Source organism: Thunnus thynnus, chromosome 11, assembly GCF_963924715.1.
Source record: "Thunnus thynnus chromosome 11, fThuThy2.1, whole genome shotgun sequence".
Lineage (NCBI taxonomy): Eukaryota > Metazoa > Chordata > Actinopteri > Scombriformes > Scombridae > Thunnus > Thunnus thynnus.
In genome coordinates, this window is record NC_089527.1 from 31,146,685 (window position 1) to 31,283,985 (window position 137,301).

A 137,301-nucleotide genomic window follows, 5' to 3' on the forward strand; every position below is an offset into this window, starting at 1 on the left:
TTTATGTGGTGACCAAATAAAAACAGCCTTTTTCTGCGAAACGACCTGCAGGAAAACAGGTTTAGCTGAACAGTCGCTGCCAGGGATTGACATGAACGCGCACGCACGCACACACCCTGCAGCTCTGAGATGGCTGTACTTTGTCTTTCTTTCCTATGTGTGCATTAATTAAGTTTGGCAATTAAAAGAAATCAGTACAGGTTTAATAAGTGAGTATTATAAAAGCAGTGACTTCTCATAACCTTGCTGTCTGTCTGGAGTGTACTTTGACTATTATACAAAGATTATCTGTCATGTGAGAATGTCTCGATTCATTTACATTATTTCAACAGATCTCCAACAGGCTACATATCATCCTGGCTGATTTGGTATACTTTTTGTGCCACACGACACTCAACCAGACGTGCACGATTGTGCAATACTATTTACATAATATAGCTTCTTGGAAAATATCATCACTTCCGCAGAAATAAGAGGAAACCATCCCGTGGCCGCCGATAGCGAAGAGGAGGAAGGTTTGTTGCCTCTTGTTTGACAGAGATCTCTGGAGCAACACACACACACACACACACACACACACACACACACACACACACACACACACACACACAACTAAGTCATTGTTGGCGTATTTACATAGACTTACATTCATTTCCTGGAGACTTGCACTAACCCTAACCATAACCACTACTTGCCTATTTGCCTAACCCTTACCCTGACCTTAACCACTGACCCAAAAAATCAGTGTTTTACCAATGGGGGACATGGCTTTTGCACAAGCCTTCCCCAATCAACTGGTCTTAAGTCAAGCTTGTGTCCCTGAAAGTGGCTTAAGTCATACCACACACACACGTACACACACACGCACGCATGCACACACACACACACACACACACACACACACACACACATACACACACACACACACACACACACACACACACACACACACACACAATTCAGCTTCCTGTATGTCAGTGACACGTTTTTCAGAATAAAATTGCTTTGGTGGATGGTGATCTTGGAGGGCATTGCAATTTTGTGCCACTTACTTCTACTCCACTACATTTCAAAGAGAAATATTTACTCCACTATTATTGACAGCTATGGTCAGTTTACATACAAAACATATGATCATCTTACAAAATATGATGCACATAGATTTAATTACCTGACAGCATATGCAGTATTAAAAATAACTCCACCTCGACTAGCTACAACATTAAAATGTTGCTACACCTGAATGCATCAATACAAATAATAATCCAGTGATATGATATTAATTTTAAAATAACACTCTGAGAAGGGACATCTTCCAATTACTTTATTTGACACTGTGAATATATTTTTCTGATAGTACTTTTGCACTTCATCAGTAGAAATGTAAATTTGAATGCAGGACCTTTACTTATTATTGTATTTTTTTTTTTTTTACATTGTAGCATGACTTTCACTTCATATATAGGAGCTGTATTTTCTTCCACAGCTGGAGAGAGTACACAAGTTACCTTGATCAGAATAAATATTTACAACACTACATCCTCAATAGAAGTTATTTGTTCGCTATCATTTTGATTTCTTTATCTTTTCATTTTCCTCTTTTAAAAGCAGCACAAATATAGATTTTTTTTTCAAATTTCACTTGTTTATGTCAGATAAATTTAACATTTTTATAGCTATTCCACTCTCTTGATATGTTTATTACAGTATTGTGATGTGATTGTTGCTCTAAAATTTAAAATCTAAAAATTCCTCAAATTCATAGTTTTTAGACCTTTATACTGAAGTCTAGACAAAATATTACCGGAAATGAATATCCTCATGTATGTTTCACCACTTCCTGTAAACAGCATGTCACATTGTTTTGATAATAACACATATTACTGGGTTATCTTCATGGCTGATATGGATTAGCAGTTGTTTCACGATAATATCGCTTGAATCAAAAACCAAAACAAGTGATTGTCAGTAGGGCTTTTATTATGAAGGTCTTGATCGTATGGTTGATGTGTTGTTGTGCAGCAGCTTGACTGTCAGTTTTATCATCAGTCAAATGTGTGAAGCTAGCGGAAAAAACCTAAAAAAAAATACTTTTTTTACCCTTCAACATAAACGCAATTAAACTTAGAGGCTGCGTATTGTATTCATCACATTAAATACAGTAAACTGGGGACTGTATTTTGCTGCTAATCTGCAATTTATTAATAGTTTGTCGAGCTTTAGATCTGACACCAACACTTAAGACATTTTCAAGTTTGGGAAGCTGCCATTCTGTTTTACTAAAAACTCTTGTTTTAATAAATTAATAAATGTTGGTACATTTTATGGGATTCTCACTTCTAAATGTTCAGTCAGCAGTTATAAATGTTTGTTAATAAGAGTCACGTTTATCAGTCAGTCATGTTTATCACTGTCTAATAAGTCATTAAGTCTGCAGATTAAAGTTTTAGTAGTCCTGAATAAATAAGGATCTAAATACGGGATCTGCAAATATGAACGTTAATAAAGGTGTTACAATAAGTCCATCAAGTTTTATATATGTTAATTAGTTGTTAATGAATGGATTTTGGTCCATACACTAGTAGTAGCTGTTTTGCAGTGAACAGTACATTTGAGGGTTTTTCTGATTAATCAAAGAGCTGGCTAAAAAGACAAAGCAGGTGTCCTGCTAGAGGGAGATTTCCCACAACCTAGCAACCCCAAAGTTGTTCTTAATAATTGGTTATAACTGATATTGACAGGAGCTTATACCTGCAGGAACTAAAAGTCAAGATGTTGGCTTCTGCTGCATCAATCTTGACCATTTTAAAATCTGGCTCCCCAACTTTATGCCTTTGCAATGACAATCATGGAGTAAATTAAGCCATTAACTGCAGCTCACCCTTCATAAGTTGTTCCTCATGAGAAAGTGGTACCATTATGATTATTTAAACAGCTGTTTGGGATTTCTTTTGTGCCAAAGATAATATAAGATTCTATTTGTATCACACTTTTGAAATTTCTTGTTATAATCTACTCAGTTTTATATGAAACTACGCCGAGAGTTGCACTGGACTGAAAATAAAGATCTGTTTTAAAATGTTTGAGTTTGAGAAATAACGCGTTTATTCTGAAAGTACATGAGCGGATGGGCAGGATGTTTTATTTTGTTGGGAGGAAATGCTTACTGTGGTCGAGTGTGTATCTTTGGTATCAGGTGTGTGTGTGTGTGTATGTGTGTGAGTGGTCAGCTGACTGGCAGCCAGCGTCTCTGACAGCCGTCACAACACCGTGTGTGTGTGCTGCCTGACAGCCGGCCAGCTGCTCTCCTGTCGGGCCAGGCTGGGTTATGTGTCCCGAAGTCAGAACCGGACACGGAGGTTTGTGCACCACCAACACATGGCGGCCGAAATTCAGCCTCAGCTTCAGCCGCAGGCTCGGAAGCCATGTCTGCTGAGCAAGATTGAGGCTTTCCAAGATGTTGTTAGCACGGCGGTCATCATTCCCAAGGAGGACGGCGTTATCAGCGTGTCTGAAGACAGGTAAGCTAGCCTCAAATTAACCATCAAATCCTGCTTTATAGCCGTCACCTGCTATGCTTTTGCCTCCAGTAATAATGTCCTTTGTCTGGTTTAATAACTACAAAGCCATTTTTATGTAGAAATAGTCCAACGGTGTACCAGGATAAAAGAAAACATCCCCTTTTAACATTTCTATAAAGTGTCAGCTGACAGTCATTTGAGCACCGTGCATGCTAGTTAACGACAGTGTGCTCATTGAAAACAACGTCCAGCTCACCACTGGCCAGATAACGTCAGTAAAAAACGTAGTTCATTAGACTGAACTACCGGTTATGGTCATTTAAATAGGGGCTAACTTTAGCTAGCTACCTGCCAAAAATGGACTCATTCAAAAATAAGTAAAAATAGACATTCGTTAAAAAAAAAAAAAGAAAAAAAGGTGCAGTTGGGATTCCACATATGTTTTGAATAAGCATTTAGAGTGCCTTTATATAATTTCTCTCTCCAGTTGGAATAAGAATTCTGTAATTTGTCCCTCACTCTCCCAGTGTTTAACCTGCCTGTGTGTGTGTCTGTGTGTGTCTGTGTGTGTGTGTTTGTTGCTATGAGTGTCTATTGAGTGTGTACATCTGTTAGTGTTGGTGGTTGGAGGGTGGCTGTGAGCTTCTGCATACTGTACAAAGGTTGCATGAGCTGTAATGCTGTGTACCACCTCAGTTACTGTGTCCATTACATCTTTGTTTTCTTTAACTCCTTTATATTTTATGTTGCGTAACCAAGCTGTACGACCTCCATCGTGGCACATCATGTATGTTCGAAATATTATTTTGTACTGTTGCAGAGATAAGAAAGTGGTTATTGTTTTATTCCGACTTACAGCACTGTAAGTTTTAGCCTATTATAGATAGACATGTTCACATCCAACTTTTTTTCTCCCCATGCCAAATCTGACACCTCGGCTCAGGGAATCTGCTGATACTGAGTATTAATCCCATACTAGTGCTAACTTTTCCCCAAATTAAAAATCTCTACACCTCGCTGATTGAATGTTATTGGAATCAATCATGTTATTGCTGAAGCATTAAAAAAATAAAGAAAGTAACTCATAGTGAAAACAATGAATTTTATAATGGCATTGATTGAGAAACAATGTAATGTGGATGGTAATCTAAGGTTAGTACAGGTGCTCATACCGACTGACTGACGCGTCTCTTATTCTAAAGGTGAGAATTAACGCCCCCTCGTCTTGATGTAATTCAGTTCCTACATGCTGTTGTTATGGGGGGACAGTGGTGGTAAATGCCTGCTACAGTAACAGTAGGGTAGAGATTCTGATATGAACCTAGACTGCATGAAGTTGGGTGTGTTTACATGACTTCCTGTGTTGATTAAACTGCTGCCTGCTAATTACCTAAAACCCAGAGAGACTGGAGAATGTACACATCAATCATTCAGGGTTACAAGTGTAGAGCCATGAGGGCTGTTGGTAATGCAGAGGCTAAAATATGATGTTTCACTCTCCAGGACGATTCGGGTATGGCTGAAGAGAGACAGTGGCCAGTATTGGCCCAGTGTCTACCACACAATGTCATGTAAGTATTCTTGCTTTCTTTTTGTGCATGTGTTTATTTGTCTGTATCCTGTTTGGAACTGTTTGATTTATTGCCTTTTTTTTTTGCAAGAGCCCACATACAGTTCATCTGTCTGTCTTTGAAAAAGCTGATTGATTGGCTCGTTCAGTGTAATCAAATATATCATGAATATGTAGGAGTGTGTATCTTCAGTCAGCCAATTGTCTGGATAGCACTTACTGTACTTCTTGAAACAGGCATGTTGTTCATTCCTGTTTTTGTTCATTCTTCCTCTGTGTTTGCTTTCATTCTGTGTGAGTGTTTCACCTCATCAGAATGGACATAATGAATCACACAGACTCATGTCTTAGCTCCTGTACAATTGTTTCACTCCTCTCTCTTCATATCTGTGACACCATGTGTCCTTGTTTCCCTCCAGTTGTGCAACTGGAGGAAATGCCATACTACCATCAGCAAGATATGTAGCTTACAATAACAGTACTGGATGCTGCATATATGTTAAACTTGTTAGTTTACTGATACAAAAGCTGAAATGAGTGTCTGAAATATTACAATGTAATTACTGCTTTCATAACTCATAAATACAGGAAGTAATTAAAATGTTTTCTTTTTTCTTTTCAGAGAGAAAATCTTGACTCAATGATTTAAAATGTGATAAAATACAAGTCGAAGGAACTGATTCATGAATGATGTTTTGCTCTAGTTAATCTCCACTGAGTATAACTTTTCACACATTAAGCCATCTGTGCATTTCAGAGTTGCTTCACCATGAGTTTGTTATGTGGAAACTTTCAGATGAGATTGAAATGCAGAGATGTTGGTCCCACATTTCTAATTTTTTTTGTTTCTTAAACCTCAGCCAGCACATTCAGGAAATTGCAACAGCACACTGTCATCCAAAACGGTTCAACGGTCGACATAAACGTCTAAATCATCTGCAGTAAATTAGTTTTAGGGTTATCTTCACCACTGTAAATCAACCAAAGATGGTTTGAACTGACAGGAAGTTCTCTCGAGATGTGTACTGTCTCACGCTGAATGGATTCAACCTTCCAAAAATAACAATATTATTATTGTTTCTTTGGTGTAAGAGGACAAATGGAAAGTTATTAATGATGTTTAATCAGTTAGTAACTAATAAAACACTGCTGCTGTATTTGTTTCTGCATGATGAACTCACAGCTGTTGTCTTATTGTGGGCCCCCTGCCTCATTATAGACAAATATAGATTCTGATATTTTCGACTTAAAGCTGTTGATATTTGCGTATTTGCAGCTATTTAAAGGAAAATTACCATGCAGCATAGTGTAAACAAGAATACATTATTAGTGAATTTCCTTTTTAATTAAATACTGTTCTGAAACAATGAAAACGCCAAATAAAATCGCCCCGAGGCCGTCAAAAAACAAAACACGTTCTGCTTGAGAGACCTGAATAAACACTGACTGAGGACTAAAACTGTTTAAGTTGGTTTGTGTCCTGAGAAGTTGTCCCACAGGTTGTGAATAGAATAACAAAAATCAAACATTCATATGACTATAGTGAAGCTGAGAATGTTGAAGTGTTGAGACTGTTTCAGAGAGGTGTTAGCCTAATTCAACTCTGTGGTAGTTTTGAAGGCTGGGAACACACTGAAAATGTGTCCTTCCAGTACAACACCACCACCATTTAGTTAAAATAGGTGGAGGACATGATTTAACATGACATGATTTAGTATATCAATATTATATCCATATCATATGAGACTAGATATTGTCTTTTTTTGGATATCGTTATATAGTGATATGGCATGTGTTGTCTTTTCCTTGCACCAGACTGTTGTAGCTCTTCTATTATTTGCCTTTAACCAGTTAGTCATTATATCCACATTACTGATGATTATTTATCAAAAATCTCATTGTGTAAATATTTTGTGAGAGCATTAATGGTCATCCTTACACAATTGTTTTGCAATATCGATATTGGTATTTGGTCAAAAATATTGTGATATTTGATTTTGTCCATATTGTCTTGTCTTGATAACATTAGTCAGGAGACACATATCAAGCTGAAGTGATGACCGAATCAGTATTCAGTTTTTTAAAGTATTTTTTTGGGTATTGTGCAACAATGCACAAAAAAATCTTAACTCAAGCTTCACTTTCTAGCTTTTTCTAGGGCTTTCAGTCGCATCTCATGGTCTTTTTCAGTTGATGGATTTTGCTCGGTTTTGTCATACTTAGGTCATTGTGATCACATGACATTGTTATCACATGACCTAAGTATGAAACTTCGCTCAGCTGAGCAAACTCCATCCACTGAGGAGGACTGTGAAATGCAGTTGTAAGCTCCGAAAAGGCTAGTAAGCTTAACCTGAGTTAAGAAATGACAAGGTCAAGAAATAACGTTCATTATAAGTATCAAGTATCATTATATATAATTAGTTTTTTGTAGCTTCACTCCCAAATTCATATATCACTATTGGCTTTCAAAAACTTGTGAAAATAATACTAATTCCCAGACATTTATTGCAGCAGAACATAAATATAGCCACAAAAAAGCAAAATGACAAAGAATGTATCATAACAATAAAAATTTACACAGCAGATTAGTTTTAAAAGTTAAATTGACACAACTTGCAGACACATACAAGCAGAGTGTTCACTTTTGTCTGTCCTTGTTTCTCCAGCATCGTGCTCCTGTATGTCCTTTAACCCAGAGACCAGGAGGCTGTCCGTTGGGATGGACACTGGAAGTATCTGTGTAAGTCCAACCATCAAACTACTTCCCCTTCCCAACAAAACCCTCTATTCTTTCTTTCCTCTCCTCACTCAACTGAGGAATGTCCATGTTTTTATAGTTTTTCACTGGTAATGACCTGAAGGATACAGGTCATTCCTGTATTTTTGTCAGTATGTTGGCAGGAGGATCTCTATTTATTATCTGCTCTTTGGCATGTAAAATGGAATGCAGGTCTAATTGTTTGTGTTTTGGTGAAACTCCAAAGAGGCTTTCGTCAGGTCACTGTGATAAGGGAAAACCTCTGAACTCTGAAATATTGTTTTTTCTCTTTATGCTGTGTACAAATGGTCAGGAACTTAATTAATTTTTAACTGATCTGACCGTCAGAAGTTCTTTGAACTAAGTAAAGTGTTAAATACTGAAAGTTAGCACCAAATGCTTGTTCAGATTGTTAGTCTTGGTCACTTTGTTGACTACTTTATTTTTGGTTTGATACTTCCTGATTTAAATCCTAATTTTGTTTCCTAATTTCTCACTATATATTATTGAGGCAAATCATTTGTATAGCTGTTTGGCTTATTTTAATGGAAAAAATATTTTTTGTAAACAAACAAACAAACAAAACAAACAAAAAAAAACATTTTGTACTTGAAAATGATGAAAAGACCATTGTATCAAAACCAAAGTCAGAGCTTTGTTTTTATGGAGGTTATTTTGCAGGCATTTGCAGGCACAAGAAATTAAAAGACCTAAATTACAATCCATCAGTCCATCACTTTAGTGCAAGTTGTCTACACAACTGCTGGCCAGGGTACCATGACATTTACTATGGGTACTCATGGACTACTGGAGATGATTCCCTAAAGCTTTTGATGACCCCCCAACCTTGCAGCAATATCACAACATAATTTCCTCATGACCAACACTTTGTCCATAACAAGGTATCTCAATGCTATTTGCCAGATTGCCATGACATTTGGTGTATTCAAGTATTCAAGTTCCACAGAGGATGACACGGTTGCACCTGGCAACAAAATGTGGTCTGTATCTGCATACGTTATCTGGATAGGCAAAAAAATTGTGGTCGCAATGTGATCTGATGGGCCAGATCACATTGTAGGTGGTCTCAAATTGTCATCGGATATCAGGCAGGTGTGAATGCAAATACGGTACACTCATTAAAAAAATTGTACCAGCAAGTTGAAAGGTCACCTAACTCCCCCTGGTCCTGCTAGCTAAAGCAAGTCCTGCAAAAGCTTCAAATAGTCTGGGTAGCTACAAGTTTTCCCTGACAAAAAGTGGTTTAGAAATGAATGATGGCCATTTGTGGCAGTGCCTCTCTTGACCTGAGAAGCACCATGTTTGTTGGCATGCAAAGACCCATGGATCAGATGTCATTATTCAGATAATGTATCCAGTAACAGATCACATGCTAACACCAGTTGTAAATGCAGCAGATGACCTTTTCCTAACCCTACCTGCACAATTTCCATTTGTACGCAAGATATATCAAAACTTAATAGGCAGCTTTTGTGGAATTTACTGAGTACATTCATGCTCCCCAATGGATGAAACCTTTAGAATTTTGGACACTATGCATTCCTCTTATCCCTCCCTCGTGCCAAAATGTCAAATTTGCACTCAAGAAAATTTAACATTAAATTTACTGAGAATGTTCTTGCTCCCCAGAGGTGAACCATCACTGTATTTATCTAATGACCCTGTGACCTTTCCTTTAGGACACCAAGATTACTGGCATTGTTCTAGAAATCAATATTTTGTCCATTCCTTGCACGGAACATATGGTTTAATGAACATTGCAGCCTCTAGTGGCCACTAGTGTGACTTAAAACTGCTGGTCTTACTCTGACATGTCACAGTACAGCAGTTCAGGCCAGTCTATTCTCAGATACAGCAGTGTAATACAGTCCAGCTATTGTTTTATTGTTTGAGAATTTCACAGTGGGAGTCATTTGTTTTGGAACAAGTCAGCCCAATACAAAGTAAGACAGAACATAACACATTTTCTAGGATTTTCAGCTCAAAACAACCTTAATACTCAAAGTTCCTTCAAGTTTTTTTATGATGGGCGGAGGCCGCAGAGGAAATCACAGCGTCAGATCAAAAGCTGTTCTTCTTTTTACTGCTTTACACACAGTCAATTTCAGTCACATTTTTAGAAAGTGAAGGTGAATAAGTATTTATCTCCCTGCAGGAGGAAGACCTATGCTTCAAAAGTAATCCCATTTTTAAGGCACCTTAAAGTCTTATAGATCAAATGTTTTAAAGTTTGATCCATTATTATGTACACACCAAAATTTAAATGCAGTAATGTGATTTATTTTGCCATTCATAGATTTACTTTGAAACCCTAATCAAACATTTTTGTCCATTTCCTGTCTTTCAGGAGTTCATCCTGTCAGAAGATTACAATAAGATGACCCCAGCACGAACCTACCAGGGTGAGACAGGAAGTGTGTATGTATGTGTGTGGGTGGGTGTGTGTCATCAGTCAATATCACATGTCAGGAAGTTGGTTTGTTTTGAAACTTATCTTTGTGGCACATAGCTCTAACATAGTCCTAACTCACATAATCCCAACAAAATGTTAAAGTAGTGTGAAAGTAATGAAATTGTCTTGAATTTGGACTTATGAGGTTTAAATGCAGCATAAACATTTTTTCTGAGTTTTTAATTGTCTTAGATTACTCCTTAGATTGATATAAAAACCAAAGCCAACTTATGCTCAACTAAGCACTAAACCTGATATACTTAACTTTATACTGTTAAAGATAATACTTTTTTAAAGATATACTTTTCTGTCATCCATGGACGAAACCTTAACGAATAGTGCTATCTACTGTATCTATCTATGACCTGTACTGTACGTGTTATTTTACTTGTTTCTGTGTCATTAATGTAGCAGTTATGGACTTGAAAGTACCAGTAGAATATTGTATGTAAGGTCTTAAAGCCCCTATGTGTAGGATTTTAAAATGTCTGAGAAAGATGAATTCTTGTGGTGGTATAAGTCACAATGACAGACAAAGATTGTATAATTTTTTCACAAACAAAATATTCAACACATAATGGACTTTAAATTGACCCATCTCAACAAATAATAACCTCTTTTTGGGCCTCTGTTAAAAACAAACAAACATGAAACCTAGAATTGCCTTGCCTGAATCATTTATCCAAAAATCACTTGTACAAGTAATGAATCCAACTCTAGTACCTGCACACAGCCCTTCAATGACATCAATATTTGCACTATTTTGCATGTTTTCCAACCTCACGTTACACCTTTATGTGTAACGTGAGGTGTAACTGACTTGTTACTTCACTCTTCCTTTAGGGTCATCACTTAAAAGATGCAGTTTGTAGAATTTAGTGGCGTCCAGCAGAACGGACTTGGCTAAATGGAATAAAATATTCATGTTTTAATTAGTGTACAATCACCTGAAAATAAGACTCATTGTGTTTTCGTTACCTTAGAATGAGCCCTTTACATCTGCATAGAGAGCGGGTCCTCTTTCACGGAGCCCACCATGTTGCAAGGCCATGTTTCTACAGTAGCCCAGAAGGGACAAACCAAACACTGGCTCTAGAGGGCCTTTTGCATTTTTTGCGAGTTTCACGTCCACCGTAGGTTCTCCTACACACCTGGAAGGGGAGGGGGAGGGGAGAGGGTATTCAGTTGGTTGCAATCTGCAACCTCACCACTAGATGCCACTACATCCTACACACTGGTCCTTTAAAAAGATAATTTATAAAAGCTGAAACTCGGCTCACTCTCTGCAATTTGCATTTTATTTATTCCCACATGCTGTATTTTTACCCTGGCAGACAGTTCATTGTTAATAAAGTCTGCTCAGCGCTGTGTATTTCAAGCTTTGCAAACTCTGCAGCTTTAGGAGTTTGCTCTCTGATAGTATTCATAATTCATTTCTTTCTGTTGAGTATATCTCACTCACAAATAACTGGACCAGAGCACCACTGATTGATCTCTGCTACAGTTCCAACTACACTAGATGTTTTTTATAGTATTAATGCACACGCAACCCTTGGAAAATTGATTCGTGAATGAATTCAGAGTGATATTTCTAGATGACTTTTTATGATATGTCTTTCTCTGATCTTAAGAGAAGATCTGTACCACATGTCCTTGTGTCATGTGTGGCTGTGTGTAACTGACAAATTATGTCTGCACCAGTGTCAGGCAACTTTCTCTTCTTTCCTTAAAGAAAGGCACCCTATCTTCTGCTTACAAAAAGGGTGTTAATTGCATATTCTCTTGCAATTTTAGCATATAGTATGAATGATATTGATAGCACAATGCAAATTGATTGCATCTTGTGTGTTGTACTTGTGTGTGCGTGCGTGCATGTGTGCGTATGTGTGTGTGTGTGCCTGCAGCCCACCAGGGCAGAGTGACAGTGGTGCTGTTTGTATTGGAGATGGAGTGGCTTCTGAGCACCGGCCAGGACAAGAACTTCACCTGGCACTGCTCAGAGAGTGGCCAGCAGCTGGGGACTCATCACACAGCAGCCTGGGTTTCTGGACTACAGTATCCTTTAAATGCCCCTCACCCCCACCCCCAGTCCCCTCCTGGTCTTCATTTGCTCCTCTGCCCGCGACTTTGCTCCATGAACTCGACAGCTACGCTCCCTGCTAAATGGAGTGGAGTGGATGTAATAAAGTGGGAAGTGATGAGCCATCTTCGGTGCTTCGGACTCTTGGCCTTTTATTGTTGACAACACAGTCTATTTTAAGACCCCAGCAACATAAGACAGAGCAATTGAGATTAGCTTCCAGTTAGTTTGTACTAATGGGAAAGGCTAACAATAGGCATCAGTCATGCTGTTGTCAAGGAAACGGTCTGAGTAGGTTTCTGCAATGGCCAGATGAAAGGCTGTGAGTGCTCAGCAGCAACAAGGATCCATACCAATGAGCCTGCCATGAGGTCATCAGACTGCTGGTATCCTGCTAGCCTCTACATACTACATACTTGCTATGTGTGGTTAGCATGGCTAGAAAATCAGTAGAAGAAACACTGGGCCATGACAGTGGCAGTGTTTTTGTTTGGACTGACTTAAAACAGGATAATAAGGGCTGTTTTATGAAAGTGTTTTCAGACATCTAGTTTATGGTTGTTTCAACACTTCAGTGACTGTATGTCACCAGCTGCTGTTTAAACAACAATCAAATATAATCTAAAAATGTTTTTTTTAACTAGATCTCATTTTAACTTAGACCGTTGACTCTACGCCACACTTTACCAGTAGAAAAAACATCAGAACTAAGGTTAAATGAATATAATTCATGTGGAAACAACAAACAAAAGTGCTGTTTGTACTAGTAAGCTTACCAAGATTTATGTTTAGACAGCAAAATGACTTTTAAAAAATAAGATTTTGACAGGTGATGCTCATCCAGCAAACAAGACATTCAAAACTGAAATAAAAAAATATGATGAAATCCATCTTGTCCTTGGGTTCACTGTTAGTGTAGTAGAGAGCCACTTAAGATTTTTGTTTGTCAGAAACATCTTGCGGCTTGGGCAAAGTTCAACTTACTTGCACAACAGTAATTCACATAAAAGTGAAAGGAAACGTAGTTCATGAGCTTTCTAATATTATTGCAATGAAATAACATTCAACATGTTGTTAATGGAGTTATGTTATTGTTAATAGTTACAAAAATGTAATTAGTTTACAGTGGGATTGGATAGGGGAGGGGAGCCACTGAGCCAGACTCAGAGGCTTTTTTCCTTGAAAAAAGCCTCTGAAATGTGTGCTTCTGTGGAATGGCAAAGATTTATTTAAATAATTGAATTTAATTTCAGGTTTCCAGAGAGGTTAGGGAAATTGAAAACAACAATTCCAGTAACTAGATTTGTATTGTGTTTTCTTTAAGACAGAAGGATTTCAAGAGGATGGGATAATTAGGTTATTCCTTGTGCGGTCGTCATTTTTCTCTTCTACAATGCCAACAGTGTTGTAATGATTTTGGTCTATGGTGACTTAACCAGGTCAGAGGACGATACTGACTGAAAGGCCTTTGAAATAGCTGAGAGTCGTCCACTGACACGCTGTACTTCCTCTGCCTTAACTCAAATCTTACATTTCACTCTTAACACAGCTATAAACACTGCTGGCTATGGATTTTCTTGAACAGCGTGCTGTTATAAAGTAGGTCCATTAACAGATGAGTCGATGCATCACTGGTTTCTTAGCAGGACACAATTTCTTGTTTTTTTGACCTTAATCTTATCCCAGGTTCGATGTGGAGACCAGACATGCATTTGTAGGGGACCAGTCTGGTCAGGTGACTATCCTGAAGCTGGAACAGGACAGCTGCAGCCTTGTCACCACCTTCAAGGGACACACTGGTACTCTACACACACTACACACAGTGAAGAAGCTGTGAATTCTTGCAGCCTCAGTCTGTACCCCATGAGCTACAACACTGTTGACAAAAACTGTCATTGACTTTCGTTAATAAATAATCGGTTACCTAAATTGCCTTGTAGCTACGCTTCGAAGCCCTGATATTTTTTGCTTCCTGCTCTGCTTTCAAGCACTCACTCTTACAAATATTAGTTTTTGTTGAATAAACAAGTATCTTTTCCTCTTTTCCTTGTGTGCCGCATGGGCAGCTTGTTCATTCTTCTGCTGTCAAAGAGAGGAGCTGTTGCTGAATGCAAATGACAGAAACTGCCATTTTATAATAGTTTTGGTTATACTCTATATCTAAAAATGGTCTTTTCAAAACCATTTTACACGTGGCCTTAAAACAATAGAAAATAAAAACTACAAATGAAACGGTTACAGCTTTTGCAGAAAGATGTCAGCTGGGAACAGCTTTTGTCAGGAGGGGAAAGGGATAAAGGAAGAGAAAATTACATCTTTATGCTTAAATTATTTCTTTTATACTTGGAGTAATCTCCCATAAACCATCAAGGTTCAGACAGTAGCTGCATCAAATTCACATAATAGTTGATGCTCGATTTCCTCTTTCAAATTGTGTTGTCCTCAGGCAGATTTTGGATTTATTGAGCCAGTTACCAGTAAATTCAAAAGCTGTAGGTCCCTGGTGGTTTTAATATTCAAGAAAATCTTTTGTGGCTGTCACTGTGGAATCTGCTTCAACATAGGCAGTGAAAAATGTCTTCTACAGTGATAAATAGGAATTAAAGTCTAAAGATGACATAGTTTAAAGATGAGTTCATAGCCTGTAACAAAAATGTGTCTTTTTTCTGACATTGAGTTACTAATTTATAGTCATATTTTAGTCATATTTCCATGGAGTCTTGTATTGTACTGTGTATAAGTCCAGCAAATGAGCCATGATAACATGATCAGCGGATCATAAATAATTCTGAGAGGATTCAGAGCTGAGATGATATATCATGCGCTGGTTCTTAATACGAGGCCCTCATGTGTAAAGCCTTTTTACAATATGAGAATAAACTGCAAATCTGTCTGTTATTTGACCTTTTTGTGAGTGTGTTTGTGATCTGGTGCTGGTGTTTCACTGTGTGTGGGTGTGTGTGTGTGTTGTACTTTGCCCCAGGTAATGTGACTGCACTGTGTTGGGACCCGGTCCAGAGGGTGCTGTTCTCCGGCAGCTCAGACCATTCCATCATCATGTGGGACATCGGAGGGCGCAAAGGCACTGCCATCGAACTGCAAGGACACAAGTAAGAATCACAAGCATCCGCTACTATACCACAACTGGTTGGTTAAGATGGTGGGGCCATGCGCAGCAGTGGCTGCACTGGCACCTGAAAGAGATGAGCAATCAATCACAAATTGCAAGTGCACAGATGATGTCTGTGTCACCGGTAACAACCAAAAACAAACCAGAAACCTAGGATGACCACAGAGGTGTGTGCGATGTGGAGAGCACGAAATGCTGCCTTCAAATCCAGTGACATGGTGGCCCTCAGATTAGCAAGAGTCAACCTGAACTGAGCCATCAGGGTAGCAAAGCGCACTCATGGTCAGAAAGTCCAGTGTCATGGAGTGTTCATGACTCTAGGGACACCAGGTGCATGTGGCAGGGAATCCAAACTATAACAGAGTTACAAGACTGCTCCTCCACCTTGTGATGACAACACCTTCCTAAATGAGCTCAATAATCGTTCAATGGTTCGAGGCACTCAACGACACACTCGTGAGGAAAGTCACACCTCATCATGATGACCAGGTACTCGGTCTTGACCCAGCTGATGTCCGATGGACCATGATGAAAGTCAGCTCAAGGAAGGCTGCTGGTCCTGACAGTATACCGGGCCGTGTGCTCAGAGAATGTGCTGACCAACTGGCACATGTCCTCAAAGACTTTTTTTAATACCTCACTGAACCAGGCTGGCATCCCATCATGCTTCAAGACTGCCACCATCATACCAGCGCCAAAAAAATCTACAATTACATGTCTCAATGACTACCGCCCAGTAACACTTACTCCCATCATGATGAAGGGCTTTGAGAGGCTGGTCGAGGACCACATAATATCCAGACTTCCCCCCACTCTTGACCCATTCCAGTTTGCATACCGCCCTAAACACTCGACTGAAGATGCCTTATCCTCTGCACTCCACCTGAGCCTGGCACATTTGGAGGGAAAGAACATCCATGTGTGAATGCTGTTCATTGACTTCAGCTTTTAATACAATCATCCCCCTTCACTTGGTAAGCAAACTGGGTACACTGAGCCTGAACATCCTCTGTAACTGGTTATTGGACTTCCTCACAGACAGACCCCAGTCAGTGCGGGTTGGAAACAACACTTCCATCACTGAGCACCAGCTCCCCTCAGGGCTGTGTCCTGAGTCCACTGCTGTTTACCCTGATGACCTACAACTGTTTGCCAAGTTTAGCACGAACCACATCATAAAGTACACAGATGACACAACAGTAGTTGGCCTTATGGTATTATGTTTTCGGGTTGTCTGTCTGTCTGTCCGTCCATCCGTCCTTGTGAACGTGATATCTCAGGAAAACCTTGAGGGAATTTTTTCAAATTTGGCACAAATGTCCACTCAGACTAAAGGATTAACTGATTAGATTTTGGTGGTCAAAGGTCAAGGTAACTGTGATCTCACAAAACACATGTTTGACCATAATTCAAGAATTCATACACTAATTAGGACAAAGTTTGACACAAATGTCTAATAGGATAAAGTGATGAAATAGTGAAATTTTATATTGAAAAGGTCAAAGGTCAACTTCACTGTGACATCATAATGTTCTGTGAAAACAATTTTCTTGCCATTATTCAGTGCCATAACACAGGAATAGAAGGAGAGATTGTGACCATATTTCACATTTGGTTAGATAGTGTGATGATTGTATAGATCCTCTGTGCTGCCGGATTGAAGATGTGTGTGAAGCATCATCATATCAGAAGATCCATCATATCTGAAGCACTGTCCAATCTCATGGCTACAACTTTGTGTTCTATCAGAATCAGCTTTATTGGCCAAGCTTGTGAACACATACAAGGAATTTGACTCTGTTTTTTGTTTCTCTCATTGAACTTACATACTAATAGACATACAGCAGAACAAGAATAACAAATCTGAGGCAAGGGGAAAGACAATGAATAACAAGCTAGACAACAACAAAAGGAATAGTTTTCCCAATACACTTGACTAGGGAGGTTTGCTTACCGCTGTAGCTGAGAAAACATGCTGAATTATTCACTGGAATAATACATGACAATGTAGTGATAACTTCCATTTCACCACAAAATACACTTAATACCTTTTATTAAATTCCTTCAAAGTCTTCACAACATATAATATATGAATCTGGATAGACATGGATGTAAACTGCAAGTTTACCAGTTGGCAGAGGCATATAACCACAAGGCGGTATTTTTAGTTTACTCTGGCTTGGGTGCGTTCAGATTCTAGGTTTATAGGCTGCAGAAAATCTGCATTCTATCTAATAAATGATGATATCGCTGAGAACATTTAATAAACAAATTGGGCTGATTAGACAAGTGGATGAGACTCAGACTCACAATGGTCAATATTTAAACCATGGAGATAAACAATCCTTTAACTGCTAAATAAGTTCCAAAATTCATGAACTGGGAATTGAGAACATTCTTCTTCATTGATATTTCTTTTACAACTAAACACTGATAGTTGTTATCTTATTCAGACATGAAACCAACATTTGAAATTTCCATCACAGGACCCATTTCTCCATTTGTCTAATTTGAAAAAAAAAAAAAAAGAGATTCCGGTTTTATTTTATGCAACATAGCTGCTTTGTTGCAGAGAGCCAGGTTAAAAAGAGTTAAAGTTTTGAAGAGACAGCAAAAACTTGATCAGCATTACTCATATAAACCACTTATGTTCTTGTTAACAAATCAGGTCATTGACCTAGTGCTTCCTCTGTTGTCTAATGCCTGTGTGTGTGCTCCCTACAGTGACAAGATTCAGGGTTTGTGCTATGCTTCACACACTCGCCAGCTCATCTCCTGCAGCTCAGATGGAGGCATCGTCATCTGGAACATGGATGTAACACGGCAAGAGGTGAGAGAGACGGATGAGGCAGCAGTCTCACCCAACACACAAGCCCATGTTCGTGCTCAATCTGTGAACTCTGACACTTTATGGAGAAAATATGAAAAAATATGGACATTTCTAAAATGTGAGCTCTGTGTTTTTCTGTCAGTTTGCATACAATATGTGTCCGTACTGACATACAGTGTGTTTAGATAAACCAATGATGTTTGCTTTCCCTCCTACTTTGAGATCATTTCTCTTAAGAGATCATGACACGAGATTAGACACACACACACACACACACACAGTCTGGCTTTTATCAGAGAGACTTGCATTCTCTCCTCCCCCTCAGTGCTGCCAGTCTTCATACAGTAGTTGAGACTTCATTGCATCTTTATTTACCCAGTCACTTTCATTCTGCCTCAGCATCATTCAGTTGTGCCTCTGTCTCTGTTATTTGGTCCAAAATCTCATCTCAATTATATTTTCTGTTTCACTGGTTCTGTTGAAGCTGACATCCCTCAAGGCGAGCTTTAAAATAATATGAGTAGGTTACTGTTGCTCCCCAAGCAATCACTCATAGCTGTTATACCAAACACCGCACTGTGTAGCTGGTTACTCAGCGAAAAATTTGCTAACTGGCAAATTCATCAAAGCTGTGGGATTTAAAAGAGAAAAACTAGAAAGAGGGAACACTGATTCAGGAGTTTCTCATTTCATTCCTCATGGCAATCAGGGTTGAAAGGTTGGTTGACAATAGATGGGTTTCCCATTTACAAACAATCGCATTGGCACAATGTCATGATAGCTTATATATAGACATTCTCAGTATTTAGAGATAAAAAAAAACAGTTGGGAAGCAGTAAAATGACTTTTTAGAGGTTTGATTTGTATGCAGAGCTCATCCTCGCATTTCCAAAACTGCAGTGTAAACAGACAAAACTTCAAACTATCAATATAGGATATAATAACTATATTTATCAGCCACACAGGTCTCTGCACACCTGTTTGTGATTTCCACAGAGAAATTATAGGCATAACAATATGATGCATTTTCCATCCAAAGTCATCAGTCTGCTAACTCTATCAGCTGTCACCTAAGCCCACACTGAAACAGCAAAAGCATTGATCATAAAACCTGACAAACGCTTGAAATATTCCTTTAACAACCATAAACACAGCTGTGTTACCTTTAACAGGTAGGACAGCTCACAGTTCCTGTGCTCAGAAACTGATTTCTTCCTTTTTCTCTGTTGGGTTGTGTGTCACGTCACGAAAAAGACCACCTTCTCCTGTCTGTATTATGCGTTCAGAGTCTGCTATGGCACCAATTGATGCTCATTAAATGACGCAATGCTTTATAACGTCAAGAAATAATTACAACGTGCAACGTGAACCTCTTGATTGTTCTTATCATTTGGTCATTGGTGATACTGGGAGCATAATTTCAAACATGTATAGCAGAAACCATTCATATGATTTTAAATTGTGCATTTGCACAGACCCCTGAATGGCTGGACAGCGACTCCTGTCAGAAGTGTGAACAACCTTTCTTCTGGAACTTCAAGCAGATGTGGGACAGTAAGAAGATCGGCCTACGACAGGTATTGGACACACCCATTCCTAATGTTCTTTTATTCCTTTCATTTTGGTATGAAATTAAGTCTTTCATTAATTATAAAATCATCAGTCCCAACACCTGATATCATAGTTTAGATGTCAGGTACTCTGCTGAAGGAGAGTCAGTGATCTGCAGCTGCACTACACCCTGAATTCATACCAGACAACTTTCCAGAAAACATAGACGACTCTTCACTTTTGCTGCACTAATAACCAGCAGACTTCTTGTGACTGTCTTATTGTCTCATTTTCAGGAACAGCCTTCTGTTGTGTTTACTCATTTCAAGTGTGTGTGTGTGTGTGTGTGTGTGTGTGTGTGTGTGATCCACACTTCATGGATTCAGTAATAGCCCTTTTTCAACTGCAGAGCAATCTTCTGGGACATTCTGTAGCAAAGAACCAATCAGAACATACTGTAATGTACTGTAGTTGTTTCTGGAGATGAGGTGTTCATGTTTTCTGTTTCATTGCAACCACAAAGATCTTGATGCAAAAAAGCAACAGTACAACTGAGGAAGCAGCATTGTAAACAATAATGTAGAGCCTCCATTTAATACTATGAAAATGGAATAGATGTTGCTATCTTTTTATTGCTAAGTGAATTGGCTGTACTTCTATATGGAAACAAAAACATGTCATCACAAAACCATTCACAAGTGTTGAAATTAGTCTGCTGGTGGTAGCCATGTAGCAACATGCAGCAGAGGTGTGGTTTCAAGTCACACGACTTGGACTTGAGTCGGATTCGAGTCATGAATCTAATGATTTTATATTTGACTTGTCAAAATCAAAAAAGACTTTTTCAATTTAGCTTTTGATATGAAGCAGCAGCTGTAGTAAATGTTGTGTTAGCATCAGCAGTAGCTTCATTTGACTGTAGGAGAGCGAACAGCAAACAGTGAGGCTGACAGCAGTGAGATCAAATTAAAAACAGTAACAATGCTGCGTCATTTCCTGTGACCATCGTGCGTCGGTTTGTAACGTGAGTCCAGTACGGCAATGGTGGATCCTGCCACTAACAATGAAAACTGCTATATATACAGAGGTAATTACAGAATTGAAATACATTGAATGACTATTGTAGAAAAAATGCTGACCATAAACAGTATGAAATGGAATTTGACTTCATGAAAATCTTAAGGATTATAACTTTAACACCAATGACTTAGCTTGGACTTGGCCTTGAAATCAAATCTACAATGTGAAAATATGGTGTAAAAAATGCACAGTGAATCAACTCTTTATTTTCCTGACAAAAGATATACTATAAATGACTCTGAACCTATCGTGCTGTGCCAGAAGGAACAAGTTTCCACAAGAGTTTCCAAGAGTTCAGTACAGCAGACAGACATCAGATGATACCTCAAATTATCACGTAGAGATGAAAAGCCTGCTGGGGTTAACTAAAAACAGAAAGCAAAAAATATTCAGCTCTGAAATGACAAATCATTGTAAAGATGAACGTGATCAGTTTGCTTTTAAATATTATGCCTGAAAATCACCCATACTAACAGTTACCCTGCTTAAAAAACCTAAATAACATTAAACTTGGTGAAGGGGACATTACGACTTATTCAGGACACAAAACACAAAGTTTAGGACTTGGACTTGACTCAGGACTTGTTTGTCTTGACTTGGGACTTGACTCAGGACTTGTTTGTTTTGACTTGGGACTTGACTCAAGATTTCATAGCCAAGACTTGAAACTTAGTTATGACCTGCAAAACAATGTCCCACCTCTGGTAGTTAAGCTATTAGTTCTGTTACTTTGCTGTTCCTGGTTAGTAATGAGACTATACAAAGCTGACATGTTCAAGTCCTCTTGTGTTCCTCAGCACCACTGCAGGAAGTGTGGCCAGGCAGTGTGTGGCAAATGTTCATCCAAACGTTCCACCATCCCCCTCATGGGCTTCGAGTTTGAGGTGCGTGTGTGTGACAGCTGCCACGAGTCCATCACTGACGAGGAGTGAGTAACAATTAGCCTCTGTTGTTGTCATATACTGACCCTTTGTCCCCTCATAGCTAAATGACGAGCTTCCTCAGTGCTCTCACAGTAAAGTAACCGACGTTCCCTTTGTGTCTTCTAGCCGAGCGCCTACAGCCACCTTCCATGACAGCAAGCACAGCATTGTTTACATGCATTATGAGCCCACCACTGGAAGTCTGCTCACCTCTGGCACCGACAAGGTTATCAAGGTCTGGACGGGAACAAACAGTATCTGTTGTCTTCATGCGTTTCAGATAAGATATGCAAGCACATCCAGGCACATTTAGTAGAGTCACTCCTTAGCAGGGGGAGTTTTTAACTCTGCCATGGTTAGGGTTTTTTGTCCCACTCTTTTTGTCTCTTGCTTAGTATTAAAAAGGCAGGATTAAAATGCTAGTGGGCCCCTATTGACTAACCATTCCCCCCCTTGTGTGCATCATGTATGTATCCTGTTGTGTTTCAGTACAGCTCAGCTGGAGTACTATCTGCCTTGGTTGGCGGCTTGTCAGGCTGTTTGTGGTATTTTGTTTAAATGAATATATACATCAATGTAATGCCAGCTGAAAACTATAAAACTAGATTTTAACACATGCCCATGCAAGGACATAATGGATAAAAATGCAGGAGCCACTTAAGGTCCATTATTTCAGTTTATATTGTGCTTTAGTGTATTACCTAAGAAAACATTGACAAATAAAATATAGTTAATCAAATTACCTCAAGCTAATTGCATCACAGTGAACTGTAGTAGCCGGAGCCTTCAGGCCCCTGAGGTGTCTGGGGCCCTATAGGTTACACTAACCCATTGTTGCTAACTTCTGAGCTAACCCCCTTCCTCCCCCTTGGTCTTGGGAAGCTGCAGCATTTATTAACTGACACACTGTACTCTGTACTGTACATTTACTGTACATTTTTGGCCTGGCGGGGGTTCTCGTTGGCCTGGCCAACCATAGAAATGACCCCAACACTTATCTATGCAGCTAAAGCTTTTAGCCACTTGTTTTGGTTGCCCTACACATTGACTGTATAGTTGAGTCTCCCCACCCAGCACCAAACAGCACACAAACAAAGTTTATGACTAACAAGTGAAGAAAGTGGAACATCTAGCAGCTAAAGAGCCAGATATTTTTCTCAGGAGTTGGTGCAGAAAAGGAGAATATTGGACTCACATATGGACAGAAACATAACTCCAATGGGATTTTATTGTTGCTCTGTGTCTGGTTGTTGCCCAAGTAGGTAGTTGTTTGCTAGCATGTTAGTCATAGTAGCTTGTTCAAATGGGGACTCTGTCTCTTTGTTTGTTTTGTCAAACATTACTAAAGGCAGATTTTTTTATATCACTAAAATATTGGTTAATCATTTTGTAAAATAATGTATTCACTAATGTTTCTCTGCTAACCTGAAAGAATTTCATCATTTGGGTTTTAAATAAATGTTGCTTCAGACTTTCATTTTTGGAAAGTAAAATTGTTCAGTTTAAATATTATGTTGTTTGTATCAGAGCCCAAACAAACACAGTTATCTGTTAAATTCTGTTTGTAGTATTTCTGCAATCATCCTTTAGGGAGAGTCAGCAGAAATGTTTCTATCAGTAAGTTCATTAGGGTTGTCTCTCTTTGACAACAAACTGATCACGTCTTGTGTTTATCTGCAGCTGTGGGACATGACTCCTGTGGTGTCCTGAGGTCTGTGGTCCATTGGCAGTCGGCAGGAACCTCTGCTCACCAAACTGTGATGGTCTCACGGCGGCAGTTGCTCTTGGAAGAGAGAAAGAGAGAGAGAGAATGAAACTGAACTATATCAATGTCATCTGGATAATATTTAACAGTTGTTCATCAACAAGCTGTGGCTGCTGCACGTTCACAGTGAGGACACTGGAGGCCAAAGAAGCCTGGGAACAGGGCAGGCCATGGTTGACACAAGGTTACAGACAGTTGTGGGTGTTTGTTTGTGTGAAGGGTGCTGTTGGGTGGGGGACATGTCTGTATATATGTGGGGTGGAGGGGTGGGAGTTGAAGCATTTGACTTTGTAAGGTATTGACACACTTTATTTGCTTAAATTTCATGCATTCCCTGTTGATTACATACTGGAAACTCACATAACAGTAATTGAAATATTTCTGCACTGTGGTCAGTGGGTCCCGTAAAACCAAATGTTAGTATTTTTTTAGATGTGAATCACCTCATGGAACTCATTCACAATCTCAAACTCACTCATTCCTGTTTACCAAGCTGTAGATTTTCCACGAGAGGGAGTTTCTCAGTCACCGCCAACCTGCACCACCTATAGGAAAGGAAAGTAACAGCAACAGCAGTCTGTCTGTGAAAATAATCACCAGTTAAAAGCAAACTGACAAACAAGAGATAAAACCCAAGGTTTAAAGTTCACCTATTATATTCACAGCCCATCCTCACAGGAAAAACAACAGTATAGGTCTAAAATTCAGACCAGCAAAAACCACCTTTAGTTACGTTTACGCCATTTAGCAGCTGTAGTAATTATGACACGGGCAAGTGGCATGGTTCAGATGACGTCAATACAAGATGACTTGATTTTGCTTAACTACGAGGAGGCGGTTGGATGGATGGCTAGATAGTTAGATGGCAAAAAGTGGGCTTTGCTGCAGGAGACTACAGTTTGCTTCCTGTTCCAATTGAGGGTGTCATGTTTCCAACTGCGACATTTTTAAAAAAAATGGTCCTATTCTGGAGTGCATTACTACGGCTGGCAGATGGTGTAAACATAACTGAAGGTTGTTTTAGCCGGGTACTGTCATGTAATTATGAGGAAGTGTTGGTATTCAGCACCAAATGTCCTACATTGATATTTTTCTCCTGTTGCTTTGTTTGCTTCTGTTACAGCAACCTTTTTTTTTTATTTTATTTTACTCAATTCTTTTTTTAATCCATTTTTCATCAGGGCCCCCTCCTGGAGTTCATCTCATCTATCATTCATTTAAGTACAGTCTTGAAGGACAGATGAGGCACAGTGACACTCAAGAGTGTCTCAGAGCGGAAAATCTGCTCATGGTAGGCCATCTTACAATTCATGGGTTTAAAATGTAAAAAGCTATCACTATCCTTGCTAGTTCAAAAATGTGTTACTTTTGTTGCTGGCAGGTGGTACAGGTTGGACTGAGGGGAGGGGGAGACTAAAGGAAGGAAATATTTCTCATCTACTCCACTGGATATCACACAAATTTGGTCCATTGTAACAAACTCAAGTTTTGCCACTAAAGACAGTTCAGTTTCACAGTTCAGTTATTCAAATTTTAGGGATTATCCAATCATTTCCAAAGATACCAAATATACCATGTTGAATTTGGGGAAAATGTGTATAAATCAATGCATATGACACCTAGAATAATGAAATTTGATGTGTGTGCAGCATCGCACAGCTTCAATATCATGTTGGAACAAGCAGATACAGAATATATCAGTGATACTCTAGGGGGGAAAGTTTTCTTCAGTTAGAGAAAACTTCAAGTGGAAATTGGAAAGTGGAAATATGAAGTTGAACCATTGCAGCAGACATTGATGGTAATCCAGACTCTTGCCATGATATTGTAAGTACACAGTGTTAGATCAACATTTTGTAATCCTTAAATTAACCAATCACATTGCTTGCTGAACTTTGAAAAAGATCTTTTGTATGTTTTGTCCTGTCATCAGTGAAGCTCCTTTATGAGATTATTTATTATTCTAGGTGTGGACTAAATGTTTTTGACTTGCAAATGCACATATCAAGCTAATCAGTGGCAGCACAAACATGAATCAGGACTGTAAGGAAACTAATGAATGTGGTTTGATTTTGTTCTCACTGTTACTGTTTCATCAAGTCACAATACTGTATACTGACTTTCATGTCAATGCACTGGAATCAAGAAGCAGAAGTATGTCACAAATCGCTGCTGTGAAGAGAAAATAATGACGTTTTTGCAATTATCACATTTGTGCTTTAAAGATCAAAGGGTAACTAAATTGAATTCTTCTAGTCTTTAAAAGCCTGCTGAATATTTTCCAAAGATGTTTAACTTTTAGATTGAAGATATGTTGAAGACATCATCCAACAGGAAAGAGACAGTTTGTTTTTGCTTGTCTGCACTTTGACAGCTACTCATAAGGTACATTCCCTGCAGCTGTTTCCTCATGAATGTTACCCTGTGATTACCAAGACCTTAAAGGACCGTACCAGTGTATACTTCACATTTTTGCCAACCACTTTCAAATACAAGCTTTACAGTTGTTGATGTATTTTTTCAACTGTCAGAAACATGTTGGTTTCCATTCCGTTACATAAATGTTACATTACTTGACAAGGAGTAATGTAGACTTGAAATGGTCTTATACAACTTAATACAACTTAAATCTAAAACTCAACAGTGTAATCAGCAAAATAGGTTGCTGTGTTGTATGTGATTGAAACGCGCTAAAAACAAATCATTGGTATAGTCCTTTAAATGCAACAAGACTACACAGGAGATACTAAGTCACAAGATCCACAATATCTAAACCTTTTTTTTGCCATCAAAATGTTTGATAAATTCAATTCATCTGAGGCCAGTGGTCTATTTTTCTGTTGCAGGAAAAATAACAAAATGTTGTGTTCCAGTGTCTATTAATGTAACCATGTTTGTATAAATGATGTATTAAATGAGCAGGTATTCACCTACTCCAACAGATATGAGTCAAAATTGTTTTTGTGGAATCTCAGAGCTGCTGTTCGTGTGTAGTGGTAACAGAAATATTATCATGGTTGCTTTTCAGTAACAAAAGGACATCTTCTCCCCTTTTTCACATTTGTACATTTTCCTCAGTAATATTCTTAATTTAATCTCATAAGTCCATCAAGTTCTTCTTCTCTGCTTCTTCTTTTTGTAACAACTTCTGTCTAGCTCTTGCTGTTCCTATATTCAAAGATAGTGTTTCTACAGGTAAGAAAAAATATGCAATTTGACTATTATGCTCTTCAGCAGCCATTATTAAAACAATTTGTTATAGTTAAGCATCCATTAACACTAAGTTAGTAACTGAATTTAGCCCAAAATGTTCTAAACTGGCAGCCAAATGTCCTTTAGTTCCAAAACTGCCAAAACAAAACTACTTCATACCATTTTTACTGACAATTGGTGCAAACAACCTGCTCTGACTACACACAAAATAGTTGTTTATGGCTGGGTAGCAGAAGACACAAACCGTACACTTTGTGACAAAAGACAGACATTTATCACAAGTGTTTAATGAAATTAATACATTTTACAGAAATTAATATACAAAGTTGCATCGTGTGTTATATTTATATTGAAGCCCACTTTTGATTGACCTCGCTGATAAAAGCACTATACAATATTCTTCTTTCCTGAAAACAATTTTACCACACTTCAAGGTTGTTCTAAAATAAAGCCTGTTTTCTTTGGGGTAATCAGTCAAAAATGTAAAAAAAAAAAAAAAAAAAAAAAAGTCCTGTACAAAAACACAAAAGCAAGATTATGTAAACATTAATAACAATTAGTGAGGAGTGCCTGGTGTGAAAAAGACATTAGCAAAAACATCAAGGTTTGAACTTGAGGGTGAACTCCTCCAGTGCTGCCAGGAGCTTCTCTTCCTCCTGAGGTGTGGACCTGGAGGAGGCCAAAGGTAGATGTGTCGCCACTGCTTTGCGATCTGGAAGGAATTTTATGGAAATGTATGAGACAGCAGGAGACACTGCACCACAAAAAAATGTGATATGCATGATGCAGACATTCAGGGAGTTGCTTACAGGATCAATTGAAATTTAAAAAGTGTCTTAGTATCATAAAAGCTCCTACTGAATCACATCACACTCAGTCTCCTCCTTTTATTGGAGGCCTTCATTTGGTTCAGTGGTTTGATATGAGCTCCTGAATTATGTTAATGTCTTCTGACACACCCCAAGAGAGAATGTCAAGTCTTCATCAGGAACAAAGTCCCCAAATTAACACACTCTTACAAACATTGCTGTCTCTAGGGTTGTGGTTCTATAGTAATTTTATGAAAATGAATCCACTATCTGCCAAGTGAATCTGAATCAGTTCAAACAAAACATTTTAAGCATCAGGTTACAAATGACTTACGTGCTATGCAACCCTAATATTTGAAGATGCATTCATTACTTCATTAAAATATTTTTACTACTTGGGGCCAGTGGAAAAACACACAACACAGACTTCACCTCATAAAGTTGCAATGTAATGTAAAGTAATAGCGACCGTTATTATTGTACCGTGAATTACGCTTTGACATCCACCTCTATTATCAAAAGGGAGACAAGCGAACAAGCTTCATTAAGTACTAAGAAGAGAAAACGAGCTCCGTTTCTCACCCTGGAAGAAGAGTCCGCTCGGCTGCTTGCTGGCGGCCGGAGACACAGCGAGCCACACCACGGTGTCGGCCCCCATCACATCTGTCCGCAGCCTGGACTGCATCTTAGCGTGGAAGGAAGGCATGGAGGACTGGACGGCTACAGAGAGGGAAAACAAGACTGCAGATTACAGAAGCAACATCTTTCTGTCACATGTAGGTGTCAATCAGGGAGTATTAAGAGATTTACTGTTAGTTCCTGCTTCTCAAATGTCAGAATTTGCTACTTTTCTCTGTTTCACATAATTGTAAATCGAACATCTTTGGGTTCTGGACCATTGGTTGGACAAAACAAGCAATTTGAAGACGTCCCTTTAGGTTCTGGAAAGTTGTGATGGCCATTTTTTTCTGACATTTGTTAGACTTAATGATTGATTTAAGAAAAATAGACAGTCAAAGGATTAATCTTTTATAAAAAATGCTTGTTTGTTGCAGCCCAAAAACAGTCACATTTCACTGTGTGGCCTTAAACCTCAGTTAAACCACATGTGTAGCTACAACTGAACTGGTTTAGACTGCGGTTGAACTCTTGAAGACACAGCAGTCAGATTTAAGAGACCATGTTTTGTTTACCTGGTGTGTCCGCCCAGCCGGGGTGCATGGAGGAGAAGTGAATGTCTTTGTGCTGAGAAGCCCATCTCTCTGTCAGAATCACTTGCTGTCTCTGTCAGAATGAAAACACACAGAGCACATGAACAAACATTGGTACATGCCACAATAGTTTCTCCGCAGCTCTCGGATGCACAGGAGTTGTTACTTTGTTCTGAGCGTAGGCCATGGTGCCGTCAAACGTCCCCTTCTCAAACTGGAGGTCATCTACGTTCAGCTTCTGCGTGAGCATGCCGCCTGACGACACGGTGACCTGCGGAGGAGACGCAGGCAGATATTCATTTGTACTTTTAAGAAAGCGCAAGATTCACATGCACAGTGTGAGTCAGCCTGTAAAACCAGAGATGTGACAGTAAAAAACATGGTCTTCAGTCAAAATTCTACCCACCACTCTCGGGTCTTCAGCCTTCTTCAGAGCAGGTATCAGAGCTGTGGTGAGGATGTATGTACCTGGGTTTGTAGAAAAGCTAATAAGTTAATATTTCTCAAAAAAAAAGAATGGCTACAGAAATTCAGGTATGTAATTCGAATGAGTATCAAAAAACTTTTCCTTACCGAGTGTATTTGTTGCAAAGTTCTTCTCTAAACCCTCCTCAGTTAACTCTCTCTGGTTGACCATACAGCCTGCATTGTTGATCTGGTGAAAATGACAAGTGATGCAATTACAATACAACACAGTGTGTTTGTGTGTGTGTGTGTGTGTGTGTGTGTGTGTGACAGATGAACCAACATATACCCACAGCCACCTACCAGCACATGTACAGTGTTGCTTTGTGAGAAGCTCTGGGCGAATTCCCACACCTGTCTCGCACTGGACATGTCAACCACATGGATGTGGACGTTCTGGGAATAAACAGAATACAAACATAAATACTGTCAGAGCTCTGTCCATTAACACTGACATTTTATTTTCTGTTGAAAGAAAAGAAGATAAAAGAGGTCTCAGTGATGAAGACACTTGTGGGACGTTCTGTGAATTTAAACTCATTTTCTGTTGCATAAATTGTAACAAGTAATATGCAATTTATTAGACTTTGACCTGTTGCTACATCAAATGCAAATCCGATTGCGACAGAGGGGGTCTCAGTTCTCCTGTTGGGTCAGATTGACGTTTATGCTCAAACTGATTTGTACTTTAGGCTGCAACAAATTATTACTATGCATTTTTGTAAATGAAAAATTGAAAAATGGCCGTCACAAGTTCAAAAAACAGGAAAAAAGCAGCAAATCCTCATGTTTGAGAAACAGGAAACAGACAATGTTTGGCATTTTTTGCTTGATGACCAATTATTTTAATTACAAATTCTTACATTTAAAACAAAATTTTGAACTGTCTGTCAGTCCACTAATTGTTGAATTGTTTCAGCATTAAATAATATTCAAAAGGCACGGAAGCATCATTAAAAAATGTTGTTTTGTTGTTTGTTATTTTTTAATGATTCTAGCCCACTGAAATAAAGGCCTTTTATTTTTCAAACCTACCTTGAGTACCTGGACCTGGATTTTTTATACCATTTTTTTGGTTTTCTCTCTATTAAATAATATGTTTTCAGAGTTAAAGTTAGTGTACTCAACACCATTACATTATTACATATAACAAAATCAATGAAATATTTTTCCCGTCTGTCTTTGTTCGGACTATCCTGATATTTATCTTTAACTTTTTTGGCTCATGCAGGATAATTGTACTATTTCTGACTTGAAATAAAGATTAGACAAGAGGAATCAGACCAGTAAGTAGAGACACCACGAGTGAATAAAGCAAAAAATGATCTTTAACTCTGTCAGAATTAAACATCATTTCACTCAGTGACCAGAAAAACATAAACGTTGCCCCTGCAGAGAATCATTTTCAAATAACCAATCCCAATGAACTCAAAACTTATTTTCAGTAAAGCAATTTCTTTTCACATATCTGCCAACATATACGGTGCAATGATAGCAGTAATACCTAACAGTCGGTCTCCATTTCAATCTGAATTAAAAGTTGGTCATTTACAGTCATTCTATAATGACATTTATAGAGGGTTGGACTCAACAGAAAGTCTTTTAAATTTACTGCCACACTCCCCATCTGGCTTATGTCATTGTCTTACAAAAGCTCTGTTTTTCTCATCCACACTAAAATGTGCTGCCAGCATTTGAAGATTTATCTGCTCTGACTTATCTACTTTATTAAAGCCTGTTCAGTGGTGCTTGAGGGCCAAAACAGAAAGAAAAAGATGTTTTTGTAAGTGTGAGCCCTCTTGTGGACATACTGTTAGACCCTCCATTCACATAAGGAAAGTCACAGTGGAAAGCAGATAGATAGACAGACACGCAATCGATGTCTCACCTCATTTTTACTCCGTTCTACAATTTCATCTTTGGCTGCTTCTGCTCGCCCCTTGTTTCGACACACCATGTGAACAGTTCCCCCTGCAAATAAAAACATGTCATTGGACACACCTGCAGTGACTTGGATCACAGTCAGAATCAGGCTATATTGTTGATGTGTCAATCAGTCAATCAAACTTACAGGAATCTGACAAAGTAATAGGACTAATAACACAGTAGGAATATAAACAGTGAAACAATGGGAGACTCGTTCACACAAGAGAGTAAAACGTAGCAATATAAAATAAATTAGATATGAAAGCGGTTAGTAGATAAATGACAAAAACAATCAAAAAAGAAAAGTATAGAGCGATTTTAACAATTCAAATAATAGCTATAAAATCTTCTATTCAAAAATCAGGCCAGAAATGTTACATCTATTAACACTTTCAGCTACTCTCAGATCCTCAGGATATGCATAACACACATGACACATAATATACCATGGAAACAAATGTATGTCTTGTGGTTCTTTATAAACAAGGAGAATAACTTCAATCCATCCAAAACCAACAGTCACTCCCTCTGTCATCACTGTATTGTCTCCCACAAGCAGAGAAGAAAAAGAAAAATGCAGAACTGTCTGCTGCTGATGACACTCTAACACTCACCTCTGTTAGCTATTTCCTGCGCTGTGGCTTTCCCTATCCCGCTGTTGGCACCTGTTATCACGAAGGACCTCCCACTCAGGTTCACATCCAGGTCTGCTGGAGCAAAATGCTTCGCTGCAGCTTCATAGCCGCACCTGATAGGAGCAAAGTGCAGTATAGTAAGTACGTATTGGCACCAATATCACCACACCTTCTGGTCTGCTTTCTGTTAGTTTACATGTGTTCCTATTTCTGTGTCTGTGTTTTAGTACTTCTGATGAGATGATCCTAAGTCCATTTGGGTTCCTTAATCTCACCAGCACCTTTCATGTCTTATGTATTTCATTCTTACTGTGCAAATAAAAAATAAATCTGTTTATAAGACTGTGTGAACCTGAAAGCTGTTTAGGCCATAATTTAGTGACAGTCTATGATTGAGTCATCTTACATGTAGATATATTTTATTTATTAGAAGCATATTTTACTCTGTGAGGAAAAATTATCACAGATTACTTGCAGGCAACATTTAGTGATAGTATCATATCACCATTACCTAGCGTTTCACAAGTATTTCATTCAAAAAAAGCTAGTACCTCCTCAAGACTAAAAATCTCATCAGTGAAGAGATAAAATGGCAAAATCAAGCAAAAATGACTCCAGCTTCTCAGAGGGGACTTTTAACCCCTGCTCTGTTTTGAATCTGTGGATTTGGACTGTTGGTCGGTTAAAGTGAGTTCTGGGAAAGTGTAAGAGGCGGTTTACTATTGTTTAATATCTTATAGACTATAGTTACAGCCCTTATACTGAGTATTGTGTAACTACTGCTAATTACCACTACCTGTAACATACATAGGGCCATATACCAGCAACATACTATCACTTACAAAACAACATATGTGACTAAAGCTTGAGAATCCTGTCTGAAGGGAGGTACCAACTAAGGAGGATTAGGTAAAACATAAAAACTACTAGACTTTACAATAGAAGCTCTCAGTAGAAATGATAATTTCTCCACTTACTTTGTATATTCTTGGAGTCCTTTCACAAACCAAACGGCATTCCTGTAAATAGACATTTTTAACAAAAAAAGCACCTTCTCGGCTTGCCTGAAGAGGTTATCCTATTGAACGCAGTGTAACATGTTTCATAAGAGAGACCAGTGGTGGTTATGTAGTAAGGTAAGCGGGGAGTCACGTGTATGACCACCGGAAGTAGCTACATTTTAATAACATTGTAGCGCCCCTGGTGGACTATGTTTATCATCGTGGACACGAATAAATAACACAGTAAACCACTCTTTGCTTTTAACTTATGATTTTAGTTTGGGAAAAACATATCAAAAAACGAAAAAAGAAAAATGACATCTAACATTGATCAAGTAGTCAGTATTAATACATTTGTTTCGGCGGGAAACTCGCAGTTGTCAGGATGGCCGAGTGGTCTAAGGCGCCAGACTCAAGGTTACTCCTTCCTGTGAAACGGGACTTCTGGTCTCCGAATGGAGGCGTGGGTTCGAATCCCACTTCTGACAATAACCTTTTGCAACCGTGTAGATTAAGTATAACACCCACTGACACACAAAATAATAATTAATGTGATTTGAATATATTGTGAATCTTCTAATGACCAGTTATTTATCTCCAACTTATCCATCCATCTGTCTATCTAGCTATCTATCTGTCTATCTATCTATGTATCTTTCTGTGTGTGTGTGTATGTGTGTGTGTATTTTCTGAACATCTATCACAATATTACAACATTAGATATTACATCAATATAGATAGAAGATAGTAAATGGCTGGTCTGCTTTGTGGAACCAATTCATTGACCTGTGGATTCAGTTCTATACTGCAAAAAAAGTGATGTTTCGTCGCCTCCTCAGGGACATTTTATCAGCCTACCCATTGTGAGCAGAACTCTGACTACAAACACTTGCATTTCCAAAGCCCTGTGTGCACCAATGGAGCAGCATCGCCCTCTGTTGATGACATTTGAGAAGAAAAAGCTTACAGCACCTAGTATTCCCACGCGTTCTCCAATCCAAGTACTAAGCAGGCCCGACCCTGCTTATTTTCCGAAAGGAGAGGAAGAGGAGATCGGGCGTGTTCAGGGTGGTATGGCCGTAAACGGTTAGAAAACAGTAGACAGCCTATTCAAAGATCCTTCTACATATTGTGTTGGGACTTCATGTGTCTGTCCTTTTTCTTCTTCATAAAGGACTGTGATGGTGAATCGATCTTATGACCAAGTAACGTTAACTGGCCAGAATTTGATATTATTAGATGCGGCTAAACTAAACGGGCAGAGTCGTCTGAAACACGTTAAACATTAATTTTAAAATAGTCTACTTTATCGCTTAAAGTGTGACTAGAGAACTCACATTCAACCTAAACGTCCTACGTTTAAATAAGGCTGTATCTCATTTTATATCGTAAAAACTTTTTTGTTATCTTGTTACGTACAGTCATCATGAAGCGGGGAGCGGTGACATTGGTTAGCAGTAATCAAACAGCGTTCTCGCTATCAGCAGAGCACAGTTGTCAGGATGGCCGAGCGGTCTAAGGCGCCAGACTCAAGGTGACAAACCTTCCGAAGAACGGGACTTCTGGTCTCCGAATGGAGGCGTGGGTTCGAATCCCACTTCTGACAACAACTTTTCTCTGTTTACGAACTATTCCTTGGAGTCATGAAGGGCCAATATAAGAGATCCCCAAACCATTTGTTCATGTTGTATTTTTTCTTGGCACATTGAAACACTGTGGATGTAACGGGACTTTTTGGCAGTGACAGTGAACATTAGTAGCTAAAAAGGACTTAAAGGTAAGAAGCAAAGCAGATGTATGAACTGACCTATATTAACGACTAAGGAATGAAAACATATATTTATCGGGTTCATTACAAATCACATACAAAGAATTTGGAAAAAAACAAAACCAAAACCCAGAACACCAGAAAACAAAGAAAAAAGTCCACCAACAATTGTGTAGATTTGTGATATTCCGTATCACAGCAGTAGACACGGTATATTATGAATATGTTTTCATGTAAAATGCTGTATTTTGCAGAATAAATTGAATGGAGCATTGTGTACAAATAATTCTAATGCGATCACATAGGGATAGAGTAAATATAGCAGAGATAAGAAGTATTTCAAGGCATTGTATAGGGATGATGAGGAATAATATAGAAGGCAGATTGAATATGGCTGATAGTATGACTCTATCCGTCATATATGACGTGTGTGTTTTCCACACTGAATGGCAGTGGATGATCTTTATCTGTATGACAGCGACGAATAGGAAGAGCCTGCGCACATCTTTAAATAGGCTGTTTGCTGCCTCTTTTCTCGCTTACGGCCATACCACCCTGAACACGCCCGATCTCGTCTGATCTCGGAAGCTAAGCAGGGTCGGGCCTGGTTAGTACTTGGATGGGAGACCGCCTGGGAATACCAGGTGCTGTAAGCTTTTTCTTCTCATCTGTCATCAACGGAGGGCGCTGCTGCTCCAGTAGTGCTCACAGGTGTCTGGGAAAGAGAGCTGCACTTTCTTATTTCTTTCAGACAGACTGTGGAAGAAGAAAAAGGACTAATTCGAGGCAGATTACATATTTTGCACAATAAATTGAACGGAGCATTGTGCACAAATAATTCTAATGCCAACACATAGGGATGGAGTAAAAATAGCAGAGATTACAAGTATTTCAAGGCATTGTATAGGGATGATGAGGAATAATATAGAAGGCAGATTACATATGGCTGATAGTATGACTCCATCCGTCGTATATGACATGTGTCTTTTCCACACTGAATGGCAGTGGATGACAGTGGGATCTTTATGTGTATGACAGCGACTAATAGGAGGAGCCTGTGTGTTTACTGAAATGTGTGTGAAATGTGTCTGTCAGCCAGATGAATGGTAATGAAAGGCAAGTGAGCGGTAAGTGAATTTTGAAAGAATTTTGTTATGTTTACTGTTTTGCTCTCAAAAAGTGTGTGATTGCATGGAGTTTGTGTCTACACACATGTGCACTGTGATAATAATAAAAAAGGCTCAGTTATCGCTGCCAGAGCAGCAGTGTATTCTCTGTGCAGCCTGTTACCTGTTTAACAAACACCTGCACATGAATAAAAACCTGCATTCTGTATTTATACTGTGCACTGTGTCCTACTCAGAGGCACAGGAGCCATTTCTACTGGCAGAATGCGTTTGTATTATTTATCAATTATTTGAGTCTATTTCTTTTGTGGCTATGATTAAATCAATATTTTAGAGCTGGTTAATACAACAGTTCTCAATATAGGAAGGCTATTACTTAATGCTGTGATGACCTAATGACAATACAGGCTGAATATGAACATGACTGTTGAAACTGTAGAAGTAATCACATCCCTCCTTACATATTGTAGGCTACTTAATTTGCAGTGAGAAGTTGTTTCCTTTACATTTTCCTGGAGTAGGCAAAGTTACAGACTACAATGCCAACACACACACACACACACACCTAGCAGGCCACAGGCCCATTCTGCCTTTTACACACACATGCGCACACATGCCTCCTGGTAACTTTCTAGGTAACGTTATTGGCACATTAACTCACTTTTTTCCATCGTGCCACTGCTCCTCTCATTACGGTTATGGGTTTGGCTGCAACAATAATTATGAATAAACACTATGAAAAGTCACCTTTTACAATTTGAGACAAACGGACAATATATCCTAACGTTACTTTGCCACCTGACATGCCTGGTGAACAAGCAAGCTAGCTTCCAAATTACATAACATTAGGCTAACGTTATTAACGTTAAATATTTTCCCAAAGTTAGGAGGTCTGCGTTAACTTAACTCAATTCATAAGTTCAACTTTCCACATCCACCCCAGTTTGTTTACATTTACAAAGGAGTTAAAAGTAGTGTCATCACTTGAGGAAATAGCCAGCTGGAGTGAAAAGGGGGATCGAGAGGGATAAAATCAGTGTCATGATGCTGTCAATTTGCGGTCTCTTGAAATGACATTACGAATTTGTCAATTATGATCATCCCCGCTTGATATTTGGATGAAGGCTGGGGGAATGAATCCGGTGCTATGATTGGTCAAACTCTTCTTCTTCTATTGCATTTCGGCAGGCTACAAGCTGCTGCCTCTTGCTGTTAGACTTGAGTACTGCACGTGCACAATTGAGCCATGGATGTATGAATTGAGCTCACAGGCGTCACCAGCTTTTTGCGTACTTTAGAGTGACAAATCGTACCAGCGTACTTTGATGTCAAAATGCCCACCTGCTACGCAAAATGCACACAGGTTGGCAGGTCTGCACAGTGTGTGAGTGAAAATCATTAGTAGCCATTTGTCTTTGCCTTGGTTGTTTCACTGTCTGACTCCCCCCTCCCTCCCTCTTTGACCTGGTTAAAGTGTGTCACACCTTTAACCACAGTGTGTTTATCTGTTGGAGAAGATCAGGCAAGTACTCTCAGCTTTGGCCAAATCTTATCAATACGTTCCTGCTCAATCTGCATAAAAAGAGAAAAGATATAAATATCAAGTGCTGTTAAAGAGTGCTGCTAGTATCCCTAAAGCAGAGGTGGGTCCCAACCTCTGGATCCTCAGAAGGGGTCAGGAGATGAATCAAACTGGTGGCAGAAAATGTCTGGGCAGGACATTAATAAAAAACATAGTCTGCCACACAAAATTAGCTATTTTTCAGACTTTTTCTCTCATTCGTATTGTTGTACTTCTTAAGGCAACTTGCCTCTTCAAAACAAGTCTGAGAAAGAAATTCAGTCTCTTTGATTGAAGAGCTACCAAACAAAAACACACTGCCTCTAGAGGCTTCAGTGTTCATTACAGCCACAATATGAACAAACAATATTCTGATGATTTTTCATTGCAAGTAATGGAGCTAAAAATATAAAGTTGACCAGAGGGTGGTGCTAGAAGAGAGGTCATGGAGTCATTAAATCTAGAGTGTTAGATTGACAGAGAACAGATTTATGGTCAAGTTTAGGGCAAAAACTGCTGTCTTTAAGCCCAGTCTGTGATTGCCTGACCTTTCCCAGCTCGTTGCAAATCCGCTGGTTAAACTCTTTGCCCTCCAGACACAGGAAGTCATCTCCAGGTTGCAGGATGCCACATTTGGAGGCAATGACACGGGCAGTGATGATGTTGTCTCCGGTCACCATGTGGACAGTGACCCTGGCCCGCTGGCACTTTCTGATGGCTTCTGGTACCTGATAAGAACAGAAGAAAAAACAGGTAGATAGTGAATAACATATGTAAAAACTGACAAAAACTGATGGCAGCAGCTTCACACGCAGCAGGAGTTCAGTTTGGACGTTTTAATGGACAGAAAGTCCATCTTTGTGTTGATGGAAGTTAATAAACAGCTTCATCTTGTGGTGAAATCTATGGAGGTATGTTGTAGCTGTTTATATTCTAGAAAGTAACATTGCTGCTGAAATGTTGGCTCTTGGGGGTTTAATGTTGCCTGTGAGACATCTGTAGGATTAGTGGACTGTTCTTGGTAGCTGTGAGATGCTGCATTCAGCCCGATGGCTGTCAAGATATTCTTAAACATATTTTTAAAAGCTTGCCCTAATTGAAAGGACTGTTTTTATCAAGTGTCTAAGAATTGTGCTGAAAGTTACATTGACTGTCAGCAGAGTCACATGTCTAAGTTGCCACAGTCCCAGCTGTAAAGTTGAAATAATGTCTTGTAGTTTTCTGACACATGGTTTGATTTATTACCCTTGTGCGAAAATCTGAAATGCAGGAAACAGCTAAAATTTTATGTGTATAAAAAGATAATAAAGGTGATCAACTCATGGCTATGATCAATTTTATATATGTAAAAATATGATCTCATGTCAGTTCTGTCCAGTCACATCGTTTTAAAACCTGTAACAGTGCAGCATCTTGCATGTAATACACATTACTGCTCAGGCAGTGATGATGTCACAGGCCCTCTGTGGGCTGCAGTTTGTTTTTCCAGATTAACTTCACTCTGCACATTATCTCAGGAGCTGTATCAGCACTGTGACACTGTCACAAGGCAAGTTTATTAGCATATGGTCTCTTTTGTAATCAATCACTAGGTCGGTAAAAACTATTCATTTTTCAATAAGCCTCACGTCCTTATGGTATGTTTGTTTGTCAGTTGTTTGTGTTGCTTTGTATGTACTTTGTTGTTGAGTTTTTTTTGCTGTAATGTATGCATATGTATTGTGGAGTTTTGTGTTTTGTACTTAAATGTATGTGTATATATTGTTGAGTCTTGTGCAGTTTCATACTGTATGTATTTTACTGTTGAGTTTTATATATTTTAAAAGCCCATCTAGGGACGGCATTGCAAACTAGCTTAGGCTATAAATGCTGTGTTAAGTTTATGGTATATACTTGTCCCTATACAAATAAACATTAAATAAATCAAGCATTCTCAAAACATCTCTTCTCTCACAAAATGTCCCTGCAGCCCCTGAATATCAGCACCGATCAGAGTCAGATGGATATCCTTTGAGAAGCTTGATAAATACAGGTCATGATTACCAGGTGGATTGCTGTCAGCCCTTAATTCATTTCACACATTTAGGAGTTGATGTTACATGTAGAAACATTTACGTAAACGAGTCTTAAAATAAAAATGGACCACAGTGTTTGACGGAGCTCCTTCTCAGATGTTCTATGATTAACTGGGGCAGTTAGAGGGAGACAACCTGCAGCTGTGTTGTACTGTGATTGGCTGGGAAGTCTCTGTAGGCAAGGCAGATGGTTCTCAGGCCCTCTGACGCCATAGACTTGATCACGTTCTTCACCAAAATGTCTCTGTCCTGAGGTTTGAAGGCTCTGGCCTCACCGCTGGCTGTCAGGATCTTACTGCACCTGGAACCACATGACAGGGTCATGTAATCATCATCTGACTGAGCACAGAGATGTGTAATCAGCAGCAGTAAACCTACTTCCCAAGCAGGATCTCAGAGGCCCTTTTGCTGAACATTCAGTAGCTGCCGTCGTGGTTCTTCAGCACAGTGCTCATGGACTTCCTTACTGAGTTAAAGGTGTACACCTTGAACAGTTTCTCCTCGGGGATCTTGTTGTGGACAGTCTGGTAGTCTTTATGCAGGTCAAGGGTGAGTCCTAGTAAGGCACGTTCAGTCTTGTTTCCCACCTGGCGAGGCAACCCGCCCTCCTTCTCTGGAGGCTGAAGGAAGCAGAAGGTGTGGGAATTAAACTCACAACTGCAGCAACACAGCAGCTGTGAGACAACTTTCAACAAATAAAACAACAAAACAAAACAAGTGACATTAGTTTAGTGTTTAAAGTAAAGGTTCACATTTTTTCTAATCTATCTTAATACAATAATCACATGTCCATATATACACGCTGACACAGTTTTTACTTTAGTCACTGTAATCATTCTTCCTGTCCGTATGGGCTGTGAAGAGATTCAATGCATGAGATGGAGAACAAAGTTCACTTCCATCATTCTGTAAAAAATGTATTCTAAAGTTAATATGAGGCTTTAGTAAGATGAGTTAGACAAATAAAGATGGTATGTTGCAGTCTTTACAGAATTTCACAACCATAAAAACAAAGACAATGTCTTTTTAATGCAGGTCTGTTTTCAGTCTGAACACCTGCTGAGAATACTTTGGAGTAGAGCTAAAACAACTGGTCCAAAACCTAGTCAACTGACAGAAAAGATGATCTGCAACTGTTTTGATAATAGTTTAAGCTTTTATCAAATAAAAATACCAAACATTGTCTGGTTCCAGGTTCTCAGTTGTGAGGATTTGCCACTTTTTGTCTTATGTGACAATAAACTGAATATCTTTGGGTTTTGAATTGTTGCTCAGATAAAACAAAACATTTAATCACAAGACTTTCAACATTTATCACTGTCTTTGATCATTTTATAGACCACTAGTTCCCAACCTTTTCAGCTAGTGATCATTTATAGCCAGACTATGTCTGTTGGAAACCCCTTGTCACAGGTTGTGAGCAGGTGAAGCAAAGACTGATGTTAATTCTCACATTGTTTAATTTCCTGAGGAGATAAAACCCTGCAGTATCACACATTAAAAAGAAAAAAAACATGCTGAGGGAAAAATTGTGTAGCAGTAATCATCTCATGACCCCTTAGATTCATTAGACGACCCTCTATACTAGACTAATCAATTAATCAAGAAAATAAATGTAGACTAATCGATACTGAAAATAGATATTAGTTACAGTTACAGTGAACTGACTGACAAGAAACTTGTTACAACACTTGTTGGTGCTTGTTAACTCTTGTAGTGGAGACTGTCTTCACTGTGCTGTGATCTCTGACGTGGGTCAAGGAGGCAGTGATCAGATGAGACCTCTCCAAACCAACCAGCTCTCAAAGGCCAAATGCTTAACTCACAAAGCTTTCTGAATGGACAGCTATTTTTACAGCTCACCATAATCTTGGAGGTGTAGGCGCAGTTGACCCCAATGCCCAGGACGAGCAGGTCCAGGATCTTGGCGGAGATCAGGTCTGGCTTTGGCACCGTCTTGTTGTAGCATCTTCCCATGTAGGTTTGCACCACTGTCATGCGGTTCATGGTTAGCGTGCCCGTCTTGTCGGAGCAGATTGTCGTGGCGTTGACCATCGTCTCACAGGCGTCTAGGTGGCGGACTAGGTTGTTGTCCTTCATCATTTTCTGACAAATGAGTAGAGCAACATTACCGGAGGTGATTTCCCCTAAACTTACTAATGACAGTCCATAGAATGAACAGTAATGCTCCAAGATTGTCTGGGAGGGGGTCAAATGGGACATAAGTTCATCTTGAGGTTCTTACTGCTCCAACCAAGGGGTCAATAAATATTGTGAAAACTGTACAACCGGTGTGTGGTACAAAATTTATTAATATGACATGAGAATAGACACATGGTATTAGACAGATAACTATGTCAGTTTCAATTACGCTAGACTAATGAGAATTTTTAGGAAAATTCAATTATGAAATCATATGGATAAAAAAAAAGTACAGGTTGATTTTTGTAAAACCGAATTTCTGATAAATTAAGAAATTTGAATCAGTATACTTTAGGATCAGTTCAGCAACTATGGTGTAGAGTCTGATTCAGTATCCAGCTCTCTTAAAACATCTACTGTTTTACCTGCTGCTGGTAACATAACTGCACCTTCCTCCTGGGAATGTACAGAAGCTGATCACTGTTGATGAATTTAAGTTAGTTTTAATTAGTTATAATTACAATTAAAATAAGTTCACTTTCAAATCAAATATCTTAAAATATGAGTAGACAGTATTGTTCTGCATTTATAACATTTTTTTAAATCAACCTGTTACTTAAACATGTCATGTGGTATGCTACTTCAGTACACTTCAACAACAAATATTACTGGGACCACTACAGAAAATTGCAGTTGAACATTTAATATCCAGGAATTCACCTTGCAGACACTACCACTTAAAATCCCTGTAATAAACTGGCCTTAATTTCGCACATACACGATTATCCTAGGCTTGTGTTTTTTATGCTGTCCCCTCGACCAGGTCACTCTTGAAAACAGATTTTAATGTCAATAAGACTTTTTTATCAGGGTAAGGAAAAGAACATGATTTGGCTGTATGTGTTCAGGCTGACAAGCTGTATAATACTATATACAAACAGACCTTGACTGAATAGGCCAGGGAGATGGTGACAGCCAGAAGGAGACCTTCAGGCACGGCTACCACCAGCACAGTCACACCGATGATGAAGAACTTGACCAGGAATTGCACATAGATGGGCAGACACTCCTTGGACCAGGGAACTCCCTGAGTCCAGAAGGTGTCGATCTGGAAATTAATAATTAGGATGAGGATGGTGAGAGTTGACATGAACAGACCTAAAGGCAGACAGAAAGACAAAGAGTTAACCAGAGTTAACTTAAGGCCGTTTTCAAACCTGCATGTTTTAGTTTGGTTGAATCTGACATCTCTGTTTCCCCCCCGCTATGGTTCGTTTAGGCAGATCCGAGCACAGCAATCATACTCAGGTGGGGACCAAAACAACCTCACCAAGACAGAGAAATGTGCTACATTGAGTAGAGCTTCTCATTCATTGTTATTTTCTATGTGGAAATTAGCATGCATTAAAGTCTTACTTGGCCTATCCGATATCCATGGCATACTGACTGAGATCCAGAGTCACAGTGGACAGCAGGCAAGAAATGGCTGGTAAGAGATAAAACAAGAGATTAGAGCCGGTGTGTGAGAGCTGCCTGAGCATTAATCAGGTGAATATTAAACATTTTGCTCAGAAACTAAAGGCATCTAACTCTGCATGGCATTCTCTGGACTGTGGAGCATTGTCTTCTGGAGAGTAGGCAGCAGCAGCTCCTTGAATTCGGATTGGGAGACATGATGCAACAGGGAGCCGCTTTTGTCCAAAATGTGCTGTTGAGGTTTTGTCTTGCTCATAAGGACTGACTTGATGTACAGATCCAACAGGGCACTCTGGAAAAACAGCAAACAATGTTATATGAACATTGCAGCCACAAAATATATCTATCTGAGAAAGAAACATATGAATGCACTGATCAACAACATCAGACTAAAAATGCGAACTTAAAAAAACTCAATTTATGCTTCTTGATTGTAGCTTTGTCCTTCTGAGCTGTGCAGAAGTCTAAACACACCCCCAGCATGGCCAGAGTAGTAGGGCTCTGGTCCAGACTCAAAAGAGTGCCGATGTATTGATCAACCAGTCCAGGGTTCTGGTGAAAACAACACCATGTCAGAACTTTCCAGCAATTATGCGTATGTCCTTAATACATGCATTAGGATCAGAGTTGGATTAAATACAATACCATTCAAAAGTCTGGAGACACTTTCTCATTCAGGTTAATGGGAAGGTGAGTCCAAACTGGTACTGTATGTATATAGACCAATATCACATACAGTATGTCTTTTGTTATTGGACTTTACAAGCTGACAACAGCAACATGTTCTCGACCTGCATCACCCCCCACACTCTGATTTATTTAGTGATTTAGATCAAGTCAATGACTGAAGTGAAACAAAATGACAATTCAGTCTGATCAGGCTGGATCCTCCTTTTACGTCAACCTGTGTCTTTTAGTGCTGTTGTGTTCTATACTCACCTTCTCCCAGAGGTGATTGAGATTCTTGAGGCTTGATTTCCGAGCCTTAGATTTGGCTCCACCCACCACCTCAGCCACAAGGAGGCTCTGAACCTCCACCTAAAAGATTTAAGGCAGACAAAGCATTGACAGGATTTTTCACAGACAATAATAATATCAATGATGTCATTTCAATTTTAAAAAGACAGTTTACTGACCATTTTCTTCCAGATGGCTCCTTCTCTTTTCTCTGGCGTAGAAAACACAATGGGCACTAATAGACAAGTCCAAGACAAGCCGATAAAGGCGGCAGAGCCTGTGTTTTTACTGAAAATATAATATGGCAAACAGGAGAGAGAGAAGAAACAACCAGGATAAAATGAAACAAAGAATAGGTTCCTAGACACACACACACACTTTAATTTAATCTGTAGTCTGTTTTTTTTAAATGTTCCTTTTTATGCTAGTGTTAATTAGTTAACAGTTTGTTCTTCTCACTCTTTATTCTTATTCCGTCCTCCATACGTTTTTTAGCCCTTTTAAACTGCTGCATACTTTGTGCTATAAAAACCATTCAACTGTCAATCTATGCAGCTCATTCAGTAGATGTGTGCTTGTATTTTTCTGGAATGTAACATGTTTCAGCGATTTTATATAATTTTTTAAAATGTTAAAATTTATAATGGCAGTCAATGGGACGAACTGTCCAACTGAGTTGGATCCTTTGTCATTTTGACACTCAACTGCTCGGACGTTCCTTATCCTACAGATGCCTTTTGAACTATAAAATGTTCACAAAACTTTGAATTTTCAAAGTTATCAGATTGTTTAGTGATATCTTTTATAGTTTTTCAGCAAGAAACAGACATCAAGTCTCACCAGTGTGTCATGTGATTGGGCACACATCCTGCAGACTGTATTGCAGTCAATGAGAACATGACAGGGACTCTCTATCAATTAAGGTTCAGATCTCAAAAACTATAAGTCCTATGTGAAATGTATTTACATTTTGAGAGAGAGGAGGCTTGTGGCAACATACTGAGGCAAGATATGTGCTTGAGGAGTTAAAATTGTGGGAGTGACAGCAGTTTAGAAAAACATTACTGGTCTAAAATTATCTGTGCTCTCCACTCTGCCTGATCACATGACACACTGGTGAGACCTGAAAAAGTCTGAAAAACCTCTGACTTTGGGCTTAAATTGCTGAAAAACTACAAAAGATATCACTAAACAATCTGATAACTTTGAAAGTTCAAAGTTTTGTGAACATTTTACAGTTTGAATGGCGTCTGTACGATAAGGGACTTCCGAGCAGTTGAGTGTCAAAGTGACCAAGGTTCCAACTCAGTTGGACGGTTCGTCCCATAGCCTGCCATTATAAATTTGAATGTTTTAAAAAATTATATAAAATCGCTGAAAAATGTTACATTTCAGAAAAATACAAGCACACATCTGCTGAATGAGTTGCACAGATTGACAGTTGAATGGTTTTTATAGCACAAAGTATGCAGCAGTTGAAACATGGCAAAAAACGTACGGAAGATTCTGAATTCTAAATTCTGAAAACCATCTGAAATCAATTTGTGATTTAATCATCTTTCAGTAACACTTTATGATAAGGTTAATGAACAAATGTTCAAGTGATAAATATAAATGAATGCTTGAAATAACTGTAAGTAGAAAATAATTGATGATCCATTAAGCATTAACTAATCACACAAACTCACAGTAATTAATAGTGAGCCACAAGAATCCATGATGCATTAAATCATCATGAATCATGCATTTTTTTTTAACTCATATTATAAAGTGTTACCTATTTCTTCATGGTTTGTGTGTATATGTGTTGTCAAACACACTAATAGTGAACTATGAGTACTTCCCTTTTATATTGCGGGAGGAGGGTTGGCGGTGGTTTGTGCCCTTCCTCCTCACACAGTGTAGAAAAGAAGCCTCCAAAGAATTTCACATCATAAATCATTAGACCATAAGTGATATATGTTTTAATTTAATGTCTGCTTCTTTGTCAGAATCTGATACTTTAATAAAAACTGGGCTGACATGCGCTCTTTGAACATTTGTTGGAAAACTGAAAACTGAAAACTGAAAAAGTTTAAGAAATATTATCTCTAACCCCTATCCTTCTCACCGCCTGTATAACACAAACCAGACACGATAAACACAGTTTATAGAAGTTTTTGTCTGATCGCCTTCACATTGCCGCCAACTTTGAAGTCATGTTACTTGCAAAGTGCATGTAGACCGAGAACTCTTACCTGCCATCACTCAAATCTCAGATTACACGATTATTTAAATTGAAGTCTGCAAATTGCGCATGTAAACTCCCCAGCTCCCTGTAGTCTGGTGGGTGCGTAATAAGCACTGGGCGGTGGTCTCCGTTTCCTGCTTTACATCAATAATGTCTATATTTTCATCTCATGCAGACTATAATGACTAATTGCTACACTTGGTGGTGCTGAGTGTTATTTGCTGTTAAGACTGTTAACTTTGCTGCGCTGTATGTTGTTGCACTTGCACAGAAATTGATAAATATCCATGAAGACCAAACCTTACTCTTAAGTTTTTACACCACTAATGCTTTAATGTGTGCGTGCTTTTAGTTTGTTAAAAAGAGTAATAGTAGCCTTTTACTGTATCTAAAAGATCAATGTTTTATTTTGTTTAGGTGGAGACAAAAAGGAAAATCATGGATTAAATGACAAAATACACTGATACAAGAATAAATGATAATTCAGAGACATATCAAACCATTCTCTGTCTTTCCTTACAATCTATTAAAGACTGAAATCACCATAACTAATGCTAAAAGTATCATTTTCAGGTGGAGCCATTAAAACAGATAAAAACAGCAGTGTGTAATTCATGATAATTCATCAGTAGCAGTTATACAGTACACCAGGAAAGTTTTCACGCTTGGAGAACTTAATTACAGCATCATCAATCTCCTGCGAGAACACATAAAAGTCAGATACCAGTTACTGTATCACTCAATCAACCAGACAAACAGATTAACTACAGATTAACACTAACATGAGAAAGCACCTTTCCAGTGAGATCTCTGTGTTTCACCACCTCGTATCCCAACTCTTTAAGCAGGTTCTCCATATTCTGCTCGTCTTTCTCTGCTCCATATCTGTTTTTTAAATGAGTAAATTCTATGTTGGTGATTAGCAGGGCCACACGACTCCTGATGGATTCTTCAGTCAAAAGGTAAGGCTGAAAAATGGAAATTTACACAAAGAAAGTTAAACAAAAAATTGTTATAATCATTTGCAGGAAAAAATTGACTATAGCTACTTAGTAGACTTTAATAAAGAAAATTAAGCTCAAAGAAAAACATTTTATTTCTCGATAAATGATGCACAAGAAAGCATCTTAATGTTGATTGGTTTTGCATCAAAACTAATTTTTTTCCCTGATGTTTCCACTACTGGCAAATAGCTGAAGGTAAATCTATCAGTTAAGACCATGTGACATATTTGATAATGCTTTCATGAATGACTAACCTGATCATCGGTTGGTTTGAGTGTGGTTGACGACCTCTACTTCAAGGACAGGCTTTTATAAAACATAGAATCTCTGTGTTGAAGGTGAGCAATCATCTTCCTGCTGGCTTCATCTCCTTTCCCTATCACTATGTCAATGAGGCAGCGTGCCATGTCTGCTGTGTTTGTGTTGTCCTCAAGTATTGAATTTTTCTCTCCGCGATTCACAACGCCAGCCTTGAGAAGGTCATCCAGGAGCTGCTTAATAAGTTCTCTGTTCACGTTCTCCACAAACTTACTCCTCATCTCGAAAAGCTCCTTGTCTAGGAGAGGGAATATGAAGAAAAAAAGAATGACACATTTCAAATTCTTGTCTCTTGCGGTGGTTTCAAAGAAGATGCTAATGATGAATCAGACAGAACATTAGAAATATTTACAAAAACATCAACTTTTCACCAGGTAACTTTATGACAATGCATTGTTCAGATAATCCTTCAGTTCATCTGTAATATCCAAAATTAACAAATGGGGTTGTCACTTATCCTGACAGTGATGAAAGGATGCTTGGATGTTTAAATTCTGAAAACCATCTGAAATCACTTTGTGATTTGATCATATTTCAGCACAATTTATAATAATATTAAACAAACATAATAATAAAACAAATGTGATAAATGAATGTATGAAGCAACTGTGATTAAATGATCATTGATGAAACATTAAACATGAACTAATCACATAAACTCACAGTAATTAAATCATCATGAGTCATGCCTTAGTTAGACTCAAGAGCTTCTATTGACACATGTACGGCAACACTGAATTAGTGAAATTTGGCTTCCTAGAGCTCAAGTTGCAATTAGAGAACATCATAAATAATAACAAGTATTAAAAGAGAGAAAGAGAGAGAATACAGAGATAAGAAAGAGATGAAATACATATATGTGTGTACATATATATATATATATATACACACACACACACACACATTAGGCCTATATTGCAAATATATACTGCACATTTAAGTGTATTGCACATTAGTGATGAGTAAATATATGTGGATATGTGAGTGATGCATTACTTTTTTGAGCCGTTATTAGTGTTAGCATTGTTTCTGTATGCTTTATGTATATAAGGTGGAAACTGCTTATATGGATCAAAAAATTGGGATAGAATCATTTCTCTATAAATGCTGTTTAAATAATTCACTTATAGTAATCAAGTAGTCCGCTTACAGTTTTCATTTTGGGGCTTTTCATACATGACAACATTTGGGGAAAAAAATGAAAACTATGATGATTCTATTTTTTAAAAAATTCTCTCTCTCGCTCTCGGCTTTTTCAAAATGAGTCGGGAAGCCGTCAGCAAAGCCTAACTTTACTTTTAACGTTATCAACTTTAGAGAAATGTCCTCCCCTCTTCCTAGTAATGTTTTTGTCTTCCCTCATGACAGAGTTGTACAGTGTTACAGGTTGCATTTCTCTCAAAGTTGATTCTGGTTCAACATCTGCCTCCTGCTGGTTACCGGAGGACGGTGCAGCGTGCACATTGAAATCATGAAGGGATAAAGAAAGTCATTTTCTCTCAACGAAAAACGTAGTCGACTTGAAGCACACTGGCTATGAATAGAACAGAAAACATATTGTAACATATGAAACATAGTATATTAATCGACATTTCGAAAAACAAAAAGGCTGCATCATATTATTTCATCTCGTTTTCTTTTCTTTACTTTCCCTTTCTTTTTGCAATAGGCGGGACATAGCCTACAGGTGGCATATTCAACAAAATGCAGACTCATCAAGACTTTTCTTTGACAGACATTCGTTGTAAAAGTGAGAAAGTTTAAGAAATATTATCTCTAACCCCTATCCTCCTCACCGCCTCCGTAACACAGACCACACACGTTAAATATTAGTTTATGGAAGTTTTTGTCTGATCGCCTTCACATTGCCGCCAACTTTGAAGTCATGTTACTTGTTAAGTGCATTTACACCGAGAACTCTTACCTGCCATCGCTCAAGTCTTGGATCACTGGATTATTTAAACTGAAGTCTGCAAATTGCGCATGGAAACTCCCCAGCTCCCTGTAGTCTGGTGGGTGCGTAATAAGCACTGGGCGGTGGTCTCCGTTTCCTGCTTTACATCAATAATGTCTATATTTTCATCTCATGCAGACTATAATGACTAATTGCTACACTTGGTGGTGCTGAGTGTTATTTGCTGTTAAGACTGTTAACTTTGCTGTGCTGTATGTTGTTGCACTTGCACAGAAATTGATAAATATCCATGAAGACCAAACCTTACTCTTAAGTTTTTACACCACTAATGCTTTAATGTGTGCGCGCTTTTAGTTTGTTAAAAAGAGTAATAGTAGCCTTTTACTGTATCTAAAAGATCAATGTTTTATTTTGTTTAGGTGGAGACAAAAAGGAAAATCATGGATTAAATGACAAAATACACTGATACAAGAATAAATGATAATTCAGAGACATATCAAACCATTCTCTGTCTTTCCTTACAATTTATTAAAGACTGAAATCACCATAACAAATGCTAAAAGTATCATTTTCAGGTGGAGCCATTAAAACAGATAAAAACAGCAGTGTGTAATTCATAATAATTCATCAGTAGCAGTTATACAGTACACCAAGAAAGTTTTCACCACTTACCACCAAGAGTACATATTGATTATTTCATGTAGATACAACAAATATGATTCTTAATAGTATTTTTCTTCATATCATTTTCATCACACATTTATTACATTGCCTCAGCTGACTGTGGAGCAGACAAGATTACTTTTTCATGCAGTATAAACAAAGTTCAAGGCTACACTTTGTATTAACAAAGCAGTTCCTTATAAAGCATTGCGATCATAATGTTTAATGTTAAACAAACTGCATTAAGCAACACTCAAGCCTGACTCAGTGGCCTGAGGTAGAAGTGTCTTGTTAAACTGCATCTGTCTTTGATTGGCATCTGTGTATCTTGACCTCTCTCGGTGCGGACTAAAAGATCTTCAAAGCGTTGCATCACCTGTGAGGTTGAAACAAACAGTGTATGACATTAAGCAATCAAATAAAACAAGATCATCATGACTGCTTTCTCTTTGGTCTTGTTGCCTGAGAGCTGATATTACTTTCCACTTACTTTTCTGAAAAGTTCCTCAATGTCATTTTCACGCCAGAAGTTGTTGAACACCTCAACAATGTACTGGATAAGAAAAGACCCTTCATTTGGATGTCTATATGAGACAGTATCTACAGGAAAAACATACAGACAGTTTTTATTACATAAGGTTACTACTCTTAGCTGTTATCAATGCAGATTATTGATGTTTATGTTCCTGAGCTTTAGAATGAGATCTGATAATATTTCAGACAGACTCACCAGGAGCGCAAGAAAGAAGAGAAATGAAGTCTTTTTCTTTGTGTGCACGTCGCCAAGCATCATCCTGGATGTCTTCTTCACCAGCAGACAAGGACAGACCTGGCTGCTCCACATTATCACAAACCACAGCTGCTTCTGCACTATCACTAACAAGCACAGATCCATCGTTTCCTGAAATACATGTGACATACTTTAAATACAGTGTATATGAGCCTCATCATTTAAAGACAACGAATAAGACATTAGAGGACTTTTTTTCAGAGAGTCAGAGTTTTTTTCAGCATCTTTCAGATTTTCATATTCAAATACACAATCGACTGTGTCCTGACGGAAACTATGTTGATGTTTGGTGTATATGTGAGAACAGATGAGAATCACCTCCTCTGCAGGCCTGGATGATGATGATCTTGGGTTTGTTCAGCAGCTCTGGACATTCCTCTGTCCCCAAGTGTTTGTAAATGTTATCAATGGGGAATTTGTCTTGTTTTTCATCCGGTTGCCCCTTTTTATACTTGACACCGCAGACAGCTCCCATTTCCCCGTGAGACATGATAACCACAAACACACTGTCTGTCTCTTTGAGTTTTGGATGTTTGGAGAACTTAATTACAGCATCATCAATCTTCTGCAAGAACACATAAAAGTCAGATACCAGTTACTGTATCACTCAATCAACCAGACAAAATAACACTTTTGATTTACACTAACATGAGAAAATGTGTTTTTTTTGTCATCAAAAGCACCTTTCCAGTGAGGTCTGTGTGTTTCACCACCTCGTATCTCAACTTTTTAAGCAGGTTCTCCATATTCTGCTCGTCTTTCTCTGCTCCATTTCTGTTGTTTAAATGAGTAAATTCTATGTTGGTGATTAGCAGGGCCACACGACTCCTGATGGATTCTTCAGTCACAAGGTAAGGCTGAAAAATGGAAAGTTAAACAAAAAATTGTTATAATCACTTGCAGGAAAAAAAATTACTATAGCTGCTTAGTAGACTTTAATAAAGAAAATTAAGCTCAAAGAAAAACATTTTATTTCTCGATAAATGATGCACAAGAAACCATCTTAATGTTGATTAGTTTTGCATCAAAACTAATTTTTTTCCCTGATGTTTCACTACTGGCAAATAGCTGAAGGTAAATCTATCAGTTAAGACCATGTGACATATTTGATAATGCTTTTATGAATGACTAACCTGATCATCGGTTGGTTTGAGTGTGGTTGACGACTTCTGCTCGGAGGACAGCTCTTTGTAAAACATAGGATCTCTGTGTTGAAGGTGAGCAATCATCTTCCTGCTGGCTTCATCTCCTTTCCCTATCACTATGTCAATGAGGCAGCGTGCCATGTCTGCTGTGTTTGTGTTGTCCTCAAGTATTGAATTTTTCTCTCCGCGATTCACAACGCCAGCCTTGAGAAGGTCATCCAGGAGCTGCTTAATAAGTTCTCTGTTCACGTTCTCCACAAACTTACTCCTCATCTCGAAAAGCTCCTTGTCTAGGAGAGGGAATATGAAGAAAAAAAGAATGACACATTTCAAATTCTTGTCTCTTGCGGTGGTTTCAAAGAAGATGCTAATGATGAATCAGACAGAACATTAGAAATATTTACAAAAACATCAACTTTTCACCAGGTAACTTTATGACAATGCATTGTTCAGATAATCCTTCAGTTCATCTGTAATATCCAAAATTAACAAATGGGGTTGTCACTTATCCTGACAGTGATGAAAGGATGCTTGGATGTTTAAATTCTGAAAACCATCTGAAATCACTTTGTGATTTGATCATATTTCAGCACAATTTATAATAATATTAAACAAACATAATAATAAAACAAATGTGATAAATGAATGTATGAAGCAACTGTGATTAAATGATCATTGATGAAACATTAAACATGAACTAATCACATAAACTCACAGTAATTAAATCATCATGAGTCATGCCTTAGTTAGACTCAAGAGCTTCTATTGACACATGTACGGCAACACTGAATTAGTGAAATTTGGCTTCCTAGAGCTCAAGTTGCAATTAGAGAACATCATAAATAATAACAAGTATTAAAAGAGAGAGAGAGAGAATACAGAGATAAGAAAGAGATGGAATACATATATGTGTGTACATATACATATATATATATACACACACATTAGGCCTATATTGCAAATATATATTGCACATTTAAGTGTATTGCACATTAGTGATGAGTAAATACATGTGGATATGTGAGTGATGCATTACTCTTTTGAGCCGTTATTAGTGTTAGCATTGTTTCTGTATGCTTTATGTATATAAGGTGGAAACTGCTTATATGGATCAAAAAATTGGGATAGAATCATTTCTCTATAAATGCTGTTTAAATAATTCACTTATAGTAATCAAGTAGTCCGCTTACAGTGTTCATTTTGGGGATTTTCATACATGACAACATTTGGGGAAAAAAATGAAAACTATGATGATTCTATTTTTAAAAAAATTCTCTCTCTCGCTCTCGGCTTTTTCAAAATGAGTCGGGAAGCCGTCAGCAAAGCCTAACTTTACTTTTAACGTTATCAACTTTAGAGAAATGTCCTCCCCTCTTCCTAGTAATGTTTTTGTCTTCCCTCATGACAGAGTTGTACAGTGTTACAGGTTGCGTTTCTCTTATTTCATCTCGTTTTCTTTTCTTTACTTTCCCTTTCTTTTTGCAATAGGCGGGCATATAGGTGGCATATTCAACAAAATGCAGACTCATCAAGACTTTTCTTTGACAGACATTCGTTGTAAAAGTGAGAAAGTTTAAGAAATATTATCTCTAACCCCTATCCTCCTCACCGCCTCCGTAACACAGACCACACACGTTAAATATTAGTTTATGGAAGTTTTTGTCTGATCGCCTTCACATTGCCGCCAACTTTGAAGTCATGTTACTTGTAAAGTGCATTTACACCGAGAACTCTTACCTGCCATTGCTCAAGTCTTGGATCACTGGATTATTTAAACTGAAGTCTGCAAATTGCGCATGAAAACTCCCCAGCTTCCTGTAGTCTGGTGGGTGCGTAACATGGATGTATAAAGATAGGAGAGTTCTTTTTATACATCCATGGTGCGTAAAGGAAACTGGGTGGTGGTCTCCGTTTCCTGCCTTACGTCAATAAACGTACTTTAAAAAATCAGTACAACAGGGTACTATTAAGGATTAAAAATGAACCATAAAAATACACCAATCAAATATAAGATGAACAGCACATATTCTAACCACACATAAATCATGCCTATTGTTACTTTCAAAGCATATTTTGAAAGCCAAAATGTTGCAAAACTGCTGGTTAAAGGTTCACTTCACCCAAATTACAAAGAACACAGAATCATATGCAACTCTAGTGTTGTCTGGCCACACATACTGCATTTAAATACCCAGATATATTTGTTTGGGGGCTTTTCATACCTGAAGAGGGAGATTTCTTTTTCCTACTTTTATGTGATGTTTAGCATATGAATAGACCTTCTCATAACTGTTGAGCATTGTTAAAACAGTATGTGCATCTATATTTTCATCTCATGCAAACTATAATGACTATTTGCTACACTTGCTCAGTGTGATTTGCTGCTAAAGCTGCTTAAAATAGTGCATATTGATTACTTTTTCATGAAGTATAAAGAAAGTTCAAGGCTACACTTTGTAGTATCAAAGCAGTTCCTTATAAAACATTGCAATCATAATGTTTAATGTTAAACAAACTTTGTATTATGTAACACTCGACCTGTCTCAGAGGCCTGAAAAGAGATAGAAGCGTTTTGTTAGAGTACCTCTGCCTTTTGGTCTCAGAGAGGAAATCCTCAAAGTGCAAAGCAGAGATGGGTGCGGCCTTGACACAGTGTGCGTGCCATGAGGAAACAGAGGGGAAATCCTCATCAAAGCGTTGCATGACCTGCGAGGTTGAAACAAACAGTGTATGACATTAAGCAAAGCAGATAAAACAAGAACATCATTACTGCTTGCTCTTTGGTCTTCTTGCCTCACAGCTGATATTACTTTCCGCTAGATAGATCGTATCTTATTATATATGAAAATTTTACATGCAGAAGAGAGTTTACACTTGAAAAACTTACTTTTCTGAAAAGTTCCTCAATGTCATCTTTATGCGCAAAGGTGTTCAGTACCTCAAAAATATATGTGATAAGAAAAAATCCAAGGAATCTATTTTTATATGAGACAGTATCTGCAGGAAAAACATAGAGACAGTTTTTATTACATTACATTTTATTACATAAAAAGAAGAGAAAAGTCTTTTTCTTTGTGAGCATGTCGTAAAGCATCCTCTTCGATGTCTTCTTCACCAGCAGAAAGGGACATATCTGGCTGTTGCACATTATCACAAACCACAGCTGCTTCTGCACTAGATACAACAAATATTATTCTTAATAGTAGGCCTATTTTTATTCATATCACTTTCACGTGTGAAATCTGGCTCTCTGGAGCTCCCAAATGAACACACTGTTTCTTGCTGCGTAGATCTATATAGTTCAATGGCGACAATAAAACGAATGGAGCATTGTGCACAAATAATTCTAATGCCAACACAGAGGGATAGAGTAAATATAGCAGAGATAAGAAGTATTTCAAGGCATTGTATAGGGATGATGAGGAATAATATAGGAGACAGATTACATATGGCTGATAGTATGACGCCATCCGTGATATTTGACGTGTGTCTTTTCCACACTGAATGGCAGTGGATGACAGTGGGAACTTGATTCATAAGACAGCGACGAAGAGGAGGAGCCTGCGCGCATCTTTAAATAGGCTGTTTGCTGCCTCTTCTCTCGCTTACGGCCATACCACCCTGAACACGCCCGATCTCGTCTGATCTCGGAAGCTAAGCAGGGTCGGGCCTGGTTAGTACTTGGATGGGAGACCGCCTGGGAATACCAGGTGCTGTAAGCTTTTTCTTCTCATCTGTCATCATCAGCAGCTAAACAGGAGTTAAAGGTGAAAAGCAAAGCACATCTATGAACTGACATTTACTAACCACTAAGGGATGAAAAACACATATTTATCGGGTTCATTACAGATCACAAAGGTCATAAAATGCTGTTTTTTGTACAATAAAATGAATGGAGTATTGTGCACAAATAATTCTAATGCCAACACAGAGGGATAGAGTAAATATAGCAGAGATAAGAAGTATTTCAAGGCATTGTATAGGGATGATGAGGAATAATATAGAAGGCAGATTGAATATGGCTGATAGTATGACGCCATCCGTGATATTTGACGTGTGTCTTTTCCACACTGAATGGCAGTGGATGACAGTGGGATCTTGATTCATAAGACAGCGACGAATAGGAAGAGCCCGCGCGCATCTTTAAATAGGCTGTTTGCTGCCTCTTATCTCGCTTACGGCCATACCACCCTGAACACGCCCGATCTCGTCTGATCTCGGAAGCTAAGCAGGGTCGGGCCTGGTTAGTACTTGGATGGGAGACCGCCTGGGAATACCAGGTGCTGTAAGCTTTTTCTTCTCATCTGTCATCAACGGAGGGCGCTGCTGCTCCAGTAGTGCTCACAGGTGTCTGGGAAAGAGAGCTGCACTTTCTTATTTCTTTCACACAGACTGTGGGAGAAGAAAAACGACTAATTCCTGGCAGATTACATATTTTGCACAAAACATTGAATGGAGCATTGTCCACAAATAATTCTAATGCCAACACAGAGGGATAGAGTAAATATAGCAGAGATAAGAAGTATTTCAAGGCATTGTATAGGGATGATGAGGAATAATATAGGAGACAGATTACATATGGCTGATAGTATGACGCCATCCGTGATATTTGACGTGTGTCTTTTCCACACTGAATGGCAGTGGATGAGGGTGGGATCTTGATTCATAAGACAGCGACGAATAGGAAGAGCCCGCGCGCATCTTTAAATAGGCTGTTTGCTGCCTCTTCTCTCGCTTACGGCCATACCACCCTGAACACGCCCGATCTCGTCTGATCTCGGAAGCTAAGCAGGGTCGGGCCTGGTTAGTACTTGGATGGGAGACCGCCTGGGAATACCAGGTGCTGTAAGCTTTTTCTTCTCATCTGTCATCATCAGCAGCTAAATAGGAGTTAAAGGTGAAAAGCAAAGCACATCTATGAACTGACATTTACTAACCACTAAAGGATGAAAAACACATATTTATCGGGTTCATTACAGATCACAAAGGTCATAAAATGCTGTTTTTTGTACAATAAAATGAATGGAGCATTGTGCACAAATAATTCTAATGCCAACACAGAGGGATAGAGTAAATATAGCAGAGATAAGAAGTATTTCAAGGCATTGTATAGGGATGATGAGGAATAATATAGAAGGCAGATTGAATATGGCTGATAGTATGACGCCATCCGTGATATTTGACGTGTGTCTTTTCCACACTGAATGGCAGTGGATGACAGTGGGATCTTGATTCATAAGACAGCGACGAAGAGGAGGAGCCCGCGCGCATCTTTAAATAGGCTGTTTGCTGCCTCTTCTCTCGCTTACGGCCATACCACCCTGAACACGCCCGATCTCGTCTGATCTCGGAAGCTAAGCAGGGTCGGGCCTGGTTAGTACTTGGATGGGAGACCGCCTGGGAATACCAGGTGCTGTAAGCTTTTTCTTCTCATCTGTCATCAACGGAGGGCGCTGCTGCTCCAGTAGTGCTCACAGGTGTCTGGGAAAGAGAGCTGCACTTTCTTATTTCTTTCACACAGACTGTGAGAGAAGAAAAACGACTAATTCCTGGCAGATTACATATTTTGCACAAAACATTGAATGGAGCATTGTCCACAAATAATTCTAATGCCAACACAGAGGGATAGAGTAAATATAGCAGAGATAAGAAGTATTTCAAGGCATTGTATAGGGATGATGAGGAATAATATAGAAGGCAGATTGAATATGGCTGATAGTATGACGCCATCCGTGATATTTGACGTGTGTCTTTTCCACACTGAATGGCAGTGGATGACAGTGGGATCTTGATTCATAAGACAGCGACGAATAGGAGGAGCCCGCGCGCATCTTTAAATAGGCTGTTTGCTGCCTCTTCTCTCGCTTACGGCCATACCACCCTGAACACGCCCGATCTCGTCTGATCTCGGAAGCTAAGCAGGGTCGGGCCTGGTTAGTACTTGGATGGGAGACCGCCTGGGAATACCAGGTGCTGTAAGCTTTTTCTTCTCATCTGTCATCAACGGAGGGCGCTGCTGCTCCAGTAGTGCTCACAGGTGTCTGGGAAAGAGAGCTGCACTTTCTTATTTCTTTCACACAGACTGTGAGAGAAGAAAAACGACTAATTCCTGGCAGATTACATATTTTGCACAAAACATTGAATGGAGCATTGTCCACAAATAATTCTAATGCCAACACAGAGGGATAGAGTAAATATAGCAGAGATAAGAAGTATTTCAAGGCATTGTATAGGGATGATGAGGAATAATATAGGAGACAGATTACATATGGCTGATAGTATGACGCCATCCGTGATATTTGACGTGTGTCTTTTCCACACTGAATGGCAGTGGATGAGGGTGGGATCTTGATTCATAAGACAGCGACGAAGAGGAGGAGCCCGCGCGCATCTTTAAATAGGCTGTTTGCTGCCTCTTCTCTCGCTTACGGCCATACCACCCTGAACACGCCCGATCTCGTCTGATCTCGGAAGCTAAGCAGGGTCGGGCCTGGTTAGTACTTGGATGGGAGACCGCCTGGGAATACCAGGTGCTGTAAGCTTTTTCTTCTCATCTGTCATCATCAGCAGCTAAACAGGAGTTAAAGGTGAAAAGCAAAGCACATCTATGAACTGACATTTACTAACCACTAAGGGATGAAAAACACATATTTATCGGGTTCATTACAGATCACAAAGGTCATAAAATGCTGTTTTTTGTACAATAAAATGAATGGAGCATTGTGCACAAATAATTCTAATGCCAACACAGAGGGATAGAGTAAATATAGCAGAGATAAGAAGTATTTCAAGGCATTGTATAGGGATGATGAGGAATAATATAGAAGGCAGATTGAATATGGCTGATAGTATGACGCCATCCGTGATATTTGACGTGTGTCTTTTCCACACTGAATGGCAGTGGATGACAGTGGGATCTTGATTCATAAGACAGCGACGAATAGGAAGAGCCCGCGCGCATCTTTAAATAGGCTGTTTGCTGCCTCTTCTCTCGCTTACGGCCATACCACCCTGAACACGCCCGATCTCGTCTGATCTCGGAAGCTAAGCAGGGTCGGGCCTGGTTAGTACTTGGATGGGAGACCGCCTGGGAATACCAGGTGCTGTAAGCTTTTTCTTCTCATCTGTCATCAACGGAGGGCGCTGCTGCTCCAGTAGTGCTCACAGGTGTCTGGGAAAGAGAGCTGCACTTTCTTATTTCTTTCACACAGACTGTGAGAGAAGAAAAACGACTAATTCCTGGCAGATTACATATTTTGCACAAAACATTGAATGGAGCATTGTGCACAAATAATTCTAATGCCAACACAGAGGGATAGAGTAAATATAGCAGAGATAAGAAGTATTTCAAGGCATTGTATAGGGATGATGAGGAATAATATAGAAGGCAGATTGAATATGGCTGATAGTATGACGCCATCCGTGATATTTGACGTGTGTCTTTTCCACACTGAATGGCAGTGGATGACAGTGGGATCTTGACCTGTTAGACAGCGACGAAGAGGAGGAGCCCGCGCGCATCTTTAAATAGGCTGTTTGCTGCCTCTTCTCTCGCTTACGGCCATACCACCCTGAACACGCCCGATCTCGTCTGATCTCGGAAGCTAAGCAGGGTCGGGCCTGGTTAGTACTTGGATGGGAGACCGCCTGGGAATACCAGGTGCTGTAAGCTTTTTCTTCTCATCTGTCATCAACGGAGGGCGCTGCTGCTCCAGTAGTGCTCACAGGTGTCTGGGAAAGAGAGCTGCACTTTCTTATTTCTTTCACACAGACTGTGAGAGAAGAAAAACGACTAATTCCTGGCAGATTACATATTTTGCACAAAACATTGAATGGAGCATTGTCCACAAATAATTCTAATGCCAACACAGAGGGATAGAGTAAATATAGCAGAGATAAGAAGTATTTCAAGGCATTGTATAGGGATGATGAGGAATAATATAGGAGACAGATTACATATGGCTGATAGTATGACGCCATCCGTGATATTTGACGTGTGTCTTTTCCACACTGAATGGCAGTGGATGAGGGTGGGATCTTGATTCATAAGACAGCGACGAAGAGGAGGAGCCCGCGCGCATCTTTAAATAGGCTGTTTGCTGCCTCTTCTCTCGCTTACGGCCATACCACCCTGAACACGCCCGATCTCGTCTGATCTCGGAAGCTAAGCAGGGTCGGGCCTGGTTAGTACTTGGATGGGAGACCGCCTGGGAATACCAGGTGCTGTAAGCTTTTTCTTCTCATCTGTCATCATCAGCAGCTAAACAGGAGTTAAAGGTGAAAAGCAAAGCACATCTATGAACTGACATTTACTAACCACTAAGGGATGAAAAACACATATTTATCGGGTTCATTACAGATCACAAAGGTCATAAAATGCTGTTTTTTGTACAATAAAATGAATGGAGCATTGTGCACAAATAATTCTAATGCCAACACAGAGGGATAGAGTAAATATAGCAGAGATAAGAAGTATTTCAAGGCATTGTATAGGGATGATGAGGAATAATATAGAAGGCAGATTGAATATGGCTGATAGTATGACGCCATCCGTGATATTTGACGTGTGTCTTTTCCACACTGAATGGCAGTGGATGACAGTGGGATCTTGATTCATAAGACAGCGACGAATAGGAAGAGCCCGCGCGCATCTTTAAATAGGCTGTTTGCTGCCTCTTCTCTCGCTTACGGCCATACCACCCTGAACACGCCCGATCTCGTCTGATCTCGGAAGCTAAGCAGGGTCGGGCCTGGTTAGTACTTGGATGGGAGACCGCCTGGGAATACCAGGTGCTGTAAGCTTTTTCTTCTCATCTGTCATCAACGGAGGGCGCTGCTGCTCCAGTAGTGCTCACAGGTGTCTGGGAAAGAGAGCTGCACTTTCTTATTTCTTTCACACAGACTGTGAGAGAAGAAAAACGACTAATTCCTGGCAGATTACATATTTTGCACAAAACATTGAATGGAGCATTGTGCACAAATAATTCTAATGCCAACACAGAGGGATAGAGTAAATATAGCAGAGATAAGAAGTATTTCAAGGCATTGTATAGGGATGATGAGGAATAATATAGAAGGCAGATTGAATATGGCTGATAGTATGACGCCATCCGTGATATTTGACGTGTGTCTTTTCCACACTGAATGGCAGTGGATGACAGTGGGATCTTGACCTGTTAGACAGCGACGAAGAGGAGGAGCCCGCGCGCATCTTTAAATAGGCTGTTTGCTGCCTCTTCTCTCGCTTACGGCCATACCACCCTGAACACGCCCGATCTCGTCTGATCTCGGAAGCTAAGCAGGGTCGGGCCTGGTTAGTACTTGGATGGGAGACCGCCTGGGAATACCAGGTGCTGTAAGCTTTTTCTTCTCATCTGTCATCATCAGCAGCTAAACAGGAGTTAAAGGTGAAAAGCAAAGCACATCTATGAACTGACATTTACTAACCACTAAGGGATGAAAAACACATATTTATCGGGTTCATTACAGATCACAAAGGTCATAAAATGCTGTTTTTTGTACAATAAAATGAATGGAGTATTGTGCACAAATAATTCTAATGCCAACACAGAGGGATAGAGTAAATATAGCAGAGATAAGAAGTATTTCAAGGCATTGTATAGGGATGATGAGGAATAATATAGAAGGCAGATTGAATATGGCTGATAGTATGACGCCATCCGTGATATTTGACGTGTGTCTTTTCCACACTGAATGGCAGTGGATGACAGTGGGATCTTGATTCATAAGACAGCGACGAATAGGAAGAGCCCGCGCGCATCTTTAAATAGGCTGTTTGCTGCCTCTTCTCTCGCTTACGGCCATACCACCCTGAACACGCCCGATCTCGTCTGATCTCGGAAGCTAAGCAGGGTCGGGCCTGGTTAGTACTTGGATGGGAGACCGCCTGGGAATACCAGGTGCTGTAAGCTTTTTCTTCTCATCTGTCATCATCAGCAGCTAAACAGGAGTTAAAGGTGAAAAGCAAAGCACATCTATGAACTGACATTTACTAACCACTAAGGGATGAAAAACACATATTTATCGGGTTCATTACAGATCACAAAGGTCATAAAATGCTGTTTTTTGTACAATAAAATGAATGGAGTATTGTGCACAAATAATTCTAATGCCAACACAGAGGGATAGAGTAAATATAGCAGAGATAAGAAGTATTTCAAGGCATTGTATAGGGATGATGAGGAATAATATAGAAGGCAGATTGAATATGGCTGATAGTATGACGCCATCCGTGATATTTGACGTGTGTCTTTTCCACACTGAATGGCAGTGGATGACAGTGGGATCTTGATTCATAAGACAGCGACGAAGAGGAGGAGCCCGCGCGCATCTTTAAATAGGCTGTTTGCTGCCTCTTCTCTCGCTTACGGCCATACCACCCTGAACACGCCCGATCTCGTCTGATCTCGGAAGCTAAGCAGGGTCGGGCCTGGTTAGTACTTGGATGGGAGACCGCCTGGGAATACCAGGTGCTGTAAGCTTTTTCTTCTCATCTGTCATCAACGGAGGGCGCTGCTGCTCCAGTAGTGCTCACAGGTGTCTGGGAAAGAGAGCTGCACTTTCTTATTTCTTTCACACAGACTGTGGGAGAAGAAAAACGACTAATTCCTGGCAGATTACATATTTTGCACAAAACATTGAATGGAGCATTGTCCACAAATAATTCTAATGCCAACACAGAGGGATAGAGTAAATATAGCAGAGATAAGAAGTATTTCAAGGCATTGTATAGGGATGATGAGGAATAATATAGAAGGCAGATTGAATATGGCTGATAGTATGACGCCATCCGTGATATTTGACGTGTGTCTTTTCCACACTGAATGGCAGTGGATGACAGTGGGATCTTGACCTGTTAGACAGCGACGAAGAGGAGGAGCCCGCGCGCATCTTTAAATAGGCTGTTTGCTGCCTCTTCTCTCGCTTACGGCCATACCACCCTGAACACGCCCGATCTCGTCTGATCTCGGAAGCTAAGCAGGGTCGGGCCTGGTTAGTACTTGGATGGGAGACCGCCTGGGAATACCAGGTGCTGTAAGCTTTTTCTTCTCATCTGTCATCATCAGCAGCTAAACAGGAGTTAAAGGTGAAAAGCAAAGCACATCTATGAACTGACATTTACTAACCACTAAGGGATGAAAAACACATATTTATCGGGTTCATTACAGATCACAAAGGTCATAAAATGCTGTTTTTTGTACAATAAAATGAATGGAGTATTGTGCACAAATAATTCTAATGCCAACACAGAGGGATAGAGTAAATATAGCAGAGATAAGAAGTATTTCAAGGCATTGTATAGGGATGATGAGGAATAATATAGAAGGCAGATTGAATATGGCTGATAGTATGACGCCATCCGTGATATTTGACGTGTGTCTTTTCCACACTGAATGGCAGTGGATGACAGTGGGATCTTGATTCATAAGACAGCGACGAAGAGGAGGAGCCCGCGCGCATCTTTAAATAGGCTGTTTGCTGCCTCTTCTCTCGCTTACGGCCATACCACCCTGAACACGCCCGATCTCGTCTGATCTCGGAAGCTAAGCAGGGTTGGGCCTGGTTAGTACTTGGATGGGAGACCGCCTGGGAATACCAGGTGCTGTAAGCTTTTTCTTCTCATCTGTCATCAACGGAGGGCGCTGCTGCTCCAGTAGTGCTCACAGGTGTCTGGGAAAGAGAGCTGCACTTTCTTATTTCTTTCACACAGACTGTGAGAGAAGAAAAACGACTAATTCCTGGCAGATTACATATTTTGCACAAAACATTGAATGGAGCATTGTGCACAAATAATTCTAATGCCAACACAGAGGGATAGAGTAAATATAGCAGAGATAAGAAGTATTTCAAGGCATTGTATAGGGATGATGAGGAATAATATAGAAGGCAGATTGAATATGGCTGATAGTATGACGCCATCCGTGATATTTGACGTGTGTCTTTTCCACACTGAATGGCAGTGGATGACAGTGGGATCTTGATTCATAAGACAGCGACGAATAGGAAGAGCCCGCGCGCATCTTTAAATAGGCTGTTTGCTGCCTCTTCTCTCGCTTACGGCCATACCACCCTGAACACGCCCGATCTCGTCTGATCTCGGAAGCTAAGCAGGGTCGGGCCTGGTTAGTACTTGGATGGGAGACCGCCTGGGAATACCAGGTGCTGTAAGCTTTTTCTTCTCATCTGTCATCATCAGCAGCTAAACAGGAGTTAAAGGTGAAAAGCAAAGCACATCTATGAACTGACATTTACTAACCACTAAGGGATGAAAAACACATATTTATCGGGTTCATTACAGATCACAAAGGTCATAAAATGCTGTTTTTTGTACAATAAAATGAATGGAGTATTGTGCACAAATAATTCTAATGCCAACACAGAGGGATAGAGTAAATATAGCAGAGATAAGAAGTATTTCAAGGCATTGTATAGGGATGATGAGGAATAATATAGAAGGCAGATTGAATATGGCTGATAGTATGACGCCATCCGTGATATTTGACGTGTGTCTTTTCCACACTGAATGGCAGTGGATGACAGTGGGATCTTGATTCATAAGACAGCGACGAAGAGGAGGAGCCCGCGCGCATCTTTAAATAGGCTGTTTGCTGCCTCTTCTCTCGCTTACGGCCATACCACCCTGAACACGCCCGATCTCGTCTGATCTCGGAAGCTAAGCAGGGTCGGGCCTGGTTAGTACTTGGATGGGAGACCGCCTGGGAATACCAGGTGCTGTAAGCTTTTTCTTCTCATCTGTCATCAACGGAGGGCGCTGCTGCTCCAGTAGTGCTCACAGGTGTCTGGGAAAGAGAGCTGCACTTTCTTATTTCTTTCACACAGACTGTGAGAGAAGAAAAACGACTAATTCCTGGCAGATTACATATTTTGCACAAAACATTGAATGGAGCATTGTGCACAAATAATTCTAATGCCAACACAGAGGGATAGAGTAAATATAGCAGAGATAAGAAGTATTTCAAGGCATTGTATAGGGATGATGAGGAATAATATAGAAGGCAGATTGAATATGGCTGATAGTATGACGCCATCCGTGATATTTGACGTGTGTCTTTTCCACACTGAATGGCAGTGGATGACAGTGGGATCTTGACCTGTTAGACAGCGACGAAGAGGAGGAGCCCGCGCGCATCTTTAAATAGGCTGTTTGCTGCCTCTTCTCTCGCTTACGGCCATACCACCCTGAACACGCCCGATCTCGTCTGATCTCGGAAGCTAAGCAGGGTCGGGCCTGGTTAGTACTTGGATGGGAGACCGCCTGGGAATACCAGGTGCTGTAAGCTTTTTCTTCTCATCTGTCATCATCAGCAGCTAAACAGGAGTTAAAGGTGAAAAGCAAAGCACATCTATGAACTGACATTTACTAACCACTAAGGGATGAAAAACACATAGCCTATTTATCGGGTTCATTACAGATCACAAAGGTCATAAAATGCTGTTTTTTGTACAATAAAATGAATGGAGTATTGTGCACAAATAATTCTAATGCCAACACAGAGGGATAGAGTAAATATAGCAGAGATAAGAAGTATTTCAAGGCATTGTATAGGGATGATGAGGAATAATATAGAAGGCAGATTGAATATGGCTGATAGTATGACGCCATCCGTGATATTTGACGTGTGTCTTTTCCACACTGAATGGCAGTGGATGACAGTGGGATCTTGATTCATAAGACAGCGACGAAGAGGAGGAGCCCGCGCGCATCTTTAAATAGGCTGTTTGCTGCCTCTTCTCTCGCTTACGGCCATACCACCCTGAACACGCCCGATCTCGTCTGATCTCGGAAGCTAAGCAGGGTCGGGCCTGGTTAGTACTTGGATGGGAGACCGCCTGGGAATACCAGGTGCTGTAAGCTTTTTCTTCTCATCTGTCATCAACGGAGGGCGCTGCTGCTCCAGTAGTGCTCACAGGTGTCTGGGAAAGAGAGCTGCACTTTCTTATTTCTTTCACACAGACTGTGAGAGAAGAAAAACGACTAATTCCTGGCAGATTACATATTTTGCACAAAACATTGAATGGAGCATTGTGCACAAATAATTCTAATGCCAACACAGAGGGATAGAGTAAATATAGCAGAGATAAGAAGTATTTCAAGGCATTGTATAGGGATGATGAGGAATAATATAGAAGGCAGATTGAATATGGCTGATAGTATGACGCCATCTGTGATATTTGACGTGTGTCTTTTCCACACTGAATGGCAGTGGATGACAGTGGGATCTTGATTCATAAGACAGCGACGAATAGGAAGAGCCCGCGCGCATCTTTAAATAGGCTGTTTGCTGCCTCTTATCTCGCTTACGGCCATACCACCCTGAACACGCCCGATCTCGTCTGATCTCGGAAGCTAAGCAGGGTCGGGCCTGGTTAGTACTTGGATGGGAGACCGCCTGGGAATACCAGGTGCTGTAAGCTTTTTCTTCTCATCTGTCATCAACGGAGGGCGCTGCTGCTCCAGTAGTGCTCACAGGTGTCTGGGAAAGAGAGCTGCACTTTCTTATTTCTTTCACACAGACTGTGGGAGAAGAAAAACGACTAATTCCTGGCAGATTACATATTTTGCACAAAACATTGAATGGAGCATTGTCCACAAATAATTTTAATGCCAACACAGAGGTATAGAGTAAATATAGCAGAGATAAGAAGTATTTCAAGGCATTGTATAGGGATGATGAGGAATAATATAGGAGACAGATTACATATGGCTGATAGTATGACGCCATCCGTGATATTTGACGTGTGTCTTTTCCACACTGAATGGCAGTGGATGACAGTGGGATCTTGATTCATAAGACAGCGACGAATAGGAAGAGCCCGCGCGCATCTTTAAATAGGCTGTTTGCTGCCTCTTATCTCGCTTACGGCCATACCACCCTGAACACGCCCGATCTCGTCTGATCTCGGAAGCTAAGCAGGGTCGGGCCTGGTTAGTACTTGGATGGGAGACCGCCTGGGAATACCAGGTGCTGTAAGCTTTTTCTTCTCATCTGTCATCAACGGAGGGCGCTGCTGCTCCAGTAGTGCTCACAGGTGTCTGGGAAAGAGAGCTGCACTTTCTTATTTCTTTCACACAGACTGTGAGAGAAGAAAAACGACTAATTCCTGGCAGATTACATATTTTGCACAAAACATTGAATGGAGCATTGTGCACAAATAATTCTAATGCCAACACAGAGGGATAGAGTAAATATAGCAGAGATAAGAAGTATTTCAAGGCATTGTATAGGGATGATGAGGAATAATATAGAAGGCAGATTGAATATGGCTGATAGTATGACGCCATCCGTGATATTTGACGTGTGTCTTTTCCACACTGAATGGCAGTGGATGACAGTGGGATCTTGACCTGTTAGACAGCGACGAAGAGGAGGAGCCCGCGCGCATCTTTAAATAGGCTGTTTGCTGCCTCTTCTCTCGCTTACGGCCATACCACCCTGAACACGCCCGATCTCGTCTGATCTCGGAAGCTAAGCAGGGTCGGGCCTGGTTAGTACTTGGATGGGAGACCGCCTGGGAATACCAGGTGCTGTAAGCTTTTTCTTCTCATCTGTCATCATCAGCAGCTAAACAGGAGTTAAAGGTGAAAAGCAAAGCACATCTATGAACTGACATTTACTAACCACTAAGGGATGAAAAACACATATTTATCGGGTTCATTACAGATCACAAAGGTCATAAAATGCTGTTTTTTGTACAATAAAATGAATGGAGTATTGTGCACAAATAATTCTAATGCCAACACAGAGGGATAGAGTAAATATAGCAGAGATAAGAAGTATTTCAAGGCATTGTATAGGGATGATGAGGAATAATATAGAAGGCAGATTGAATATGGCTGATAGTATGACGCCATCCGTGATATTTGACGTGTGTCTTTTCCACACTGAATGGCAGTGGATGACAGTGGGATCTTGATTCATAAGACAGCGACGAAGAGGAGGAGCCCGCGCGCATCTTTAAATAGGCTGTTTGCTGCCTCTTCTCTCGCTTACGGCCATACCACCCTGAACACGCCCGATCTCGTCTGATCTCGGAAGCTAAGCAGGGTCGGGCCTGGTTAGTACTTGGATGGGAGACCGCCTGGGAATACCAGGTGCTGTAAGCTTTTTCTTCTCATCTGTCATCATCAGCAGCTAAACAGGAGTTAAAGGTGAAAAGCAAAGCACATCTATGAACTGACATTTACTAACCACTAAGGGATGAAAAACACATATTTATCGGGTTCATTACAGATCACAAAGGTCATAAAATGCTGTTTTTTGTACAATAAAATGAATGGAGTATTGTGCACAAATAATTCTAATGCCAACACAGAGGGATAGAGTAAATATAGCAGAGATAAGAAGTATTTCAAGGCATTGTATAGGGATGATGAGGAATAATATAGAAGGCAGATTGAATATGGCTGATAGTATGACGCCATCCGTGATATTTGACGTGTGTCTTTTCCACACTGAATGGCAGTGGATGACAGTGGGATCTTGATTCATAAGACAGCGACGAAGAGGAGGAGCCCGCGCGCATCTTTAAATAGGCTGTTTGCTGCCTCTTCTCTCGCTTACGGCCATACCACCCTGAACACGCCCGATCTCGTCTGATCTCGGAAGCTAAGCAGGGTCGGGCCTGGTTAGTACTTGGATGGGAGACCGCCTGGGAATACCAGGTGCTGTAAGCTTTTTCTTCTCATCTGTCATCATCAGCAGCTAAACAGGAGTTAAAGGTGAAAAGCAAAGCACATCTATGAACTGACATTTACTAACCACTAAGGGATGAAAAACACATATTTATCGGGTTCATTACAGATCACAAAGGTCATAAAATGCTGTTTTTTGTACAATAAAATGAATGGAGTATTGTGCACAAATAATTCTAATGCCAACACAGAGGGATAGAGTAAATATAGCAGAGATAAGAAGTATTTCAAGGCATTGTATAGGGATGATGAGAAATAATATAGAAGGCAGATTGAATATGGCTGATAGTATGACGCCATCCGTGATATTTGACGTGTGTCTTTTCCACACTGAATGGCAGTGGATGACAGTGGGATCTTGATTCATAAGACAGCGACGAAGAGGAGGAGCCCGCGCGCATCTTTAAATAGGCTGTTTGCTGCCTCTTCTCTCGCTTACGGCCATACCACCCTGAACACGCCCGATCTCGTCTGATCTCGGAAGCTAAGCAGGGTCGGGCCTGGTTAGTACTTGGATGGGAGACCGCCTGGGAATACCAGGTGCTGTAAGCTTTTTCTTCTCATCTGTCATCATCAGCAGCTAAACAGGAGTTAAAGGTGAAAAGCAAAGCACATCTATGAACTGACATTTACTAACCACTAAGGGATGAAAAACACATATTTATCGGGTTCATTACAGATCACAAAGGTCATAAAATGCTGTTTTTTGTACAATAAAATGAATGGAGTATTGTGCACAAATAATTCTAATGCCAACACAGAGGGATAGAGTAAATATAGCAGAGATAAGAAGTATTTCAAGGCATTGTATAGGGATGATGAGGAATAATATAGAAGGCAGATTGAATATGGCTGATAGTATGACGCCATCCGTGATATTTGACGTGTGTCTTTTCCACACTGAATGGCAGTGGATGACAGTGGGATCTTGATTCATAAGACAGCGACGAAGAGGAGGAGCCCGCGCGCATCTTTAAATAGGCTGTTTGCTGCCTCTTCTCTCGCTTACGGCCATACCACCCTGAACACGCCCGATCTCGTCTGATCTCGGAAGCTAAGCAGGGTCGGGCCTGGTTAGTACTTGGATGGGAGACCGCCTGGGAATACCAGGTGCTGTAAGCTTTTTCTTCTCATCTGTCATCAACGGAGGGCGCTGCTGCTCCAGTAGTGCTCACAGGTGTCTGGGAAAGAGAGCTGCACTTTCTTATTTCTTTCACACAGACTGTGAGAGAAGAAAAACGACTAATTCCTGGCAGATTACATATTTTGCACAAAACATTGAATGGAGCATTGTGCACAAATAATTCTAATGCCAACACAGAGGGATAGAGTAAATATAGCAGAGATAAGAAGTATTTCAAGGCATTGTATAGGGATGATGAGGAATAATATAGAAGGCAGATTGAATATGGCTGATAGTATGACGCCATCCGTGATATTTGACGTGTGTCTTTTCCACACTGAATGGCAGTGGATGACAGTGGGATCTTGATTCATAAGACAGCGACGAATAGGAAGAGCCCGCGCGCATCTTTAAATAGGCTGTTTGCTGCCTCTTCTCTCGCTTACGGCCATACCACCCTGAACACGCCCGATCTCGTCTGATCTCGGAAGCTAAGCAGGGTCGGGCCTGGTTAGTACTTGGATGGGAGACCGCCTGGGAATACCAGGTGCTGTAAGCTTTTTCTTCTCATCTGTCATCATCAGCAGCTAAACAGGAGTTAAAGGTGAAAAGCAAAGCACATCTATGAACTGACATTTACTAACCACTAAGGGATGAAAAACACATATTTATCGGGTTCATTACAGATCACAAAGGTCATAAAATGCTGTTTTTTGTACAATAAAATGAATGGAGTATTGTGCACAAATAATTCTAATGCCAACACAGAGGGATAGAGTAAATATAGCAGAGATAAGAAGTATTTCAAGGCATTGTATAGGGATGATGAGGAATAATATAGAAGGCAGATTGAATATGGCTGATAGTATGACGCCATCCGTGATATTTGACGTGTGTCTTTTCCACACTGAATGGCAGTGGATGACAGTGGGATCTTGATTCATAAGACAGCGACGAAGAGGAGGAGCCCGCGCGCATCTTTAAATAGGCTGTTTGCTGCCTCTTCTCTCGCTTACGGCCATACCACCCTGAACACGCCCGATCTCGTCTGATCTCGGAAGCTAAGCAGGGTCGGGCCTGGTTAGTACTTGGATGGGAGACCGCCTGGGAATACCAGGTGCTGTAAGCTTTTTCTTCTCATCTGTCATCATCAGCAGCTAAACAGGAGTTAAAGGTGAAAAGCAAAGCACATCTATGAACTGACATTTACTAACCACTAAGGGATGAAAAACACATATTTATCGGGTTCATTACAGATCACAAAGGTCATAAAATGCTGTTTTTTGTACAATAAAATGAATGGAGTATTGTGCACAAATAATTCTAATGCCAACACAGAGGGATAGAGTAAATATAGCAGAGATAAGAAGTATTTCAAGGCATTGTATAGGGATGATGAGGAATAATATAGAAGGCAGATTGAATATGGCTGATAGTATGACGCCATCCGTGATATTTGACGTGTGTCTTTTCCACACTGAATGGCAGTGGATGACAGTGGGATCTTGATTCATAAGACAGCGACGAAGAGGAGGAGCCCGCGCGCATCTTTAAATAGGCTGTTTGCTGCCTCTTCTCTCGCTTACGGCCATACCACCCTGAACACGCCCGATCTCGTCTGATCTCGGAAGCTAAGCAGGGTCGGGCCTGGTTAGTACTTGGATGGGAGACCGCCTGGGAATACCAGGTGCTGTAAGCTTTTTCTTCTCATCTGTCATCAACGGAGGGCGCTGCTGCTCCAGTAGTGCTCACAGGTGTCTGGGAAAGAGAGCTGCACTTTCTTATTTCTTTCACACAGACTGTGAGAGAAGAAAAACGACTAATTCCTGGCAGATTACATATTTTGCACAAAACATTGAATGGAGCATTGTGCACAAATAATTCTAATGCCAACACAGAGGGATAGAGTAAATATAGCAGAGATAAGAAGTATTTCAAGGCATTGTATAGGGATGATGAGGAATAATATAGAAGGCAGATTGAATATGGCTGATAGTATGACGCCATCTGTGATATTTGACGTGTGTCTTTTCCACACTGAATGGCAGTGGATGACAGTGGGATCTTGATTCATAAGACAGCGACGAATAGGAAGAGCCCGCGCGCATCTTTAAATAGGCTGTTTGCTGCCTCTTATCTCGCTTACGGCCATACCACCCTGAACACGCCCGATCTCGTCTGATCTCGGAAGCTAAGCAGGGTCGGGCCTGGTTAGTACTTGGATGGGAGACCGCCTGGGAATACCAGGTGCTGTAAGCTTTTTCTTCTCATCTGTCATCAACGGAGGGCGCTGCTGCTCCAGTAGTGCTCACAGGTGTCTGGGAAAGAGAGCTGCACTTTCTTATTTCTTTCACACAGACTGTGGGAGAAGAAAAACGACTAATTCCTGGCAGATTACATATTTTGCACAAAACATTGAATGGAGCATTGTGCACAAATAATTCTAATGCCAACACAGAGGGATAGAGTAAATATAGCAGAGATAAGAAGTATTTCAAGGCATTGTATAGGGATGATGAGGAATAATATAGGAGACAGATTACATATGGCTGATAGTATGACGCCATCCGTGATATTTGACGTGTGTCTTTTCCACACTGAATGGCAGTGGATGACAGTGGGATCTTGATTCATAAGACAGCGACGAAGAGGAGGAGCCCGCGCGCATCTTTAAATAGGCTGTTTGCTGCCTCTTCTCTCGCTTACGGCCATACCACCCTGAACACGCCCGATCTCGTCTGATCTCGGAAGCTAAGCAGGGTCGGGCCTGGTTAGTACTTGGATGGGAGACCGCCTGGGAATACCAGGTGCTGTAAGCTTTTTCTTCTCATCTGTCATCATCAGCAGCTAAACAGGAGTTAAAGGTGAAAAGCAAAGCACATCTATGAACTGACATTTACTAACCACTAAGGGATGAAAAACACATATTTATCGGGTTCATTACAGATCACAAAGGTCATAAAATGCTGTTTTTTGTACAATAAAATGAATGGAGTATTGTGCACAAATAATTCTAATGCCAACACAGAGGGATAGAGTAAATATAGCAGAGATAAGAAGTATTTCAAGGCATTGTATAGGGATGATGAGGAATAATATAGAAGGCAGATTGAATATGGCTGATAGTATGACGTCATCCGTGATATTTGACGTGTGTCTTTTCCACACTGAATGGCAGTGGATGACAGTGGGATCTTGATTCATAAGACAGCGACGAAGAGGAGGAGCCCGCGCGCATCTTTAAATAGGCTGTTTGCTGCCTCTTCTCTCGCTTACGGCCATACCACCCTGAACACGCCCGATCTCGTCTGATCTCGGAAGCTAAGCAGGGTCGGGCCTGGTTAGTACTTGGATGGGAGACCGCCTGGGAATACCAGGTGCTGTAAGCTTTTTCTTCTCATCTGTCATCATCAGCAGCTAAACAGGAGTTAAAGGTGAAAAGCAAAGCACATCTATGAACTGACATTTACTAACCACTAAGGGATGAAAAACACATATTTATCGGGTTCATTACAGATCACAAAGGTCATAAAATGCTGTTTTTTGTACAATAAAATGAATGGAGTATTGTGCACAAATAATTCTAATGCCAACACAGAGGGATAGAGTAAATATAGCAGAGATAAGAAGTATTTCAAGGCATTGTATAGGGATGATGAGGAATAATATAGAAGGCAGATTGAATATGGCTGATAGTATGACGTCATCCGTGATATTTGACGTGTGTCTTTTCCACACTGAATGGCAGTGGATGACAGTGGGATCTTGATTCATAAGACAGCGACGAAGAGGAGGAGCCCGCGCGCATCTTTAAATAGGCTGTTTGCTGCCTCTTCTCTCGCTTACGGCCATACCACCCTGAACACGCCCGATCTCGTCTGATCTCGGAAGCTAAGCAGGGTCGGGCCTGGTTAGTACTTGGATGGGAGACCGCCTGGGAATACCAGGTGCTGTAAGCTTTTTCTTCTCATCTGTCATCAACGGAGGGCGCTGCTGCTCCAGTAGTGCTCACAGGTGTCTGGGAAAGAGAGCTGCACTTTCTTATTTCTTTCACACAGACTGTGGGAGAAGAAAAACGACTAATTCCTGGCAGATTACATATTTTGCACAAAACATTGAATGGAGCATTGTCCACAAATAATTCTAATGCCAACACAGAGGGATAGAGTAAATATAGCAGAGATAAGAAGTATTTCAAGGCATTGTATAGGGATGATGAGGAATAATATAGGAGACAGATTACATATGGCTGATAGTATGACGCCATCCGTGATATTTGACGTGTGTCTTTTCCACACTGAATGGCAGTGGATGACAGTGGGATCTTGATTCATAAGACAGCGACGAAGAGGAGGAGCCCGCGCGCATCTTTAAATAGGCTGTTTGCTGCCTCTTCTCTCGCTTACGGCCATACCACCCTGAACACGCCCGATCTCGTCTGATCTCGGAAGCTAAGCAGGGTCGGGCCTGGTTAGTACTTGGATGGGAGACCGCCTGGGAATACCAGGTGCTGTAAGCTTTTTCTTCTCATCTGTCATCATCAGCAGCTAAACAGGAGTTAAAGGTGAAAAGCAAAGCACATCTATGAACTGACATTTACTAACCACTAAGGGATGAAAAACACATATTTATCGGGTTCATTACAGATCACAAAGGTCATAAAATGCTGTTTTTTGTACAATAAAATGAATGGAGTATTGTGCACAAATAATTCTAATGCCAACACAGAGGGATAGAGTAAATATAGCAGAGATAAGAAGTATTTCAAGGCATTGTATAGGGATGATGAGGAATAATATAGAAGGCAGATTGAATATGGCTGATAGTATGACGCCATCCGTGATATTTGACGTGTGTCTTTTCCACACTGAATGGCAGTGGATGACAGTGGGATCTTGATTCATAAGACAGCGACGAAGAGGAGGAGCCCGCGCGCATCTTTAAATAGGCTGTTTGCTGCCTCTTCTCTCGCTTACGGCCATACCACCCTGAACACGCCCGATCTCGTCTGATCTCGGAAGCTAAGCAGGGTCGGGCCTGGTTAGTACTTGGATGGGAGACCGCCTGGGAATACCAGGTGCTGTAAGCTTTTTCTTCTCATCTGTCATCATCAGCAGCTAAACAGGAGTTAAAGGTGAAAAGCAAAGCACATCTATGAACTGACATTTACTAACCACTAAGGGATGAAAAACACATATTTATCGGGTTCATTACAGATCACAAAGGTCATAAAATGCTGTTTTTTGTACAATAAAATGAATGGAGTATTGTGCACAAATAATTCTAATGCCAACACAGAGGGATAGAGTAAATATAGCAGAGATAAGAAGTATTTCAAGGCATTGTATAGGGATGATGAGGAATAATATAGAAGGCAGATTGAATATGGCTGATAGTATGACGCCATCCGTGATATTTGACGTGTGTCTTTTCCACACTGAATGGCAGTGGATGACAGTGGGATCTTGACCTGTTAGACAGCGACGAAGAGGAGGAGCCCGCGCGCATCTTTAAATAGGCTGTTTGCTGCCTCTTCTCTCGCTTACGGCCATACCACCCTGAACACGCCCGATCTCGTCTGATCTCGGAAGCTAAGCAGGGTCGGGCCTGGTTAGTACTTGGATGGGAGACCGCCTGGGAATACCAGGTGCTGTAAGCTTTTTCTTCTCATCTGTCATCATCAGCAGCTAAACAGGAGTTAAAGGTGAAAAGCAAAGCACATCTATGAACTGACATTTACTAACCACTAAGGGATGAAAAACACATATTTATCGGGTTCATTACAGATCACAAAGGTCATAAAATGCTGTTTTTTGTACAATAAAATGAATGGAGTATTGTGCACAAATAATTCTAATGCCAACACAGAGGGATAGAGTAAATATAGCAGAGATAAGAAGTATTTCAAGGCATTGTATAGGGATGATGAGGAATAATATAGAAGGCAGATTGAATATGGCTGATAGTATGACGCCATCCGTGATATTTGACGTGTGTCTTTTCCACACTGAATGGCAGTGGATGACAGTGGGATCTTGATTCATAAGACAGCGACGAAGAGGAGGAGCCCGCGCGCATCTTTAAATAGGCTGTTTGCTGCCTCTTCTCTCGCTTACGGCCATACCACCCTGAACACGCCCGATCTCGTCTGATCTCGGAAGCTAAGCAGGGTCGGGCCTGGTTAGTACTTGGATGGGAGACCGCCTGGGAATACCAGGTGCTGTAAGCTTTTTCTTCTCATCTGTCATCATCAGCAGCTAAACAGGAGTTAAAGGTGAAAAGCAAAGCACATCTATGAACTGACATTTACTAACCACTAAGGGATGAAAAACACATATTTATCGGGTTCATTACAGATCACAAAGGTCATAAAATGCTGTTTTTTGTACAATAAAATGAATGGAGTATTGTGCACAAATAATTCTAATGCCAACACAGAGGGATAGAGTAAATATAGCAGAGATAAGAAGTATTTCAAGGCATTGTATAGGGATGATGAGGAATAATATAGAAGGCAGATTGAATATGGCTGATAGTATGACGCCATCCGTGATATTTGACGTGTGTCTTTTCCACACTGAATGGCAGTGGATGACAGTGGGATCTTGATTCATAAGACAGCGACGAAGAGGAGGAGCCCGCGCGCATCTTTAAATAGGCTGTTTGCTGCCTCTTCTCTCGCTTACGGCCATACCACCCTGAACACGCCCGATCTCGTCTGATCTCGGAAGCTAAGCAGGGTCGGGCCTGGTTAGTACTTGGATGGGAGACCGCCTGGGAATACCAGGTGCTGTAAGCTTTTTCTTCTCATCTGTCATCAACGGAGGGCGCTGCTGCTCCAGTAGTGCTCACAGGTGTCTGGGAAAGAGAGCTGCACTTTCTTATTTCTTTCACACAGACTGTGAGAGAAGAAAAACGACTAATTCCTGGCAGATTACATATTTTGCACAAAACATTGAATGGAGCATTGTGCACAAATAATTCTAATGCCAACACAGAGGGATAGAGTAAATATAGCAGAGATAAGAAGTATTTCAAGGCATTGTATAGGGATGATGAGGAATAATATAGAAGGCAGATTGAATATGGCTGATAGTATGACGCCATCCGTGATATTTGACGTGTGTCTTTTCCACACTGAATGGCAGTGGATGACAGTGGGATCTTGATTCATAAGACAGCGACGAAGAGGAAGAGCCCGCGCGCATCTTTAAATAGGCTGTTTGCTGCCTCTTATCTCGCTTACGGCCATACCACCCTGAACACGCCCGATCTCGTCTGATCTCGGAAGCTAAGCAGGGTCGGGCCTGGTTAGTACTTGGATGGGAGACCGCCTGGGAATACCAGGTGCTGTAAGCTTTTTCTTCTCATCTGTCATCAACGGAGGGCGCTGCTGCTCCAGTAGTGCTCACAGGTGTCTGGGAAAGAGAGCTGCACTTTCTTATTTCTTTCACACAGACTGTGAGAGAAGAAAAACGACTAATTCCTGGCAGATTACATATTTTGCACAAAACATTGAATGGAGCATTGTGCACAAATAATTCTAATGCCAACACAGAGGGATAGAGTAAATATAGCAGAGATAAGAAGTATTTCAAGGCATTGTATAGGGATGATGAGGAATAATATAGAAGGCAGATTGAATATGGCTGATAGTATGACGCCATCCGTGATATTTGACGTGTGTCTTTTCCACACTGAATGGCAGTGGATGACAGTGGGATCTTGATTCATAAGACAGCGACGAATAGGAAGAGCCCGCGCGCATCTTTAAATAGGCTGTTTGCTGCCTCTTATCTCCCTTACGGCCATACCACCCTGAACACGCCCGATCTCGTCTGATCTCGGAAGCTAAGCAGGGTCGGGCCTGGTTAGTACTTGGATGGGAGACCGCCTGGGAATACCAGGTGCTGTAAGCTTTTTCTTCTCATCTGTCATCAACGGAGGGCGCTGCTGCTCCAGTAGTGCTCACAGGTGTCTGGGAAAGAGAGCTGCACTTTCTTATTTCTTTCACACAGACTGTGAGAGAAGAAAAACGACTAATTCCTGGCAGATTACATATTTTGCACAAAACATTGAATGGAGCATTGTCCACAAATAATTCTAATGCCAACACAGAGGGATAGAGTAAATATAGCAGAGATAAGAAGTATTTCAAGGCATTGTATAGGGATGATGAGGAATAATATAGGAGACAGATTACATATGGCTGATAGTATGACGCCATCCGTGATATTTGACGTGTGTCTTTTCCACACTGAATGGCAGTGGATGACAGTGGGATCTTGATTCATAAGACAGCGACGAATAGGAAGAGCCCGCGCGCATCTTTAAATAGGCTGTTTGCTGCCTCTTATCTCGCTTACGGCCATACCACCCTGAACACGCCCGATCTCGTCTGATCTCGGAAGCTAAGCAGGGTCGGGCCTGGTTAGTACTTGGATGGGAGACCGCCTGGGAATACCAGGTGCTGTAAGCTTTTTCTTCTCATCTGTCATCATCAGCAGCTAAACAGGAGTTAAAGGTGAAAAGCAAAGCACATCTATGAACTGACATTTACTAACCACTAAGGGATGAAAAACACATATTTATCGGGTTCATTACAGATCACAAAGGTCATAAAATGCTGTTTTTTGTACAATAAAATGAATGGAGTATTGTGCACAAATAATTCTAATGCCAACACAGAGGGATAGAGTAAATATAGCAGAGATAAGAAGTATTTCAAGGCATTGTATAGGGATGATGAGGAATAATATAGAAGGCAGATTGAATATGGCTGATAGTATGACGCCATCCGTGATATTTGACGTGTGTCTTTTCCACACTGAATGGCAGTGGATGACAGTGGGATCTTGATTCATAAGACAGCGACGAATAGGAAGAGCCCGCGCGCATCTTTAAATAGGCTGTTTGCTGCCTCTTATCTCGCTTACGGCCATACCACCCTGAACACGCCCGATCTCGTCTGATCTCGGAAGCTAAGCAGGGTCGGGCCTGGTTAGTACTTGGATGGGAGACCGCCTGGGAATACCAGGTGCTGTAAGCTTTTTCTTCTCATCTGTCATCATCAGCAGCTAAACAGGAGTTAAAGGTGAAAAGCAAAGCACATCTATGAACTGACATTTACTAACCACTAAGGGATGAAAAACACATATTTATCGGGTTCATTACAGATCACAAAGGTCATAAAATGCTGTTTTTTGTACAATAAAATGAATGGAGTATTGTGCACAAATAATTCTAATGCCAACACAGAGGGATAGAGTAAATATAGCAGAGATAAGAAGTATTTCAAGGCATTGTATAGGGATGATGAGGAATAATATAGGAGACAGATTACATATGGCTGATAGTATGACGCCATCCGTGATATTTGACGTGTGTCTTTTCCACACTGAATGGCAGTGGATGACAGTGGGATCTTGATTCATAAGACAGCGACGAAGAGGAAGAGCCCGCGCGCATCTTTAAATAGGCTGTTTGCTGCCTCTTATCTCGCTTACGGCCATACCACCCTGAACACGCCCGATCTCGTCTGATCTCGGAAGCTAAGCAGGGTCGGGCCTGGTTAGTACTTGGATGGGAGACCGCCTGGGAATACCAGGTGCTGTAAGCTTTTTCTTCTCATCTGTCATCAACGGAGGGCGCTGCTGCTCCAGTAGTGCTCACAGGTGTCTGGGAAAGAGAGCTGCACTTTCTTATTTCTTTCACACAGACTGTGAGAGAAGAAAAACGACTAATTCCTGGCAGATTACATATTTTGCACAAAACATTGAATGGAGCATTGTCCACAAATAATTCTAATGCCAACACAGAGGGATAGAGTAAATATAGCAGAGATAAGAAGTATTTCAAGGCATTGTATAGGGATGATGAGGAATAATATAGGAGACAGATTACATATGGCTGATAGTATGACGCCATCCGTGATATTTGACGTGTGTCTTTTCCACACTGAATGGCAGTGGATGACAGTGGGATCTTGATTCATAAGACAGCGACGAATAGGAAGAGCCCGCGCGCATCTTTAAATAGGCTGTTTGCTGCCTCTTATCTCGCTTACGGCCATACCACCCTGAACACGCCCGATCTCGTCTGATCTCGGAAGCTAAGCAGGGTCGGGCCTGGTTAGTACTTGGATGGGAGACCGCCTGGGAATACCAGGTGCTGTAAGCTTTTTCTTCTCATCTGTCATCATCAGCAGCTAAACAGGAGTTAAAGGTGAAAAGCAAAGCACATCTATGAACTGACATTTACTAACCACTAAGGGATGAAAAACACATATTTATCGGGTTCATTACAGATCACAAAGGTCATAAAATGCTGTTTTTTGTACAATAAAATGAATGGAGTATTGTGCACAAATAATTCTAATGCCAACACAGAGGGATAGAGTAAATATAGCAGAGATAAGAAGTATTTCAAGGCATTGTATAGGGATGATGAGGAATAATATAGAAGGCAGATTGAATATGGCTGATAGTATGACGCCATCCGTGATATTTGACGTGTGTCTTTTCCACACTGAATGGCAGTGGATGACAGTGGGATCTTGATTCATAAGACAGCGACGAATAGGAAGAGCCCGCGCGCATCTTTAAATAGGCTGTTTGCTGCCTCTTCTCTCGCTTACGGCCATACCACCCTGAACACGCCCGATCTCGTCTGATCTCGGAAGCTAAGCAGGGTCGGGCCTGGTTAGTACTTGGATGGGAGACCGCCTGGGAATACCAGGTGCTGTAAGCTTTTTCTTCTCATCTGTCATCATCAGCAGCTAAACAGGAGTTAAAGGTGAAAAGCAAAGCACATCTATGAACTGACATTTACTAACCACTAAGGGATGAAAAACACATATTTATCGGGTTCATTACAGATCACAAAGGTCATAAAATGCTGTTTTTTGTACAATAAAATGAATGGAGTATTGTGCACAAATAATTCTAATGCCAACACAGAGGGATAGAGTAAATATAGCAGAGATAAGAAGTATTTCAAGGCATTGTATAGGGATGATGAGGAATAATATAGAAGGCAGATTGAATATGGCTGATAGTATGACGCCATCCGTGATATTTGACGTGTGTCTTTTCCACACTGAATGGCAGTGGATGACAGTGGGATCTTGATTCATAAGACAGCGACGAAGAGGAGGAGCCCGCGCGCATCTTTAAATAGGCTGTTTGCTGCCTCTTCTCTCGCTTACGGCCATACCACCCTGAACACGCCCGATCTCGTCTGATCTCGGAAGCTAAGCAGGGTCGGGCCTGGTTAGTACTTGGATGGGAGACCGCCTGGGAATACCAGGTGCTGTAAGCTTTTTCTTCTCATCTGTCATCAACGGAGGGCGCTGCTGCTCCAGTAGTGCTCACAGGTGTCTGGGAAAGAGAGCTGCACTTTCTTATTTCTTTCACACAGACTGTGAGAGAAGAAAAACGACTAATTCCTGGCAGATTACATATTTTGCACAAAACATTGAATGGAGCATTGTGCACAAATAATTCTAATGCCAACACAGAGGGATAGAGTAAATATAGCAGAGATAAGAAGTATTTCAAGGCATTGTATAGGGATGATGAGGAATAATATAGAAGGCAGATTGAATATGGCTGATAGTATGACGCCATCCGTGATATTTGACGTGTGTCTTTTCCACACTGAATGGCAGTGGATGACAGTGGGATCTTGATTCATAAGACAGCGACGAAGAGGAGGAGCCCGCGCGCATCTTTAAATAGGCTGTTTGCTGCCTCTTCTCTCGCTTACGGCCATACCACCCTGAACACGCCCGATCTCGTCTGATCTCGGAAGCTAAGCAGGGTCGGGCCTGGTTAGTACTTGGATGGGAGACCGCCTGGGAATACCAGGTGCTGTAAGCTTTTTCTTCTCATCTGTCATCAACGGAGGGCGCTGCTGCTCCAGTAGTGCTCACAGGTGTCTGGGAAAGAGAGCTGCACTTTCTTATTTCTTTCACACAGACTGTGAGAGAAGAAAAACGACTAATTCCTGGCAGATTACATATTTTGCACAAAACATTGAATGGAGCATTGTCCACAAATAATTCTAATGCCAACACAGAGGGATAGAGTAAATATAGCAGAGATAAGAAGTATTTCAAGGCATTGTATAGGGATGATGAGGAATAATATAGGAGACAGATTACATATGGCTGATAGTATGACGCCATCCGTGATATTTGACGTGTGTCTTTTCCACACTGAATGGCAGTGGATGACAGTGGGATCTTGATTCATAAGACAGCGACGAATAGGAAGAGCCCGCGCGCATCTTTAAATAGGCTGTTTGCTGCCTCTTATCTCGCTTACGGCCATACCACCCTGAACACGCCCGATCTCGTCTGATCTCGGAAGCTAAGCAGGGTCGGGCCTGGTTAGTACTTGGATGGGAGACCGCCTGGGAATACCAGGTGCTGTAAGCTTTTTCTTCTCATCTGTCATCATCAGCAGCTAAACAGGAGTTAAAGGTGAAAAGCAAAGCACATCTATGAACTGACATTTACTAACCACTAAGGGATGAAAAACACATATTTATCGGGTTCATTACAGATCACAAAGGTCATAAAATGCTGTTTTTTGTACAATAAAATGAATGGAGTATTGTGCACAAATAATTCTAATGCCAACACAGAGGGATAGAGTAAATATAGCAGAGATAAGAAGTATTTCAAGGCATTGTATAGGGATGATGAGGAATAATATAGAAGGCAGATTGAATATGGCTGATAGTATGACGCCATCCGTGATATTTGACGTGTGTCTTTTCCACACTGAATGGCAGTGGATGACAGTGGGATCTTGATTCATAAGACAGCGACGAATAGGAAGAGCCCGCGCGCATCTTTAAATAGGCTGTTTGCTGCCTCTTCTCTCGCTTACGGCCATACCACCCTGAACACGCCCGATCTCGTCTGATCTCGGAAGCTAAGCAGGGTCGGGCCTGGTTAGTACTTGGATGGGAGACCGCCTGGGAATACCAGGTGCTGTAAGCTTTTTCTTCTCATCTGTCATCATCAGCAGCTAAACAGGAGTTAAAGGTGAAAAGCAAAGCACATCTATGAACTGACATTTACTAACCACTAAGGGATGAAAAACACATATTTATCGGGTTCATTACAGATCACAAAGGTCATAAAATGCTGTTTTTTGTACAATAAAATGAATGGAGTATTGTGCACAAATAATTCTAATGCCAACACAGAGGGATAGAGTAAATATAGCAGAGATAAGAAGTATTTCAAGGCATTGTATAGGGATGATGAGGAATAATATAGAAGGCAGATTGAATATGGCTGATAGTATGACGCCATCCGTGATATTTGACGTGTGTCTTTTCCACACTGAATGGCAGTGGATGACAGTGGGATCTTGATTCATAAGACAGCGACGAAGAGGAGGAGCCCGCGCGCATCTTTAAATAGGCTGTTTGCTGCCTCTTCTCTCGCTTACGGCCATACCACCCTGAACACGCCCGATCTCGTCTGATCTCGGAAGCTAAGCAGGGTCGGGCCTGGTTAGTACTTGGATGGGAGACCGCCTGGGAATACCAGGTGCTGTAAGCTTTTTCTTCTCATCTGTCATCAACGGAGGGCGCTGCTGCTCCAGTAGTGCTCACAGGTGTCTGGGAAAGAGAGCTGCACTTTCTTATTTCTTTCACACAGACTGTGAGAGAAGAAAAACGACTAATTCCTGGCAGATTACATATTTTGCACAAAACATTGAATGGAGCATTGTGCACAAATAATTCTAATGCCAACACAGAGGGATAGAGTAAATATAGCAGAGATAAGAAGTATTTCAAGGCATTGTATAGGGATGATGAGGAATAATATAGAAGGCAGATTGAATATGGCTGATAGTATGACGCCATCCGTGATATTTGACGTGTGTCTTTTCCACACTGAATGGCAGTGGATGACAGTGGGATCTTGATTCATAAGACAGCGACGAAGAGGAGGAGCCCGCGCGCATCTTTAAATAGGCTGTTTGCTGCCTCTTCTCTCGCTTACGGCCATACCACCCTGAACACGCCCGATCTCGTCTGATCTCGGAAGCTAAGCAGGGTCGGGCCTGGTTAGTACTTGGATGGGAGACCGCCTGGGAATACCAGGTGCTGTAAGCTTTTTCTTCTCATCTGTCATCAACGGAGGGCGCTGCTGCTCCAGTAGTGCTCACAGGTGTCTGGGAAAGAGAGCTGCACTTTCTTATTTCTTTCACACAGACTGTGAGAGAAGAAAAACGACTAATTCCTGGCAGATTACATATTTTGCACAAAACATTGAATGGAGCATTGTGCACAAATAATTCTAATGCCAACACAGAGGGATAGAGTAAATATAGCAGAGATAAGAAGTATTTCAAGGCATTGTATAGGGATGATGAGGAATAATATAGAAGGCAGATTGAATATGGCTGATAGTATGACGCCATCCGTGATATTTGACGTGTGTCTTTTCCACACTGAATGGCAGTGGATGACAGTGGGATCTTGATTCATAAGACAGCGACGAAGAGGAGGAGCCCGCGCGCATCTTTAAATAGGCTGTTTGCTGCCTCTTCTCTCGCTTACGGCCATACCACCCTGAACACGCCCGATCTCGTCTGATCTCGGAAGCTAAGCAGGGTCGGGCCTGGTTAGTACTTGGATGGGAGACCGCCTGGGAATACCAGGTGCTGTAAGCTTTTTCTTCTCATCTGTCATCAACGGAGGGCGCTGCTGCTCCAGTAGTGCTCACAGGTGTCTGGGAAAGAGAGCTGCACTTTCTTATTTCTTTCACACAGACTGTGAGAGAAGAAAAACGACTAATTCCTGGCAGATTACATATTTTGCACAAAACATTGAATGGAGCATTGTGCACAAATAATTCTAATGCCAACACAGAGGGATAGAGTAAATATAGCAGAGATAAGAAGTATTTCAAGGCATTGTATAGGGATGATGAGGAATAATATAGAAGGCAGATTGAATATGGCTGATAGTATGACGCCATCCGTGATATTTGACGTGTGTCTTTTCCACACTGAATGGCAGTGGATGACAGTGGGATCTTGATTCATAAGACAGCGACGAAGAGGAGGAGCCCGCGCGCATCTTTAAATAGGCTGTTTGCTGCCTCTTCTCTCGCTTACGGCCATACCACCCTGAACACGCCCGATCTCGTCTGATCTCGGAAGCTAAGCAGGGTCGGGCCTGGTTAGTACTTGGATGGGAGACCGCCTGGGAATACCAGGTGCTGTAAGCTTTTTCTTCTCATCTGTCATCAACGGAGGGCGCTGCTGCTCCAGTAGTGCTCACAGGTGTCTGGGAAAGAGAGCTGCACTTTCTTATTTCTTTCACACAGACTGTGAGAGAAGAAAAACGACTAATTCCTGGCAGATTACATATTTTGCACAAAACATTGAATGGAGCATTGTGCACAAATAATTCTAATGCCAACACAGAGGGATAGAGTAAATATAGCAGAGATAAGAAGTATTTCAAGGCATTGTATAGGGATGATGAGGAATAATATAGAAGGCAGATTGAATATGGCTGATAGTATGACGCCATCTGTGATATTTGACGTGTGTCTTTTCCACACTGAATGGCAGTGGATGACAGTGGGATCTTGATTCATAAGACAGCGACGAATAGGAAGAGCCCGCGCGCATCTTTAAATAGGCTGTTTGCTGCCTCTTTTCTCGCTTACGGCCATACCACCCTGAACACGCCCGATCTCGTCTGATCTCGGAAGCTAAGCAGGGTCGGGCCTGGTTAGTACTTGGATGGGAGACCGCCTGGGAATACCAGGTGCTGTAAGCTTTTTCTTCTCATCTGTCATCAACGGAGGGCGCTGCTGCTCCAGTAGTGCTCACAGGTGTCTGGGAAAGAGAGCTGCACTTTCTTATTTCTTTCACACAGACTGTGGGAGAAGAAAAACGACTAATTCCTGGCAGATTACATATTTTGCACAAAACATTGAATGGAGCATTGTCCACAAATAATTCTAATGCCAACACAGAGGGATAGAGTAAATATAGCAGAGATAAGAAGTATTTCAAGGCATTGTATAGGGATGATGAGGAATAATATAGGAGACAGATTACATATGGCTGATAGTATGACGCCATCCGTGATATTTGACGTGTGTCTTTTCCACACTGAATGGCAGTGGATGACAGTGGGATCTTGATTCATAAGACAGCGACGAAGAGGAGGAGCCCGCGCGCATCTTTAAATAGGCTGTTTGCTGCCTCTTCTCTCGCTTACGGCCATACCACCCTGAACACGCCCGATCTCGTCTGATCTCGGAAGCTAAGCAGGGTCGGGCCTGGTTAGTACTTGGATGGGAGACCGCCTGGGAATACCAGGTGCTGTAAGCTTTTTCTTCTCATCTGTCATCATCAGCAGCTAAACAGGAGTTAAAGGTGAAAAGCAAAGCACATCTATGAACTGACATTTACTAACCACTAAGGGATGAAAAACACATATTTATCGGGTTCATTACAGATCACAAAGGTCATAAAATGCTGTTTTTTGTACAATAAAATGAATGGAGTATTGTGCACAAATAATTCTAATGCCAACACAGAGGGATAGAGTAAATATAGCAGAGATAAGAAGTATTTCAAGGCATTGTATAGGGATGATGAGGAATAATATAGAAGGCAGATTGAATATGGCTGATAGTATGACGCCATCCGTGATATTTGACGTGTGTCTTTTCCACACTGAATGGCAGTGGATGACAGTGGGATCTTGATTCATAAGACAGCGACGAATAGGAAGAGCCCGCGCGCATCTTTAAATAGGCTGTTTGCTGCCTCTTCTCTCGCTTACGGCCATACCACCCTGAACACGCCCGATCTCGTCTGATCTCGGAAGCTAAGCAGGGTCGGGCCTGGTTAGTACTTGGATGGGAGACCGCCTGGGAATACCAGGTGCTGTAAGCTTTTTCTTCTCATCTGTCATCAACGGAGGGCGCTGCTGCTCCAGTAGTGCTCACAGGTGTCTGGGAAAGAGAGCTGCACTTTCTTATTTCTTTCACACAGACTGTGAGAGAAGAAAAACGACTAATTCCTGGCAGATTACATATTTTGCACAAAACATTGAATGGAGCATTGTGCACAAATAATTCTAATGCCAACACAGAGGGATAGAGTAAATATAGCAGAGATAAGAAGTATTTCAAGGCATTGTATAGGGATGATGAGGAATAATATAGAAGGCAGATTGAATATGGCTGATAGTATGACGCCATCCGTGATATTTGACGTGTGTCTTTTCCACACTGAATGGCAGTGGATGACAGTGGGATCTTGACCTGTTAGACAGCGACGAAGAGGAGGAGCCCGCGCGCATCTTTAAATAGGCTGTTTGCTGCCTCTTCTCTCGCTTACGGCCATACCACCCTGAACACGCCCGATCTCGTCTGATCTCGGAAGCTAAGCAGGGTCGGGCCTGGTTAGTACTTGGATGGGAGACCGCCTGGGAATACCAGGTGCTGTAAGCTTTTTCTTCTCATCTGTCATCATCAGCAGCTAAACAGGAGTTAAAGGTGAAAAGCAAAGCACATCTATGAACTGACATTTACTAACCACTAAGGGATGAAAAACACATATTTATCGGGTTCATTACAGATCACAAAGGTCATAAAATGCTGTTTTTTGTACAATAAAATGAATGGAGTATTGTGCACAAATAATTCTAATGCCAACACAGAGGGATAGAGTAAATATAGCAGAGATAAGAAGTATTTCAAGGCATTGTATAGGGATGATGAGGAATAATATAGAAGGCAGATTGAATATGGCTGATAGTATGACGCCATCCGTGATATTTGACGTGTGTCTTTTCCACACTGAATGGCAGTGGATGACAGTGGGATCTTGATTCATAAGACAGCGACGAAGAGGAGGAGCCCGCGCGCATCTTTAAATAGGCTGTTTGCTGCCTCTTCTCTCGCTTACGGCCATACCACCCTGAACACGCCCGATCTCGTCTGATCTCGGAAGCTAAGCAGGGTCGGGCCTGGTTAGTACTTGGATGGGAGACCGCCTGGGAATACCAGGTGCTGTAAGCTTTTTCTTCTCATCTGTCATCAACGGAGGGCGCTGCTGCTCCAGTAGTGCTCACAGGTGTCTGGGAAAGAGAGCTGCACTTTCTTATTTCTTTCACACAGACTGTGAGAGAAGAAAAACGACTAATTCCTGGCAGATTACATATTTTGCACAAAACATTGAATGGAGCATTGTGCACAAATAATTCTAATGCCAACACAGAGGGATAGAGTAAATATAGCAGAGATAAGAAGTATTTCAAGGCATTGTATAGGGATGATGAGGAATAATATAGAAGGCAGATTGAATATGGCTGATAGTATGACGCCATCTGTGATATTTGACGTGTGTCTTTTCCACACTGAATGGCAGTGGATGACAGTGGGATCTTGATTCATAAGACAGCGACGAATAGGAAGAGCCCGCGCGCATCTTTAAATAGGCTGTTTGCTGCCTCTTATCTCGCTTACGGCCATACCACCCTGAACACGCCCGATCTCGTCTGATCTCGGAAGCTAAGCAGGGTCGGGCCTGGTTAGTACTTGGATGGGAGACCGCCTGGGAATACCAGGTGCTGTAAGCTTTTTCTTCTCATCTGTCATCATCAGCAGCTAAACAGGAGTTAAAGGTGAAAAGCAAAGCACATCTATGAACTGACATTTACTAACCACTAAGGGATGAAAAACACATATTTATCGGGTTCATTACAGATCACAAAGGTCATAAAATGCTGTTTTTTGTACAATAAAATGAATGGAGTATTGTGCACAAATAATTCTAATGCCAACACAGAGGGATAGAGTAAATATAGCAGAGATAAGAAGTATTTCAAGGCATTGTATAGGGATGATGAGGAATAATATAGAAGGCAGATTGAATATGGCTGATAGTATGACGCCATCCGTGATATTTGACGTGTGTCTTTTCCACACTGAATGGCAGTGGATGACAGTGGGATCTTGATTCATAAGACAGCGACGAAGAGGAGGAGCCCGCGCGCATCTTTAAATAGGCTGTTTGCTGCCTCTTCTCTCGCTTACGGCCATACCACCCTGAACACGCCCGATCTCGTCTGATCTCGGAAGCTAAGCAGGGTCGGGCCTGGTTAGTACTTGGATGGGAGACCGCCTGGGAATACCAGGTGCTGTAAGCTTTTTCTTCTCATCTGTCATCAACGGAGGGCGCTGCTGCTCCAGTAGTGCTCACAGGTGTCTGGGAAAGAGAGCTGCACTTTCTTATTTCTTTCACACAGACTGTGAGAGAAGAAAAACGACTAATTCCTGGCAGATTACATATTTTGCACAAAACATTGAATGGAGCATTGTGCACAAATAATTCTAATGCCAACACAGAGGGATAGAGTAAATATAGCAGAGATAAGAAGTATTTCAAGGCATTGTATAGGGATGATGAGGAATAATATAGAAGGCAGATTGAATATGGCTGATAGTATGACGCCATCTGTGATATTTGACGTGTGTCTTTTCCACACTGAATGGCAGTGGATGACAGTGGGATCTTGATTCATAAGACAGCGACGAATAGGAAGAGCCCGCGCGCATCTTTAAATAGGCTGTTTGCTGCCTCTTTTCTCGCTTACGGCCATACCACCCTGAACACGCCCGATCTCGTCTGATCTCGGAAGCTAAGCAGGGTCGGGCCTGGTTAGTACTTGGATGGGAGACCGCCTGGGAATACCAGGTGCTGTAAGCTTTTTCTTCTCATCTGTCATCAACGGAGGGCGCTGCTGCTCCAGTAGTGCTCACAGGTGTCTGGGAAAGAGAGCTGCACTTTCTTATTTCTTTCACACAGACTGTGGGAGAAGAAAAACGACTAATTCCTGGCAGATTACATATTTTGCACAAAACATTGAATGGAGCATTGTCCACAAATAATTCTAATGCCAACACAGAGGGATAGAGTAAATATAGCAGAGATAAGAAGTATTTCAAGGCATTGTATAGGGATGATGAGGAATAATATAGGAGACAGATTACATATGGCTGATAGTATGACGCCATCCGTGATATTTGACGTGTGTCTTTTCCACACTGAATGGCAGTGGATGACAGTGGGATCTTGATTCATAAGACAGCGACGAAGAGGAGGAGCCCGCGCGCATCTTTAAATAGGCTGTTTGCTGCCTCTTCTCTCGCTTACGGCCATACCACCCTGAACACGCCCGATCTCGTCTGATCTCGGAAGCTAAGCAGGGTCGGGCCTGGTTAGTACTTGGATGGGAGACCGCCTGGGAATACCAGGTGCTGTAAGCTTTTTCTTCTCATCTGTCATCATCAGCAGCTAAACAGGAGTTAAAGGTGAAAAGCAAAGCACATCTATGAACTGACATTTACTAACCACTAAGGGATGAAAAACACATATTTATCGGGTTCATTACAGATCACAAAGGTCATAAAATGCTGTTTTTTGTACAATAAAATGAATGGAGCATTGTGCACAAATAATTCTAATGCCAACACAGAGGGATAGAGTAAATATAGCAGAGATAAGAAGTATTTCAAGGCATTGTATAGGGATGATGAGGAATAATATAGAAGGCAGATTGAATATGGCTGATAGTATGACGCCATCCGTGATATTTGACGTGTGTCTTTTCCACACTGAATGGCAGTGGATGACAGTGGGATCTTGATTCATAAGACAGCGACGAATAGGAAGAGCCCGCGCGCATCTTTAAATAGGCTGTTTGCTGCCTCTTCTCTCGCTTACGGCCATACCACCCTGAACACGCCCGATCTCGTCTGATCTCGGAAGCTAAGCAGGGTCGGGCCTGGTTAGTACTTGGATGGGAGACCGCCTGGGAATACCAGGTGCTGTAAGCTTTTTCTTCTCATCTGTCATCATCAGCAGCTAAACAGGAGTTAAAGGTGAAAAGCAAAGCACATCTATGAACTGACATTTACTAACCACTAAGGGATGAAAAACACATAGCCTATTTATCGGGTTCATTACAGATCACAAAGGTCATAAAATGCTGTTTTTTGTACAATAAAATGAATGGAGTATTGTGCACAAATAATTCTAATGCCAACACAGAGGGATAGAGTAAATATAGCAGAGATAAGAAGTATTTCAAGGCATTGTATAGGGATGATGAGGAATAATATAGAAGGCAGATTGAATATGGCTGATAGTATGACGCCATCCGTGATATTTGACGTGTGTCTTTTCCACACTGAATGGCAGTGGATGACAGTGGGATCTTGATTCATAAGACAGCGACGAAGAGGAGGAGCCCGCGCGCATCTTTAAATAGGCTGTTTGCTGCCTCTTCTCTCGCTTACGGCCATACCACCCTGAACACGCCCGATCTCGTCTGATCTCGGAAGCTAAGCAGGGTCGGGCCTGGTTAGTACTTGGATGGGAGACCGCCTGGGAATACCAGGTGCTGTAAGCTTTTTCTTCTCATCTGTCATCAACGGAGGGCGCTGCTGCTCCAGTAGTGCTCACAGGTGTCTGGGAAAGAGAGCTGCACTTTCTTATTTCTTTCACACAGACTGTGAGAGAAGAAAAACGACTAATTCCTGGCAGATTACATATTTTGCACAAAACATTGAATGGAGCATTGTGCACAAATAATTCTAATGCCAACACAGAGGGATAGAGTAAATATAGCAGAGATAAGAAGTATTTCAAGGCATTGTATAGGGATGATGAGGAATAATATAGAAGGCAGATTGAATATGGCTGATAGTATGACGCCATCTGTGATATTTGACGTGTGTCTTTTCCACACTGAATGGCAGTGGATGACAGTGGGATCTTGATTCATAAGACAGCGACGAATAGGAAGAGCCCGCGCGCATCTTTAAATAGGCTGTTTGCTGCCTCTTATCTCGCTTACGGCCATACCACCCTGAACACGCCCGATCTCGTCTGATCTCGGAAGCTAAGCAGGGTCGGGCCTGGTTAGTACTTGGATGGGAGACCGCCTGGGAATACCAGGTGCTGTAAGCTTTTTCTTCTCATCTGTCATCAACGGAGGGCGCTGCTGCTCCAGTAGTGCTCACAGGTGTCTGGGAAAGAGAGCTGCACTTTCTTATTTCTTTCACACAGACTGTGAGAGAAGAAAAACGACTAATTCCTGGCAGATTACATATTTTGCACAAAACATTGAATGGAGCATTGTGCACAAATAATTCTAATGCCAACACAGAGGGATAGAGTAAATATAGCAGAGATAAGAAGTATTTCAAGGCATTGTATAGGGATGATGAGGAATAATATAGAAGGCAGATTGAATATGGCTGATAGTATGACGCCATCCGTGATATTTGACGTGTGTCTTTTCCACACTGAATGGCAGTGGATGACAGTGGGATCTTGATTCATAAGACAGCGACGAAGAGGAGGAGCCCGCGCGCATCTTTAAATAGGCTGTTTGCTGCCTCTTCTCTCGCTTACGGCCATACCACCCTGAACACGCCCGATCTCGTCTGATCTCGGAAGCTAAGCAGGGTCGGGCCTGGTTAGTACTTGGATGGGAGACCGCCTGGGAATACCAGGTGCTGTAAGCTTTTTCTTCTCATCTGTCATCATCAGCAGCTAAACAGGAGTTAAAGGTGAAAAGCAAAGCACATCTATGAACTGACATTTACTAACCACTAAGGGATGAAAAACACATATTTATCGGGTTCATTACAGATCACAAAGGTCATAAAATGCTGTTTTTTGTACAATAAAATGAATGGAGTATTGTGCACAAATAATTCTAATGCCAACACAGAGGGATAGAGTAAATATAGCAGAGATAAGAAGTATTTCAAGGCATTGTATAGGGATGATGAGGAATAATATAGAAGGCAGATTGAATATGGCTGATAGTATGACGCCATCCGTGATATTTGACGTGTGTCTTTTCCACACTGAATGGCAGTGGATGACAGTGGGATCTTGATTCATAAGACAGCGACGAAGAGGAGGAGCCCGCGCGCATCTTTAAATAGGCTGTTTGCTGCCTCTTCTCTCGCTTACGGCCATACCACCCTGAACACGCCCGATCTCGTCTGATCTCGGAAGCTAAGCAGGGTCGGGCCTGGTTAGTACTTGGATGGGAGACCGCCTGGGAATACCAGGTGCTGTAAGCTTTTTCTTCTCATTTGTCATCAACGGAGGGCGCTGCTGCTCCAGTAGTGCTCACAGGTGTCTGGGAAAGAGAGCTGCACTTTCTTATTTCTTTCACACAGACTGTGGGAGAAGAAAAACGACTAATTCCTGGCAGATTACATATTTTGCACAAAACATTGAATGGAGAATTGTCCACAAATAATTCTAATGCCAACACAGAGGGATAGAGTAAATATAGCAGAGATAAGAAGTATTTCAAGGCATTGTATAGGGATGATGAGGAATAATATAGGAGACAGATTACATATGGCTGATAGTATGACGCCATCCGTGATATTTGACGTGTGTCTTTTCCACACTGAATGGCAGTGGATGACAGTGGGATCTTGATTCATAAGACAGCGACGAAGAGGAGGAGCCCGCGCGCATCTTTAAATAGGCTGTTTGCTGCCTCTTCTCTCGCTTACGGCCATACCACCCTGAACACGCCCGATCTCGTCTGATCTCGGAAGCTAAGCAGGGTCGGGCCTGGTTAGTACTTGGATGGGAGACCGCCTGGGAATACCAGGTGCTGTAAGCTTTTTCTTCTCATCTGTCATCATCAGCAGCTAAACAGGAGTTAAAGGTGAAAAGCAAAGCACATCTATGAACTGACATTTACTAACCACTAAGGGATGAAAAACACATATTTATCGGGTTCATTACAGATCACAAAGGTCATAAAATGCTGTTTTTTGTACAATAAAATGAATGGAGTATTGTGCACAAATAATTCTAATGCCAACACAGAGGGATAGAGTAAATATAGCAGAGATAAGAAGTATTTCAAGGTATTGTATAGGGATGATGAGGAATAATATAGGAGACAGATTACATATGGCTGATAGTATGACGCCATCCGTGATATTTGACGTGTGTCTTTTCCACACTGAATGGCAGTGGATGACAGTGGGATCTTTATCTGGAACAGTTCTTTTGTGTGAAGTAACTTCTCTCTTCTCTTTTCACTTGATTGGACTGGTGATATTCTAGAGCCTATTTAATCTATGAGGCACAAAGTCGCACTGCGCTACAGATGGCTATTTTGACGCTGTAGTTTATTTTCAATTCATCCCACAAGAGCACCTTCACCGCCCACCGCCTTCAAGTTCACACGACGCGCACCTGTGCAGCTCTTGTATCTAGCCTAATTGAGTAGATTAATGGCGCAGCTGTGCTGGTTCCAGTTTCCCAGTCGGCACATTTGCCCTTGCGGCACAGAAAAATCGAGCGGACCGGAGGGCTATTATGGCGTACGCACTGATGGCTTGGGTTTGGGTTTTTCTAACACTAGCCCAGCTTAACAACGCAGAAAGCCATTGGGATGCACTCAGACGTTTGACCGGTCAGAACGAGGCTTACGACGGCAACGATCAGGCGACTGAGGCTGCACCGCAAGACGGGGCCAACCGAATTTTCTCTGTACCGGTTTGGAGTTTCCTCCGAGGTGAACCTTGCTGTTCATGTGCTTTCTTTGTCGAAAACATCCAGGGCAATGTAAAAATCGTTAATGAAAATTGATTGTTGTCCCAAAATAGGAAATATATTGGTGTTTTAAAAGTCAACGTAATAATGTGCTATTCATATTATAGGCTATATTCCCAAAACGTGTGAACACTGGTCATTTGTCCTATTTGCCAAGTTTTTGTTTTCTTGCATAACAAATTTTAATTCAAGTTTTTCTATTTAAGCGTTTAATTTGAGCAGTTCTGTTTACCGTTTCAGGGTTTTCAATCTTAACATTTAAGATCTTCTCAAGATCCTAACAATTGCATTTCACATTGTCAATGTCGTCACTTTTGTTTTTCTTAACATTTCATTTTGGCCTGATGATGACAGGTGAATTACAATCACTTTTCTCTTCGTAAATATAATATTTTTTATCTGTGGGCTGAATTATCCCGCTCATGGCCTGTCTTTCAAAACCAATTTGTGTAATGAATATCCATGGTAGTCAAGAACTGTGCACAAAAACCAACATCATCAATAATTCAAAAAGGATCAAACCAAACATCCCAGAGGAAACTGCAGTAGCCATAGTACTACACAGCCAATGCAGTTTACTTAACATTGACCTGAATCATTCTCTTTATACTCAATAAGCACAACAGCTCCACCTGCTGCCTGATCTCACGAATTTCATATGTTTCAAACTACCGTCTTCATGGCACTAGAAATATCAATGAAGCTTCCTTATCAGTGCAAAAACCTCATCACATTGACTTTACATTAGCCTCAGAATGTCTTACTTAACCTCTGGCATTACACCCCATTTTTAAAGTTTTTTTTCTCGTTCTAGGGAGTGGAATAAGTCCAAAGACATCGGATTATAACCAGCCACAGTATCGGTGCAGTAATGGAATGCTTTCCTTGCGCTTTTCACTCATTCGATACGCACATCTGCGTCTGGAAGGTGTGTTTGATTCAGCCACCTATAGAATTTGTTTTTGACTTTAGGAAATTGATTGACAGCTATTGGCAGAAGTCTGATTTTTCTCTAAATCTTTTTCCACAGATGGGACACGATTGTTGTCGCTGCCTGACAGTTGTCACAGTTCGATTCATATTTATAGGTGGTGGTTGCTGGTGAAGCTCCCTTATACTGGCTGCCACACATCCATACAGGTAAAATATCTTTTGTCAAAACTAATGGGTACTAATTCACAGGGTCCATCTATAAATATGTCAAGTTGTTAAAATGTTTAGTTATGTTTGATAATGTGTCATATTTTTGTCCCAGGAAGATTCAGGCTCCAGGCAATGCATCACCTCTAAACTTGTTTGGGGTCTGATTTTCAGCGTAGATTATGAGAAGGGACACTCTTCTCGCTGAGAGAGTGGTTCAGTAATCAACTGGCTTGAAATAGAAAAGTTCAAAAAAGGTGGACTCTAGTTAACATTAATTTTAATTTGTCACAGTTTCAGTCAACGTCCCCAAATAGCCTACAAAAAGGACTGCTTAGTGAATGTCATGGATGCATTATTGTTTCCACAAGCCATGCTTGACTTTGAAGATAATATGAGGTTATGTGCTAGCATGAAATTGTCATTTGAGCTCCTAGTCTGCTGGCTAGCCCACTATCACTTTGTAGCCCTTTGCAGACATGATATATGTAACATTGTTGGCTTCATCTGTCTGTTAAAAGTAATGGCTTTTGTCATTCAGACATTGGTCTCCATAATGTGAATGTTATGTAATGACTCTTCTCAGACATGAGGCAGCAGTTTGGGAAAGAGTCACAAGATTAGAAATTAAAAAGACTAAAAGTGAGTAAGTGCATTATGAAGGGATCTGCCAGTATGAACATCTGGGCAGTATGAACAGTAAGAATGATTATGGCAAGAAAAACATGTTACAATGTTCATTTCAGCACCTGAGGGTTTTAAGACAGGCTTGAAAAAAATGGCAAATATGTCCTTTTTAAGGGATAAGGCTGGGAATAGTCTATATTGTTATCAACAAATCTCATAAATACCAAAACTAACAATGAATCGATCGTACCAACAAGTCTTGTCAGCTGTGTTTAGTAATACATTGCCTTTTAACATGTTACAGTAATGGGATTACAATTTGAAAATCAGTAGTTATTAATCCCAATAATGCTCCATTTGTGGGGTGTTATCAGTTTGGTCTCTGTGTTCAGTGGACAGATTGGTCCGGTATGTGCTAGCTTGGTGCAAGGTGTGGGGGTGTGATTAGCTGCCTCCAGAAGAGGAGAAATGTGACTTCGGGTAACGTTGTCTTATTTATACTACATTATAAATTTCTCAAAGTCAAGAGGTTGTGTTTATGTAGCACAACAAGCTAGCGAAGCTCTGTAAACAGAACCACATTCCCACATGTGCAGTGGCGGGTTACTATCTTATTGCTATTTTTATTCTTTGTCACCCACTGCAGCAGTGTGGCTCACTGATATGTTTTAAAAGTTTTTGGACGACAATGGAGGTCTACGGAACCGAGGAATAAGAGATCTGGCTCCGGATATGTGGACAATACTCACTAAGTAGGATGATGGTTTGGCTCTGCACATGAGATTCGTTGACAACAAGAAAAATATAGAAAATCACCAGTCAAATCCTTTAAGCTTCATTGTTGTCCAAAAAACTGTAAAAAACAAAAACACACTAAGCTACACCATTGCACTGGGTGACATTTTCCTTCATTATCACGGACACACTCTGTGTATTTTGGTTTATTATTTTAATAGTCCCCAACAAATGCACTAATTCTGCTTGAGTAACATGTGCTAAAAACTACACTAGCTAGCTGTTTCAGAGAATTATTCAGCCTTTACTTTAAAAATGAAACTATCTTTTAAAGAATTTCATCCTCAGTAGGAACCAATAGGCTTGGGGCTGAGAGCAACAGACTGGGCATGGGAGATAAAAAGTATGGAGGCATAGACTAACTGTTAATTTTTGCTTTTCATGGGATTTGCTGACAATAAGGAAGTGAGAATAATGCCAGACTTATCCTTTTAATGACATTTGTGAGCGTGGGTCTGACTTAACAAAAAGTGCCAGTGTCCTTTTATGTAAGTCATGAAGGCAATTTCACAAGGGAACAATATATGGTGACAATTGTGTTTATCCCCAGGCTGGAGATCGAATCAAGTTTCGCCCGTTGAAACTGCATTATTTCGACCGTCTGCTGCAGGAGAACATGACAGGCATGGCCGTGTGCAAGAATCCAGTAATGTCACCACGAGTAGCATCCCCATTAGTGTCTTGTAAGACACGTATCACTGTGAAGCTCCCTGGTGGGGCAAAACTGAGGAAGGTGAAGGAGCTTGGTAAGGATTGGGAAATAAGCATAAGCCCAGCTGAGATGAGCGTCTGTCTAAATCATGTCCAGATGATCCCACCACATTGACATTCTCTCTCTCTCTTGCCCTCTGATATTATAGAAAATACTATAGGACACTTCAGAAAATTATAGTAGGAAACAAACATGTTATCTTATTAATGCAGAGGTATTCAGCTGTAAATCATTGCTTTAATAATTTTAAGGAATGCTAAAGTGTGAACTGTAAGTTTTGTATAATGAAGGAAAAATGAATACTGAATATGAATAAATATTGGATCATAAATGTGGTCAGGAGAGCCATACTGAGAACAACTGTACCTCAATACAGAACTATCTGTGATGTGGATGTGTCAATGACACTCCTGCAGATGATCAGAACCTGGATATTACCATAATAACCACGTTATTACGGTAATATCAGAACATTATGTTCTGTATCATATTCTGATAAAAGCCAGAGACTAGTGCATGACAAAATACCACCTGAAAGACAATGGTAATGACATGACACAGAACTTATGCCAAGAATATGTGACATATTAACGGCAGGTAGAACTTCTTTAATTTATTAGAGGAAGCTCTTCATTGCTTGATCAATAATCATGAGCTTATTTCCCTAAACTTTTGATGTACTCACTTGCTTTTTCTGCAGACTTTTTTGCCAATGAAGGGTTCTCCGTGAGACAACAGAAGACTCCCAGTGCATTATATGTGGAGATATCAAAGTTAACAGACATGGTAAGTCAAGTGCAAAACATGGTATGCAAAACATGGCCAGATTGTTAAAGAACTTTAAAAGATAACTATTGAAATGTTCACAGGATTCTGGCTTTCAACTGGTTTATGTTGACTCTACTGGGAAGCTGTGCACAATGCTGGCAACTTGTTCCCCTAAGTTGACAAAAAAAGCTGTTAGGCATCATGTCAGGAGAGCTCTGGAAGAACCAGATTTATTAAACCTGTGGGGTTTTGACGATATTCCTCCTGAACCATTTGATCCAGAAACGACAACGATAACAGCCAGCTCAGCATCGGACACAGAAACGGACACAGAAACGGACACAGAAACGGACACAGAAACAACCACAATACAGGATACTGTTTATGATGCAGGATTTTATGACTTGTGGGGATATGAGGATGTTCCTGTAGAACCATTTGATCCAGATCAAACACAGACAACAGCCAGCTCAGCAACTGATACAGACACAGACCCAGTATTTGAAACCTATAATGATGAAAACATTTACGAATTGTGGGGATTTGAAGAAATTCCTGTAGAGCCATATATTGGAATAGACACAGAGATTCCAGTAACCACTGCTTCCACAACAGCCTCCACTGCTGCTTCCACAACAGCCTCCACTGCTGCTTCCACAACAGCCTCCACTGCTGCTTCCACAACAGCCTCCACTGCTGTTTCCACCACATCTACAATTGCTTCTCCAACCACAGCTGTATCTGTCACAACCACCACTTCTACTGCTCCTGCCACGACAGCCACTGACACAGCTGCTCCTGTCACGACAGTCATCACCACCACAGCTGCTCCTGCCACAACAGCTACCACCACCACCACCCCTGCTCCTGCCTTGACAACAACTGCCACTCCGACCACCACCACCACCACCACCACCACCACCACTACTACTACTACTACCACCACCACCACCACCTCTCCTACAACGACGACCACTGCCGCTCCTGCCACGACGACTACCACCACCTCGGTTGCTCCTGCCACGACGACTACCACCACCACCACCACCACTACCACCACCGCTGCTGCTCCTACGACCACCACCACTGCTGCTCCTGCCAATACTGCCAACACAGCCACTACTGCATCTGCTGCCACAACGGCTACCACTGCAACTGCTGCCACAACGCCCTCCACAACAATGGCCACCACCATATCTGCTGCCACGACGCCCTCCACAACAATGGCCACCACCGTGTCTACTGCCACGACGCCCTCCACAACAACTGCCACCACGGCGTCTTCTGCCTCGACGTCCTCCACAACAACAGCCACCACCGTGTCTTCTGCCACATCTACGCCCCCCACAGCAGCAGCCACCACTGTGTCTTCTACCACGACGACGCCCTCCTCGACAACAGCCACCACTGCATCTTCTGCCACAACAACGCCCTCCACAACGACCACAACAACGCCCCCCACAACAACGGCAACTACTGTGTCTAGTGCCACGGTGACGCCCGCCACAACAACAGCCACCACCGTGTCTTCTACCACGACAACGCCCTCCACGACAACGGTGTCCTCTTCCACAACGACAACCTCCACAACAGCAAGCACCACAGTGTCCTCTGCATCAACGACACCCTCCACAACAACAGCATCCTCTTCTGCAACGACTCCCTCCACAACAACAGCATCCTCTTCTGCAACGACTCCCTCCACAACAACAGCGTCCTCTTCTGCAACACCTCCCTCCACAACAACAGCGTCCTCTTCTGCAACTTCCACTAGCCGTGCTGCCACTGCCATCAGTTCCACATCAGATCCCAGCACCGCTTCCTCAGCCACCACAAGGCGTGCCAGCTCAACAACGAACAGCGCTTCTTCCACAGTGACGAGTGCCAGCTCAACTATGATCAGTGGGTCTCTTCCTCCGCAACATAGTGTTAGTCCTAGCACTACAGCAAGTTAGTGGCAACGAGCAACACCCACACCACAATGACCCACCCCTCTCCAATACCACTCATCTAAATGTCCCCCCAGTTCCCCTCCAGCCCAAAATAAACCAAAGCATTAGTCAATATGAATAATTTCATGTATTTTGGTTTGTGAGTGAATTTTTTTTATTAAAGAATGATTGTGTACTTGGAAGACAAAATGACTTATTGATGTACTGAAAAAGAATTAAATGCTTAAATAAATAAATGTGACAAAGAAATGTCTACTTCCACATTTCTATCAGTGTTTGAATTACAGGAGGGCTCCCCAAAAGAGACCTGAGCCCCACCCCGATGAAATTAAAAATACATGAAATCTAAGATCTAATGTTCTCGCTCATTTTAAATAGGCTTGAACAACTCTGCCCTGCGGCTGACTTTATATTCTGTCAATAATTCATGTAACACAAATGATATGTCATGAATATATTCATGGTGTTTTTATGTATAATGGCTCATGGGCTTCTTTGGCCTTGTGCACCTACAGGTAATTGTGTGTGGATTTGGTGTCGGGTCAGTGATTCTCAATTAAATGGTCTATGCAACGTTGGCGTCTGAAGTGCACATACAGCGCATTCAGTTCAGCAGCCTCGCTCATCATTCCTCAAATGCATTAAAGCTGAGTATCCCGCTAAGTATCCCATTTGTCCATCAGACTTTACTCTTCCTGATCACACACCTTTGTGAGGCAGGTTTGTCCTTTACGGCACACCACCAAAATTTCAGAGTAGAATAGATATAGGAAACATGCTCCCTTAGTGTTATTAAATGCAATGAGACATAATATCTAGGAATGGGTCCAAATTTCTGTAGTGAGTTTAAATACTTAGTATTTCTGTAGTGTAGTGTAGTTGCTTGAACTGAAACGCTGTCGAGATAACATCCTGGAAGTCGGTTCAATTTTAATTTTCCATAGACAATGTTATGTGACTCACAGTTGGAGAGTAGTTGGATTGACATAGATCGATAGACCACCATGATAAAAGAGACTGTAAAACTGTTAACAGGACACATTCAACTAAAATTAAGGTCAATCCATGAAGGTTTTATATTTGTAAAATTTTCAAGCCTAGAAAAGCGATTTTGAAATCTGTGACCTCACCCCAGTGTAAAGTCTATATGGGTGGGGCCAGCGGGAGAAACACTACTGCGCATATTCAGTTGGCTGCATGTCCAGGAATTAAAACCTAGAAGCTAGAAACTTTTTGGGCTTATCTGCCAGGCAAGCAGTTCACATTTGACTGAATATGCATCATCTTTGATTCCAGTATCCAGATCTTATAATACATCCATTGCATAGAGCTGGAAGCAACTACTTTCGCTATGATTTAGGGGGAGACCAGTGTGGCAAGTTGCAAAGAAAATCCCATTCATTTTTCCCATAGACAATCTTATATGACTTACAGTTTGAATACTTGGGTCAGCATGAAACTCTCCAGGTTAAATAATCAGAAAGAAAATATCTGGTTCTTTAGTAAAAAGTCAAAGTTACAAGACTGTGTACATAAACATTTTGGAGTACAATTTAACCACAACTCCCAATGTACATTTCAGCAAGAAACAGCAAATCAATGAGTTTAGGTAATTTCTCTGAAAGTTGAAATAATTGAAACTGGTGGTCATGATATAATCCTATATATTTATAATCCATAATATATCATTATTTGAGAGAGTCTTGAATTATATGTTCAGTAACACTGAGGAGATTGTTTTAATATTTGAAATGGGGAAATAAACCTTCGGAACCAGCCATCCCTCCCACTTTGCGACTCTATTTACCCGCTCTCACTGCACTTGACTCCAGCCTTTCTCTTTTCAATCCTGTTTTAATTTTATTATTAGTTATAACCCCATTAAAAAAAAAAAACCAACATATAATCACATAAGCCTATATAATAGACCTATGTAACATGAATGTGTATGTACAGACGGGTGACAAATTAAAGGAAAAACCGGTACAGACCTGAATGAATGGTGTTCACCCTTCCTCAGAAAAGCTCTTCTGGGGGGGCCTAAACCATGCCAGCAAAATGCCTCCCACAGCATAACATCCCCTCACTGTAGGGGTCAAGCATTCAGGACCTGTACCTGTTTTTCCTTTAATTTTTCACCCATCTATGTATGTATGTGTGTGTGTGTGTGTGTGTATGTATATATATATACTTTCCACACCTGGGACATTACCTGTGCTCACCTGCTCTTTTTGCTTCTGCCAGCAGCTGCAGGGGCCCTCCTCCAGGATTTTAAACTTTGACCAAAGTAGTATGGTCACTGTAGAGCATGTGAAATCACTATCAGCTGATGTTGGGAAAGATACAAACGCATGTACAGGACGGAACATTGCATTTTATTGTTGCAATGTCCACCAATAATAATAATAATACTAATAATAGTAGTGTCGTAGCAGTAGTAGTTATCTTTGATCAGGATATGTCCTTTAACTCCCACATAAAACAAATTTCAAGGACTGCCTTTTTTACTTATTGCAAATAAAATGTAATATTGCAAAAATCTGGCACATCCTGTCTCAAAAAGATGCAGAAAAACTAGTCCATGCATTTGTTACTTCAAGGCTGGATTATTGCAATTCCCTATTATCAGGCTGCCCTAACAAGTCTGTGAAGACTCTCCAGCTGGTCCAGCTGCACGTGTACTGACAAAAACTAGAAAAAAAACCTAAACAAACTAGAAAAAGAGATAATATTTCCATTTTAGCTTTGCTGCATTGGCTTCCTGTAAAATCCAGAATAGAATTTAAAATCCTTCTCTTCACCTACAAAGCCCTTAATGGTCAGGCACCATCATATCTTGAAGGGCTCATAGTACCGTATTATCCCACTAGAACACTGCGCTCCCAGAATGCAGGCTTACTGGTGGTTCCTACAGTCTTTAAAAGTAGAATGGGAGGCAGAGCCTTCAGTTATCAAACTCCTCTCCTGTGGGACCATCTTCCAGATTCAGTCCGGGGGGCAGGCACCCTTTCTACGTTTAAGAGTAGGTTTAAAACTTTCTAGGCTTGCCTTGGACCAGCCCTTAGTTATGCTGTTATAGGCCTAGACTGCCAGGTGGACTTCCCGTGATGCACTGAGCTCCTCTCTTCTCCTCCCCTTCTCCATCTGTATGCATTCATTGACCACTAATGTATGTTACTTACATGGCTTTTTCCCCGGAGTTTTTGTGCTTTCTCATCTCAGAGGAAACTCCAGAATCCGAGGGATAGTGACATGGTCCCGTGGGTGTCCTGCCTTGACACCTTCTCTGGCTATTATTGCTATTATTATTATCATCATCATCATCATCAATCTTTATTTATATAGCGCCATATCACAACAGAAGTCATCTCAAGGCACTTTTCACATAGAGCAGGTCAAGACCGTACTCTTTAATTTACAGAGACCCAACAATTCCCCCATGAGCAAGCACTTGGCGACAGCGGTAAGGAAAAACTCCCCTTTAACACTTTTCATGCTTTTCATTATTACTAGTCATATCTCTATTATTATTATTGTTGTTATTGCTATTATTGTTCGTATTATGCTTCTCTGTGTCTCTCTCTCCCCTCTCCCCCTCCCTCTCTCTTTCTCTCTCTCAACCCAACCAGTCAAGGCAGATGGCCGCCCACCTAGAGCTTGGTTATGCTTGAGGTTTCTTCCTGTTAAAGGGGAGTTTTTCCTTGCTGCTGTCTCCAAGTGCTTGCTCATGGGGGAATTGTTGGGTCTCTCTAAATTAGTGTGAAAAGTGCCTGAGATAACTTCTGTTATGATTTGGTGCTATATAAATAAAATTTGATTGAATTGTATTGAATTAATGTGCAATACCTCAAAATTGTACTTAAATACAGTTGCTGTGTGAATAGATGTTTACAGGGCTCCCTGTTCTTCTTCTCTCTTTTAGTCTTTGTTGGTCCAATACCCATCACTCCATAAATCCTGTTCTCAATACCAACAGCCATAAGGGCCTGTCCTAAACTGCCCAAGTCACTTATATGTGGGGGATTTACATGAAGCCGTTGTGAGACTGAAGGATTTGCACACATATATTTCCTCTTCATCATGTGGGCTGACAGCAGTAAGAGCTTCAGTGGCACAATAGATCAACAGTGGGCCGTCTGCTTGTCATTTCTGATTGGGGGCATAAATATAGCTCTGTCTTTAAAAGTCACCAGTGACCGAGACCGTTCAGAAAGGAAGGGTCCAGGAGTTTGACCAGAGGTGACCAAAGTTTGACCAAAGTAGTATTGTAAATGAGACGAATTCAAGGACATATGCTAGTGTGACGGACAGTGGGTCCTACCCCTCCCTTTCAGTAGCTGCATGTCCCCCTGCAATATATACATTCTACACCACATTAATATGTGAATTCCACCAAGAGAAAAAAGGAAAAACATAATTTGCTTAATTATACATTGAAGCTGTCCCAGTGTTACCAGATCTGCTACCATTTTATTGTGTTCAGTTTTGTGATGGGTGTGCCCTGTGCTAAAAATGTCACAATATATCTGACAAACATTTCATTAAAAGTATTTTGGCATCTTCCTCTCCTCCTTCAAACCTTTGGAAAATGATCCACTTGTGCTGGAAGCTGGAAGCATGTGGTTATTGTAGTCACAGAATCAGCTGTGGCTCAGGAGGTAGAGCGTGTTGTCCACTAATTGCAGGTTTGGGTGTTCAATCCCCCACTCCTTCTGTCTGTGTGTCAAAGTGTCCTTGGGTTAGATACTGAATGCTAGGCTAGCACCTTGCATGGGAACTTGCTGTGTGTATCAATGAATGAGTGGAAAATTGAAAATCCCTTTGGACTTGCAGCTGCTGGGCTTCTTACTGGTTTGAACAGACGGCATCACATCACCCCAATCCTAGCTTCTCTCCATCGGCTCCCTGTTCATTTTAGAATTGATTTTAAGACTTTACTGATCATTTTTAAAGCACATCTGGGTCTGTCTCCAAGTTACATAACAGAAATGCTGATCCCGTAACAGGCAGCCCGCAGCCTTAGATCCTCAAGTGGGGCCCTTGTGGCTGTTCCAAAGTCGAGGCTTAAATCTAAAGGTGACCTTGCTTTTGCCTTCAGGGCCCCTCAGCCTTGGAAGGACCTGCCTGAGGAGATAAGGCTTGCAGAATCAGTAACTTCTTTTAAATCATTTCTTAAAACTCATTTCTACAGACTTGCTTTTATGTGATGTTATCTTTTTTTTAAAATCAATTTTTAATCTTTTCATCATCTCTTTATTGTTTTTCATTGTCTTCTACTGTCATCTTCCTAATGTCGGACTTGCTATTGCTGTCTGTGTCATGTGTCTTTGCTTTTGTATTGTACTGCCTTTGCTTTGTCTGTCAAAGCACTTTGTAAACTCTGTTTTTAAAGGTGATGTATAAAGAAAGTTATTATTATTAAAGTTTTCATTTTTTGTGAGGTCTCATGACATCTGCAGTGTTGCCAGATGTCATGAGAGGAACAAGCAACTAGGTCTGTGGAAAAAAGCCCAAAAGAAGCGACTTGGCTCTTCAAAAGGAAAAAAAAGCCAGTAACAGGAGACCTTTCCTACCACAATGTGAGAGAGGCCACTTGATCAATATATATATATATATATATATATATATATATATATATATATATATATATATATATATATATATATATAGGTATGAACTTATTTTGCATTTCATTAACAACCATTTCAAAAATACTGTAAGAGTGAAGGCAAAACAAAGCATATATGCGTAGGTGTTGTTCTGACAGCAAGCAGCGATATTTGATATCTTACATATACGGAGTAAGCCCAAATAAGCAACTAAACTTTAGAAACAAGCCCAGAAAACCAGAATCTGCGACTACCAATATTTGTAAGCAATTTCACAGAAAAACAAGCCCAAAGTTGCTTATAATAAACAGACTTGGCAACTGTATACAACTGATATTGTGGGTCTTTTGAGTTGGAAATTATTTTATTTTTACATATTTTTGTACAAATGAATAAAACAGAGTAAATTACTCAAAAAAAAGTTTATTTTACAAAAATACTGAAATTGCAAAACAACTCTTTACATACTATACACATTGCTATTATGGTACTGTATTGCAAAAAACAAAAACAAAAAACAAACAAACTAAAAAAAAAAGAAAGAAAAAAAACGGTTCCACCACAGTCCAGTGTTTTGCAGTCCCTGTTTATGGCATGCACTGGGGTAAAATAAATTGGCTTTCCCCCACAAGCCAGTCACCTACAGTCCCTGTTCATCATGCCAGTCATTGAAATAGTCTCTCTGTGGCTGTAAGCAAAAGGGAGCCTGCCACACCATTGCTTGTCCTTTCTTTCCTGTTGCTTGGCTCCATGGTGTTGGTATTTCCCAAAATTGTCTGCATGACCTCTGAGGACAAAAACTAAAATAACTCCAGTGGTGTATAGGACGGGTTGGTTATCAACTGTGGCCCAGGTGCTCATGCAGGTCTGAACACTGGCTTTGGTGGATGAATATCATTCTCATCCACGTTGTGCTAACGTGATGATGTGGTGCTAGTAGAGGGAGTGGGCTCAGCCCCCTTCCCCTTCCTCCTCCCCTACCTCTATGGGTGCTTTTCATTTGGCTAACGTGTCTCCTCGCTTCCCTCACTCGCATCTTAGCTCCTCCCAGTGAGGATGAGAGAGAGAGATGTGAGGAAGAGACAAGAGGACGGAGAAATTTAATGAACCAAACATGATGTCTTCACTCACTCCAGCTTCATTTTGAGGGAATGGCAACTACTCATGATGCACAGCACCTCAACCGTCAAATATGTCAAGCCAGCTATCAATATGTAGAAATTATTAAGTAACAGTTTAAACTCTAAAGTTTAAACATAAAATTCATATACAATTAATTAACACTTTGGAAGGAAAACACCTGATAACTGCTCCAATGTTTTATTATTTGATTATAGATCTATAGCACCATCTGGCTGTCACAGAATAAGACACAAATAATTTAAAACTGTTAATTACTGAAAGAACAAAACTTATGGAAAGGAGCAATTAAACAGCTGTAGCCTGCAGAGTATATTTGATTAAATATTGCTTATTTAGTTTGTGAAAATCTGATGTCCTTTTCAGGCTCAGGATGATTTTATAGGAGACATGCAGCTGTGTGGTGTCATATTTTCCTGAAGGAGCTGAGATGTACTTGAAACAGAAAAGAAGAAAAGAAGCCTTTTGGCTTATGAAGAAAAAAAAAGTAACAAGAGTGTTTTTTATGATTGATTCAAAATTCGGTAATTTTTATTTTATGAATAAATAAGAACAGCTGCTGTTGGTACTGTCATTCCTGTTCTACAGGTAGTTTTCCTGATCTGCTGTATTACTAACAGCCTGGCTGTTTACTGTCCTGTCAGATCAGCTGACCAATCAATAAACACATTGATCAAAGGGGTGTTGCCATCCAGTAAAAAACTTCTGCAGAGGATACATCTGTGTCAGGGTTGTGTGAAGATTGAGTAGTAGTAGGCTTAAGTGTTCCACTGGTGGAACGGCGTACTGTGTCTAACCTAACTCTGCCCCTAGGAGGCAATGTAGGGTTAACAGAGCCCCGTGGTAAATTTTTGCCCCTAGGCCCCCTAAGCAGGTCAATCAGGCCATGTGTTCACTGGATTGCTGCACTAAAAATTGCAGATGGGATTATTGTAAGATTCAGTGTGTACTCTTTATCTCTATTTCTACTGTAGGAGTTCAGCAGTCTCCCACCTCTTCAATCCTGTATAGTGCTGTACTCTGGCTATCAAATTCAACAACTTTATGAGAAAAGGATTTAAACCTACCTGAAAACAGAAACAGCACACTTTCACACTCATTGTTCTACAGCGTAACCAGTGGTTAGATGCTTGATCAGGCACAGAAGGAATTAATAACCAAGGTGTCTTAAATCTTGGTAGGCTCATTGTCTGTCCAGAACATGTTATTTGCTCTGTTCCCATGAGTTGTGCTCTTTGGAGGGGGCATTCCCTGCTGCCCTCAAGCCCTCTCCAGCAGGCCGGCAGAGCTAGACAAACAAGACCTGGGGTCCAGTCAATTTGTCTGGACAAATGTGGGGATTTGGGGCCACGGCAAGCTATGCAGGGACGAGTGCTAATTGTTTGTGTGCCAAGCAACTCCCCTCAATCCCCTGGTCTCTCAAGTCACTCTATTCACCTCGGTCTTTGTCTGGTAAGTAACTTGAACCTGACACATCGGACCAGGGAACGTGGAATTAGTGTAAACCCCCACCCTCCAACCCCTCATTTACAATTGCATTCTGTCTTATGACAAATCAGTCCTTTTTTCACACATAAAATGTAATAAAATGTGATTTTTCTTTTTAGAAATGTTTGGTTTCATCACCCCATCATCTCTTCCATGCTCTCAGCTCAGTGAATGAGGGGATCATGATAGGAGGATGGACAGGGAGCAGATGGGTGTGTGGAATTTGTGGCCCCTTATACCTCCACCTCCTGGTCAACAATAAGCGGAGGCCACACTGCATCAGTACAAGTGGTTGAGACAATCTGAGAAAGTGGCTGGAGCCAGGCGTCACCTCAGGCCCCTGTCCTCCACCGGTCCAACCAGGCCCCTCTGTGCTCTCCTGGCATGCTGATCAGAGGATTAGGCAGCCCCAGAGGCTGCGTCAAGTCAAGAGCATGCTGGAGAAAGGAACAGGCATGTAGGGAAAATTGGATGCATGCCGGTCTCACAGGCACTCACACCCACACAAGAATGCAAGCAGACGTGTATCATGAGAACCACACACTTATGCCTGCAACAGCATCAGCTTGTCAGTAGAGGACACCACAGTGCCGCCACACAATGTTTGCACTGGGAAAAAATAATTAACTATATAAAAAATTATAAATAATTTAAAAAATATCATAAGTACTTCAAATATTAAATGTATTGATTTTATTTTACTGGGGGAGAAAGTGTGTCAAATGCATTATCACTGCACTTATCTGTGAGATTCTCTGTGCTCACCTGAAATCTGATGTGGACATGTGAGCATAATTGGTGACATCACAACAACTTTGACAGTCAACTGTCTTAACTTGAAGCCTCCAGTGCACATAGCCTACACTGAGTGAGGGAGGACACATCTTGTGTCCAGCTGTTAAACCTTTGACCTTTTTTGGTGGAACCATATCAGAAACAAATTATTATTAATTAAAACATATCTGGAGGGGATTTTCTTATTTTCTTATTTTCTTATTTCTGTTCTTATCTTATGTAAGAACAGAATCTACGCACACTCGAGAGCACACTTACACACATTTGAGTGTTGACATGTCTGTGCAAAATAATTGGTTATTGTGTTTTCTTCAATTCTACAATTGTATAATATCATGGGATTTAAATTACAATAATATATTTATCATTTATAATATTTGTAACAATTATTTTAATTATTTTACAAAGCATTATGGTCTTTTAAAACAAATAAACACAAACACCAAGAGGATATGCGTTCTCACCCTCTCTCCTGGGACAACAGACTTGCTGTCCAAGTTCAACAGCATGTAATTGCTTGTTTGTAAATAAAGGCTTTAAAATGAATATGGCCTTTACAGTGTGATTATTTATAACTTACAATTAATCTCAAGAAAGAAACACATCATTTAAAACTCAATTAGGTTTCAGTGCATATCTTTATTTGTATTATTATTTGTATTAATTTCTTCAAGTGTTTTGGAGATTATGGCCAGTATTGAACTGTGAAAGTGTTTGGGCGATTCTCTCTTGGTTGTCCAAGACTGCATCTGAGATCAGATGTGGAGCAGTTGAATGGGACCTGAGTGGACGCATGGAGGTACTACTGCAGGAAGGTACTGGCTGAGAAGTGCCGGTTCGCCTCAGAGGGTGGTTGTCTCAGGAAGGAAATCATCTGTAAATAAATGATAAAGATTCAAACCATTGTAGTGACCTTTTATTTCGGGAGGTTTCGATTATGCAATTCTGGTCTATACTGCAAAAGCATATGTTTAAATTTTGAATAAAAACTAAGCACTTAGGTAACACTTTTTAAACACATGTTGAACAACATTTACTCAGAAAAATAATCACCTGCCTTTAGGTTTTACACACTGGTTTTTACATGTTGAATGTGTCACATGATCCATGGTTTTACAGCTACAACTTTTAGATAAAATGTACCGTCAAACTGTATTAATTCTGAAAAACCAGCTTACCTTCTGATTCTGTGATAGGGGATAAAACCACTGACATGGGGCCCAGGCGTGTGTCCAAATTCTCAGCTGATGGCACACCTGAGAGCACTGTCTCTCCAGTAATGGCCCCTATGCGCTGGGCCAGCTCAGATAACTCTCCAGTGGTCAGTGTCTCTCTTCTGTGTTTGGCAATATTTTTTTGGCATCAGATTTAAGATCAAACCTTTTTTTTTTTTTTACCTCATCAGCTGTGTGCCCTTCTCTGGATACAGTGTTCACTGAATGAGTAATAGCATCCCATGCATATTTTTTTTCTGTTACTTTATTTCCACTACTGATGCCACTACATATGACATACATATGGCTCATTTGGTGTTTACTTCCTGCAGCAGTATCTCCACTTCAGAACTACTGAGGGTTTCTTACGTTTGGAGTCTGGTGCTCCACTCTCTTTAGACTTTCCTTTGGGCATTCTTGACTTCTCTAAACTTTTCTCTTCAATTTCTGTGTGTGCACACGTCCCTGCAGTCTCATGCCCTGTTATGGGAATTGGTGGGGTGTTTACCTATGCTAATTTGGATCACCTCGCATGTGCTTTCAACTTACAAGGACAATGGGATCCATCATCAGAACATATTCGTGGCATATACAAACTTCTGAAAAAAAAATGCTGCAGTTTAAGAACACATCATGAATCTGACATAGACTTTTCTTAAGAACAACATAAAAAGAAAGAAAGATGTAGGAAGATATTGGTAAATGAGGCCTATTGTTGGCACAATATAGGCTTCCGTGTGAGTGGATTCCAACATGTTTTCCTCCCTGTACATCCACCCACCATTCAGGCCTCATTATGACATTAACAATATTTGCTAGTTTGGCAGAAACACAGTTCAGGTGGCTGATAAAACAGAAGCAAGAATTAAAGTCCAACTGAAATCACATTTAATCATCCCCCTTTGCAGTCAGAAATAATGTCAAAATGTTTTCAAATGTATTGTTAATAGGTTTGTATTGTGAGAGTGGAGAAAAAAGGTACTGCAGTTGAACAGCTAATTAGCTACCTAGCCTGCAAACTGAATTTAGTGGTGCACATTTGCCCAGTGGTGAATGTTTGTTTGGTGGCTCATTCAACAACCTTAAGTGCAGGACAAGACATGTTTGTGTTTGTAAGTTAGATAAGAAGACTTTAGCAGGAAGGCTGAACATGTTTCAGTAATATTTGAGAAGTTGACATTTTGAGTAAAAAATGAGAATAGAATAAGAATTGGAATAAGAATAAAAGAATAAGAATAACAATAGAAGTAGTGAAATCCTACTACTATAGTTTGTTGAGGTAGCCTCCAGAGCGACCAGAAGTCAGTTGTGACGCAGCTTCCAGAAACTAACCAATCAGAGTGGGCTCATCGGGAGGGGAACCTTAAAGAGACAGGAGCTAAAACAGAATGTTTCAGACAGAGGCTGAATGAGGGGGTGCATAAAGGGTCAGTATTAGATAAATAAGGTGTTTTTTGAACTGCAAATCATGCAAAGATATTCCAGTAAAGCCCCATATATATAGACCTTGAAATGTGCAGAATATGTCCTCTTTAAGGTTGCTAGCCCAGCTCTAACTGGCTCAGAACTCTGTAGCAAGTAGCTGTGAACCAACAGTCCAAGACTCAGTAAGGTCTTAAGCCTTCATGGATCCATCTCCTCCAGAATGCCACAGTGAGGATTTATGAGAAAAGCAAGACACTGAGGCTGAGATTACATTGGTTTCAGCCTCTTTTCGTGGACCCTTCTGGGAATGATATGAAAATGTTTCTTTTCAGATATGCAGCCCCTCTATACTTAAAAGATTTGTTGTCTTGTTTCACAGATTAAACTAGAGGTGGACTATGTAGTTCATTCATTTTCTTCTAAGACAAGCAAACAGCCATTCGAATGCACTTCAGTATAGCAATCACATCACCTTCCATAAAGGAGTGACATTAAACACTGCTTCTGATACACACTAAGAAATATCTGTGTATTAACAATTGTATGTCCGTTTATTTTAACGTAATTTGTCCATAGCACGTGATTCATAGGTGTATTTATAAACTTAGCACAAAAAGTAAGGAAATTTGTGTTTGGTAGATTATTTCTTTGTTGTAATAATGCTGTTGTTTGTTGTACAGTGCCTGATTGGCACCTCATTGGCTGAATGGGCCCTGCTTCAGTGGTCAGTACGTGTCTGCTCCAAGAATCGGCATACCACGTTTGACTGATCTGGATAGGGCCCGTGTGATAGGGCAACCTCAAGCTGGTGTTCCGCTAAACCAAGTTGCGGCATTATTTAGAGTGAGCCCTGATACCATCTCCAAAGTAGAGGCCAAGTTCCATATAATGGGGGATGTCAGAGACAGGCCGTGAAGTGGGCGTCCCAAGCAGATGACCCCAAGAAGACCGTTTCCTCACCCTGTCAGCACTTATGTACTGTAGGCTGTCTTCTACAGATTTGCAGTCAAGGTTTGCAGGACGATATGGCTGACGGCTCTCTGCCCAGACAATCCAGAACAGACAGCATGCCTGTTCTGGATTGTCTTACCGGAGATTGGCTGCCCTATGACTGCCAGGAGGCCTGCCATGACTGCCCTTCACCGTCAGGCCCGTTTGCGCTGCTGTTGGCAACACGTGCACTGGAACCTGAACATGTGGAGAAACATTATTTTCAGTGATGAGTCCAGATTCTGCCTACGGCAGTTGGATCGTAGGGTCAAAGTGTGGAGAAGATGCGGAGAACACTATGCTGATTGCTGCACCGATAGAGTAACATCTTTTGGTGGAGGCAGTGTGATGGTGTGGGGCAGCATCTCCCTCACTGGAAAAACGAGGCTTGTCATCATTGGAGGCAATCTCAATGCAGAGAGATATCGAGATGAGATTCTGCATCCAGTGGCAATCCCATATCTCCAAAGTCTGGGTGCGAACTCTACCCTCCAAGATGACAACGCTAGACCCCACAGAGTGGGATTTATCAGATACTACCTCCAGAATTTGGTAGTGGTGAGGATGGAATGGCCAGCCAGCAGTCCTGACCTCAACCCCATTGAACACTTGTGGGATCAGCTTGGGCGTGCTGTTCATGCCAGAGTGACCAACACAACCACGTTGGCTGACTTGCGACAAATGCTGGTTGAAGAATGGGATGCCATCTCACAGCAGCTGTGTCTGGTTCTTCCACACGCCACTGAGGCTCCTGTTTGTTAAATGAATAAATTGTTAAATTGCCAATATGTTTTGTTTCTTCAAACTTCAATCATCCAATCCACCAAACACCAAACAAGAGTCAATGGCAGAATAAGCTGTTTGGCATTGGCAGAGAAGATTTAGCACATTTTTCATGGGCACAACCTACATACTCAGCTCTGCTGCTCATCCCACAAATGCATGTTCCTTACAAATGTGGCACCATTTAAAAGGAAAATAAACAGGCTTTCCAACGGTATAGGATTTATTGCCAAGAAGCATTGTTACAACAAAGAAATAATCTACCAAACACAAATTTCCTTACTTTTTGTGCTAAGTTTATTTATTTACATTTCAAATTGCATTATCGCCCCTTGATCTCTGCTCCAACAACTTTTGGCAGCCATAGAGGTATAAGTGGCACATCAGAAAATTTTATCCAACTGTCTGCATTTCAGCAGTAAGTAATTTTATGGAATAATTAATAAAATGACTGTTTTATTGGTAGTGTTAGTAGTTTGAAATGTTATATTGTCTGAGTTGGTCATGTATAACACACAATTGTGAATTTTTTTCGTTAGATATTGCTAATGTTAGCTAATGTAGTGAGCTGGTGTTCACAGCTTCATCATTAAGCAGCACTTGGTTTGGGAGATTAAAGACCAGATTTTTTTCAGAAGTTTACAAACTGAGCAGCTTTGTATGAGAGAATTTTTGTAACGTTAGGTCAATGCAAATGAGCACCCATTATTTGGTTATGCCAACCTATTCTTTGTGGCAGTGGGTCAGTATCTGTGAATTTACAGTTCTATTGTCAGTGTTTTTAATCCAGGCGGGAGCTTGGTGCATGGAACAATTAATGTACCCTCCCCCCTCTCCACTTTGTATGTTTGTCAGCCACTGGTTGTGAACCAGCAAAAAGGTTAATCTCCTCTAGCTCCATTTTGCATGTAAAAGGTAATTATTTTATGGAAATTTCAAAGAAGTTACTATGTTCTTGGTATTATACAAGTAGCTAATGTGAACAGTTAAAGTTTGTAAGTATTTTCTAGTCATGGTAAGACGGTTGTGCTAGCTAACATGTTGCCACGCAACATAAGTGGTGTCTTTTGAGGGGCTTAAGGCTATAATATGTAACTATTCTGCATCAAAATGTCTAAGAACAACTAATATATTTTGTTGACTTATGTACTTACATTATCCCAAATGTTTTTAACAATTTTCAAAAAGAAATCAGTAATTTTAATCAAGGTAACGGTCTGTTTCATTTGGTCACCTGTCAGTAGTGTCATACCCCCTCTACCAAAAAGTATATGTACACAAGATGCATGCGGCGGCGTTGTGTTTGTCCGCTACAATGGCCTCAACCAAAGAGTATAGGCATACAAGATAATACATCAGCTCTGTGGATGCCCACCATAAATAGACTTTCATTCAGTTTTAAGCCACATTTTATGATAAACTTTATATATTCTAGTCATTTTTAACTGTATCTTTTAACTGGATGAAGGATTTTAGTCATTGGACGTCTGGCTCTTAAGTTATCTGACAAACAAACTGGGCAAACATCAGCAGCAGCTCAGCTAGAAGCCCCTCCCAGAAGTCCGGTGCTTGTCAAACAGCATCAGAGAAACATTGATTTTTTACATGAGACAGCTTTATTCAGTATTTTTACCGGGTTTAATCCCTGTGTACATTTGTTTTTAGAGAGGAGGAGACCTCTGCCGGTAATTCGGCTCCCGGTAAAAACATTCTTAACGATGAGGCTTTACAAAATCTAGGGAAACATGTATATGAGCAAAGCCCTGTGCAAGGCACACTACATGCAAGTAGTGGTACCTTAACCACATACCACAAAAGACTTCATTACTACAGGAAAGAATTCAACTTAGTAGAACCAGTACAAATAACTTTAGGGCATGATGACAAAGGCAAGACAAGACACTTTCATTATGTTCCCATTTTAAAAAAGCTTAAATGCTATATTGAGAAATGAAAGTGTACGGCATCAAATTCATGCCAACGAGAGCATGTCATGTGATATTGGAGATGGGTGTGTCTTTAAATCTTATGAACTGTTTGTGTCTGATGCGCATGCTCTTCAGATCATGTTGTTTCAAGATGCTTTTGAAGTTGCTCACCCTTGTGTACTACGCCTTAAGTAATGTCTGTGCACATAACCGATCCACTGTTGACTCAGTACAGCTTGTTCTACTTTATTTGGAGAAGGACTGTAAACTGTTTAGACCTGAGAGAGTTTTTGATAAGCGAGGGATTGACAGACTGAGACATCAGCAGGACCTCAGGAAGACCAGGAGTCAACAGGCATTTGTGTTGAAGGAAAAACCCTCAGAGGTAGTATTGCCTGTGTCATTGGAGACAATATTGGGTCCCACTATCTTGGAGGATTTACTGAAAATTTCAGCTGTGCAGAATATTTTTGTAGGTACTGTCATATTGAGGATTTTAAAAGAAATCCTCTTGCTACAGCCACTGACAGAATGCTAGCTAGTTACAGTGAATCATTGCTGGAGTTGAAAAATAACCCCAGTATGCATGTTTGTGCACCAGAACTCCCACCCTTCCTTCAGCTGCAGCAGCTTTGCTTGGTTATACTGGTTTAGTTCTTTACCTTGCTGTCATGCACTTTCCAACACACACACACAAACACACACACATGCACTTTAACACAAGTTTCTACAAATTTTTAACAGGGTCATTAGAAACGCTCCCTCCCACAATTTGCAGCCCATTCAATCTTCTTGTGTTTTGTGTGTTTGGTTCTGCCTACTGATCAGGAGGCAGGTGGTCAGCAGAGCTCACACAGTTCTGCTTTAAAGTGAAGCCAAGAAAGCGTGGCCTCTTCCTGAGTATACCCCAGCAGTGACCTTTTCTGTGATCCTCCTCACCCCTGAAACACACACACACACACACACACACACACACACACACACACACACACACACACACACACACACACTCTCTCTCTCTCTCTCTCTCTCTCTCATTGGGCACCTTGTTAAACTCAGCAAGGGGCTGCTGGCTCTTCTAGTGCTGAGCGTGGGGGGGCTTCTATGTGAGTTAAAAGGGAATCAGCAGGACAAAAGCACATAAAACAGGGTCTGTGCTGTCAACATCTGCATACTCCTGGTCTGGAGGGCAAGTGTAAGTCCATGTCCATACTAATGTGGATATTGTATCTGTAACTACTTTTTTTCCACAGTGAATTTGAAAACAGTTGGTCTCGTGTTGTAGTGTGGACCAGTTGTTGTACTGTATTAAAAGCTTTATAACAGCATGCTCCAGACCTCATCCCTCATGCTCTCACTCATTTTGTCTGTCAGATATAAGGCATCGTTCAGACCAACATTAACTCTGTGTTCATTTGTATGGGGGCAGTGTGTGAAAATGAAGACACAAGTACACCTCCTAAGGCCAGTACTAGCCGATTGATGGTCCAGAATGCCTTCCAGAGCATTAAACGACCACCTTGTTGTTTTTCAGTTTTCTCCACTGCATGGTTTGGCTGTGTGTATTATCCCCATTTATGCCAGATGTTGAAGAAATCTTCTGTTCAACGTTTTTGTTTCAAACATCTAACTTCAGTTCCCTCTGAGTGGCTGCCTCTCCCCCAGACACTGATGAGGGCCTTGTCATATTTGTATGTCCAACAAGTTTTCACCATTGTAAAAAGTCTGTATCCTGGTTGATACAAATACAATAGTAAAATGGTGGATACTGTTGTTGTGCTTGTTAGCAATAGCAGTCATCCTTGTTGCATTATGATGACACATCAGCTTGACCAATCACAATTGTCAGCACTGCTGGCATGATACATGGAACTTGCATCTAGTATCATCTCCTGATATTTGTTACTGTTAGGCTGCATGTAATGTTATGTTTTATAAAGTTCCTGTAGTGGGAAAAGGATATGACTTTTTGATTGAGGGTATCAATGCAGCAGCCTGGGAACAGTCAATTATGAGCCATGATCAATCACTGTTTTATACTTAAGCAGTCATCTGATAATAAAAACAGAAAGACATTTTGATGTCCTGCAACCTAACAGAGGTTTAACCTACAAAGACCAAACAGAGTATCTGGCCTTGTGACTCAAAATGATCTATCTATCAAACCCTAACCCTTACTAGACGATGATGGACATTTTTTTTGTTTGTTTTGTGGACCCAAACAGGAGAAAGAAGAGCAGACTGAACCATTTTCTTAAAGTTGGACCACATTTGACACATCACCTTCAAGTTTATGTCTATTAATGCAGAGATGGCCAAAGACAAGTGGAAGCTGGTTGAGTGATTGTTTAGCACTGTGTATTTCTGTTTTCAGATTCACATGCACATGCGCCTGCTTTAGGAGTCGCAGGTTGGGCACGCACGCCACAATATGGGCTTTAATTCAGACCAACAGCCTCTCTATCAAAAAGGAGGGGACGGAGCAATTAGCCCCGTGGAGGAAAGAGAAAGAAAGAGGGAAGAAAGATGTGAACGAAGGGAATTGTGAATTTGACAATTTAAATGGTGGCCATCATTAGCATGTGGCTGAGTTGGGGTGTATTCACTGGATCCTTGAATGCATATTGCTTCACTACCACAGCCATACCCCCACCTCTCTTCTTCTCAGTCTGTCCATCATCCCCATGGCCACCTTTCACTTGTAATCACCCTATTTGGCCTCCTTTTTCATTCGGTCTCTGCAGCTTTTCTGTCACCTTCATCTTTTTATTCCGTCATGCTGACTGGAATAGAGTTCCTGGAATCCCTGAATCAAAACAAATTAAGCCGGATAATTAGATGTCGGAACAATTGAAATGTCAGACATAGTCGGTAGGCTCAACAGCAGTAACAGCATAAGCTAATCTTTCCTGTATTAGAACCAAATATAAATGTGATACTGTGTTTATAGAATGACTGAGCAAAAACTATGGATGTTACTCATCCATTTTTGCAAGACATTAAAAACTCATTTTGACTTGATTCAGTCTTTCACGTTGCAGAAGGCTTGACGCAGCCTCTGTTTGGGCTGACTTTCACTCAGCTTGTTGTCTCTGCTATATGAGCCTGGAAAAGAGCAAAGTAGCAGGCTCAGTGTGGTGCCTTTTCCTCCATTGTGCAGAGATCTCCTCATGGCAGCTTTCTCCTGTCACATTAGTGCACATCAACACACTAAGCAACACGCAACCCACACAGAAAGGAGGTTTGTGCCTCTGGGTTTTACTCTTTCTGCTCAGAATAAAGTCAATCAGGAGTTTTGTATTCTTGTTGACACAGAGAGGTTAATTTTGCAGGTAATCTTCAATTAACGATCATCATTAATTAGATTCAGGATTGAATACAAGCAGCTGGTGAATTGAATTTTCATCAGTCTGCATGGTAGAATTTGTAACTTATTAAAGTAATGCTGACTCAGCCATTTTGTGGACAGCTTCTGGACTTCTGGCTTCTGTATATGCTGTTTACATATATACAAGTACATATACTGTACACAACTGGTCAAAAAACTTTAGAACACCCCCATTTTTACAGTTTTTATTGAAATTTAAGAAGTTCAACTGGACCCTGGACCAAAAGGGCTACTACAGCATTTTGCAGAACCATGCAATACCCTCTTGTCTATGCCTAGTCGGTCAGGTGTTCATCCTACAGCAAGATAATGACACAAAACAAACTCCCAGGCTGTCAGAACTACCTTAGAAGAAAAGAAGAAGACGGTAGACTTGAGCTGGTTTGGGAAGAACTGGACGTAAGAGTGAAAGCAAAGTAAAATGCAAGTGCAACACATTTGCACACACTTCTGCAGCAGTGTTGGAAAGAACAAACAATATTTTATTTCCATTTTTAGAAAAAAAATGCACTAGTGTGTTCAGCTATTATATCTGCAGATGGTGGCTACTTTGATGAGCCACAAATTTAAATTAGATTTTGTTTCTTTTTTTTCATCTCCAATTGTGTATTTGTTCAATGCTCAAAAAATTGAGATGTTATAAAACTTTTGACTGGTAGTGTAAACTGTATATGCTACTCCAACAGTTCACTGCAGTCCCACTCCCATTTAGCGGAGGCAACCCTGTCTCCTTGAAATTATGTTTATGTATTGCTAAATGATTTTGCCTAATACAGTTTGCACAAAATGCAAGTTCATTGCCAACAATTTTTTTTCGATTCCAGGTAGTGCTACATTGATGTACTATAGTCGTACTGCACAGAAGCCATAGGGAGGTGGTCAGAGTGGGTGTAAAATAAAATACAGCACATAGGAGACTGAGGTTAGGGTCCCATGTGTGGTCAGGTTTAGGCTACAAAAATCACAGTAGTTAGAAAACGTTTGTGGTTTTGGTTCAATATTTATAAAGTAAACACATCATGTTTTGTGTTATCATTGACTTTTTTAATATTCAACCAAAACCACAGTCTTTCCCTAACCTTAACAGTGTGCTTTGAGTTGCATAAACCAGACTGATCCGATATTGTGGCTGATGTAGGTGAACAATTGATAGTGGTGCATGGTGAAGCTTAATTCATAATCATATTCATTTTCTATGGGATGCAAATGGTTCGCTTCTCAAGGCAATGTAGCTAACAGCGTATGATGCATATCAAACATCCATACTTTTTGTTTTCTATGTTAAATTCTACACCTGAACCACTGACTAACTCTCCAGAAAAGCAGCCGTTTGATTTCACTCACTCCCTGGATTGACACATCTCAACTACTGCAACCTGACTACTTCTTCTGTCTGAACAGTGCGTCTGATGACTACAATGTGTGTGTGTACGTGGTAATGAACATGTCACCCAGTGTGACCGTGTGGCCAATAGTTGTTGCACAACAATGGAAGTCTATGGTGCAGAGTTATCAGGTATGACGCCTTAGCTACACAGGCAATTGTTAGTAGTTTGTTGGTTTTGGTCTTTTTATGGCATTTGTTGACAATAAGAGTAATATTAAATATTGCCTGCCTCATCCTTTAAAGTGGTCAAAAACAAATTGAAATGCCCATTATCCTCTTAACACTTTTTTTTGCTCTTCTTCCCCTCCTGCTCTCTGGAAATCCCTCTCTTCCATACTGGCCCTCTATCCCCTTTTTCCCTCCTGGCCTCCCTTTCGCTCTCTGTCTCTCTCCTCTCCCTCTCCTCAGTGCCTGTTAAGGCTGTGCAGCCTGAGCTGTCAGAGCAGCAACAATCCCAGTCCATTAGTATGGTAATGAGGCTGCGGGCCGACAGGTGGCCTGCTAGACAGCTCAATTAAACTGCTCATTAAAGAGGAAAGTTAACGAAGCTGCAGCCCGGTGCCAGTACGGCTTTAACACACAATGTGATGTCACAGGCAACAAATTGCTGGTGAGTAGGGGAGTGTGTCAGTCTGCGTGTACAAGTGTGTGTGTCTCCCCCTGTTTGTGTCCCTGTGTGCATGCACGTATGTGTGTACCGTATGAATGTGTGTGAGTGCGTGTGTCCTAGTATGAGTGTAAATAAGTAGTGTCTGTGTGTGGCCAGAGATTGAAATGACAGGTCAGAGAAAGTTAGATGGACGTTACTAATAAGGCAGCGATGCAGCTCAGTGATCAGATAAGATGAGAGATGGGGAGGAGATAGGATGGAGAAAAAAATAAGTCATTCAGACTTGGCCTTTTCCTGGCCCATCAGGCTGCCAGCGGCCAAGTTGTCTGCATCATTAACTGGACAAGAACACAGTAATGGTCTAATTACTATAAAAACAGACAAAACACACAATGGCACAAGTTCCTGTACAGTCTTTCAGTACTCTGCTTATCCCTGCTAAATGTGTTGAAAAAACCAGTAAGATAAACCAAATAAACCAGTAAGTCTAAAGAACCTGTGCGACCTGTATGAGTAAGAACAAAATTAAAATCAAGATAAGGGTTAAAGGAAAATTCAATTTTTCCTCATGATAAATTCATAAGCATTCATTATTCATCACATACTCTAGACTATACTATAGACATGTTGAGGGTTGCTGTTATCATCAAGCCTCTCCATACTGGCTGTGAAGCTCAGCAGAAAGTATTATGACTCTTCAGCTGTCTGAATTAGCCATATCCAGTAGTTGCTGGTGTTTTGTCCTGGCAACAAACTTCATGTGACTACCAGGAAGTATGTGTCTGTGGAGACACAAAGAGAGAATTTCATACTCAAAAACTGTAACACTGTCTTATGCAGTTCAGTCTACACAATATTTTTGTCTGATAAGATGTCACTTTGTCAAAGTAGGCAATTAGAGTCATAAAGTCTTACCATGACTTGGCCGAGAGACATGACAGACTATATATTGGTACCTGACTAATCATGGCTTGCCATCTTTCATGACCTGCGTGATGTCATTGGAGGGAGGCACTAGGGATTGACTTCCAGGAAGTAGTGTATATGATACTGACCACCTAGCAGCATGAGCAGCACCAACATCATTCCTTTTTCACTTCGGCATGTTCACAGTTCTGCGTAGAAGAGCGCTCTGTGCACCTATTGGTCAATGTCGTGGAACACATTGTGAAAGTTACCATACAAGATGAGAGGAGGTTAAAAATGTAGACACGCTAGTCGTTTTGTTGGGATGTTATGAGTCGTACCAGATGCAGTATTGGTTGTCATCCACGATAAAATGATAAATTGTTGCACCCAATGCCCATTTTCGGTCCCAACGCCGTATGTCTATAGGGTTGGGCTATTATCAGGCTGATATTGTATAGTCTGAACCTGGCATAACTCTGACTGCTGAAGCCTCATATTAGCCTATGACAATGCCTTCTCACTTTCACTTTGTTGCACCTATCTGGGTGGGAAAACTCACATCACATTGATTTGCTCTGTATTTACTGTAGAACTTCTAGAATGACTTTAGAACTACTGTCTAAAGTTGCGTATCGGCTATTTAAAGTGACACTCAATGTAAAGGACAGTGCACTAGTGTGCTGAAAGGAATTTGCAGCATGCGAAGATTTTATTCAATTAGCAAAAATTACATCATATAAATAGCTTCTAGAACAACTGGATATAAAAACGCATTAATTTAAACAGATTAATAGTAAAAAAAAAAAAAGCAAGAACAAATGGCAAATTTTTTATTGATTTTAAAGAAATTATTTCAACATGTAGGTCTTTTAAACTAATTGTCCCCATGAACACTAATCTGGAATTGTTTCACCTCTACTTACATTAACAGAGAGTTATAATGTGAGTTTGAAGACCTATTAAAAGTTCCTTATCAAGATAAATATGCCTCTTTGAGTAAATTAAAATATTACACTTGTTATTGCCTTCATGGTTTGAGGATAAATTATGTTCTTACAGGATTTATAGTATGCGCTTATAGTTTTTTATTCAGTTTTCATTTTAATTTGATTAGTCTGGTTGGGTTGGGGGTGGGGGGCAATGAGAGCAACATGTTTTAATAGTCTCTCATTGTTTATTATGTATGAGAATAAAGATGTAACACGACATGGTAATCAGTTTGTAACCCGGACCAATTTAGTCTGTAATCCGGGGGCGTGCTCTCTCAAGTGTGAAAATGGGGCCGTATGTGTCATGGTTCTGCCTCTCTCTCTTTCGATCTCTGCGTCTGTGACATGGAGGATCATGGGAGTTAATGGGGTAGGACTCCGGTCAACAAACGGGGTTATGTATGGGCACAAACAAGAACACAGTGAGAAAACAGACCCGCCAGATTCGCTCAAAGCTGTCTGAAAGATGTCTGCCCTTATGAATATGCTAATCCCAGTTTAGCATGAACAAAAAAAAAAAGCTCATTAATTAATCAGCAACAATGGCCTCCTTTAATAACACACTCGCTGCTGTTGAAGACTCAGACTATTGAATGTGTGCATAATATTACACAATATTAATACAAAAATGTAGGCAACTTGTTACTTATTTTACATTCACTGTTCTAAACTGTGGGTACAGTATTCATGAGAAATTCCTAAAGCACACTGTAGTTTTGTGTTTTTATATTTATTTAGGTTTACTTGAATAGTGACCACGTATGAAAAATATTCTTGGCAACACCAAAATCAGTAAGAGATTGTAAAAATTGTCTGATTACCAGAAAGAAAGCTGGACACTAACATGTTGACCCTTGTCACTGCGACAGACAGCCAGACACGCAGTCCAAGAGTGTTTGGTCTGAATAAGCTGTTTTACTGCATTGGGTATTAACCTACATAAAACAGACCTCCTCAGCTCAGAGATGATGTGAACCAAACTGGATCCACACAGACCATTCTGACCACCACCACAAAACTAGACCAAACCCTCAAACAGCTAACAGTAACACAGAGGGTCCTACTTTCATGAATCAAGGGCAAAATGTGCATTCAAGTGTGCTCTGAGGGTGTACCAGTGCAATTTTGGTATTTTCGTAGCCAGAGGCACGTTACGCACCTGGATGTGGGGTCAAATGTCATCATACGTTAGAGGTAGGTGGGTTAGTGACTGTGACAACTGTGGCCAATCACATTTGCTACTTCTCCCTCTTTAGCCTTAGTGCAAAAAGTAAATATGGTATGTGTTCCTGTAGAAAAGGATTGTGTGATCAATTTGGGTGCAGGCCCAAATTCAGTCAGTTTGGGTGCAGGCCCAAATTGATCACCAGAGTCACACAATCCATGTGACTGCAAAAAACACAAAATAAAATAACAAGCAAAATATTTTGAGAAATTTGCTCACACAAAAAAATGCTAATTTGGTAAGCGTCATTGACTTGATAAGCCAAGTTAATGTCAGTGAACTAAATACTGATCTGACCACTACCTGATCTAGTAAGACAGGCTTGATGTAAGCTATGACACATCAGAAATTCAAAATATATTTAAAACTGCACTGAATTTAGACAGTTTAGTTTAGACAGTACCTTGAAATAAGGCTTGAATTCATTACCAGGAAGACTGCTCAGATGGCTGATTGGCCAAGGAACAGGTACAACTTTGGCAGCAAGACACATTGCTAAGGGAAGTAAAAAGTCCCAGATGTAGACATAAGATCAAGTTTTAAAAGACAAGACAGTCTGATGTATGATTTTAGTGTTTACTTTGTTCTTGGAGTTTGTCATTGTCGCATGTTTACATTAATGAATCAAAGTTCAGTGAGGTTCTCTTCACACCATTGTTCCTAACTTAACTTCTGAATTCTCCCTCACCCTGACCTCATGATGTTTTCCACAAAGGTCCAGGAAAATTGGTTAGAAACAGAGAAAGTACATTTGTTGGACAATTTGACCACACCCTATTCCTTCATAACACCTCTCTTGTCTTTACATCTGTCCTGTTTCCCTTCAGCAGCAGTGCATCATTGAGGTCCAGGCAGTAAGCAGGCAACAGCCCGCTGGTCTATTATGTCACTAATTGGTGGCATGAGTGAGATGGCTACAATATCAAAAGGCAGGAAGCAAAGGTTGGAGGGACTGGGGGGAGGGCAAGGGTGAGGAGATGGAGAGAATTAGGGAGGAAAAGGAAACTGAGAGACAGACGGAGAAAGGGAGAGATTTGCTCTCATTAGAGGAGGGCGTGTCCATTCTCTATGTTAGAAGCAAATTAGGTTGACAAGGGAGTGACAAGTTTGGTGCATGTGTATATGTATGTGAGAGTGTATGAGTGTGTGTGTGTGTGTGTGTGTGTGTGGTCAGTCCAAGGGGTTCTGGTCAGAGGTGCTGTGTACGAGACAGACAATGGAATTACCAGGTTTGAGTATGAGGCTTCCTGATAAGCTGCACTCTTAATACCAGCTCTATTGGTGGGAAACAGAAAAAGGAACTGTGAGAACTCAAACATAAAGCAGAGATGGAGAAAGACAAATGAAAACAGAAATGTAAAAAGGGGATTTTAGTGAGTAGTGGTGAGTTTCAGTGCACCTAAGAAAGAAGCGGGGTGGAGCGTGGGTGTGGCAGTAATGATTAGGCAGTGATAGTAAGTACATTACTTAACTACTATACTGCACCCATTTATCTGATGGCAATTTAACATGTTGGTCTCATGTCTGAATAAGCACTTGAAGTCACAATGGCAATCTTACTAAGTCAGACCTAGTAACATTTCTGTATCACTGTCAACATGGCACAAATCTGAACTGAATGCTGTTAGATTAACGTAGAGACTGCAGAAGCACAAAGTAAACACATGCAGAAACACTGAATATGAATTTTTTCGCCTTCTGTTATATATATATTATATATAAACTCAATGACCACTTCATTAGGTACACCTGTTCAACTGCTTGTTAACACAAATATCTAACCAGCCAATCACATGGCAGCAACTCATTGCATGTAGACATGACCAAGACAATCTACTGAAGTTCAAACCAAGCATCAGAATGGAGAAGAAATGTGATTTAAGTGACTTTGAACATGGCATGGTTGTTGGTGCCAGATGGGCTGCTCTGAGTATTTCAGAAAGTGCTGATCTACTGGGATTTTCAAGCACAACTATCTCTAGGGTTTACAGAGAATGGTCTGAAAAATGTCCAGGTCAGAAAATATCCAGTGAGGTGCAGTTCTCTTGGCGAAAATGCCTTGTTGATGGCAAAGGTCAGAGGAATATGGCCAGACTGGTTCAAGCTGATAGAAAGACAACAATAACTCAAATAACCACTCGTTACAACCAAGATATGCAGAAGAACATCTCTGAACACACAACACATCAAACCTTGAAGCAGATGGGCTACAGCAGCAGATGATCACACCGGGTACCACTCCTGTCAGATAAGAACAGGTAACAGAGTCTAATACTCATAAGGGCTCACCAAAATTGGACAACAGAAGACTGGAAAAATGTTGCCTGGTCTGATGAGTCGATTTCTGCTGCGACATTCAGATGGTAGGGTCAGAATTTGGTGTAAACAAAATGAAAGCATGGACCCATCCTGCCTTGTATCAACAGGCTCGTGGTGGTGGTGTAATGGTGTGGGTGATATTTTCTTTGCGCACTTTGGGTCCCTTAGTATCAATTGAGCATCATTTAAATGCCACAGCCTACCAGAGTATTTTTGCCGTCTATCCCTTTATGACCACAGTGTACCCATATTCTAATGGCTACTTACAGAAGGATAATGCGCCATATCAGAAAGCTCAAATCATCTCAAACAGGTTTCTTGAACATGACAATGAGTTCACTGTACTCAAATGGCCTCAACAGTCACCAGATCTCAATCTAAGAGAGCACCTTTGGAATGTGGTGGAATGGGAGATTAGCATCATGGATGTGCAGCCGACAAATCTGCAGTAACTACATGATACTATCCTGTCAGTATGGACCAAAATCTCTGAGGAATGTTTCCAGCACTTTGTTGAATCTATGCGATGAAGGATTAAGGCAGTTCTGAAGGCAAAAGGGGGTCTAACCTGGTACTACCAAGGTGTACCTAATAAAGTGGCCAGTGAGTGTATATAATAATGGCTTTATGTCTGAATGACAAAAACCCATGACTTTAACAGAATGATAAAGACAGCGATGTTGCACATCCTGTCGGAGAAGAGCTTCAAGTATAATTTTGAAGGTACTTGCAGATTACTTGAGAGTTTTATTTTCTGCTAATTTATATTTGTCCAGTAGATTTTAGGGGGAAATATTGTATTTTTCACTCCATTCCATTTAATGGGACATTATAGTTACTTTGCAGATATAAGGACAATACACACTGATGGCCTATGACACATGCCAAAAGACCCACACACAGTGACCATCCATCCATTGGCTATACCACTTACCCTGGTGGCGGGCTGGAGCTAATCCTAGATGACACTGGGCGAGAGGCGGGGTACACCCTGGTCAGGTCACCAGTCAATCACAGGACTGACACACAGACACAGCCAACCATTCACACCTACAGGTAATTTAGAGTCACCAATTAACCTAACCTGCATGTTTTTGGTCTGTGGGAAGAAGCTGGAGCACCCTGACGAAACAGACGTGTGCCGCCCCATATATGTAACTGCACACACCAGGGTTAGGGTTAGGGTTGCAGAGCAACTTCCAAAATTGTTATTCTACTTCTGTGTAAGTGACATTACTCAGGTATAGAACACCATCTAAGGTTAGCTCACAACTGCATCTGGACTTTTGGACATGCTGAGGATAAAGAGAGGATATCCAAATCCTAACCAAACTTTTCTTCCACAAGATTTCAGACACTCCTACACAGTTCTTAAACAAATACTATAAACACAGAGTTATTCAGCTTTCATATATATCTAGTCAAAACCCAGCTTAAGGTTGGTGCACAAGTGTGGACCACATGAGTTGTAACTAGAAATGGGTTTACTTTACATAAAGAACACAAAGAAATATAAAAATACAACCAAACCAAAAAGGTGGAAACCAGAGGAGATAGAGAAAGTTTCTGTATAGACAGTGCATTTCAATGATTGTTTGCCATTCCCTCCCTTGCTTTACCTAGAGACTCAATATTACGTAGCAGCATACATCATATGAATGACCACTTACCAAGCCAGGGGGTGGGGTTTGAGGGGAGCAAAAGATTTCAAATGGAACACACTTCCCCTAATCTGAAGACTCCACAAATGCTATTCAATGATGAATCATCAGACAGCCTTTTTCCCAATGACAAAACAATATTGTCAGCAAACGAGAAATGATGCACCTTACTGGGTCTCACAACCATGCATTCTCTACATCATTGTTTACTCACTCCCTCGGCCTTTGGATGGTTGATACACAGGAGGCCACTTGTATATTGGAACATCACTTAATATGGTGACAATGATTCCCCTGAGAGGGAGTTAAGAAGGGCTTGTCAAACACAGAGTAGTGAGAGGTCAGTCCAGGTGAGCCAGATCTCTCTGTCAATCTGACTCCACCCTCAAGGCTCCTGCAGGGAGAAGCAAATCCAAAGGGTTGTATCAATCTAAACTGGCATTTTGAGTTATCCTTAAAAAAAAAAGATTCCAAGTAACAATTGAGCAATGAAAGTTTGGTCACAAGGATTTGTGCCTACATTTTGGTGTGCCACTGATCTTGCAATTACCATGAAAAAAGAAGAAAAACAGTTGCAACATTGTGTGCTTCATCATATTTTTAACTTGGAAAAGTCTGTTTGGGCTAATGTATTAACTACAGTCACAACAAGTGACATAATTGTACGATTATCTGTCTTTGTGTTGTGGGAAACAAAACATTAACATCATCGTGCCCAACATCCCTTCTAGCCTCACTCTCCTTTGCCCTGAGGGCATCCTCTGCAGGCTCATGTGTCCTAATCGTCCCGCTCTCCCCGTCACTTCCACTGACCCCCTGTTGTGGAGGGAGAGAACAACATTACATCTTAATCTCACTTGCTTGATAGAGAATGCAGGTCCCTTAAAGGCAGCATTTTCTGGTTACATGAACCCATTGGGGGTGGATCAACCATATGCCAATTGACATGGCTGGGGCTGAATGGCCAACGTGGATTGTAACAGTGGTCCTCGGACAAAAAGCCCCCCGCGGTCTCCCACACCTCTACCAGAACTGAACAGACGTTCAGGCTGCCACTGACACAAGGCCAGACCCCCCTCAACCCCCACCCACACTGACACACACACACACACACACACACACACACACACACACACACACACACACACACACACACACACACACACACACACATAATATATTGTTGTTCCACATCAACAATATGTTTTGGATATGTTGTAAAATAAAAGTGACAGCTTGAAGTATAATGCAGTGCAATAGAGTAGACAGCATTCTATTGTAAGTTGTAAAATGTTGTAAAATTAGCTGCTTGTATTGATTACACAAATGACACTGAGTTATGATCAGGTTTTTGGAGTTTGCCGCTTCTGTGTTGCACATGTAAACACCTTATCCAGGTTTCTCTGACATGCTTGCAGGTGTGCCATCAAGTTATGTAGTAGTTTGTCAGAATAAACACTCTGAAATACAGAGAAAGTCTGACTTCAACAAGGCAGATTATAAATTGCATTGTTGCCCTTGTTTTCCATTAATTCTCAACTGTCTTATTTTAGACAGTCTTATTTCTGAAGGACAGATGCACTGTTTTACATTTTATCATATCATGAATGTCTTAGATTGATTTCCATAAACAGTTCTGCTGAACAAGATTTTTGTAAAAGATACCAAATTCTAGTTTATGATAACTTAATTTCAAGTCAGTATTTTGTGCTAAATAATTAATGTGTTGTTCCCAAGAAAAAAGATGAATTCCTGCCTACTCACCTGTTTGTGCTTGGTTTTAGCTGCCATTACCCACTTTAACTTTTGGAAAACTCCTCTGTCAGTGGCCAAAATCTCAATTTAAATTCAAATTATGAAAATCTGCATTAAAGGGTCACTTTGTTTCTTGGTTTGACACAGCTACATTACCAGATTAGATTCACACATCTTTTCAATCTTTCAAAACCTAATTACCTCTTCTCAGAAGAGGAAGAGTATGCTCGTGCAGATGGAAAAAATACTTTCTCTTTTTGTCATCTGGCTACACTGACAATTTTAATTAGTACTTGAAATTAGAAAATCTTGTAAAATCTTAGTAGGTATGAATCTTGTTATATACCAGCCTTTTTTGCTTATTTTGCTTTTTAAAAAAGATTTTTACTGTACATTATCCATTCAGGAGGAATAAAATCACCAATTGAAAACCTTTAAACAAAAATCATTATCAAAGTGTTGATCATGACTAATTGTACATGTATAATTAAACTAAAATCAGATGGCACTTAAGTCAGTAGACTCCCACCTCTGACAAACGAACAAAACAATCCTCCTCTTTTCTTCATCAGTGATCCCACATGAGAGCATGAGATGGCGAGCTTTAGTGAAAATGTGCCCTGATTGGAGAGGCAAGCTGGCCCTGCCACTCCACTGACTGTACCACTGGAGAGGCCAGTGCGTTCACCATATGGGACAGGGATGGTCAATAGGATTACGTCCTGCACCTCTCCCTCTCCCTCTTCTCTCCATCACACATAATCAACCAGGGGATGAAATCCTAGCCCACCAAGCCTCTGCTGAAGTATCCCAGATCCCCTTTCCCCTACTTGGGAAGGGAGAGTGGGGCAGTGGGGGTCTCGTGGGCAGAGAGAAAGAGCAGGGGGACCACCAGATGGATTAACATATTCAGCAGAGGCAGAGATCAAGCCTTTATAGAGTGAGGACAGAGGGAGGCTTTCTCTCACACATACAGAGTCTGAGACAAAACAGAAATGAGTGTAAGCTGGATTTGTTTTCATTGTCATGGAAAAACAGCGATGGGCCAAGTGATAACTCAACTACTCACATGTAGCCTCATTTTTTTTGTCACAAATGCAGGCAGGACGGGGACATGTGCACAAACACCAGTGGGTGAAAACTAACAACACACACTAAAAATCACTGGGTTAAAATTTTATCCAGTTTGGGTCAAAATAGCACCAATACAATATTGGGTTAATGTTACCCAGAAACCCACTCAAGACAAGGGATACAAAGCTTACATGTCATGGTTTGTTATTGATTGTTAATAACTTGTGTATCTTAACAATGTTATATGCAAATAATTTTGTACAAGAAACAATACATTTTTTAGCTAAAGCTTGTTGTGTGTAACACTGGGTCAAATAACAGATTGCTGCACGGTAAAGTTAACTCAATGCTGTAATGGTGTTATATTGACCAAAACTGGGTCAAATTTAAACCCTGCAATGTTTTACTTAAGTACTTTATTTCTGTACAAACCTAAGGTTTTTGAGCATTTTCTTTTTGATGCTATTTTATACTGCTCTATATGCAGATAGAAATATTGTACCTTTTGAGCCCGATAATTAGACTGAATTGCCATTTCACTATTTAGTCTGACATTGTCTTCATGTTGGCTGTTTCTCTGGGGGAGGGGATCTTATGGAAGCATCATTTCTACATGAAAACCTGCAGTAATGATTGTTAGGAGCAGTTTTTATATTATTTTCACGTCACTGGAAGAAAAATGAATTTCCACCAATTCTGATAATGTATTAATTATCAGAACATAAATTATATAATAAGCAAAAATGCTAAAATATTTGTGATTTTCAGCTTACCAAATGTGATTTTCTGCTTTTCTCTGTTTTTATATCAATGTAAATTAAATTTCTTTAGGCTTTGGACTGTTTGTCAGACACAACAAGCAAGGTGAAAAAGATGTTACGGTGGGATTTTTGCTGTCCAAAGGATCAATCAATCAATCAATCAATCAATCAATAGACTGTTGATCAATAGTAGAAATAATCATTCATTGGAGACCTAACTTGAGAGTTGTTATTTCTTGTCTACTGACAGAAACATGTACAGCTGAATCATCTCATCCACACTTACTCTCATTTTTGTTGCAGCTTCTTTTTTTGGATGTGAAATGAGAAGATGATGTCCTTGTTGTTAATCCCGCCTACAAAGCTCTGATTGGCTCAGTTGTTTATTTAAATCTCTGAAAAATTGGAGTGATGATTGAACAGGTCTGGAAACAGACTCTTACTTTTTATTCCTCTACATTTATTTGACAGCTGTACTTGTTGTTACACACAAAACATATGATGCATTATCATCAGATTAACCATGACAATGTTACATTTACACATCTATGCATCAGTAATTATGATACAATTAAACATTCATTCTGCATAATGAGCACTTCAACTTTTGATACTTAAGTATATTTTGTTGTTAATAGTATTGTACTCTTAAGTAAAGGTTTGAATGCAGGAATTTTTCTTGCAATAGTGTATTTTTACAGTTGGTGTTGCCTCTTATGCTTAAGTAGAGGATTTAAATACTTCGTACACCAATGACAAGCACACACACACACACACACACACACACACACACACACAGCCTTACCACTGTGCTGTGCGCGAACTCATGGCCCTGACCCAGCATGGGCACCAGATTAGAGACCCTGTTTTTTCGCTGGTTTGCTGTTCTCATGACATGTGAATGGCCAGTGAGATAGTGGACCAACATGATCCTACACATTCATCTCCACATCAAAGATGAGCCCAGCGGCCAGAGGAATGCCACCCTGAAAGAGAGCAAAGACCCTGTTACTAACGTTGGATTAGAGATCCAAAAGCAGAAAAGAAGCTTGTGTCGTGTTTTTGAGTGACTGTTGATATCTGATCAGACTAAGTTCTCTTTTCTTTTACATTTATCTTCATTAGACATTAGCTGGCCTGCTGTCTGTGTCCTCAATGTGTTCTCATGGGATGGCATATAAGTAGCATGCCACTTTTAAGGACAATTTGTGTGTCATGTCTACGCATTTTAAGCTTTTAACGTGTCATTTAACGCCATTTAGTCCCCACAGACTTCCATTGCAACCCAGTATCACAGCAGTCCACATCATGTGACTGTCAAGTTTCTTTCGGAGAAAACAAACAAAAAAAAAGGCTGACATTCCTTTCATTCTTAGTGGAAAATGCAAATATGTTCAGACAGTTTCAGCATTAAAATGTGTTTTGATAACATTTCTAGCAAGAAATGTGCATTTTATTTTCATAATTGTCATTCAATGAATGTATATGATGTTTAGTTTGATGTTAGTTTTCTGGTTTTCTGTTGTTGCTATGGTGGTTGCTATGGACAGAGCTATCGCTAAAACCACGTGGTATGTTGTTTGAATCATTGTCTTTGCGTTGTGTAGTTATCTGAGCTGTAATGTTATTTGTGTTATTTTGTTTGATGATCTTTCAATTAAAAAAACGCAGATTATAGTGCGCTCCAGGGATGAATTGAATTTGAAATCCAAAATTTGAATCTTTGCAATTGGCCCGGAAGTATTTTCCTCACCGTCATGCTGTTAAGGTTTTCTTTTAATGTCACCTTTAACATTATCAAGTGTCCAGTTTTAATTATTTTTCCTTTGCTTCTGAGAAATAACATTTTTTTTTGTCAGTTTTTAATAGTGGAATGCCACAGAAGAGCATTGTGTAGTGGGTGCGTTTGACTGCTGTTCTGGGTTGTCTCCATTTTAAACTGCCACCAGTCGGTCACAACCCAAATCCAAAGCCACCTTCTCTGTTAAGAAAAGGTGTTTTATAGCCTGTGATTGTAAAATGTGAAGTTGCTCATTTAATTTTATATTTCCAAGAATATGTGGCTGAGGATATTTAGTATGAAATCATCTTTCTTAAAACATAGTCTTCCTCAATTAATATTGAGCCATGTAATCCAATAAAGCACTCTAACTTTGTGTGTGTTGTGCGAAAAAGCACAAATAGTGTTTTTTTTTTTTTTTTTTACAAATATTTATTTCATACAAATATTTTAAAATTATTTGTCTTTGGGAAGAAAAGAAAAAAAGTCAAATACCAGCTTGCAGGTCAGTTACATCACTATCTCAGTCTCTCCTCTACTCTGCTGCTATGTCTATCAGCAGTTCTCAAGGGGAGTCACATCCACCAATATGGACATCACTCCTGGAGTTGGGGGTGAACCCCAGAGATAAAGCTGAACTACTGACACATGCAAAGGGACTAAGGGACTCTCCATAACCTGTTGTTCCCCTTCTCCTTTCCACAGAGTTAGGTTGTAAAAATTAGGCAATAAATGAAAAGTGAATAGCAATAATCACTTTTGAAGTTCTTCCCTTCATGTTACATGCTGTGCTGTCTCTGTGGTATGGGTGTATAAATAGGTAGAGGTCTGTCTGCTCCAAGGTGATGAACTAAGTTTTAGCTCAGTAGTCAGCGCAGTCATCTATAATCTGGGAGACTCCTGTTTGAGACCCAGTGTGGAGACCTCCTTCGTAAGATAGTTTATTCATAAACACTGATTGTAACACTTTAATTTTCTAAAATTAAAAGTGTAATAAAAACAAAAACAGTATTTTTAAGCCTATTTCCACTTTTATTTGAATACAAATAGGAATACAAATAATTTTGCTGTCTCAACAAATATAGATACAAATACAAATACTGGGCTCTCTGCACATCCCTAGTGTGTATGCATCAAATCTTGTACCATAGCCATATAAACAGGATGAAGACGGGTTAGCAAACTGGACTTAATGTTGTGTATTGCATTCAACCTCCACTGTTACATAATTTAATTATTTATGCACATGTCACATTTAATCTTTGCTCTTGTCGCCTTCATAAATTCCATACACTTCATTTCTTTGTCCATAGCACAGTCCATATTTCCTTTGTAGAGTCAATATTTCATTTCAAGTTTTATGTCCTATTTCAAAACTATTACTATTCCATTCTGTAAATAGATTTTAAAAATTCTATTTAATTTTAATATTACTTTGTTTATTTCATTATTATTTTTATTACTGCATTACTTTTGTCTATTTTTATTCTTCTGTGTTGCGTTTTGGGAGCAAACACCAAGACACATTCTTTGTATGCTTTCATTAGCTAATAAAACAGATTCTGATTGATTGGACTATGTCATTCTGACATAAAATCCCAAAACCAAGAATCATAAAGATACAAAAAATATCCAGGGCTATGTAAATAGTAGCCTATGCATGCGTCAGTATTTGACAACCTGGGAATGAAAACACGTTGATCTTTTCAGCTCTAACCCTAACCCTAACCCAAGCACTTCAGTCCTTCCTCCAAGCCTGTATTAATGCCCTAGATTGTCAGCAGTATTGTAATCCCTGAAGGTGACTCACTTTGGTCACTATTTCCACTAAAAAAGAAAGAAACAAACTTACAAACTTAATTTTATATATTGGGCCTTCAAAGTGCTCTCTGAAACTAGTCCTGGGATGGCTTGTGTCCATAAGATGAGAAAAATTAAAACTTTGTTGAAGAGTAACATTTGTCAGTATGAATATTCTACATGGTTCCTGCTTTGAAATACTGACTTTTGAAACTTGACCTTGGTGCATGTTTGAAGGCTTATAATTCAGCAACAAAAAGGCTGCAGACATGGGACCGACTGTTATAGAGAGCTCTTGACCTCAGCTATCATAGTATAGTATAGTCAACAACTGGGGGCGCTGTCATATATCAGTAAAATATGATTAAAATTGCTTTTCACCCATTTAACAATTAGATATTTAAAATCTGATTACACAAATGTCTTTACCATCCCATTAAATTCCTCACTTTACTCTCAATCAGTATTTATGAATATATCAAGTATCTAGTACAGCCAATGATCTATGTTTAGAAAAAGTAAAGATGTTGGGTTATTTCAGATATTTTAGTCAAAACAGGAGTCGAACGTGCCAAGTCCGCCCACAACACAATGTCCTTCCGAGAGCCACGTCATGTCTGTGTGCGTGTGCGTGTGTGTGTGTGTGAATGGGGTGGAACTCAATGAACCAGCTGCACACAAAAATCTTAATCAGTTTGGTATAAATTCAGCAGATGTAATAGTAAATAAAAGTTTGTAGCATAATTCAAAGCGGACTGGCTTTGTCTCCATGGTAACAGTTGATGAGGGTAATGTAGCCACTTCCACAATTGAAAACTGACAAAAAAAACCCAACTTTTTTTCTCAGAATCGAAGGAGAATTAATTAAAACTGATGGCCTTAACATTAACATATCATATTGTTGAGTTATCAATGAAACTTTTGTGGTTTTGTGTTGAGAAATGTTAAAGATATCATTAAAAGAAAACCTTAACAAGGTGACAGTGAGAAAACTGACCGAAAAGATCAACTTTCTCTGTACAACCTAAGTCAGAAGAGACTAAATGGAATGAAATGACACGCAAAAAGTGAAAAATGCATACTGATAAGATGCGAAATGACTTAAGAAATCATTGTGTTATGCATCATTTGGTGATACCAGGCTGGTGTCCTCATACAGTCATACAATGAAACATTTGAGCTAATCCTTGTCTGACAAAGACAGAATATCACATCAAATGAGTTGTGCTGCCTCCAAGTCTTGTTGTTTCAGTATAGAATTGTGTTGCAGTGAAAGTTGAGCCATTTTCAACATTAATGAACCCTATGTTTTTTGCAGGAGCTTTCTACAGTACATTGGCTCATTGAAATTATTGAGGGGGTAGATTCTTTTTTTTAATGCAGTACTGTAGTGAAGTCTGCTTCTGATATTGGGTCATAAGGTCTGGCTCACAGTCAGCGTTTCAGTTCATCCCAAAGGTGTTGGATGGGGTTGAGGTCAGGGCTCGGTGCAGGTCAGTCAAGCACACCAAACTGGGGAAAACATTTCTTTATGGACCTGGCCTGTCTAAAGTAGTAGTAGTAAAGAAGTGGCCTCTAGCCTAAACCATGAAAAACAGCCCCAGAAAAAAGAAGACTAAAGCAGACAGGGCTGTAT

General features: G+C 40.6%; 4 protein-coding genes and 71 non-coding genes across 76 annotated transcripts; 73 read left to right on the forward strand and 2 right to left on the reverse strand.

The window, feature by feature from the left end:
- Positions 1-3,166: 3,166 nt before the first annotated feature.
- On the forward strand, positions 3,167-26,627 carry wdfy2 (WD repeat and FYVE domain containing 2). The gene is made up of 12 exons (XM_067604457.1): positions 3,167-3,521; positions 5,025-5,092; positions 7,761-7,834; positions 10,221-10,275; positions 12,230-12,380; positions 14,092-14,204; positions 15,389-15,515; positions 18,260-18,365; positions 19,841-19,942; positions 21,794-21,924; positions 22,046-22,154; positions 23,600-26,627. Exons 1-12 carry the CDS (start codon positions 3,379-3,381, stop codon positions 23,627-23,629), a joined length of 1,209 nt encoding a protein of 402 aa, XP_067460558.1. The 5' UTR covers positions 3,167-3,378; the 3' UTR covers positions 23,630-26,627.
- Positions 26,628-27,164: 537 nt separating this feature from the next.
- Positions 27,165-33,466, reverse strand: dhrs12 (dehydrogenase/reductase (SDR family) member 12). 2 transcript variants are annotated; one of them, XM_067604459.1, is made up of 11 exons: positions 33,297-33,466; positions 32,921-32,962; positions 31,923-32,056; positions 31,271-31,353; positions 29,686-29,778; positions 29,491-29,572; positions 29,324-29,385; positions 29,084-29,188; positions 28,900-28,990; positions 28,289-28,426; positions 27,165-27,609 (listed from the first exon to the last, which is right to left on the reverse strand). In XM_067604459.1, coding segments are annotated over exons 1-11 (945 nt in total). In that variant the 5' UTR covers positions 33,299-33,466; the 3' UTR covers positions 27,165-27,496. The 2 variants fall into 2 exon arrangements, with proteins under 2 accessions (XP_067460560.1, XP_067460559.1); XM_067604458.1 differs by lacking the exon at positions 33,297-33,466 and having other exon boundaries at positions 32,921-33,107.
- On the forward strand, positions 33,324-33,432 carry trnal-caa (transfer RNA leucine (anticodon CAA)). Its single transcript has 2 exons — positions 33,324-33,361; positions 33,387-33,432. It is a non-coding gene; the product is annotated as a tRNA-Leu (tRNA).
- Positions 33,467-34,440: 974 nt separating the features above from the next.
- trnal-caa (transfer RNA leucine (anticodon CAA)) lies at positions 34,441-34,550 on the forward strand. The gene is made up of 2 exons: positions 34,441-34,478; positions 34,505-34,550. It is a non-coding gene; the product is annotated as a tRNA-Leu (tRNA).
- A 699-nt stretch (positions 34,551-35,249) lies between these two features.
- On the forward strand, positions 35,250-35,368 carry LOC137193317 (5S ribosomal RNA). Its single transcript, XR_010930748.1, has one exon. It is a non-coding gene; the product is annotated as a 5S ribosomal RNA (ribosomal RNA).
- A 14,868-nt stretch (positions 35,369-50,236) lies between these two features.
- Positions 50,237-54,012, reverse strand: LOC137193186 (caspase a-like). The gene is made up of 7 exons (XM_067604460.1): positions 53,853-54,012; positions 52,104-52,405; positions 51,654-51,827; positions 51,289-51,535; positions 50,911-51,081; positions 50,671-50,780; positions 50,237-50,556 (listed from the first exon to the last, which is right to left on the reverse strand). The coding sequence occupies exons 1-7, from the start codon at positions 53,857-53,859 to the stop codon at positions 50,434-50,436; spliced, it is 1,134 nt and encodes a 377-aa protein (XP_067460561.1). The 5' UTR covers positions 53,860-54,012; the 3' UTR covers positions 50,237-50,433.
- A 1,706-nt stretch (positions 54,013-55,718) lies between these two features.
- On the forward strand, positions 55,719-55,837 carry LOC137193328 (5S ribosomal RNA). Its single transcript, XR_010930759.1, has one exon. It is a non-coding gene; the product is annotated as a 5S ribosomal RNA (ribosomal RNA).
- A 451-nt stretch (positions 55,838-56,288) lies between these two features.
- LOC137193339 (5S ribosomal RNA) lies at positions 56,289-56,407 on the forward strand. Its single transcript, XR_010930770.1, has one exon. It is a non-coding gene; the product is annotated as a 5S ribosomal RNA (ribosomal RNA).
- A 441-nt stretch (positions 56,408-56,848) lies between these two features.
- Positions 56,849-56,967, forward strand: LOC137193351 (5S ribosomal RNA). Its single transcript, XR_010930781.1, has one exon. It is a non-coding gene; the product is annotated as a 5S ribosomal RNA (ribosomal RNA).
- Positions 56,968-57,418: 451 nt separating this feature from the next.
- Positions 57,419-57,537, forward strand: LOC137193286 (5S ribosomal RNA). Its single transcript, XR_010930719.1, has one exon. It is a non-coding gene; the product is annotated as a 5S ribosomal RNA (ribosomal RNA).
- Positions 57,538-57,978: 441 nt separating this feature from the next.
- On the forward strand, positions 57,979-58,097 carry LOC137193298 (5S ribosomal RNA). Its single transcript, XR_010930730.1, has one exon. It is a non-coding gene; the product is annotated as a 5S ribosomal RNA (ribosomal RNA).
- Positions 58,098-58,538: 441 nt separating this feature from the next.
- Positions 58,539-58,657, forward strand: LOC137193303 (5S ribosomal RNA). Its single transcript, XR_010930735.1, has one exon. It is a non-coding gene; the product is annotated as a 5S ribosomal RNA (ribosomal RNA).
- A 451-nt stretch (positions 58,658-59,108) lies between these two features.
- Positions 59,109-59,227, forward strand: LOC137193306 (5S ribosomal RNA). The gene has a single exon (XR_010930738.1). It is a non-coding gene; the product is annotated as a 5S ribosomal RNA (ribosomal RNA).
- Positions 59,228-59,668: 441 nt separating this feature from the next.
- LOC137193310 (5S ribosomal RNA) lies at positions 59,669-59,787 on the forward strand. The gene has a single exon (XR_010930742.1). It is a non-coding gene; the product is annotated as a 5S ribosomal RNA (ribosomal RNA).
- Positions 59,788-60,228: 441 nt separating this feature from the next.
- Positions 60,229-60,347, forward strand: LOC137193311 (5S ribosomal RNA). Its single transcript, XR_010930743.1, has one exon. It is a non-coding gene; the product is annotated as a 5S ribosomal RNA (ribosomal RNA).
- A 451-nt stretch (positions 60,348-60,798) lies between these two features.
- LOC137193312 (5S ribosomal RNA) lies at positions 60,799-60,917 on the forward strand. The gene has a single exon (XR_010930744.1). It is a non-coding gene; the product is annotated as a 5S ribosomal RNA (ribosomal RNA).
- Positions 60,918-61,358: 441 nt separating this feature from the next.
- On the forward strand, positions 61,359-61,477 carry LOC137193313 (5S ribosomal RNA). The gene has a single exon (XR_010930745.1). It is a non-coding gene; the product is annotated as a 5S ribosomal RNA (ribosomal RNA).
- A 451-nt stretch (positions 61,478-61,928) lies between these two features.
- LOC137193314 (5S ribosomal RNA) lies at positions 61,929-62,047 on the forward strand. The gene has a single exon (XR_010930746.1). It is a non-coding gene; the product is annotated as a 5S ribosomal RNA (ribosomal RNA).
- A 451-nt stretch (positions 62,048-62,498) lies between these two features.
- Positions 62,499-62,617, forward strand: LOC137193315 (5S ribosomal RNA). Its single transcript, XR_010930747.1, has one exon. It is a non-coding gene; the product is annotated as a 5S ribosomal RNA (ribosomal RNA).
- A 441-nt stretch (positions 62,618-63,058) lies between these two features.
- On the forward strand, positions 63,059-63,177 carry LOC137193318 (5S ribosomal RNA). Its single transcript, XR_010930749.1, has one exon. It is a non-coding gene; the product is annotated as a 5S ribosomal RNA (ribosomal RNA).
- Positions 63,178-63,628: 451 nt separating this feature from the next.
- Positions 63,629-63,747, forward strand: LOC137193280 (5S ribosomal RNA). Its single transcript, XR_010930713.1, has one exon. It is a non-coding gene; the product is annotated as a 5S ribosomal RNA (ribosomal RNA).
- A 441-nt stretch (positions 63,748-64,188) lies between these two features.
- On the forward strand, positions 64,189-64,307 carry LOC137193319 (5S ribosomal RNA). The gene has a single exon (XR_010930750.1). It is a non-coding gene; the product is annotated as a 5S ribosomal RNA (ribosomal RNA).
- A 451-nt stretch (positions 64,308-64,758) lies between these two features.
- Positions 64,759-64,877, forward strand: LOC137193320 (5S ribosomal RNA). The gene has a single exon (XR_010930751.1). It is a non-coding gene; the product is annotated as a 5S ribosomal RNA (ribosomal RNA).
- Positions 64,878-65,318: 441 nt separating this feature from the next.
- Positions 65,319-65,437, forward strand: LOC137193321 (5S ribosomal RNA). Its single transcript, XR_010930752.1, has one exon. It is a non-coding gene; the product is annotated as a 5S ribosomal RNA (ribosomal RNA).
- Positions 65,438-65,893: 456 nt separating this feature from the next.
- Positions 65,894-66,012, forward strand: LOC137193322 (5S ribosomal RNA). Its single transcript, XR_010930753.1, has one exon. It is a non-coding gene; the product is annotated as a 5S ribosomal RNA (ribosomal RNA).
- Positions 66,013-66,453: 441 nt separating this feature from the next.
- Positions 66,454-66,572, forward strand: LOC137193323 (5S ribosomal RNA). The gene has a single exon (XR_010930754.1). It is a non-coding gene; the product is annotated as a 5S ribosomal RNA (ribosomal RNA).
- Positions 66,573-67,013: 441 nt separating this feature from the next.
- On the forward strand, positions 67,014-67,132 carry LOC137193324 (5S ribosomal RNA). The gene has a single exon (XR_010930755.1). It is a non-coding gene; the product is annotated as a 5S ribosomal RNA (ribosomal RNA).
- Positions 67,133-67,573: 441 nt separating this feature from the next.
- On the forward strand, positions 67,574-67,692 carry LOC137193325 (5S ribosomal RNA). Its single transcript, XR_010930756.1, has one exon. It is a non-coding gene; the product is annotated as a 5S ribosomal RNA (ribosomal RNA).
- Positions 67,693-68,143: 451 nt separating this feature from the next.
- On the forward strand, positions 68,144-68,262 carry LOC137193326 (5S ribosomal RNA). The gene has a single exon (XR_010930757.1). It is a non-coding gene; the product is annotated as a 5S ribosomal RNA (ribosomal RNA).
- Positions 68,263-68,713: 451 nt separating this feature from the next.
- On the forward strand, positions 68,714-68,832 carry LOC137193327 (5S ribosomal RNA). Its single transcript, XR_010930758.1, has one exon. It is a non-coding gene; the product is annotated as a 5S ribosomal RNA (ribosomal RNA).
- A 451-nt stretch (positions 68,833-69,283) lies between these two features.
- On the forward strand, positions 69,284-69,402 carry LOC137193329 (5S ribosomal RNA). Its single transcript, XR_010930760.1, has one exon. It is a non-coding gene; the product is annotated as a 5S ribosomal RNA (ribosomal RNA).
- Positions 69,403-69,853: 451 nt separating this feature from the next.
- On the forward strand, positions 69,854-69,972 carry LOC137193330 (5S ribosomal RNA). Its single transcript, XR_010930761.1, has one exon. It is a non-coding gene; the product is annotated as a 5S ribosomal RNA (ribosomal RNA).
- A 441-nt stretch (positions 69,973-70,413) lies between these two features.
- Positions 70,414-70,532, forward strand: LOC137193331 (5S ribosomal RNA). Its single transcript, XR_010930762.1, has one exon. It is a non-coding gene; the product is annotated as a 5S ribosomal RNA (ribosomal RNA).
- Positions 70,533-70,983: 451 nt separating this feature from the next.
- LOC137193332 (5S ribosomal RNA) lies at positions 70,984-71,102 on the forward strand. The gene has a single exon (XR_010930763.1). It is a non-coding gene; the product is annotated as a 5S ribosomal RNA (ribosomal RNA).
- Positions 71,103-71,553: 451 nt separating this feature from the next.
- LOC137193333 (5S ribosomal RNA) lies at positions 71,554-71,672 on the forward strand. Its single transcript, XR_010930764.1, has one exon. It is a non-coding gene; the product is annotated as a 5S ribosomal RNA (ribosomal RNA).
- A 441-nt stretch (positions 71,673-72,113) lies between these two features.
- LOC137193334 (5S ribosomal RNA) lies at positions 72,114-72,232 on the forward strand. The gene has a single exon (XR_010930765.1). It is a non-coding gene; the product is annotated as a 5S ribosomal RNA (ribosomal RNA).
- A 441-nt stretch (positions 72,233-72,673) lies between these two features.
- Positions 72,674-72,792, forward strand: LOC137193335 (5S ribosomal RNA). The gene has a single exon (XR_010930766.1). It is a non-coding gene; the product is annotated as a 5S ribosomal RNA (ribosomal RNA).
- Positions 72,793-73,243: 451 nt separating this feature from the next.
- LOC137193336 (5S ribosomal RNA) lies at positions 73,244-73,362 on the forward strand. Its single transcript, XR_010930767.1, has one exon. It is a non-coding gene; the product is annotated as a 5S ribosomal RNA (ribosomal RNA).
- A 451-nt stretch (positions 73,363-73,813) lies between these two features.
- On the forward strand, positions 73,814-73,932 carry LOC137193337 (5S ribosomal RNA). Its single transcript, XR_010930768.1, has one exon. It is a non-coding gene; the product is annotated as a 5S ribosomal RNA (ribosomal RNA).
- Positions 73,933-74,373: 441 nt separating this feature from the next.
- Positions 74,374-74,492, forward strand: LOC137193338 (5S ribosomal RNA). Its single transcript, XR_010930769.1, has one exon. It is a non-coding gene; the product is annotated as a 5S ribosomal RNA (ribosomal RNA).
- A 451-nt stretch (positions 74,493-74,943) lies between these two features.
- LOC137193340 (5S ribosomal RNA) lies at positions 74,944-75,062 on the forward strand. Its single transcript, XR_010930771.1, has one exon. It is a non-coding gene; the product is annotated as a 5S ribosomal RNA (ribosomal RNA).
- Positions 75,063-75,513: 451 nt separating this feature from the next.
- On the forward strand, positions 75,514-75,632 carry LOC137193341 (5S ribosomal RNA). Its single transcript, XR_010930772.1, has one exon. It is a non-coding gene; the product is annotated as a 5S ribosomal RNA (ribosomal RNA).
- Positions 75,633-76,083: 451 nt separating this feature from the next.
- LOC137193343 (5S ribosomal RNA) lies at positions 76,084-76,202 on the forward strand. The gene has a single exon (XR_010930773.1). It is a non-coding gene; the product is annotated as a 5S ribosomal RNA (ribosomal RNA).
- Positions 76,203-76,653: 451 nt separating this feature from the next.
- On the forward strand, positions 76,654-76,772 carry LOC137193344 (5S ribosomal RNA). Its single transcript, XR_010930774.1, has one exon. It is a non-coding gene; the product is annotated as a 5S ribosomal RNA (ribosomal RNA).
- A 441-nt stretch (positions 76,773-77,213) lies between these two features.
- Positions 77,214-77,332, forward strand: LOC137193345 (5S ribosomal RNA). The gene has a single exon (XR_010930775.1). It is a non-coding gene; the product is annotated as a 5S ribosomal RNA (ribosomal RNA).
- Positions 77,333-77,773: 441 nt separating this feature from the next.
- Positions 77,774-77,892, forward strand: LOC137193302 (5S ribosomal RNA). The gene has a single exon (XR_010930734.1). It is a non-coding gene; the product is annotated as a 5S ribosomal RNA (ribosomal RNA).
- Positions 77,893-78,333: 441 nt separating this feature from the next.
- LOC137193346 (5S ribosomal RNA) lies at positions 78,334-78,452 on the forward strand. The gene has a single exon (XR_010930776.1). It is a non-coding gene; the product is annotated as a 5S ribosomal RNA (ribosomal RNA).
- A 451-nt stretch (positions 78,453-78,903) lies between these two features.
- Positions 78,904-79,022, forward strand: LOC137193347 (5S ribosomal RNA). The gene has a single exon (XR_010930777.1). It is a non-coding gene; the product is annotated as a 5S ribosomal RNA (ribosomal RNA).
- A 451-nt stretch (positions 79,023-79,473) lies between these two features.
- Positions 79,474-79,592, forward strand: LOC137193348 (5S ribosomal RNA). Its single transcript, XR_010930778.1, has one exon. It is a non-coding gene; the product is annotated as a 5S ribosomal RNA (ribosomal RNA).
- A 441-nt stretch (positions 79,593-80,033) lies between these two features.
- LOC137193349 (5S ribosomal RNA) lies at positions 80,034-80,152 on the forward strand. The gene has a single exon (XR_010930779.1). It is a non-coding gene; the product is annotated as a 5S ribosomal RNA (ribosomal RNA).
- Positions 80,153-80,603: 451 nt separating this feature from the next.
- Positions 80,604-80,722, forward strand: LOC137193350 (5S ribosomal RNA). Its single transcript, XR_010930780.1, has one exon. It is a non-coding gene; the product is annotated as a 5S ribosomal RNA (ribosomal RNA).
- Positions 80,723-81,173: 451 nt separating this feature from the next.
- LOC137193352 (5S ribosomal RNA) lies at positions 81,174-81,292 on the forward strand. Its single transcript, XR_010930782.1, has one exon. It is a non-coding gene; the product is annotated as a 5S ribosomal RNA (ribosomal RNA).
- Positions 81,293-81,733: 441 nt separating this feature from the next.
- Positions 81,734-81,852, forward strand: LOC137193353 (5S ribosomal RNA). The gene has a single exon (XR_010930783.1). It is a non-coding gene; the product is annotated as a 5S ribosomal RNA (ribosomal RNA).
- Positions 81,853-82,293: 441 nt separating this feature from the next.
- LOC137193354 (5S ribosomal RNA) lies at positions 82,294-82,412 on the forward strand. Its single transcript, XR_010930784.1, has one exon. It is a non-coding gene; the product is annotated as a 5S ribosomal RNA (ribosomal RNA).
- A 451-nt stretch (positions 82,413-82,863) lies between these two features.
- Positions 82,864-82,982, forward strand: LOC137193355 (5S ribosomal RNA). The gene has a single exon (XR_010930785.1). It is a non-coding gene; the product is annotated as a 5S ribosomal RNA (ribosomal RNA).
- A 451-nt stretch (positions 82,983-83,433) lies between these two features.
- Positions 83,434-83,552, forward strand: LOC137193356 (5S ribosomal RNA). Its single transcript, XR_010930786.1, has one exon. It is a non-coding gene; the product is annotated as a 5S ribosomal RNA (ribosomal RNA).
- A 441-nt stretch (positions 83,553-83,993) lies between these two features.
- On the forward strand, positions 83,994-84,112 carry LOC137193281 (5S ribosomal RNA). The gene has a single exon (XR_010930714.1). It is a non-coding gene; the product is annotated as a 5S ribosomal RNA (ribosomal RNA).
- Positions 84,113-84,553: 441 nt separating this feature from the next.
- On the forward strand, positions 84,554-84,672 carry LOC137193282 (5S ribosomal RNA). The gene has a single exon (XR_010930715.1). It is a non-coding gene; the product is annotated as a 5S ribosomal RNA (ribosomal RNA).
- A 441-nt stretch (positions 84,673-85,113) lies between these two features.
- On the forward strand, positions 85,114-85,232 carry LOC137193283 (5S ribosomal RNA). The gene has a single exon (XR_010930716.1). It is a non-coding gene; the product is annotated as a 5S ribosomal RNA (ribosomal RNA).
- Positions 85,233-85,673: 441 nt separating this feature from the next.
- Positions 85,674-85,792, forward strand: LOC137193284 (5S ribosomal RNA). The gene has a single exon (XR_010930717.1). It is a non-coding gene; the product is annotated as a 5S ribosomal RNA (ribosomal RNA).
- Positions 85,793-86,233: 441 nt separating this feature from the next.
- LOC137193285 (5S ribosomal RNA) lies at positions 86,234-86,352 on the forward strand. The gene has a single exon (XR_010930718.1). It is a non-coding gene; the product is annotated as a 5S ribosomal RNA (ribosomal RNA).
- Positions 86,353-86,803: 451 nt separating this feature from the next.
- On the forward strand, positions 86,804-86,922 carry LOC137193287 (5S ribosomal RNA). The gene has a single exon (XR_010930720.1). It is a non-coding gene; the product is annotated as a 5S ribosomal RNA (ribosomal RNA).
- A 441-nt stretch (positions 86,923-87,363) lies between these two features.
- On the forward strand, positions 87,364-87,482 carry LOC137193288 (5S ribosomal RNA). Its single transcript, XR_010930721.1, has one exon. It is a non-coding gene; the product is annotated as a 5S ribosomal RNA (ribosomal RNA).
- Positions 87,483-87,933: 451 nt separating this feature from the next.
- On the forward strand, positions 87,934-88,052 carry LOC137193289 (5S ribosomal RNA). Its single transcript, XR_010930722.1, has one exon. It is a non-coding gene; the product is annotated as a 5S ribosomal RNA (ribosomal RNA).
- A 441-nt stretch (positions 88,053-88,493) lies between these two features.
- LOC137193291 (5S ribosomal RNA) lies at positions 88,494-88,612 on the forward strand. The gene has a single exon (XR_010930723.1). It is a non-coding gene; the product is annotated as a 5S ribosomal RNA (ribosomal RNA).
- A 451-nt stretch (positions 88,613-89,063) lies between these two features.
- On the forward strand, positions 89,064-89,182 carry LOC137193292 (5S ribosomal RNA). Its single transcript, XR_010930724.1, has one exon. It is a non-coding gene; the product is annotated as a 5S ribosomal RNA (ribosomal RNA).
- A 441-nt stretch (positions 89,183-89,623) lies between these two features.
- Positions 89,624-89,742, forward strand: LOC137193293 (5S ribosomal RNA). Its single transcript, XR_010930725.1, has one exon. It is a non-coding gene; the product is annotated as a 5S ribosomal RNA (ribosomal RNA).
- A 441-nt stretch (positions 89,743-90,183) lies between these two features.
- LOC137193294 (5S ribosomal RNA) lies at positions 90,184-90,302 on the forward strand. The gene has a single exon (XR_010930726.1). It is a non-coding gene; the product is annotated as a 5S ribosomal RNA (ribosomal RNA).
- Positions 90,303-90,753: 451 nt separating this feature from the next.
- LOC137193295 (5S ribosomal RNA) lies at positions 90,754-90,872 on the forward strand. Its single transcript, XR_010930727.1, has one exon. It is a non-coding gene; the product is annotated as a 5S ribosomal RNA (ribosomal RNA).
- A 456-nt stretch (positions 90,873-91,328) lies between these two features.
- On the forward strand, positions 91,329-91,447 carry LOC137193296 (5S ribosomal RNA). The gene has a single exon (XR_010930728.1). It is a non-coding gene; the product is annotated as a 5S ribosomal RNA (ribosomal RNA).
- Positions 91,448-91,888: 441 nt separating this feature from the next.
- Positions 91,889-92,007, forward strand: LOC137193297 (5S ribosomal RNA). Its single transcript, XR_010930729.1, has one exon. It is a non-coding gene; the product is annotated as a 5S ribosomal RNA (ribosomal RNA).
- A 441-nt stretch (positions 92,008-92,448) lies between these two features.
- Positions 92,449-92,567, forward strand: LOC137193299 (5S ribosomal RNA). Its single transcript, XR_010930731.1, has one exon. It is a non-coding gene; the product is annotated as a 5S ribosomal RNA (ribosomal RNA).
- A 451-nt stretch (positions 92,568-93,018) lies between these two features.
- Positions 93,019-93,137, forward strand: LOC137193300 (5S ribosomal RNA). The gene has a single exon (XR_010930732.1). It is a non-coding gene; the product is annotated as a 5S ribosomal RNA (ribosomal RNA).
- Positions 93,138-93,578: 441 nt separating this feature from the next.
- LOC137193301 (5S ribosomal RNA) lies at positions 93,579-93,697 on the forward strand. Its single transcript, XR_010930733.1, has one exon. It is a non-coding gene; the product is annotated as a 5S ribosomal RNA (ribosomal RNA).
- A 610-nt stretch (positions 93,698-94,307) lies between these two features.
- On the forward strand, positions 94,308-100,884 carry LOC137193187 (mucin-21-like). Its single transcript, XM_067604463.1, has 6 exons — positions 94,308-94,603; positions 95,456-95,569; positions 95,672-95,781; positions 97,754-97,949; positions 98,616-98,701; positions 98,785-100,884. The coding sequence occupies exons 1-6, from the start codon at positions 94,405-94,407 to the stop codon at positions 100,636-100,638; spliced, it is 2,559 nt and encodes an 852-aa protein (XP_067460564.1). The 5' UTR covers positions 94,308-94,404; the 3' UTR covers positions 100,639-100,884.
- Positions 100,885-137,301: the final 36,417 nt, after the last annotated feature.

What these genes read in the sequence shown, in the direction of transcription:
- wdfy2 (XM_067604457.1), top strand. Translation starts at nt 3,379, where the DNA reads ATGGCGGCCGAAATTCAGCCTCAGCTTCAGCCGCAGGCTCGGAAGCCA. An exon ending in CCCAGCACGAACCTACCAGG is followed by an intron (nt 10,276 to 12,229) that starts GTGAGACAGGAA and finishes GTGTGCCTGCAG; the next exon opens with CCCACCAGGGCAGAGTGACA. An exon ending in GCACCGACAAGGTTATCAAG is followed by an intron (nt 22,155 to 23,599) that starts GTCTGGACGGGA and finishes GTTTATCTGCAG; the next exon opens with CTGTGGGACATGACTCCTGT.
- dhrs12 (XM_067604458.1), bottom strand. Translation starts at nt 32,976, where the DNA reads ATGTCTATTTACAGGAATGCCGTTTGGTTTGTGAAAGGACTCCAAGAA. An exon ending in CGGCTGGGCGGACACACCAG is followed by an intron (nt 28,427 to 28,899) that starts GTAAACAAAACA and finishes CCCTCTCTGTAG; the next exon opens with CCGTCCAGTCCTCCATGCCT. An exon ending in GAGCGGACTCTTCTTCCAGG is followed by an intron (nt 27,610 to 28,288) that starts GTGAGAAACGGA and finishes AATTCCTTCCAG; the next exon opens with ATCGCAAAGCAGTGGCGACA.
- LOC137193186 (XM_067604460.1), bottom strand. An exon ending in ACACAGACCTCACTGGAAAG is followed by an intron (nt 51,536 to 51,653) that starts GTGCTTTTGATG and finishes GTGTTCTTGCAG; the next exon opens with AAGATTGATGATGCTGTAAT. An exon ending in TCTTCTTTCTTGCGCTCCTG is followed by an intron (nt 50,781 to 50,910) that starts GTGAGTCTGTCT and finishes TTTTTCCTGTAG; the next exon opens with ATACTGTCTCATATAGACAT.
- LOC137193187 (XM_067604463.1), top strand. Translation starts at nt 94,405, where the DNA reads ATGGCGTACGCACTGATGGCTTGGGTTTGGGTTTTTCTAACACTAGCC. An exon ending in GCTGCCACACATCCATACAG is followed by an intron (nt 95,782 to 97,753) that starts GTAAAATATCTT and finishes GTTTATCCCCAG; the next exon opens with GCTGGAGATCGAATCAAGTT. An exon ending in GAGGAAGGTGAAGGAGCTTG is followed by an intron (nt 97,950 to 98,615) that starts GTAAGGATTGGG and finishes CTTTTTCTGCAG; the next exon opens with ACTTTTTTGCCAATGAAGGG.